Raw genomic sequence first — 144179 nt, forward strand, 5'->3', positions numbered from 1 at the left:
CGTCCGCGGATCGGGATCGGGACTGCTCGTGGCGGTACGGGCCGACGACGGTTGGGAGCTAGCGGGCGCCGCGCCGTGCTGCCGTGCCGGAGAGGCTCGGGTTTGGCCGGCCCGCAGATCTGTGACCTACTGACCTGTCGGTGGGTGAAGGGATGGCAGCGGCGCGGGGCGGCTAGCTGTCTGGCCGGGGAGGACCACCGTCTGTTGAAGGAACCCACTGATCCCTTTCCCGGCCTGATTCTCGCGAGGAAGATGAGGACACGAACTAGCCGGTGTGTCTCGGGGCCGACCCGCAGCGCGCGGGGTTCGTGGTGTGCAAAAGGATCTCGTTCGTTGGCCTCCAGATCGGCCAAGATCTTGCTGGTGCCTCGCTCGAGATCATCGGTGGCAGCGGTAGTGGCAGGCGGGACGGGGAGGACGAGGACGAGGAGGATTAGGACGCCAGGCCGGCCGCCATGGACCCCCATGGCCCCTGCTGCATGAGGTGCGGTCCAGTCCACCACCACGCGGTGGCGTCGGCAGCTCGCCAACCGGTGCCGGGAAGGAAGGCCAGCAGCAGCTGGTGCGGCAGGGTTTAGTTTCCAATTTTTTTACAGTATATGTCACATTAAATTTTCGAACATGCATAGAATATTAAATATAATTAGAAAAAATAACTAATTACATAGTCTAACTGATTCCTACGAGATGAATCTAATAATGTTAATTAATCTATGATTAGATATTAATTGTCAAATAACAACGAAACGTGCTACAATATAAAAACCCAAACTTTTTCACCAACTAAACACCCTCTGCGTGTGGTGGACTCGCTTGACGGCCCCACTTGTCGGTGAATGTTGTTCACACCTTTTTAATACAGGGTGTGTTTAGATCACTTTGTATTTTGCATTTTTGTATTTTTGGAAGGAAAACTTCAATATTTGAAGTATTAAATGTGGACTAATCACAAAATTAATTACAGATCTCGTCTGTAAACTACGAGACGAATCTAATGAGCCTAATTAATCCATCATTAGAGTATGTTTACTGTAGCATTATTGTAGCAATTTAGTGTCTAATCACGTCATAATTAGGCTCATTAGATTCGTCTCGCGATTTACAGTCCATTTGTGTAATGCGATTTATTTTTTGACTATATTTAGGCTCTGTTTAGTTTCCAAAAAAAATCACACAGTACCTGTCACATCGAATCTTCGGACACATGCATGAAACATTAAATGCAGTTGAACAAAATAACTAATTACACAGTTTAACTGATTACCACGAGATGAATTTTTAAAGCCTAATTAGTCCATGATTGTACATTATTTGTCAAGTAACAACAAAATATGATATAGTGTCAAAACCCAATTTTTTTCACCAACTAAACACACTCTTAGTACACCATGCAAGCGATTTACAAAAGTTTTGTGTTTTGGGATCTAAATAAGGCCACAGACGGAAAAGCATTTTTTCTACCCCGCCGTCTCACAATAAATACAATTCTAGAATCAAACACGCAGACTAAGATTAGGTGTAAAATTACCAAAATACTCTTTGTCTGTTGGGATGAGTGGATGAGATGTTAGTTGTATTTTGTGAGAATATTTCGAAAATTGTCTTTTTTTTATAGTAGGTAGGTCAAAGTTACCATTTTTTGTGCGATAAATTTTGAACTCTATAGTTGTAATTATTTTGGGACGGAGGGAGTACTGTACTGCACTAGTAAATGTACGTTGTTCACACATTTTATATGAAAATGCTTTATTTTCTTGATAGACATTTTTTCCTTCTTTTTCTGAGAGGAAGTTTTATGGATGGATGTTTTTTTCTCCATTCAAATATGGATGGTGGTTCATGCGTTTTGAGAAGCTCAACGGCTTTTGCCCGTGCTACCACCAGGGTTAAAAAAACCGGCCGGAACCGGTCCGGTAACCGCGGTTACCGGTCTAACCAGCCCGGACCGGTTCCGGTTCCGGCCGGTTTCAAACCGGCCCAAATTCAAATTTTAAATTTGAATTTCAAAATATGGAAAAATCCCAAAAAATTCTTAAAAATACTTCAAGTTGCGACGAATCTAATGGTGTCAAATTTTTTCAAATATTCGTTCATTTAGTATACTTTGCGAGCATTTGAAGTTAAACAAAAAAAACATGCATACAAAAATATACAAATACAATGTAAAAATAGTACAAAAGAGAGTTGGAGGGTTCATTTAGGCTAAAACATATTATACAAACATTCATTTAGTATACTTTGCGGGCATTTGAATTTAAACTAAAAAAGAAAAAAAATTTGAATTTAACCTAAACCGACCGGTTACCGGTCAAACCGACCGGTAACCGGTCAAACCGGACCGGTAAACCGGTCTAACCGGCCGGTTAGATGTTCGAAACCGGTATAACTGTGGGTTTTGAATTCAAATTTGAGTTTGGCCGGTTTTTACCGGTAACCGGTCCAACCGGTCCGGTAAACCGGAACCGGTGGCCGGCGGTTCGGTCCCGGCGGTCGGTAAAAAAATCCCTGGCTACCAGCAGCTTTGGTTTGCTCAAAAAAAACCAGCAGCTTCGAGAAAGTCCGCCGCCGGCAGCGTACGCGTGCGTGAGAGGCCGGCAGGCCCAACCGCCCAAGCTTAAACACGGCGTTGCATTTGGCCCAGGCCCACGTGAACGCCTGGGGGATCTTCTTCGTCTTCCTTGCCTTCTAGTTATAGCAAGAGCCAGATGAGAGGCACTCAAAAAAAAAAAAGTTATAGCAAGAGGCTGCGCTGGCAGTCACCTTTTTTTCCGTACAAGTTTTCAGCCATTTCTTTGGTTCAATCGGAATCGTCACAAACTTAAAATTCACTTGTAATAACAAAGAACGTGAAAAGAATGAGTGAGAAGTGCGAACCGTGTTTTCGTCGGTAAAAACTTGTAGAACAGCATAACACAGAAAATTGACTGAAAAATGCCTTGAACCCTTCCCTAACATTAACAGGTTGGAAAATGGGAAACACGTTTACGTGAATGCAGACGTGAAATTGACAGGCGGAAAGAAAAGCGAAACTAGAAACTTATGCAAAAACGAGTTTTTTTTTCAACAGAAATCTTTAGCACTAACCACCTCGGCACAGTTTGCCACGGCAGATCACTGGCGGTCACAGGTTCAAAATGACACTCGCGTGGACCACATGCTGACACGTCGGCATACATTTGGCACATTTCCCACGCATTGAACCCCTACCTGCCAAAGCAAGTGCAGTTTGATCATAACTTCGTGGAACTTCTAGTAAAAAAAAAACTTCTTGGGACTTTCTTAACTGGAAAAGACATGAAGCTATGTGGTAAATATTGGCCAATTTACCTATAAAAATTGGTGCAGTGCATTGGCTCACTTGCAAACTACCGTGTGCCAGCTCCAGCGTCCGTGAACTATCATTCCTCATCTCTTATCAGAAAGCCTCATCCCCCTTGTCCGTAGTCATGTTCTAGTGTTTCTTTTTTTTAAAAAAAAAAGAGGAAAAGAATTTTCCATTAATTTAACCACTCGGCGATATCGGTGGCCACCCAATCGTCCACTCCATTTGGTGTACCGTCCTAATACAATTGGTACTACGAGAACATTTATAAACCGTCGCTGCTAGAGTGACGAATCTAGAGTAAATTGGAGGGGGGTGCGTTTACCTCGTGGGTGCATAAGATTGAGTCACAAGGGATGCAAATATGGTGAAATTTTTAGCATGATCACTGTTTTTTCATTTTTTTTAGAGGATGCATTAGCAACCCCTAATGACAACGTGGCTTCGCCTGCTAGAGCATGTACCACTTTATTACAATTACAAGCTCGAGGAGAAAAACAACTTGAACTGACAAGAAACTATGCCTGAACAGGCTCTTCAGGGGAAAAACTTGGGTGCACCCCGGGCGCACGGGCGCATCCGTGCGCCCCCACCCCAACGCTTGTTCTCTGAAAAGCGCCAGAATTCTCCAGCTTTCCTGGATTATAAACAGGAACGAAACATGGAGAGCGTACAACATCACTGCTGGGCCAACAGAAAACTGGGCCGAGGACACAGCACAAAAAACGGCCCACTACGTACCTCGCTGCAGAGCATCCTGGCCGTTCAAATCTAGGTGAAAACAAGACAAATATTACCGGGTGATGCTTTAAGCATGGACCAACTCTTATTTAGCCTCGCTTAAAGTATTTGATACCAAGGGCCAGCTTGTTTTTTTTGTTCAAGAAGATGCGGAGCAGTGGAGCACAAATGCAAAATGTGAAACATGATTTTTTAGGTCTCTTCTCTTCGCAAAATGTGCTGGGAGTTAGTTATATATCCACCCAAGTTGGCAAAGGATATTCAATGATGTTGTGAATGGATATGTGAGGTGCTCCCTGTGTCCAAAAAGGGAAAAAAAGTAAGGTTGAACAACCTGCAGCATTGGCACTATCTTTAAAATCAGTTTGCCCAAAAATTTCTCTTGTAATGTATCATTGAAACAACAAAAGTTTGATCACTGGAAAGCATTTCTAAATAGAAACCTGGCGCACCAATTTTTATGGCACACAGTTTTCATACTATTAGCATAATTATTTGTAAAAGGTTGAGAAACTTGAATCATAAAATACGCGCGTCCTATATTTAGGGATGGATGGTGAAATTTGGTCTCTGGATAAATATCCGTGGGGAGCTCAATTAGGATAAATATTCTCTAGGATCCAATTTGATTTGATACGGGATATTATTAGTAGGAAATAGTAAATGCATACCTATCTCAGGATCAAATTTGATACCATATATTTCCAAACAATGAATACATACTTGATAATCTCAGAAAAATCCACCACAAATATAGAATTCCAGCATGTATACGTTGGCCGACCAAGGAAATAAATCACGTGACACAATGAGAAAAATGGAAACAAATAAAATTGCAGGAATTGATTCGATGAAAAAAATGGAAAAAATAAAATGGCAGGAAAGGAATTGATCGCTGAGGATGAATCTGGCCGCACGTCTCGCCTATATAAGCACGCGTCCGCAATGCGGAGGAACACCAAGAACTCGACCAGCTCTTGTACACGAACACGAAAGAAGCTTAGCCTCTAGCGTGCAGCTCCGATCGACCCCATCCATGGCGTGCTCCAGGAATACGCTCGCGTTCCTCGCCGCGCTGCTGCTGATGGCGCTCGCCGCCGCGGCCGTGCCGGCAGGCTTGCGCGGCTTCGTGCTGGAGGCGGCGGCGGAGCAGCGCTGCTTCGTGTCCAAGAGCTGCCAGGCGGACACGTGCGGGGCGACGTGCGCCGTCCTCGGCATCAACGGCGTCGGGGTGTGCAAGGACGACGGCGGCGTCCCCTCCTGCTGCTGCGTCCCGCCGCCGAAACCCTCCGCCGCCGCCGCCGTCGGCGTCGACGACCAGCTCGCTCGTTGATCCGTAGTGGGAAGGATGGATGCCTGATAAATATTTATCAAGCAACTGATTTTTTTTATGATGATATATTACATCAGTGCGTGATTTCTATGGTTGGTGAGGTAGAATGTGTGGCACAAAGTCTTGAATCCATGCTCATGCGAATAAGTAGCTACCGCTGTTTGTAATGCATCTTTCAATGGATGTTTTTTTCCCCTACAAAATCTTCAATCTTGATCTTTTTTACTCCATGAGACGGTTGAACTTTCATGGCCATTATCTTTTTACAGAATACAGTAAAACACAGATGTTCACGTACGTACATGATGTTTTACGAAATACAGTAAAACGCAGATGTTCACGTACATGTACACACACATCCCTTCTGTATTCTCTTCTCCTAAGCTGTCGGGATAGATAGGGTTATAAGGAGAATGAACAACTTCAGCTCACTAACCGTTTCTGATCCTAATTAAAAGAAGACCGGATCAGTGACGACTCGATGGTCTACAGCAATTGGCTAAGTGCAGCCAAGCAAGGGTAAAGGATAGTTGGGGGCAAAGGGCCTGTGCGTCCTTGCTATGAAGATTTTTGTAACGAACATGGCACCATTTATGCCATTTCGAGTGATTTTGGTGATCGAATGACAACACAACACTTGGACTAATATGATTGTTAAGATGATCATTTTCAGGCTTTTAGGTTCAAGTGATGACAAAGAGAAAGAGAAGATAGGCGTAGCAAGGCCCGATGGACTGCCCTTACGGGGGTTCCGCTACCCGGTTAGCGGACGGGGGTCGAGGGGGAGCCGCCCCTCGCAGGGTCTCAGGGCAGCGCCCTGAAAGCTCTTCGATTCAGGAGCACCGGAAGAACCGACGCCAGGGCATCGGAGCATCCGATGGTAGTCGGAAGAACCGACGCCTTGATACTTTGGTGCAGAAGGGAATCGAAGCCAAGTCAGCCTATAGGCACCGGTTGAACCGACGGTCCAAAATAGGGCATCGGTGCAATGGCCGTCCTTTGTACCAGAGACGATGTCAAGTGCCCAGAAGAAGTTTCTTCAGCACCGGTTCAACCGACGGTGCATCGGTGCATACCACCGGTGTAATAACGTCAGCGTCCAGGAGAAGATTCCTTCAGCACCGGTTGAACCGGTGAGGCATCGGTGCAAAGCATCGGTTCAACCGGTGGTCTCTGCGTCAGCCGACAGGAGTCCAACGGCTACTTCGTGTTATGAGTGACCGGATGAACCGACGCTAGCCCGCCAAGAGGCATCGGTTCTTCCGGTGGTATGCAGATTTTCAGCTAACCGTTGGAGCAACGGCTACAAGACTTGGTGGCCTATATATACGCCTCACCCCGGCCATTTGAAGATTGCTGGAGTCCCAAGACACCTCATACACATCCAAGAACATCTCCAAGCCATACAAGAGCTCATAGATCATATCCTTAGCTTATAGCACTAGCTTTGTAAAGTGTGAGTGCTAGATTAGCTCTTAGTGAGTGTGATTGCAAGGCCTTGAGCCTTTGTGCTGTGGTTCTCTAGTGAACCAAAACAAGAGCTTGGTGCGCCGGCACCTTGGAGCGTGAAGCTCGCCGGCAACGTCATCGACCCTCCGACTTGGTGTGGAGCGGCGAAGACACTTTGTGCGGGGGACGTGGAGACCCCCATCCTTTGTGGAGAAGCTCCTTAGTGGAACCCGGGGCTAAGGTGACCGTGATTGTGTTCACGGAAGAGACTTGGTGACCGAGTAGCAATACTCTTAGTGAGTGCTACAACAACGTGGATGTAGGTGTGCCTTTGTGGCTAACCGAACCACGGGATAAACACCCGCGTCAAGAGTTTGCTATCTCCTATCCCTCTCTTTAAGCTTCCGCATTTCATACTAGCAATTTGTGTGCCTTTACTTTCATAGAATAGTTTCTTGATAGGAAAGGTTATAGGTTGCTAAACTCTTTTGGGATAGGGGTTTCACACTAGAATAACCTAGTTGCACATCTAGATAGCATGTTTTAGTTTAAGCTTTGTGCAAACTAGTTGGAGCCATAGGTCTAAGTTTTTATTAGTGCCTAATTCACCCCCTCCCCCTCTTAGGCTAGAGCACCCGATCACTTTCAATTTTTTTTATGACCATCGAGTAAACAATATTAGTTTATCTAATCTTATAAACCCTAGGCGAGGTACGTCGATGGAGGACCATGCAGAGCCTGTGTCGGGTTTACTGCCGCGATTCTGGTGTGTGCGATGGTGATGGCGGTGAGGTCCCTCCTCCAGTCTAGTGGTCGGGTGCCACTCCTTTTCTTTTCTTAATATTTTTATTTTGAACATTTATAGAAATGTTTTTCAAAACTTTTCTAGAGAGGTTATTAAATAATTTTTGCACAAATGATTTTCTAATTTTTTGGAAAAGTTTTCTAAATAATTAACTTGAATTTATTAAGTAATTTATTAAGTTGTTGAACTAATTTTTTTGGAAAAGTTTTGAATAGTGATTTTTGGGGAAACTTAAAGAGACATTTTGCAAATAGTTTACCGTATTGTTTGCTTTTATGTATTTTCTTTTATGAGTACGAAAGCAATGAATGTGGAAAGGGACTAGGAGTCTAGGATTTTTTTTTTCTCGAATGCGCAGGAGGAGTGCACATCATTGCCTTAAGAAAGAGAGAATCATGGAAAGTTGATGTTTACAACCCGCGATCAACCTCGCGTACAATACACAACACTGGGTCGGATTACTCGCATAGGAGACTACCAAGACTCTTGGCGCCAGCTGCTACCCACATGTCGGTGTCAGTTTTAATCTTCCGAAGGAGCTGCTGATGATCTAGTGAATCACCACGGAAGAGACGCGCATTCCGCTCTTTCCAGATGTGCCAAGCTACAAGTGCGAAGAGGGTGTCAGCACCTTTCCGGGTGGTTGCCAGGAATTGGAGGCGCGTTTGCTTCCAATGTTCCTGAATGCGGATGTCTCCGGGTGGCGCAGGTGTCACCCTGAGTTGCTTCAGAATGATTCCCCAAACCTGCACGGTGAACGGACAGGAGACGAAGAGGTGGTGGACTATTTCCTGCTGGAGATTACAGAGATGGCACATTGTTAGAGCTGCAAGACCATGGCGTGGTAGGCGCCCCTTGAATGCAAGCCACAGAAATAGCTTAACCTTTAATGGTGCCCAAGTTTTCCACACTAGTTTGGCACCATCAAAGGTAGTGGATCCTTGATGCATCATCAAGTACGCTGATTTGGAAGTGAATTGGTCGTGATCAGTCCAGCGTCATATGCAACGATCGGGCACGTCTGGCTGCAGGTGAGTGTTCTCCAGACGGTCCCAAAGTAGAAGGTAGCTAGCAATGGCTGAGACTGACAGGCCGCCGGTGATGCCTCTGGTCCAAGCTCGGTTTGACATTGCCTGTGCTACGGTTCTGTTTTTTGTTGCCCGTGCCGAAACTGCAGTGAGGAGGTGAGGAGCAATATCATGAATGGACTGCCCATCCAGCCATCGCTCGTTCCAGAACTTTGTGCGCATTCCATCGCCGACGATGATTGTGATGGATGCCCTGAAGAAGGCTTCCGCTTGCGCCTCGACCTGGATTGGTAGCTCTGACCATGCTCTACTTTCATCTGTACGCTGCAGCCAAACCCATCTTGTTTGCATTGCCTAGGATGTTAGCTTGAGGTTTACGACGCCAAGACCTCCGAAGACAGCGGGTGTGGTGACCACCGGCCAGGCCACGGTGCACTTGCCCCGTATCGATTGCTTGTGACCAACCCACAGGAACTTCCTGCAAATGGCATCTATTTCTGTTCTCACCCATGGTGGTAGTTTATCGGCCATCACAGCATAAATCGATGCTGCCATCAGGGTGGATTTCACCAACACAAGACGACTGCTCTTGTCCATCAGCGACCCTTTCCAAGCGGGAAGTTTGGCCGCCACTTTGTGCACCAGAGGTTGCAAGTGAGTGAGCTTTGGGAATTGCCTTTTGTACTCAGTGGCAGACCGAGGTAGCGTGTCACAGCCCTGGAAAAAAAAAGGGAAAAGAAAAAAAATCACGCCCGGGCCCACCTGTCAGCCTCTCCCTTCCTTTCCTCTGTTTTGCTCGCGCCGCGCGGCACGCGTCGCCACGCCGCCGGCGTCGATCCTCGTTCCACGAGTCGACGATCCTCGATCCGCGCGCGTCCTTATCCGTGCTGAGCCGCCCCCTCCCCTTATCCGCGCTCGCTCGGCTCCCGTTCCCCGCCTCAAACCCTAACCCTAGCTGCCATTGCCGCCGCCGCAAGCTCCGAGCTCCGCCGGCCGCCGCGATTCGCTGCCGCCGGTGAAGCCCTCCACGATTTAGCTCGCGTGTCACCTAGACCTCCCCATCCTCGATCGATTTGAGCCCTAACCCGGCCTCCTTCCCCTCCCTACAGGGCCGGCGACGAGCACCTCGGTCCGCCGCCGCCTCTGTCCGTCGCGCCGCCCCTCCGCCGCCGCTCCTCGCCCGCATCACCGCCGGTGAGGCTCGCCTACTCCTCCTCTTCCCCATGCGCGCCACCCCTGGTCTGCTCCGCCCCTGCCTCGCCGCACCCGCTTGCGCCGCCGCCGCCGTCACCGCGCGCGTGCGCGTCCACGCCGCGGTCAAGGCCGCAGCCTACCTTGACCCGGCCTGGGGTGGGTCGCTGGCCCGTGGGACCCACCTGTCGGCCTCTGGCAGACAGGTGTGGCCTGATCCGGGTGCACCTAGCGATTTAGCTAGGGATTCCTTTAGGTTTTATATTTCTGCAAACTTGTAAAATCTCTAGAAATTCATGCATAGCTCCAAAAATTATGAAACTTGTTTTGTTGGATTCCTCTAGCTGAGATCTACTCAAGAAAAATATTGTTTTGCATGTTACTTTGTTGTAGATTTATCTATAGGTTTATCTTGCAAAAGTGAGTTTATTGCTTAGTTATTTGTATACTGCTTGAAAAATGTCAAACCAAATTTTGTTAGACTCCTTGTTAGGTGTAGTTTTCAGTGGTGCACCTTGTTTGCTTGGTTCGTTGCTGTGTATCAAAGTTTTAGCTTGTTTTCTTATACTTTGTCTTAAAATGGTTTATTATAGAACTTTGTGCAGGAAAGTGATAAAATGGCAAAACTAGTTTTGTTAGCTTTTTTTTCAAGCCTAGTTTCTATGGTAATTTTCTTGGATTTGTTTAGTTCAGTTTGTATGCCTTTCCCGATTTATCTTGCTTGGAGTAGCTGAAAATTGATCTATTTATGATTAAATATAGGAAAATGCTTTTGCTACAAAACCAATTTTCATGAGTTCTTTGCAATGTCCTCTGCATGCTCAAATTATTTCATGATTTATGCTCGCTGTTTAGTTCATTTCTTAATTCGTGCATCGCATTCATGCATTTTAGTGACCAAGTCGTCGGAGAACGAACCCGTGGAACCCGCCGAGTCCGTGGAGCCCGAAACCCGGAGTCCCGTTCGTGGTCGAGTCTGAAGTTAACCCAGGCAAGCAGCTAAGCATATTCCTTGCACCTTTCTAATCTAATTTAGTTTAGCTATTCCACTGGGTATTGTTGGGCTATAAATGTAGTATGTATGTATTGCATTCTTGTACCTATCTGCGTGCATTATCCTTCCTTGATTTGTTATCCTTGTTCTTGGCACTAGTTAGTTAGTTAATAACTTAATCTGACTAGATGCTTAGCCCTGCTTAGAATACTACTTTGCTTGCTAGAAAGGAATGATTTGGAGTATCACACTTACCTGTTTATCCTTGATCGCACTTGAGCTGGGGCAAGTAGAAGATGGTAGTATCGAGATTCGAGCGGAATGGTAGGGCCTAGAGAATGAAGTCACATGGGCATAGTCCGCTTGGATCGATTAAGGACCGAGTGGACGACGTCGGTTTGAGCATCTTTCCGTGCTACCACATATCCAATATAATGGAACGGATGAGCCAAATACCTTCTTTGACTTGATCATTGGGGCCCGGTCCCAGATGCGTGGCCATCGGGCTATGCAGGGAGGCTTAGCAGGTCCCCGAGTGGAACTATGTGTAGGAAAATTTAGAGATGTACTCGGTGGAACTAAGTCTCCACGCGCAAGCTGGGCGTACCCTCAACGGTTGAGCCTTGTTGGGAACGGTTCACGTGAGTACCCCCTTGCCCGGCGTGATCGGTTGGGTGAGTCGCATGGTCCTCGCGTCGTGTGGGTAAAGTAGTACACCCTTGCAAGGTTATAATCAATTCGAATTGCCGCGCTCTCGGTTATGAGCACGCTCTTTAACCCATGAACTCCTCATAGATTATCGTTTATGATGAGAATGGTTCATGTTATAGCTATGATCAGTTATAGATTATATTACTCTCTTAACCAACTAAAAGTGTTTGGGTTGGGCAAGATTAATTAATTCTGCTAGGTGATAGTGTAGAGAGCTAGTGCTTATGCAAAAATTATTTAACCTTAAAGCTTTTATTTGAGCCATTGCATGATCCTTGTGTACGTAACCGCGTAAGTCTTGCGAGTACCTTTTGTACTCAGGTTGCTTTCTAAACCTAGTGCAGGTGAACCCGAAGTGGTGTTCGGCCATTTCTACCCCGCTGATCCAAACGCGGGGGAAGAATAGGTCGTGGTGGCTGTAATGATGTCCTTGAGCAAGGCGTCATTACTTTAGTAAGTCTTTATCGTAAACGAGCTTTGCGAGAGCACGTAAATGCAATAAACTTTATGTTTCTGTTTAATATGGCTTTCGTGAGCCCAAGGCTATTAGAGAAGTTTGAAACCCACCTATGTTGAACTTGTAATATTAAGCTGTGAACTCTGATAATATAAAACTGCTCTTTGTGGATTTTTGGCGATGTATTCGATTGTAAACGGTATGTGCATATGCTGATTTTGGGCGTATGTTGGAGCGCATACCGGGACTACCGGATTTGATATTATTTTGGATGAATGACGTGTCGGTTATTCGTGTCACTAGATGTGGGATAACACGTGGCACGCGCTCTGGCAAGCACGTGTTAACTCTCATCTGGATGATAATGACCGGCGGTTCGTTTAAAATAGTATCAAATTGGGCGGTTCTCACATAGCGGATGGGGAAAGGCATCATTTGACAATCCAGGATATATATGTTGGATGACATCTAGTTCTTGGTCAGCCCCAAATATTGGTGTGATGGAACACTTGGCCAGGTTGGTTCTCAAGCCGGATGCCTCTCCAAATAATTCAAGGATCTCCTTGATCGCCCATGCTTGCTGTTGTGGCTTGTGAGGGGTGCATGAATAGGATCACATCATCAGCGTAGATGCTGCAATGGAATTTGATCGCCCGGTTGCCCAAGGGGGATAGGACTCCTGCATCAGCCGCTTTCTGGAACAACCTGTTCAACACGTCCATGGCCAAGATGAAGAGCATCGGAGAGAGCGGATCGCCTTGTCGCACCCCTCGACGGTGCTGAATAATTGGCCCGGGCTGCCCATTAAGTAGTATCCTTGATGTGGCTGAACTTAGCAAAGTAGAGATCCATCCACTCCACATACTACTAAAACCATATGCCTCCAGTGCTTCGAACAGAAACGACCAGGTGAGGGTGTCAAAAGCCTTGGAGATGCCTGCCCATTAAGGAGTCTAGGATGGTGAGTGGGGAAGTTTCAAAAACTGGAAAAATAGCGAGAGACATTTGCTAAATACTATGTGCGTGTACAAACCAACTAACATGCATGTCTGCTCGATACCGCGCCAACTCACTTGCCAGCCTGCCCCTCCACTCCACTGCTGGTGAGAACTTGATTCCCTCTTCTCTCCTCTGCATTTTCTTTAGTTTTTCCCCCAAATTCCTAACCCTAACTTTATTGTCATCCCCAAAACTAGTGTTGTATTGGTCGATTACTTATGCATTATGCAATTTGGTTGTAGGATTTGTTATTTAAACTTGTGTCGTTTATAATCCAAACTATCGGTGTGTCATTTTAAACTATCTGGATTGTAATTTAATACTTATTATGCCATTAGTAATTGTGTATTGAATTGTTGGGTAATTTTTATAAATTTTACCGAATTGTTAAATAGATATTACCGGTTTGCATATGAGCATTTTAGTTTGGCATACCCATACAAAAATCCTAGCTCCGCCACCTACTAGGATGGTGAGTGGGCAAAGTTTCAAAACCTGGAAAAATAGCGAGAGACATTCGCTAATACTATGTGCGTGTAAAAACCAACTAAAATTCTCGGTTTTAGTGTGCTCTCTTTGAAGAAATTCCATGCGAGCTATGCTGTTTTATGTGTGAAGTATTGGTGCTAGATAGGATCATCTGATAAAATTTTGAAGCCCTGTGGCAAGCCAAAAAATAAGCTGACTTTAGAACCGAAGTAAAAGTATATAGTATTAAAAACTCGGCCGGCGGGAGAATGACCGCCCCGCGGTATTGTGTGATGAGAAGACCATCTCACACCGGCCAATAAAATCCCCGAACCCCTGCCCCACCCTTACACAGCGGCACCGTAACACATGTGAGACGACCACGACCGGGGCCGGGCCTTAGACCTGTGCTTTGGCACTATGGGACATATGAGGGAAATTTTTTAACCTCAATATGAAATTCAATAGAATGTATTTGTATATCATAATTTGACTGGTAGACCAAAGATTGTACTTATTGCTTGAACATGTGTCTTCAAACTCTTGATATTGCATAGTCTTCACTTGAAAAGCATCATTTATATTTTTTAAAATGAAATCTTCAAATCATGCTCGTCACAACTAGAAAAAAGCCATTAGTGCAATAGGTGACGCATGTGTGGCGCCCTGATGCCCTGTTGATTGTTAGTTTCCTCAATGAAAACAAAACAATAGTTGTCATCGTACGTCCAGAACATCTAGATGATACTTCTGAGTTCTGACATCACTACTTGTATGTTAGGGCACTTAATACTATTCATTATCGTCTCACTTCCTGGACACAACTCTGGATTCACTCGTCTGAATGAATCCAAATGGAGGATCACCCTCAACTACACGCTCCAAAACAATAACAAAAATGCGTAGCGGCGTCCAAACGCAGCCGGCAACGTCTGTCACTGTCAGTGTCAGTTTCTTCCACACAGCCGGACTGATTTTCCAATGTCAATACATACACACCGCTCCATCATTGCAGATGATATATTTAAAAACAGAGTTTGCATGCTTACCGTAGACCATCCAGTTAAACCTTTAAATCAGGTACTTATCTTCCTTACATTGTTTAAACTAAGAATCTTCGTTTGGATGCGTGGCAGCAGACTATTATATTATTTAATCATTTCATAGTCCTAATGTAAGACTTGGTTTTTGCATAAAAAACAAACGCTCATTTTGGTCATCCAAAGTTACTTTTACATATTATTGGTGCAATGACAATGCAAAGTTCTATGAATTGAAAACTGCGATTCAAAATATAGGTTCTACGTCAAATTGAGAGAGAGAGAGAGAGAGAGAGAGAGAGAGAGAGAGATTTACCATTTCCTTTTTTGACTGACGTGACAAAGAACTAAATAGAAAAGAGAGAAATTGGACCTCCTGTAAAATACTACTTTAACATGATATCCAATATTTTGGCATAAAATATACTAATGTCCCGGCCTGTTCTCACAATTAATTATTTTCAGACCTCCTAACACAACAATTCATCGGAGATGTTGTCACACATCAAACTAGTGACGTTTCTAAGACATTAGTCTTGTATTTAACACTAGGATGCAATGCATTTTGGGAGTATCCTTGAATTCTTCCCTTGAGACAATTCCATTTGTATGGCTCTATGAAGTCATTGCTAGAATTAAGGGCAACTACACAACTTACCTAGTTTGTTTACGCTTATGACCTCAATACTTATATTTTCATGTGCAGGCTACACATGGTGGAATCTGCAAGGTTTTGACACTTGGAAACAGAGGACATGGAGCTACTCCAAGAAGACATCATGGCCTTGTTTGGCATTCTACAAAAATAGCACGCACGTTTCCCGAAAAGAGGATCTCGCATGCATGAAGTACTAAATGAAGTCTATTTGTAAAACCTTTTTAGAGATGTGTGTAAATTTTCGCGACGAATCTAATGACGGTAATTAATCGATGATTGGCTACAGTGATACTACAGTAACTATCCTCTAATCGCGTGGTCAAAAACCTTATTAGATTCTTCAAAGTCACTAGCGCGAGGGTTCTGGAGTTGATTTTGTAAACTGTCTTTATTTGACACCGTAATTAGCGGTCAAAATGTCACTATTCATAGCACGCTAAAATTCTAGCGCAAACCAAACAAGGCCATGCAAAGTGACAAACGCCGTGGAGAACATTTACGTCACCACCCACAGGACGGCAATTCAACGTTAATGCCAGGCTAAGCTAAGCTGCTAGCAGCTAAACTAGCTATCAAATAAACAACATTCTGTGGTGGACAGCAAGAGAGACAGATTCTTGTAAGTCCACCTCCAAAGGCTGTCGACTTCGCCGGCTCAGGTAATAATTTATATGACGTGGAGGAGTGAGAAGATAGGAGATGTCTCGCACATCTCCCGATGAGCTCTCTGTCTCTGCTCCTTTCATGCTGTGCAGTCACAGTGTTCCATACTTTGCTTCTTTTTTTATTGTATCGAGACTCCACGTTGCCGGCTATTTCGCAAGAACTGTTGAAAATGGCCTTATATACAAATGCGACAGACTTGAACTTTCGTTCATCTTATCAAGTATATAAGCCACCGTGTTATCAATGCTACCTTTCAAGTTGTGGCTACAATCTAAGCAAGTTAAACCTGCAGATACAATCCATCCAACCAAGCTATAGGCAGTGCCGGTGGATATGGAGAAGGGGCAGGAGATAGCACCATCAGATGTCGAGAAAGGTCCAGAGCAGCACGCCATCGACGTCGGCCACCATGTCGAGCATGCTGATGGCAGAGGCGAGGACGGCACCGAGCAGAAGAGAGTGGCTGTGGCTGAGGAGGTGCAGAAGAAGAGCGGGAGAGTGGCAGCCCTTGATGCCTTCAGAGGGCTAACCATTGTGGTACACACTCAAGAACTTGTTTGGTTTTGGTTCTTCAATCTGAAAAGTTCGATTCAGCTTTCGTTTTGTGAAGCGTAAAATGTTTAAGTGTCATCATATGATTAAATTCTTCGAGTTTCGTTACTTGCAGCTCATGATCCTGGTGGACGATGGCGGCGGTGCCTATGAGCGGATTGACCACTCACCGTGGAACGGCTGCACTCTGGCAGACTTCGTCATGCCGTTCTTCCTCTTCATAGTTGGTGTTGCAATCGCCTTTGCGTTGAAGGTGAGTAAGCACATACACACCTGAATTGACACTTCCATAAATACGCTGAAGCTCTTGCACCGGTCAATTACTTGTCACAAACGTATTAAGTTGCCGGAGGAAAATAACTGGCTTCAATACTCTGGATCTCTTGCTCTGATACAGAGAACTGATCATTCTAGCAGAGAAAACTGATCATCAAGTGAACATGATTGCAGAGAGTTCCAAATATCGGCGCCGCCGTGAAGAAGATTACTATCAGAACACTGAAAATGCTCTTCTGGGGTGTGCTTCTCCAAGGTAATTCTTTTATTACTATGATTCTTGTTTGCAGCTCTTATTCCACTTCCTGTTTTGGTTGAAAGATTTGATGATATGTACAAAGGTGGATATTCTCACGCTCCGGATGACCTCTCTTATGGAGTGGACATGAAGAAGATCAGATGGTGTGGCATACTACAGGTTCACTTCATCCACCAATAAGAAAAAAAAAACCACCTCCTTACTCTCTAAGCAATAACTTGAATTCTTTCCTTTGCTTGACAATGGCTCATCAGAGAATAGCTTTGGTGTACTTCGTGGTTGCTCTGATAGAGGCATTCACCACAAAAGTAAGGCCTACCACGGTGCGGTCTGGTCCTTATGCCATTTTCGATGCGTATCGATGGCAATGGTACGCAATTTTTATTCTTCCTGATAGTTTGAATAACCCTGCGACTGCACATATCTTTCCAATTTTCTATCGATTTTGAAAATGATGAGCATTCCTGGCCCTACCAACAGGTTAGGTGGTTTTATCGCATTTGTTATATACATAGTTACAACATTCTCGCTATATGTCCCGGATTGGAGCTTTGTTTACCACAACGATGGCGATGTCAATGACGGCAAGCAATTTATGGTATCTTCAACTTTTCCTGGGCATGGTGTAATCACTGAAACCTGTCGTATTTGATACAGTACATGCTTGTTCCTGCAGGTACAATGTGGTGTGAGGGCCAGCCTGGACCAAGCCTGTAATGCAGTTGGCTATGTTGATAGGCAGGTTTGGGGGATTAATCATCTCTATACACAGCCAGTTTGGATCCGATCAAAGGTACAACAGAACTATTAGTATTTGTCACTGGCAGTGATATGTTTTTTTTCCCAAATCACAATTCATATTTTAATTGACTAATATATTGGACATTTTATATGGTTAGAATTACTAAGTCTGTTCTGTTCACCTTGTTCAGGATTGCACATTCAGCTCACCTAACATGGGTCCCCTGCGAGCCGACGCACCAGCGTGGTGCCTTGCACCTTTCGAACCAGAAGGCTTGTTAAGGTTGAAATCTGACAACACTAACAGATGAAGCTGAGTATTTGTAGTCAACAATTCAAGCAACTGACAATCATTTCCTCTTTCAGTTCAATATCGTCAATACTATCAGGAACAATCGGGATACACTATGGCCATGTCCTGATCCATTTCAAGGTTATTTCTGAAAACTTGCTTCGACCTGTGAGTTTTTAAGAAATGCAATGCAATGTGGTCAAGAAAGTTTCTGATTTGCAGACTCACAAGGAGAGACTGAAGCACTGGCTTCTGATGGGCTTTTCGCTCCTCGTGCTCAGCATTCTCCTACACTTCACCAAAGGTACTTATCCATGGATTGATGCATATTTCCTGTCATACATCAGCTGCCATTTGCAATCCTCGAACTCAGGTTTTACATGCATTGCTCCGCTCTTGCAGCCATCCCCATCAACAAGCAGCTCTACAGCTTCAGTTATGTCTGCTTCACCGGCGGGGCAGCAGGAATTGTTCTCTCAGCTTTCTATATACTGGTGTGGTTCATATTAACATTCTTTTACCAGAAACTTGTTCAATTTCATTTTTCAGAGAACTAACAAGTAAATAAATTATTGCATTCATTTTCTGACGGACAGATTGATGTCTGGGGCCCGAGGACTCCATTCCTGTTCCTGGAGTGGATCGGCATGAATGCCATGCTTGTGTTTGTCCTTGGAGCACAGGGAATATTGGCTGCGTTTGTGAATGGATGGTACTACAAGTCACCAGATAACTCTCTGGTAAGTAACAAGGTTTGTCTCCGTTCTTGCTCCAAACCTCTGCGAGTAACCTACTGAACTTTTGATTTTGTTTCTTTGCTTATATTTTTGCAGGTCCATTGGATCGTGAATCATGTGTTTGTCAATGTCTGGCATTCACAGAGGCTGGGTACTCTGCTCTATGTCATATTCTGTGAGATTGTGTTCTGGGGTGTTGCGGCAGGCGTCCTGCACAAATTGGGGATTTATTGGAAACTGTGATTGCTTTTGGGGCCATATTTGTAAAATGAAAGCATCTACAAATATGTGTATTGTTTGTACGGTCGTAAATCGGCTCGTTAATTCCAGTGAAACATCATTTTGTATGGTCGATGCGACAGCAACACAAGCATTGATGCTGTGCATTCTCAAGTTGCAGCATGCCATGTGTATTCAGAAGAGTCCTCTGCGACAGAGATACTGCAGTCAGTTCTGGACAGCATGGAAAGGAACTTTTTTTTTCTAAACGTGCCATAACATGTACTCCCTCTGTCCCGTATTACCTGTCGTTGGGGAGCCCGGCACGAGCAACAAGGTGAAAGTTAAAAGACCTGACATACCCCTACGAATTCAATACACATAACAGAAAAAGTAGTAGCAGGAGATGGAAAAAGGCGTGGCTGGGCGAGCGGATGAGAACAGAGGGAGGTGCGATGGGCCAATGAGGGTGACCGGTGACGGGATAAGGCTGCATGCAGGCCTAGATGGTAGGTGTGGGACCCACGTATAATAGCCTAGACGACACATAATTCGGGACAAAGTACTGCAGCCGACATATAAGTCGGGACGGAGGGAGTATTTTATCAAGAGAGGAAAATAATAAAATCACTATAAATTTTAGTAGACAGAAACTAGTAAGGCGGATACATAAAACCATCAAACAAGTGGTGGGCGACCCAACAACAAACAGACTAGCAAGAACAACAAGGAAGGAGACTCCCAACCCACAAATCTAGATGAGAACACACAATTGAACCGGCTAAAAAGACGCTACAATGTCGAGGGAGCAAAAATCTACTACAACAAAGACGGCAAAGCATCCACCCAACTAACCAACCAAGGTGGCAAAGCATCCACCCGACCAACACGACAACGGCGGCAAAGCATCCGCCGGCAAAGAGAAGGGCAGCAAAGCATCCGTCAGACTCAGCCTGGGCGTTTGGTCTAACCGATCCAAACCAATCGGTTCTTCGTTTTTTTTGCAGTAAACTCGGTTGCCAGAGAATAGGAACCAATTGATTCCTAAGAAAACTAGGAATCGAGCTATTTCGCGTTCGGTTAATTCGGTTTGGTTTCGGTTAGAACCAAACTGACCGAACAAAATGTTCGTGTGCTCCGCTAGTCAGCCGATGTGTGTGACTGACCAATGGGATCCACTGACCATAGGACCCCATGACAATCGATGACTGTCGACTCGGTCAATGTTGACTGGTCAATGCTGACGTTAGTAGGGCCCACTACTGATGTCAGTAGTGCTGACCAATCTGGTACCATCATGCTAACATCAGCATTCCATGTGGCGCGCTCTTGTGCTGCCACGTGTCACCTCTATGTGTTTTCCTTTTTTAATAATTATTTATTAACTTCGGAAATGGTTTTAAACTTAGAAAACTCACAATAAACTAACTAGACCTCCGAAAATTATGAAACTGGTTTCATAGTTCTTCTCAAATCATGATTTATCTGTTAGAGTAGATTTTGTTGTGAATTAGATCTTATTTGGGTATTTTTGTGCTTTTTTGCTCCTTGGTCTCTATGTTTATATGTAATTACAATTAGGTCCCTACGAGAAGGTGCCGACCGACATCCCGAGCGACTAGAGGACCCAGGAGAGCTTCCCCAGCACCCAAGAGATCTAGGAGGATGCCCTGGATGATCAGAACCCCCGGAAGCTTAGGAAGCCGACAAAGAATCGCCAGGTTCACCCCCATCTACGATTTGAGTACCTACTACCTATTAGGCATTGCTTGCTAGATATGCTATGCTTTGCTTTATGCTCTGATGAGGTGAACCTGCATAGCCTTTTGCTTTACCTGAATTCCTTGAACCCCTATTTATCCATGTTTGAGTATATGATATGCTTTGGATACGACTTGCATGTGTATGTGTATTTGCGGGATTTTGTGATGATAGTTTTGGCTACGGAGCACATGTTGTGGGTGCATTTTCCCTTCGGAAACACTTCCTTTTGGGAAGACATGGAGGACTTGAGGAGTTGTGGGCCATACCTATATTCGGTGCCCACCGCAGAACCATAGCGGCGAATACGCATTTGTAATGAAGATGCTTGTTTCGGCAAGTAAGGACTGAGTTAGATGAAACTGGTGATGGAACTATGTTGAACGTGCACACCACTTATCCTATATGCGGAAGGACCCGGTCCGAGCTAGCTACACACGACACCAAGCCTATAGGAGGATAGGGTATCAGGATAGGATAAGGCTGCATGCAGGCCTAGATGGTAGGTGTGGGACCCACGTACAATAGCCTAGACGACACATAATTCGGGACAAAGTACTGCAGCCAGAACGACATATAAATCGGGACGGAGTGAGTATTTTATTAAGAGAGGAAAACAATAAAATCACTATAACTAGCAAGGTGGCTCGCGCTAATAGCGGTAGCTAGTTTTTTATTTAATTCTTTAAAAATATTTACATTGACAGAAGAGATGTATTTTATAATTTATTTACCTCTCATTTGCTCTTGTTGAATATTATAATACTTGCAGCTTTCTATGCATAGGAGTTCATATCAATCATCACTTTTTATGTTGCTTTATTCTATATTATAGTTGCATATTTTAGTATTTAAACCTGCAAAATCTAAATTTGAGGATTGAATTCAATTTTGGATCACCTTGAATACGGAGCAAATTGTACATAATTGTATTCATATAAAGTTTTTTATAATTATGAAATATATTTATATGTATTTGATAGTTATCTTTGCCAACAATCTGTAACTTAGATGTTGGAGTTCGATTTGTATCTTGCAATATTTTGATTAATATTTAGCGAAAACATATCTAGTGTAGTTGTTAGAGCACTTAAGTAGCATCTAGCAGATCTAGACCTGACTCATCATCGGAGCGAAATAAAAATGAGCATGGATTAGACAAAAAAAATTTATGTTAAAAAAATAAGTTGAGGCCTCCTGCTGGCTTTGGTAAATAAATGTTATACAAAACTTATATATATGCGTGCTATGTTAATGCATATATGTTTTAAATTTTTTATTTAACCGAACCTATTATTATTTTTCCCACTTTGGTTATTGCACAATTTATTTGTTTTTAGCCCATATGACTACATATATTGGTCTACTTTAGAGTTTTGTCATCTCGGTGATAGATAGTTCCATATATATCTTTGTTTGTTGTTTCTAACTCTTTTCTTTATTTTTTATTTTCTCTAGCAATTTTTATTAATTTCTCTGTCTTCTATTTTGTTCCTCGGTATATTTGAAATCGATTAGTGTGTATCGCATCCGATGCATCTAATGGAGAAGTTTCCTGTTTAGTATTGTGCCTCAGGGTTTTTTTTTCTGAGCGAAGAGGAGCACGTACATTTGTTTGAATCATTTGATTTTGTACTGTAGTCAATCGACTTTGAGATAGATTAGCAGAGCTTCAGGCCTGTATCTGTGGCTAAAATAATTTCAGTTGTGGCTTCTTTGATGGAGCAGCTTTTTTTTATGGATATAGAGGTGTTTTGAAAACCGTTCGGTAGAACCACTTCTTCTATTTTTTCATGAATATATGAAAGATGTCAAATGTCCAACAGGACATGGCTATAATTTAATATTTTTCTCATTCTAATGATATTATTTATAGACTAAACCAATAAATTCACTTTTGTCCTTTTCTTTTGCCCTCATTTTCTCATTTTTCCTGCCTTCTTTTTCTATTCTCCTTTTTCTACTTTCCTTACCCGTTCAATCTTGGTGCTTCTTTATCTTTTTCTCTTCTCTTTCTCTATACTTCTTCAGAGGTATCGATCACATTTGTGTTCCATGCCTAGTGTGTACTTATAGAAGATTAGATGGGGATAATAATGTTAATAATTATCTATGCTATTTGATTCCTCACATGACTAACTCCCTGATTTTTCCCATGCATCTATTTAGATTGAGCTAATAATAGTCACATTTATTTGTAGGTTTCGGTGCTTTACCCTTTATCCCAGTGATTATTACTTGTATGGAACTATTATATGCCCATAGAATCATAATTCTTTGTTGACCACCATCAGATTAGTTTGTATAACTAAAGTTGTTCAAGAATATGCAATATTTATGATGATAATTCTTGTTTGGAGAAAGCATTGGTTCTTTAGAGGATATTTCTCTCACATTAATTCGTCTGCGTATTCATTGGCCCACACTTACAATCATAAGGCGCTAATGGTCTTGCAATAGATTGCAATATGTGAAACTCTGCGCATCATCATTATTTTTTCGTCCCTATCTTGACATTTGGTTGTTCCAGAAGAAATGGATTAATTGAGTTCGGCAATGATTTTGAGTAGAATCCAGTGTGCTTCATGCAGCTGCATGTACTGCATGACGTTCTTGAGACTCAAAAAGTTGTGATTCGGAATCTCGGGCAAAGACTATGGTCGCGTCGTAGTGCAGGGCGTTCCAAAGATTTTTCAAAGCAATTATCTCTTTCAATAGTACCAATACAATACAACTATGGTCGTGTTGTCACGCTTATGCTGCTGCCATTTTTTTTGCATCTTTAAGGAAGGTTAATGTGAGACATAGATGGTAACATGAGATTTTATGTCATGCGGACCCTGTATTTAACTTTAATTGGATACAGACACTTTTTGGTAGTTTAAAATATTGCATCTCATTAAATTAGACATGGACTCTTTTGTCCAATTTAGATCGTTAGATCTTCATTAAATCGAATGGTGTAAATCCTATACACAAATATTATTTAGATCTTCGTTAATTTGGAGTATTTATTAACTTTATTTGCCATGAAACTCAAACTTGGATTTTTATTATTGCATTTGATACTATTTATTTAGCTATTTTTCTTCTTAATATGATTCATAATCACTACACATATCAACAATAATTTTTTTAATTCTAGTTCTTGCATTTATCTATTTATTAATCATATTTGATGCCAATTTTTTTATACTTTTAATTTTTAATTTAGCTATTTGGCTAATAATAATTTTTTTGTCGTGTGCCAATACTAATTTTTTTAATTTTATAATTCCGAATTTGCTTATTTAGTAATTGTATTCAACATGGACTCTTTGGTTAAGTCCTAATTTTCTTATTTTTTTAATTCCAAATTAAGCTATATTTACTAATCGTATTTGGCATGGACTCTTTGTCATGTCTTTTTTTAATTTTTTAAATTCGAAATTAGCTATTTATTAATCGTATTTGACATCTCATCGCGTTTCTTTACTCCATCATCATCACGAAATCGTCCGTCCATCCATCTTCGACATCCCTTCACGTCGGGGCAGTGCCACGACACCGGGGGCACATCGCGTCGGAGGCTCACTCTGCCAGCCTGTTGCCTGCGACCACCGTGCTGCTAGCTACCAGTAGTTGCTAGGAATTCAAGTCAACATTATCTCTTTGCAAAGAGATATTAACAGTCCAGATTAATTCTAAAACATTTGTTTTTCCATCAAGCTCACGTATTACCCATGCCCCCCTCTTCTTCAATCGTCCAGAACGCATAATCGGTTTGCAAAACTTTTAACAGGTACTAACAATATGACATACTAAAAAATTAGTCAACTGACAACAGTTGGACAGTCATAGAATAACGTAGGAATTTCTAGACCCTCTCGACGAACGTGCTGGTTTGTTTTAACACTCCCTTAATAATATAATAGAATTTATACTTTTAATTTTAAATTTAGCTATTCAGCTAATATTAATTTTTATCTAGTGGTAATGCTATTTTTTAATTTGATAATTCAGAATTTTCCTATTTAGTAATTGTATTCAACATGGACTCTTTGATTAAGCCCTAATTTCCTTATTTTTTTAATTCCGAATTAAACTATTTACTAATAGTATTCAGCATGGACTCTTTGCCATGTCTTAATTTTCCTTAATTTTTTAAATCCGAAATTAGCTATTTATTAATCGTCTTTGATATGAACTCTTGAGTTAGTTTGAACCGTTAGATCTTCATAAAATCCAACGGTGCAAATTCTTCTTTTTTTTAGATTAATGTGGGAATTTCTAGACCCTCTCGGCGAATGTGGCGGCTTCTTTTAACACTCCTTTAATAATATAATAGAATTTTTAGTAGACAGAGGCTAATAAGGCGGATACATAGGACCACCAAGCAAGTGGTGGGCGACCCAACAACAAACGGACTAGCAAGAACAACAAGGAAGGAGACTCCGAACCCACAAACCTAGACGAGAACACACAACTGAACCGGCTAAAAAGAAGCTACAACGTCAAGGGAGCAAAAATCAACTACAACAAAGGCGGCAAAGCATCCACCCAACTAACCAACCAAGGTGGCAAAGCATCCGCCCGACCAACACGACAACGGCGGCAAAGCATCCGCCGGCAAAGAGAGGGGCAGCAAAGCATCCGTCGGACTCAGCCTGGGCGTTTGGTCTAACCGATCCAAACCGATCGGTTCTTCGTTTTTTTTGCAGTAAACTCGGTTGCCAGAGAATAGGAACCAATTGATTCCTAAGAAAACTGGGAGTCGAGCTATTTTGCGTTCGGTTAATTCGGTTTGGTTTCGGTTAGAACCAAACTGACCGAACAAAATGCTCGTGTGCTCCGCTAGTCAGCCGATGTGTGTGACTGACCAACAGGATCCACTGACCATAGGACCCCATGACGATCGATGACCGTTGATTCGGTCAATGTTGACGTTAGTAGGGCCCACTACTGATGTCAGTAGTGCTGACCAATCTGGTACCATCATGCTAACATCAGCATTCCATGTGGCGCGCTCTTGTGCTGCCACGTGTCACCTCTATGTGGTTTCCTTTTTTAATAATTATTTATTAACTTCGGAAATGGTTTTAAAACTTACAAAACTAGACCTCCGAAAATTATGAAACTGGTTTCATAGTTCTTATAAAATCATGATTTATCTGTTAGAGTAGATTTTGTTGTGAATTAGATCTTATTTGGGTATTTTTGTGCTTTTTTGCTCCTTGGTCTCTATGTTTATATGTAATTACAATTAGGTCCCTACGAGAAGGTGCCGACCGACATCCCGAGCGACTAGAGGACCCAGGAGAGCTTCCCCTGCACCCAAGAGATCTAGGAGGATGCCCTGGATGATCAGAACCCCCGGAAGCTTAGGAAGCCGACAAAGAATCACCAGGTTCACCCCCATCTACGATTTGAGTACCTACTACCTATTAGGCATTGCTTGCTAAATATGCTATGCTTTGCTTTATGCTCTGATGAGGTGAACCTGCATAGCCTTTTGCTTTACCTGAATTCCTTGAACCCCTATTTATCCATGTTTGAGTATATGAGATGCTTTGGCTACGACTTGCATGTGTATGTGTATTTGCGGGATTTTGTGATGATAGTTTTGGCTACGGAGCACATGTTGTGGGTGCATTTTCCCTTCGGAAACACTTCCTTCTGGGAAGACATGGAGGACTTGAGGAGTTGTGGGCCATACCTATATTCGGTGCCCACCGCGGAACCGTAGCGGCGAATACGCATTTGTAATGAAGATGCTTGTTTCGGCAAGTAAGGACTGAGTTAGATGAAATTAGTGATGGAACTATGTTGAACGTGCACATCACTTATCCTATATGCGGAAGGACCCGGTCCGAGCTAGCTACGCACGACACCAAGCCTATAGGAGGATAGGGTATCAGTGTAGGGCGAGGGTTCAGTATTGGTGTGAAGGGGTATTGGCCCTCACGTTTTCCGACACAGCAGGGAGAGGCTTCACAGACCCGGAAAAGCAGGATGGTGGTCATAGCCATTAGTTTTGTTACAGCAGACTGGTGCCTCAGAGTTAGTTGGAGTTGCTCCCGGATGGCCTCGGGGCGAGTGGGTACATGTGTGTAACCCCTGCAGGGGTGAAAACTATATGTATAGCCGCGTACTCGGTCATGTACAACTCTTGATCTGGCTTCGCTAACTAGAGTAGTGTTACTTCATATTTCTATCTCCTTCTAGTATGTTTTCCTTGCCGGTGCGCAGCTAAGGTGGCGAAGATGGGAGTTCCTCGCACCGACTTTGTTGTTTTTGAAGGTGTGTGTGAATAGGGAGTTCGGGATGTCGGAATGGCCCACATTGAGATATTTGAAAGACATATATTTATATACTTGCTTGCTTCTTGCATAGGAAAACCCCAGTCTTGTCCGTTGGCTATTCTTTTATCGTAATTGCATCCACTTCAATCTTGCATGCGGATGGTGATGTTGATCTATCCCATCCTTGGGGATAGTTTGGGAGATGCAGGGTCCAATTCGAAGACCAAGCCCGACAACGATGAATGAAGCTAAGGACGGTTCATGCTACAAGTCTTGCCTATGGAGGAGAAGTGTTAATAAAAGATGACCCAAAAGCTTAGCTATCGCTTTCCGCTTTTTGATTGATTTTCCTTTAGCCCAAGAGGCTTGTATCCGGAAACTCGTAACACAATTCTTTGGATTATGTAATAAATAAACCCTTATATTGAATTTATCGAGGAGTATTTCTGTGATATGTAAATAAAATGAGTTCTGTAGGAACTATTATGATGATACAGGAAGTCGGGTTCTTCTTTCGGAAACTCGGTTCGTTTCACGTAGGCCGGTCGTCCCCCGGGCGGCGGTGAGCTGGCCTGTGATCAAGAGGAGGAGACAATAAATCATTGGCTGCTGCAATGTGTTTTTTCGCGACAGTTGTGGTTTAGTGTCCTAGAAGGGCTCGGTTTGTAGGCATTAACCCCGAATCCTGGTGCCTTATTTTTCTTTGCTACAGCCTACAGCCAGCATCACTGCGTCAGCCCAGTTCCGACCGTGAGGGAAAATAAAGAGAGAAAATGGCACACTTCTATTTATTCGAAAATTCAGAATTTTTTTATGACAAATGATTATTGTTATTTTGTCATAAATATTGCGAGGCTTGTCATTTAGCATTATGATGAAATAAACTTTGTCACGATGTAGAATTGTATTTGTTCATGACGATTTCTTGTTTGTCTTAGTGCCATAATGACAAATATCTGTGATGTTATGAGATATTCGTCGCTTCTAGCATCTAGACACAATGATATGTGTTGTAGTACACGTTAACGCTTCTAGCATCTAGACACAATGAAGTGGGGCCAGCTGGCCTATGTTTTGGCCAAATTTTTTTTATAATTTTTATGCAATGCAAAAAATGCAAAGGTTTGAAAATTAAATATGCAATGCTGGAAATTAAATATGCTATGCTGAAGTCAAAAACAAAATTATGCAAGGAAATAAACTATCCTATATGCAAACGCAAGAATGAATAAATATACCCCATGGCCAGAGCTCGGGTTTTAAGTCCAGAGCGGGACTATCCATACATTGGCTTCGATTGTCCTCGCCAGGTGGGGACCCTGACGATGACACCTTCTTTCGCTACTTGCTTAGTGGGCTTCGTTTAGATCTCTTTCTTCTTGTATTCCAAAAATTTTACACGTCGGATCTTTCACTTCGCGTTCCTATAGTTATGCACCTTAATCTCCTTTCGAATTCGAAGTTTCTCTATGAATTCGATGAGAGCTTTGAGGGGTGGGATTGAAGGCTTCTCCAACTCCTTCTCGGACTACTTCCTGCTGAATGATTTGACTTGGGAATATTGTTCGACCTTCAGACGGAAGGCGAACCTCACCTTTTGCCCATTAATATTGAGCTGAATTTCTACAGCTCTCATATCAATGTATGCATTGGCCGTACTCAAGAACGGCCTTTGAAAAATGAGAGGGGTCATGGTGTCGTATTCCTTGTCAAGGATGGCGAAATAAACCGGGTAAAGAAATTATGTATTTTCACCGGAATATTCTCCATAATCCTTGCGGGATAACGATACTCATTGATCCGCTAGCTGCAAACACATGGCACTAGGAGCAAGCGCATGATGGTTAAGTTTATCATAAACTACCATTGGCATGATGCTGACGCTTGCTCCCAGATCGCAGAGAGTGTGCTTTAAGTGTTGGGCTCCGATCGAGCATGTGATGGTGGGGCATCTTGGGTCCTTCTTCTCCAAGAGAGGATCGGGTATAGCTACAATGCACTCCTCTATGAGCTGCACGACCTCGGTGGTGGGCAAGACCCTCTTATTTCCAAGGATACCCTTGATATACTTGGTACATGGGAAGCTGCATAGCATCAAGAAGTGCTATGTTGATATAGAATTTCTTGATTATCTCGACGAACTTGCCGAATTACTCATCGGCCACCAGCCTTCTTATCCGTTCTGGAAACGGTAAGGCGGTTGTATCATGATACTCTCAGGAAGCTCTTGGAGCTTCCTCGGTGTCTTCCAGGGTAGTAGAGGTGTTGGATTTGGTAGCCTCCCCCTGCACCTCGTCTTTAGCTTCAGTATTGCTGGCAGTTACGGTCTTTCTGTTGAGTTTCTGCATCTTGCAGGAAAGGTGGCTCCTGCGTGGACTTTCAGTCCATGTGGTTACCACACTATCATTCTCTTTTGGGGCTACTTCCAATTGCCCGGGCAGTTTTCTCATGTTATTGTTAGGGCAAGATGACAGCTGAGCTACTTGATTTTATATCATTTTGGTAAAACTCATCTGATTTTTAATAACAGAGTTACCTCTCTAGTTGAGCAGCCAAAGACTTCAAAATTTTATCATTAGCTAGAAATTTTTACTAATGTTATCATTAATTTGCTTTTGGCCATACACTAGACCTTTTAATGTAGGTTAAAAATATTATTAAAGTTCATACCTTGGTGTTAGCCGAAGTGTGAGGAACGTGGTGCCCGAAGATTGAAGTTGAGAAAGTGCCTAATTGCGCTCGCTATCTCTCTAGTCATAGACTAGCTAGCTAGGTAGCAGCAGCACGACAGCGGCATCACAAAAGAGCTGGATATAAATCTTTGGAACGACCTACCTCGTACAGCGTTCAATTTGGAGTACTCTCGAAAAAACCTTAAAAACACTAAACGAGGTGACCAAAGAAAAACAAATGCATGATTCCTTCGCTCCGTGGCTGCAAGCTGATCGAACCTGCATTATTCCAATCAAAGAGCAGCGTACTTAGGTTGCCTTGAGCTTGCGAACAAACTCCTGCATGCTTCGGTAGCTCGTGCCGCCCTCAGCAACGGCCCTGGCCGCCTCCTCGCCGGTCCTGGTGGCCCTCGCCCTCACCGCCGCGTCGGACATCACCTCCTTCACTTTCCGGCCGATCTCCTCCCCGCTCACCAGCCTCCCCTCCCCGTCCCAGCTCCAGTGCTCCATCCACACCCCGACGCCGCCGCTCACCACCACCGTGGCGTTCACGCGGTGGTCGCCGCCGCGCGGCCACGCCAGCAGCGGCACCCCGGCGGCCGCCGCCTCCGTCACCGAGTTCCATCCGCTGTGGCTCAGGTACAGCCCCACGGACGGGTGCCTCAGCAGAGCCTCCTGGTCCACCCACGCCTTCGTCACCAGGCCGCGCCCCTGCACGCGCGCCGGGAACCCGTCGCCGAGCACGTCCGCCAGCTCGGCGGCGTCATCCCTGTCCACCGTCGTGGTCTTGAGCACCCAGAGGAACCGGCAGCCGCTCGCTTCCAGCCCAGTGGCGATCTCCCGGAGCTGGTCGCGGCTCACGGCGCTGCGGTTGCCGAACGCGACGTACACCACAGATCGCGCCGGCTGCTCGGCAAGCCAGGCGACGGGGGAGCCCATTGGTTCCGGCTTGTCGTCATCCACCGTAGACGTGTGCGACTTGAGTGGGCCGATGGCGTAGACCGGCGGGAACCCGGGGACGACCTTGCCGTCTCTCAGGGCGGCGAGCGCGGCCGGCTCCAGGGCCTCGAACGTGTTGACCAGGATGCCGTCGGCGCCGGTGATCTCGCACAAAAAAGACCACCCAAAAAAAGACCAATCAACAATATATAACTTAGCATAACACCAATCAAGTTATATAGAGATATTCAGAGTAAGTCAGCAAATCTATGCATCGCGCGCGTGTCGCAGGAGGACGCCACCATGCTCCTATTCATCTTCCTCGTTGAGGTGGTGGAGGCTGGAGTTTGGGTCCTTCGGGGTGGGGGGTTGTGAGGTCCCGTGGTCACTATCGACCGTAGAAGATGGGGTGACGGTAGGGACGCTGCCGGAGGTTGGGGGATAACCAGTGGTCAGAACTAGAGTAGGGGAGCTTGACGTCGCCAAGTAGAAGTGCGTGCCGAAGGCAGATCGGAGGCGGCGACACCACCGGGACGGTGGCTGGAAGGCGGGGTGGGGACATTGCTGCGACAATCGCAAATGCGATGAATAGAGGCCCCTAACTAGGTTTATAAGAGTCTTTTGGATACTAGTTACACGATATTAATACATGTCTATATACCTTTGGTTAGCCCACAAATTTAGGTAAGGGCCTCCGCTCCCATTTTTAACAAAAAAAATAAAGAAAAGAAAAGATGAATAGGACCTGCGAGCAGCCGTCATGTAGCTCTGCATTGCCGCGTGGGGCCATGGACGAACACTTACGTTGGACCTGTGGCGATCGAGAAAGGCTCACAGCTGAGACTGCACAAAAACTGGGCCCAAGTGGTTTGATCGCTCGGTGATCGTTGTACAACATTTCGTAATCTGTGCACTATGACATACCAGCTCAGTTTTTGTTTAGAAAAAAGTTCGGCTTACACTCTCGAACTATCACAAAAGTCCAAATTTTAACCTTCAACTACGAAACCGGATAACAGAGATCATCCAACTATTAAAATGGGCAAATTTTGCCCCTTATGTGGTATCGAAGGTGGTATTCTATTTTGTGAGAATTCCAAATTGAAACTAAAAAATCATAAGTAATTCATTTCAAATAAAAAATACAAAATGGATATAAATTTTTTTCTAAAAATATAAACTATCTATTAGCACAATACTCGTCAGTTATTCTATTGGCATGCTACTTGTCAGCTATTCAGACCAATTTTTATATGTTTATAATATTTGGTTGTTTGTAATTATGCCTATTATTTTTAAATAATAGATAGGCCACATTTTTAGAAAATTTTTGGCCCTAGTTTTATATTTTTTTTGATTTAAAATTAAGTAGTTTTGATTTTTAGATCTAATTAGATTTTTTAAAAATATTTTAAAAAAGACAGAACCACATTCAAAACCACACTAAGGGTCAAATTTGTCCAGTTTCGACAATTGGAGGACCTTTGTTATCCAATTTTATAGTTGAAGGTTGAAAATTATTTTTTATGATTATTTTTTGAATTTTTCCTTTTATTTATACTTTGTTTCAGACAGCTACGTTAGTGTTAGCCCATGTTTCCAATCGCCATGGCGGCAACAGATAAACCAGAACGGAGGTATAATAAGTAGAAGAACCAATAAAATTCAGAAGTTTTTTTTAGGGAATAAAATTCAGAAGTAGACAACAGAGTGCAGGCAGACAGACAGGGGGCCCAAAGAGTATTTAGATCTCATCGGCCCATTACATACCGGCCCTGAGTAAACATGGCGACGTTCTTCTTCTTCTTCAATAAGATGTTGGCTGCCTTCCGAGTTGTATCCAGGCAGGACCTGGATGCTAGTGATTCTGGGCTTTTCTTCTCCTCTCTGCGCAATGTTTGGATCTTGCTGTCTTGCTCGCTCTTATCTGAAGCACAAGCATTTCATATCATTGGACATCGATCACTTCATCAGCCATGTGCAATGTGGTGTGCCGCTATCCACAGCTAAGCTGCGTTGGAAACTCATTCCTGCTTAAAACTGATGAACTGAAAAGACCGCATCCTGATCGCCATGTGTCCGTGGTACTCTGTTCTCCATCCATTCTCATCCAGCCAACCATGCCCATTTTGTCTGAAGTTGTTTTCAATGCGGCGCGATGATCTGTTGTTTTGTTCTTTTGCAATAACAAGAAGGGCTCGTTTATCAAGTCTCTGGTGGATGGTCATAAATCTCAAGGTGCTTTATAAAACTCTGCATGTTGTCTAGTATCCGAGGCAGGAACTGGATGCTGAACAAGAATTATAATAACACGAGGCTAGTTTGGGACTACCACACCTTCAGTTTTGCAATATCATATCTGTTCACATTCTTTTTTGAAACGAACACGGCAGGAGAGCTGCCGATTATATTAAAAAGAAGAGACAATATTGTTCACATTGGCCATGCTTATATACAAATAAGACACTAAAAAAATTACTAGCATTGAATCATTTGTATCCTGCTCAACATGTAGTTTGGCATTGTAATCAGATAGAAAGAATATTACAATGATCATACTCCTGATTTCCTCAAGAAAAAGATAAAATTGTGCAACAAGGAGTGTTTCTACATGAGTGCAGAAAATATATAGGTTACAGTGCTACCGAACTGCATGCCTGAACTTTTCTCCTTTAAATTCCCCCTTTTTGTTTCAAAATATATAGGTTGTAGTGCTCCTGGAATGCAATGAGTAACTAGCGACGACAGCGTGGACTGCAACTGTCCTGATGGACTGCTAACCGTTTACTGTCAGATCTTCGATTAGGGTGAGCCCTGCTGGGAGCCCGTCGAGGCCTTAAATTGCCATGCTACCAGCTAACATTAGTGTCAGAGCGTCCAATCTTTACAGCATGCATGCATGTATGCTCAATGATGCACTGAGATCTGCAGGTTCATAATCATTGAGCAGTCAGTTAGCATAATGCTTGCATATCGTTGCAGGGAAGATAAACTGTCTGGTCAATGTTCTTCTTGGAGGGAACAAGCATTGAGCAAAACTAAAAGAACGGCCTGCTACATCCATGGACCAAATGGACCAGAGGAAATAAAAGCTTATCTGCTTCTGCAGCTTCACCGAGTCCACGAAGTATAGTATAGCCTCCTTATCCCTTTATTCCTGTGTTGTTCTAAGAAAAATAATTCACTGAGACTAGATGCATGCATGGTAGTAATCTAAAAAAAATAATTCACACTTAAAGTAAATCTAGAGTCAACTTAATTCAGAGTTAAGATGCCACTGATTTCAACTTCTTTAGTGATAAGATACAGTTGGCCGGCCTATGATGACCCTGCGTCTGCATTTATATTCAATCGTGGTCACCAGCTGCAGGTCAACACAAAGATAGAGCATCCACATGGAGAAGATGAACACCAGCTATGAGTTATGCATCCACCCCCCAAGGTCAACCTGGCTACCAGCAAAATGAAGTGGCTGCAACAGCTAGATAGCTTGCCACCAAATACTCCGTTAAGTCAACACGTCAAAATATGGTAATGGAGCTGGATTTCCATTAGGCATTCAGTGGGCTATTATGTTCTCTTTTTTTTCATTTTTAGTACATATAATTTGTGGGTTAATGGTGTGATCTAGGAATATCCATGCCCACACGCAATGCCTCAGTGGCTTAGCAGATACATGCGTCAGAAAAAAAGCAGCAGTCTTTAGATGCTTTAGTTGCCACTATATGTGGTGAGGAAATTCTTTCATACATGGAATTATGAATTTTTCCCTTTAGAGAGTTCCTAACATTACAGTAAGACATAGTTGTTTGCATAATTTAATTGCATATTTACCTGAGTCATGGCAGCGACTTCTAATCTCTAGTAGTACAGTTAGAGAGGATAACCGTTTCCTTTATATAAAAAATGTGTCAGTAAAAATGTGAGATTTCAACAGTGTTCTATTGATATCATCGCTTCACTATAACCAAAGAGGATTTTTTTTTTTGTTGGGTGCTACAAGATTCTGACAAAGGGCACATTTTGACATCTTAATGAACTCACAAATGACCCATACCTCAATTGATCAGTGAAACGAGTAAAGCAGTACTATTAGACATGGTCAAGGTCCTTGGCAATCAACAATAAAAGAAACACAAAGACTTGCGTAATAGTGAACAACATGTACATCGCTATCAGCATTCAAGTCAGACAACCCAAGTCCAAGGGAACAGATTCAGAGTAAATCTAAGCAGAGTCATCCTCTGACCCACCAGCTGAGCACCAAGGACAGCAACCAACAAAGGCTTCAATTTCTGTTACCGTCACTTAAGAAACAGCTCTAAGTCTGCAAGATTTTCAACGCTTCCCCAAACAACAGCTTCTCGTGCTATAGTGCACTGTTTGAGTGTACTGCCCCGTGGTCCAACTAAGACTCTGCTACTGTTGCCTCAATCATGGGCATGGCTATCAAATAGTCAGTGACCCACTAGAATGATGTTGTTTTAAGTCAGTTTAACTGCTGTGTCCGTGGCAGAGAAGCAAGGTTATGCTTCTTTGTACACATTTTGACTTTCCCCCCCAATTTATAAGGTTTTACTATTTTTGTTTCATATCGATATGATGCTCTTCAAGATCAATAAAGCCTCATTTATCGGAAAAAACTGTCTTATTTGATCAATCAAATTGGCAGAATATCTATGTCTCCTTGTAAATTTAACCTTGATCCACCCAAGTCCTGAGTTTTATTTGGCCAAGTTGAATCCGGGTATTTAGTTTTTAACAAACATCATCTTGATCCTTGTTTCTAGTTAAAACAGAAGGATAAAACCTTATCCAATCTCACCCTTCTTAAAGGGCTAGTAGGAAACATCATTTTGAACTTTCGGCCAAAGCATCTCACTTTCATGCATGGGGTTGGGTGCCTGCCTACTGCTATCTTCTCAGTACCTTGAATTCTACGAGCGATTCTTCATCGAAAAAGGTCTTAATGGTCCTGCTTCTTCTGACGTGGCTTGATTACTCCGCTTGGAGCCTCGTTGGCACACATGTATGTGCAATGAGAAGCCATCATGCCCTAAACCCCACAGGAAGAAGGACAAGTGCCCCAAAAGCCATCATTTAACCCCTTCCTTTCCATCACTTTTTTTTTTGGTATCATCAAACATGGTTTGGTCACCTAATGAAAGCTCAATTCTTTCCTTTGCAGAGTAGGCTTACCAAGATCATGCCAACATGCCATGTGCTGAAACAACTTCTGTACAAAAAGGTTGCTTTAAACACTGCATATGTTCTAGGGAAATATTGTTACAACACTCAACCACTGAAAACCTACAGAACAACCTTCATTCTTTGGGGGCTAGAGAAACTTTTTATTGCACATGCAACAATAATTCTTCAAGCAAACACAACATCAGATCTAATCTCCTGCGTACACAAACAATGGGGAAATTTCAGCGTTTACCACACCCGGTTCTTATGCCAACCTGAATATCACACATAACTAGTGGGATGGAATTCATTTTTCTTTTACCACCGCATGCAATACCTATACTGCCTCTCTTCCTTAAAATAATAAAAAAGAAATTTTTATTCTTCATCTAACAAAAAGGTAATAATGCCTCCAATTCGTTGAGGACCGTTATGAGTCTGAACAGAATTTCCCTTCATCACTGACCGACAAAGCCTCCATATAATATGCATGGCAAAACAAAAACACAACCCACAGCCTCCATGTGGTTCTTCCACAAAAACAATTGCTTGGTCACCATGGCAGTACCCTACCATTCTCCTTCCCCACCCATTTACCGGCCATGGCATGGTGGTGCCTGCCGCGCTTCACTCCACCACCGCCCCTGCCTGCCACCGCTGCCACTCTCCATGTGCCCCAATCACTGCATCTGGCTCCACCTCCATTCCGGCACCCCCTACCTCTTCTGCAGCTCTCCTCTTAAAACCCACCTCTCAAGTCTCCGTTCCTATAAAGGCTCACACCCTGCAGCTCCGTCAAACGCACACCTTTCAGCTGTAAAGCTAGCAAGCTCCTACCCCCATTTCTTCCCTCAAAAATCTCAGATCAGCATCTCAGTGAGAGACTAGTCAGTTTCTGTGTTGATGTGTTCCATATTCCCGTCGCATTCGGACGTCGTCGGCGTGTCGGAGGAGGAAGGCGGCGGCTTTCGGAGCCCTGAGAGCAGAGCCAGCATGAGCAGCGGCGGCTCCCTGACCTCCCCTTCAGCACCTGTCTGCTCCAGATCATGGTACCTACTCTGATCAACTTTTCTTTTCTTTTTTTTCTTCTTCTAATTACCCTACATGTATAGGTCTATTTGGTTCTATCATTGCCTGTAAAATCATAGTAGTATAAATAAAGTAGGAGTATGATGTGATCAGTCGTCTCTCCTAGATTGCTGACTAGCAGCTAGGAGATAAAAGAATGAAATCATTAGTCAATAATTATATTGAGGGAACGATCGAATTGATGAAGGTCTATAAGTGAGGACTCGCTGCGGCGGTACGTGAGCTACGCGAGCGAGAGCTGCATCCAGGAGCTGCTGGCGGCGTCGGACTCCGGGCGGGGCGCCGGCGGCGGCGGCGACGACGGGTGGAAGGTGCTGGTGTACCAGAACGGCGTGGAGATATCGAAGCGGCGGGCGGGGCCGGCGCATGTGTTCCGGAGCCGGTGGCTGCTGCAGGACGTCTCGCCGGAGCAGTTCATGGCCGTCGCCAACGCCGTCGACGCGGCCAAGGTACCATTAATTACATTCTTGGTCCACCATAACATTAATCGTTTCGTGTGAGCTGGTAATATAATTAATCTGCTTAAATAAAGTCCTTAATCTGAGAATCATGGAATATATCCAAGGCAAAATAGCAAAGTCACTTTGCTGTTTGATATATTTTTTCTTTTGCAAACCACCACTGTCCACTGGTAGTAGTAGCTTCATTCTTTCATTTTGGTCAAAAGGTTGAAGATCGAGGTGGTTAAGACTTAAGATCAGATAAAGGGTTTCCCATCGGCTGTCGCGAACAGCTGGCGCGTAATCAATTCCTTAACAAAAAGCGACTGAGTTTTCTCAACCTCAAGTACTATCACTTCATGTGGTGGATGTGGTTTGGCTACAATCAAAAACTGCCTTTCGCTAATGGCGACGCAAGTGCTGTTTATTAACAACGCAAGCTAGTCAACTGCTTGGGCGCACAGCAAATGAAAGAAAAAAAATCTACTAGTATGCAAGAGGTAGCGTTTATTTTGGTGGTAAAAGCTGGCGGTGACAGTGGATGAAATACTCAGTGTGTCTGGTCGTAGATGGGTGGTAAAATAAAGCAAACGGTCCGTGACCGGCCGGTGCAAATTAAAAACGCACCGTGGTCACGCCACGCTGTGACATGAACCCGTGTTATTCTTAAAGCTTGCATTGTTTTTTTTTTCTTTCTTTCTTTCTAGTGATGAAGAGCACTAGCTAGGTATGTAGAAACGTGTCCATGAGTCCACAAGTACCACATGACCGCGAGTTTACTACAAGTACATACTTTATTTACCGCAAGATAAATTATTTGTTGGTTCGTGGAATCCTAAATTTTTTTGCATTTAGTGGTTCATGCATGCGAGATTCTTTTTCCGGGAAGCGTGCGCGCTAGATTTCTTACGGAACCAAACAAGGCCATTGTGAAGTTGCATATGGCCTTGCTGTGGGCATCTGACACCTGTCCCTCTGGGGGTGCTTTAGCTACTAGTCAATGTGGCCAAAGAAAGGTCAAAGAAACTAAAATATGGCCCACAATTAAGCAGGGCCGGCTTCTTCTTCTAATCTCTATAATTCTCTACACTACATGGAGTAGCCAGTGACGAGGCAAGCATGCAGGCAAGAGCATGATGGGTTGGTGAGCCCACAAGCACATGCCAGATCATGCGCTAGCTAATAGGCTTGTCCAGTGTCCAGTGACCACATCATCAGAGAAGCCGGGGATGCATGCATGGCATACGAGGATGGATGGTTGGAAGCGCGCGCGTGTGTCCTAATAGCAGTAATTAGTTATTACGGGTAGATCATGCAATGGTTAAGAGGAGGGGCAGATGCGCTGCTGCTGCAGGCCGACGGCCGGCCGGCCTCTGCATGTGCCCGCACGTTGGGCCACACCACAAGCACCCGCCCCAAACCCTAACGCAATTGATTAAGCGCCGTGTTAGGTTAAGAATAAGACCCGGCCCTGTTTGTTTTAGCCAAGCTGCCGGTATCTCTTTATAATGTAATTGGAGTGTGTACTGTAAATTTTAACCATCACAAGTAGGAACATATTTTTTTATTAATTTTACATAGTGTATGGTTAAGAATATATTTCTTTATTAATTTTAACCATCGTGTACTACCAACCACCAGACTGAGATATCTATTATCTTATTATTTGTCCAACAAACGGAGCCTCCACGTTCGCTCTTAAGGTATAGAAATTCTCACGTTAATCGAAAAAAAGTAGAAAAATAAAAATTACCGACCACTGCCATTATAATAAAAATTAGCCTAAAATACCCATGTGCCTAAATAAAAATCACCCACCAATGTCATTATGAAAAATTAAATATAGAATACCATTTAGCTATATATCATTTACAAATATATACTATTAATAAAAACTAAAGCTAGCAATAATCAATCAAAATAAAACGAAAATAAGAATAATTATATGCATAATATTACTAAAGCTCAACAAATCAAAGTGTTATTATAGGTAGATTATATTTTAATTGTTTTAATCAACAAGAATACATAATTTACGATAATTAACAGGGTGACATATGGGAAAAAATAATATAATTTTTAAATAAGGATACAACGATATGAAAATTCTAGTCGTGTAAATGCGCGAGCTATACGTCTAGTTTGATATATGGCTCCAGGAGTAGTAGTCCAGGCTCTTACCACTTTGGGGCCGTACCTTGTACCTAATGCATGCGCTGTCGTGTTGCTAGTCCTTGTCCTAGCGAGCTAGATAGGTACGGTGATTAGGAGCCAGCTAGGTAATACGATGATTAGCCAGCTAGGAAAAACGTTACGTTATTGGTCTCAAACAAATTGTAATAGCTAGGTTAATTGGGCCAGTTGGGCCGAGGACTCATGGGCCAATCACACTCATGAAAAACTCAGCCCAATATTTTTTTTCATATGCCCAAAACTTCATTTAATTTTTTTTGCAACTTAACTTTATTTAAACTTGGGCATGTGGAAATCGCACGAGCCTAGGAATTTCATAGAAATTTCGTTGGATACAGTTTGATTTGATTTACATATATAGGAACACCAAGAGTACTTCGATTACAAACATGCCCGCTTTAATTACTACAACAATTTTGATTGGTTTTTTTTGTGCACGAACGAGTGCAGCAGTGGGAGTCGGACCAGCTGGTGGAGGCCTCGTACCTCAGGGAGCTGGGCGACGACCTCAGCATCATCCACCTCAAGTTCGGCGACGCCTCCTCCGCGCGGCGGCGCCGCGACCTCGTCGTCTACGAGCGCCGCCAGGCCATGGACGACGGCACGCTAGTCGTCGCCGTGGCGTCGCTGCCCAAGGAGATCGCCGCGGGCCTGCTGCCCCCGGCGGCGGCCAGCAGCAAGGGCAACCCCGCTGGCAGGGGCGTCCTGCTGCAGTCCGGCTGGGTCCTCGAGAGGCTCGACGGCGCCGCCGACTCCTGCGGCGGCGCCTCCTGCGTCGCTACCTACGTCGTGCAGCTGGACCCCGCCGCCGGGTGGCTGTCGCGCTGCCTCGTCGGCCGGCTCAACAGCAAGCTGGTCATGATCATCGCCAAGCTCAGGAGGATCGCGCAGGACACCGTTGCCGCCGCCGCCGCCGCTGCCGGCGGCGAGATGTGATGGCGCCGGAGTAAATGTTATGGTTTTTGGTAGGAACACGTACGGAGTGCACGCATGTCCAGGGATGCTGAGCATTGATATTTTAGGTGCTGTCATACTATGTGAGTGAGAACGTGTGTTTGCAAACGGCTGCAGACAGCAGAGTTGTAACAGCCAGCTGCAGGTTAATTTGTGTGCTTATACAATATATAGGGAGTAAGGCCCCGTTTAGTTCCCAAAAATTTTCACCCAAAAATTTTCACCTCCCCTTTAAACACATGTATGAACCACTAAATATAATTAAATAACAAAACTAATTACACAGTTTTGATGTACACGACGAGACAAATTTTTTGAGCCTAATTAGTGCATGATTAGCCATAAGTGCTACAGTAACCCACATGTGCTAATGATGCGGTCAAAGGCCTCAAAAGATTCGTCTCGCGATTTCCAAGTGAGTTCTGAAATTAGTTTTTTAATTAGTGTTCGAAAAACCCTCCCGACATCTGATCAAACAACGACGAGACATCCAAAAATTTTTGGTTTTGGGAACTAAACGCCCCCTAAAGTAGCATCAATTTTGTCATGCCATTTTTCGTACAACTAAGTTTGCATTGCAGTCAACCTGACTCATTTTAGTCTTTCGTTTTGGCATGTTTTTCTAGGGTCATTTCGGCGGTTTTTATGAAGTTGCTGTGAGCATAGGCCAAGAGGTCGATGGGCCAAATGAATAGGCTCGTCGACAGCCAGTCCAATTGAAAGAGGGCCACGAGGTGATGAAGAGTGGCTAAGCCAAGTGCAGGCCGAGAAGTTTATGGGCCACGAAACCAGGCCTATGGACGACTGTCTCTTCACAATAAAACTATGCATATTCATTTGGCCCATTGTTTCGTGGCCCATTGACATCTTAGCCTCATCGGTTATTCTATTTATTTTTGAAACACTGGAAACCTCCGTGCCTCCCCAAACGATGCACACACATTCCGATTTTAGTATTAGCATGTGGATCCTCCAGAAACAAATTTGTTCGTTACCTAACTGACTGACTTATCCTAAATGCTATGTATCTAATAAGGATTCTCATATGAAGGCCCCATGCATGGGGCTTAAGAGTAAGGACACTGGACACGTTCAGATACACTAGAGTTAGTTGACTCTCTACTTGTCAAAAAAAAAAAAAACCCGAACTGCTACTCTGTTATATACTATCGTTCTCCGTTTTCAAAAAAAAAATCCTTTTCTAAAAATATACTATCAATCTTTCCATTATTATATTGATATATTTTTTGTTAGATTTTAATAAACATTTAGGTCCAAAGTCTATTAATTATGTAGTTGTAGATGAGGGTAGTCTGAAGTTGTGGATGGATGTCCAATCTAATGAGTCTCCATTGAAAACTAAAGGCTTACTCAAGCATATTTTTTTTACGAAAAAACTAGTCTCTCAGACCTTGTTCTGCACGGGCTAGTAATTCTAACAGACTCACTTTTTAAGAAATTCATACATCTTAAACAATTACATCAAAATGATACAATTATGTAAGATCCAACCCGACCTTTGTATAACTAGGATGCACACAACCAATAAAAAAAACAAAAGGAGGACGGCATGAAAAAAAAAATCATGCCACAGCAAACTACAACATGCAACTTCACCTTCAGCCCTCCACAACCATAGCAGCCCCTGGACAATGAAATATACTCCCAAAGACAATGCCTCCAACGAGGAAACAGCATGCACACACATTGTCATTGTAGTGACCCAACCAATAAAGACCAGATAAAAGGTTTTCACCCGAGGGAGCTATTCATCGGAATCCAAACAATACCTTCAGCAAGGCCATTGCCAGGTACAACAAGTTAAGGTTAGACCTGGAAATTTCTTCCCGGAGCCAATGAATCGATACCAAGTACCACAAAAACGAAGTCACTCGGTGCTGCTTCCACCTTCTTACCAAGCCAATGCTTTCATATAGACCAGACTTGGCCCGCTTCGATCGGCTATGAACTCCAAATCAAGCAAACCATCTGTAGCCATGTCTTCCGCGATACCATGCTGCAGAGTAGCTAATGGGTACATGTGCATAATCCACCGGAACAATGTGCAGATAGAATCCATCTTCGAGTAAGAGAATCCGTGAATTGAAACCAAGGTGACTCGAGTCTCTTGAATATATGAAGAACACAGACGAAAATGAAGATGTCGTCACCAGAATTAGTTGCGAAACCCGGAGCTAGCTCTTCCGTCACCAAAGCCGAAAGCACATCCGCTGAAGAGGAGTCACCACCGCCGTCCAAGCCGACGCTAGATCAGGGACCCCGAAGCCACCCATCGCGAACCGTACTGAAGAGTCTCCACATGGGAGAGCCGAGACATATGGCCAAGCGCCGGGAAGAACGAGACCGCCATGCACATGCACCTTTGCCAAGGGCGGCACAGCCTCCGCTGCGGCAGGAGAGCTATAGCCGTGACGAAGACAGGCGCAATCCGGTATCAAGCATCCCCTCGACTCGGACGCCATAGGAGCACGCAGTTCCGACCAAGAGCCGGCGGCCACCCGCACCACCGGCCAGGAGAAGACAGCCACGATTAAGAAGCCACCACCGCCGCTGCTTCTGACCACAGCCTGGTCGCCGACACCATGGTGGCGCCAAGCAGCCGTCCTAACCAGATCAGAGCAGCAGACGGACTCGATACCAGAGGTACCCACGCCGGCGAATGGAAGCCACGCAAACCCCGCACACAGTCGCCGCCACGGTGACGGCCCTCCTGCTAGATCCATCAGGGCTGCAGGCTCCCCGCGGCGCTGCCCTTGGCCGCCTCGCACGGTCCCCCGCGCACCTCGCGCCGCCCCTGGTTGCCGCACATTGCCCCTTGCCCCTGGCATGCCGGTGCCGACTGCCGAGCCCGGCCGCCACGCGTGGCTGCCTGCCCAGATCCGTGCACGAGCGACCAAAACCGCTGGAGTGCTCCCCGCTGCCCCCATACAAGGGGTCAATCGGACTTCCGATGGCACCCTTCGGCAGCGACGAGGTGGGGTGGAGGGGTGGAAGGGGCGGCGGCGTTTACGGTTTTGCCACCGCCCGAGCCTCCCTTCGATCGGAACGCCCCTCAGAAATTCATACATAAATGTGAGGGGATTCCTAGCCACAATTTCTTATTGATCTCATTAGATCTTATTCTGACACAACACTCATTTTATCTTAATCCAACATTAGTTACCAAGTACCATAACAAGTGAGTAATCTATCTCAACAGGTTTATATAAAGGGTTAGTATAGATATTGAAATCACTGTGAAAGGAATCGGGTGTTCGTAGCCTAAGAGGGGGAGGGGGTGAATTAGGCAACTTAAAATCTTGACCTAAGGCTCAAGGAAAGTAAAGACACAAAAAGATTGCAATAAGTAAATGCGGAAGCTTAAATGAGGGATGAGAGGAAGCAAACTCTTTGACACGAGGATTTATCCTGTGGTTCGGTTAGCCACAAAGGCACACTTTCATCCACGTTGTTGAAGCACTCACAAAGAGTATTGCTTCTCGGCAATCAAGTCTCTTCCGGGGACACCGAGTCACCACGGTCATCTTGATCCCGATTTCCACTAAGGAGCTTCACCAAAAAGGGTGGGAGTCTCCACGTCCCCCGCACAAAGATGTTGACGCTGCTGCACACCAAGACTCCAAGGATGGCCGGCACACCGAGTACAAGCTTGAGCAGCTCTCAACCACAGCACACAAGGTAAACAACCTTGCTCTCACACTAAAACTTGAGCTAGTCTAGCACTCTCACTTACAAAGCTTGTGCTAAACCTAAGAATTTGATCACTAAGTAATTGGGTTGGCTTGGAGGTGTTCTTCAATGTGTATGAGATCTCTCTAAACTCCAGCAACTACAAAATGGCCAGGGTGAGGCGCTTAAATAGCCAACAAGTCGAACTAGCCATTTGTAGCTGTTATGCCTTTTTCTCCATAGGCATCGGATCATCCGATGGGGGGAATCGGATCATCCGGTCTCTCACAGACCAAATGGTAGCCGTTACAACTCTGAAAAGTGCACAGCTGACACAATTAGTCCAATAATATAGTCTGACGTGGCGTCGGATCATCCGGTGCTGAAGAGAGAATCCTGAAACCCCAAAACATGCTCTCTGGACCATAGTTCGGTTCTTAGTTCGATGGGCATCGGACTATCCAGTGCTGAAGGATTTTCTAAATCCTGAGAAACATGCTCTCTGAATCGTTGATCCGATGATTAGTCCGATGGCACTTGAATGTAGGCTTCGGATCATCCGGCGTCACTAGAGTTTTCAACTGATGTCAGAGTTAGTCCGGTCCTAGTGGGCCGGATAGTCCGAGGGGGGGGGGGGGTCATCGGTTAGTCCGACGGCCCACCGGATATTCTGGTGGTACTGAAAATCCTGTTTCATCATTGCATTTGTCCAACTTGTCGCAGCAGTCATTTAGACACTCAAAATATATTCTATCTCTGCTTTTTCACTACGACTTGAGTGTCTCGACGGTGGTTTGGACATCTCGACAGTGAATTGGACACCTCGGATATGGTTTGGACTCCATCCAAAGGACCTAAAAAATTCTACAAATATGATCTCGCAAACCTGTTAGTCCCATTGATTGCGTTGTTACTCGATCACACAAATCACTCGAAATGGCCTAAATGGGGCCATGTTCGTTACACACTGGAATGGAAAAAAATAAAGGGAAAATAAATATAATTATGGATAATATTAGACACCGGCCTTTTGGTCCAACGGTGCTTTTAAGGTCATTTATTTGGTTCGGAGGGAAACCACACAAGCAAAGCATCTACGTGCCACACGAGGAGGCTACAATCGAATTTCTTTTACTGGTATCTCTCAGACCAACGGAACAATAATCCTTCAGAGCATCGTATTATATTTTTTCTATAAAATATGCGACTACCACAAAAGAGAATCCTGATGTGATACAGAGGGATTATTGGAGCACAGCTCTTTATTCTTGGGGTGCTGTACACACGCGCGTGTAGAACATGCATGCATTGGAATAATGTTGTAGAAGGGGCAAAGGGAAAGGTGTCGCTTTGAAGGGTCAGGCCGGGCGAGCAAAGTGAAGTAGCTAGGTGGCTTAGGATGCTCCAACAGCATCTCAAATATATGAAGAATTGGATGCTATTGGACACTGTTGTGAATGGTTAGCACTACAACAAATATCCTTATACATGACGTTTTAATTGTGATATTCTAACAATTCATCACAGAATGTAATCATCCGTGACGGTTCAAATCCAAGGCGATAGATACATGACGGTTGATTAAATTATCGTCATAGTAGAACGTCACCGATAATTTTGGCACTTTCGTAGTCATCTATGACAGACTCAAAAGAAGGTCACAGATCAAAGAATCCAACGTGGCATGCTGATGTGCGGCAAGAATCCAACGTGGCGCTGGGCAGATGGTCCCACCTGTCAGAGAGAGATGTAGAAACATGCTGATGTGTGGCCAGAATCAAACGTGGCATGCTGATGTGTGGCAGGGGCGAGCGCTGGGCAGATGGTCCCACCTGTCAGAGAGAGATGTAGAAATAGGAAGCTAAATTGTGCAAAAAAAAAAACCCATCCCACATGGGAATCAAACCACAGGCTTCTCAATTGCAAGTGCAGGGACCTAACCACTGAGATACAGAGGTGTTTTTGTGTAATCTATTTTCCTTTTAACTCTTCAAACAAAATTATATTAATTTCAGTTAAAAGAGGCACTTGACCCTGCCGACGAACAAACCCTGCTACAAAGTAAGATATACCCACTACAAAGTAAAATGTGGCCTTTTGACTAATATAGAATATTAGGCTTCATATGTGCTATTAAGTACTATTACTTTGTAACAAGAGGGGGCATTAGTGATTTACTCCCTCCATATTGTAAAGGAAGTCGTTTATGACATTGACATGGTCTTCAAAATATAACTTTGACTAATACTTTTTGCTATAAAATATATTTAAAGAGTACTTTTATAAAACAATATTTCAACACATAAAAAAATATTTGCAATCAAAGTTTAAAAAGTTTGACTTAAGACAATCTCAAAACGACTTCCTTTGCAATATGGAGGGAGTATTTAGATTAGATTACCAGGCCTAAACAATTTGAAGAAAAAAACAATTAGTTATTACCCGGTACTATTTTATAAACAAGTAAGGACACAGTAACACAAGTTTTGGTTATTACCCGGTACTATTTTAATAACTTGATAGCTAAAAAATATATATAAAAGACATTTGAAGGAAAGAAAAGGCACCCTGAAATTTTCGCTTGGAGCGGCCTACTCCCTCCATGATTTCTGCGGGATTCTGAATATTATAGGCGCGCACCAAAATTTTTCCCTGCGAGCGAGCCTTCCCACCCTCACGATTTGGCAAAAGAATTTATGACTTTGCCCCATCCGTCTGGGCACAGCACTGCATCCCGCAAAGGAAACGATGAGGATATTTTGGTAATATGCAACGCCATATATAATCAGGCCGCGCTGAACGCCGCCCCCAAATCCCCCAGCCGCCCCAAACCCTACAGAGCAGACGCCGCCGCTCCGCCGCCGCAAATCCTCGACCGCCGCTCCGCCATCCCGTCCGCAGCTACCATCCCGCAGCCACCGTCAGTGCCGCTCCGCCGTCCCGCAGCCATGATGTCGCCAAAGAAGAGGGGCAGAAAGCCAGTGAAGAGGCCACGGATGGAAAAACAAGTTTCAAGGTGAAGTTGCTCCCCTATTTCTTGCTTCAGAATCTCTCATTGCCATAGGGGGTTTAGATTTGGTGGGGTGGTGCTGTGTTTATTAACATCTGTGAGGTAGCAGCGGTAGGGCTATAGGTAGTCTGAAAATCATTCGAGGCTAGGATCCCTGTCCCTGTGGCCGGCGGCTTGATTTGTTTGTTCGGTTTCTGAGCTGAAGCGTGTAGTCCAGTACATGTTAATTTCTAAGCTGAATCGTGTCCCTGTACATGTTAATTTCTGAGCTGAAGCGTGTCCCTGTCCTGTTCCTGTACATGCTAATTTCTGTGCTGAAGCGGGTAGTCCAGTTAGTTGTTTGGTTTGTTAAGTATCTCAGCAAGCTAAGGACGAATAAGTTAAGGAAATCCATAGAGACTTTTGCCTGATTGGTATATATGATGGATTGCCTGTATAGATTATGAACTGTAAAGCAAGTAGCAGAGGTTCCTTGTACAGATTGAGACTTTTTCTGTCTGGTGGTTAACTGGATGTGCACTGGTTGCTAATTCAACTGGATGCTTAAATATGTTGTGTGTTTCCCTAATTATCTCTTTGTTTATATGATGCAGAGGTATATACGATGCTTAAACAAGGTCCAAGAAGAATCACCCAGCTGATGTTAATGCAGTGAGTAATCAAGCTGAAAATTACAATCAGCCTTCAGAGCAAGGTTAACTGGCTACAGAATTAACTCAAATTGTAGAGACATCATTTTAATGTACTATTGCTAACTCTATATTGCATTGTAGCTGATGCTGGTGAGCAAAAGGGCTGCATTACTGGAGATGAGCACACAGAGCTGAACCTGGATGGACATACTCCAAATGGCGCCACAATGAATAATGTCAATGAAAGTGGACAAACACAGGCTGCCAACGTCTCTGAAGGTGTGTGTTTCTAAGGCTTGCACATTGTAAACCTTTCCATACCCAACATAGAACAACAGTGTACTGAAACTCTATATTGCATTGTAGCTGATGCTGCTGGGTGCTTTTTTGGTCATGGATGCATTTTGGCTATGAGCAGGTGGCTGCATGGTCAATGTAAGGTTGTCTTGGGTTACTGGCTGGTGAACTGATGGATGGTTGTGGTGTGTTCTGTGAACTGATGCATGGCTGTGGATGTGTAAACTTGGATGGCTGTGGTGTGTTCTGTGAACTGATGGATGGCTGTGAACTGATGGATGCTAGTTCTGTGAACTTTTGTAAGGTTTGATGGATGTGTAAACTTGGCTGTGTTATCTCTATGTTCTGTGAACTCGAATGAATCTGATGGATGGATGTGGGGGACCTCTACCTATTTATATATGATGACATATTTATATAAATCTGTGATGGCATATTTATATGAATCTGTGATGATCTATGCTGATATGTGATAGCCTGAAAATTCTGTGAATTTAAATTTGAATGTGCTGTGAATTTAAATTTGAATTTGGTGTCCATTCAAATTTGAATTTGGTGCAATCTGAAATTTATTATTTGCTGATATATTATGGACCACAATGGGCCTACTTGGTGAAAAATGGCCCACAGACAGGACTGATGACATGGCAAGATAGCTGCCATGTCAAATACACATCACCAAATGACATGGCAATAGCTGACATGGCAACAAAAAAACATGACTGTTTATTTCGTCACCATTGCCTTTTCCTATTGTTGCCGACCAGGTTATCCATGACGATCCAAAAAATCAATCGATGACGGTCTTTTTTCGGCCAACAAATGTATGACGCGGGATACATGACGTTTTACTGCATCGTCATCATGAGTTAATGGTGACACATTTTTGCTTGACTGTGACAAAAGCAAACCGTCATGTATAGGGTTATTTTTTGTAGTGTAGGTAGAACATAGAAGTATTATTATTCCACTTATCTTTCCTCTCTTCTAGTGCAGGATTTCGTAAACTATTGTCTCGTGTAAGATATCCAATAAACAATAGATGCAATAGATCACACTGATTCCATGGTTCCAAGCTACTTAGGCACTTAACCTTAAATAAAATCTGGAATTCTGAATCTACTGCTCTAGCTTCTAACTTCTTTCTTATATATTGTTGGTAGCTAGGGAGCTTGTTATCTAGCCTGTTATCTCAACATGTCTGCCAACACATTGGAGAGCTCTGATGATTCTCATTCAACCCAAACACATGTTAGAAGGTCCAAGGTTTGGGAATATTTTGAGCAGAATTTAGTTGAAGCTGATGATGGTTTTAAAGTTGTGTTCAGGTATTGTCAAATCCATTTAAGCACTAAGTCAGGAACTAGCAGCATTAGAACCCAAATTTCTCATTATTGTCATTAATTGGGGAAGCTGACAGGAAAAAGTTTGTAGCACCTGTAATAAACCTACATAGAACTTTGTATTTGACGCTCAGTTTTGGGGTCAGCATATGACCGGAAAGTAATACTCTTAGTGAGTGCTTCAACAATGTGGGCTAGGGGTGGCTTACTACCTACCGATACCATGGGATAAATCCTTGTGTCAAGAGTTTGCTTCCCCTCATCCCTCCTTTATATTTTCGCATTTCATACTTGCATTGCAACTTGTGTGCTCTTACTTTCTTAGAGTAGTATCTTGCCAAAGGACCTCTAGCTGAGTTGGTTAGAGGAACCCAGCGGCACTCCTCAGGTCCTGGGTTCGACTCCCCGTGGGAGCGAATTTCAAGTTGAGGTTAAAAAAATCCCCTCGTCTGTCCCATAGTGCCAAAGCACAGGTCTAAGGCCCGGCCCCGGTCGTGGTCGTCTCACATGGGCTACAGTGCTGCAGTGTAAGGGTGGGGCAGGGGTTCGGGGATTTTTTTGGCCGGTGTGAGACGGTCTTCTCTATCATACAATACCGCGGGGGCGGTCATTCCCCCGCCGGCCGAGTTTTTTAGAGTAGTATCTTGTTAGGATTAGCTATAGATTGCAAAAGCTGTTTTGAGATGAGGGTTTCACACTAATTGAACCATAGATGCACATCTAGACAGCATGATCTAGTTTATATTTTGTGCAAACTAGTTTGAGCTATAGGTTAAGATTTTAAATTTGCCTAATTTACCCCTCCCCCTAGGCTATGAGCACTAATTCCTTTCACACACAAGCAAAGCATCTACATGCCACACAAGTATGCTACAATCGAATTTCTTTTACTGGTATCTACAGACCAACAGAACAATAATCCTTCAGAGCACCGGCTCATCGACAGTAGAGATATTTCCTTCAGACCAACGGAACAATAATCTTTCAACACAAGTCGCCTTCTGATCCCACTACCTCTATAATCTTCTCTCTTTATTCTTAATTTGATCGATACTTGGAATAATGTTGTAGGATGGGCAAAGCGAAAGGTGTCGCTTTGAAGGGTCAGGCCGGGCGAGCAAAGTGAAATGGGTGGCTTAGGATGCTCCAACAACATCTCATATATATGAAGAATTGGATGCTACATTGCTACTGGATACTGTTGCGAATGCTACGGAACAATAAAAAATGTGCTTTAATGGTAATTTGGTATTGGTTTCATGTCCCATTTGCGGTTGTCAGTGTTAGACAATAGAGCCAGCAGAAGCAGCGGCGTCGACCTAGCCAAAGTCTTCGTTCTTTGTGAGTACGTGCCTAATCAGACCAGATAATAGGCCACAGATCGCCATGGGACGTGGACAAAGTCTTCTGAGTCTAATGCTACTATAAGAGGGACGGGGGCAGAGAGAGAGAGAGAGAGAGTAGCAGGTAGCGTCTCTCCTTGCTTGCATATCTGAAGCTCCAAACTAGGCCTTCTCTGACCAGCACACACTCCATTGCAAAGTTCCAGCTTCAACCAACCGCAGCTTAAGAACATAGAGGTGTATGTTGGAGCAGCTTAAGCTGGGCAACAGGCCAACAGCCACCAGGGAGCGCACTGTCGAGGTCAGATTCTCTCTTCTTGGGGTCACGGATCACCATAGTATATTCACAAGCATGTTGAAAGGTTATATTATTTTCCTCGTTCCACGAACTTGTCCATATTTGAACTTGGACTAGCATGTTTTGTATGTTGAATCACACCTATGGAATTCCTATGTTTGTCCTACAAGATGAAGTGTTTTTTTCCTGCCCTTGTGCGCGTGACCTGTTGCGACATGAAGCTCGCATGATTAGGGTTGTTGGTAGTGGGTTGGGTGGGAGGTGGGGTGGGGTTATTGCAGGCCTATGCATTTACTCTTCCCCTCCACCTTGATTCCACAACTCTTTGCAGTCCGCACTGCTTCAAAATGATTCAGAGGTGCGGTCGAAACACCATTTGTATGCGTGATGCACCAGTTGTTGCTGCTTTTCGCAGTTAAAAATAGAGTGGTTCTTGAACTGTCAAAAACATCATAGTAGATGCATTTTTAAGAGCTGTCATGCTACAATTTTTATCTAAAAATGAATTAAAAATTAAAAAGAATTGGTGTGTGTTGTTTATCTAAAAAGAATTGCACCATAGCGCTACCGAGGCGTCAACCGTGGCCGCCACTGGGTGTGGCAGCACCATCCTCATCCTCCAAGGTGACTTCCCGCTGCGACCACTCTTAAGACTGACTCCAACAATGGTTTGCATTTTTGAGAGGCAAATTGAGAATTGCCTCGTGTCTACAGTAGCACCTCCCCAACAGCGCGAAGGCATAAACGCGAAGGCTGCTGCACAGACAGGCAGCGGCAGCGCCAGCAGCTCGCTGGCGGCGGCCGACACGGCGCGCAGCTGGCCCGGGGCGGCGCGCGTGCGCGATTGAGAGGGAGGGCGCGTGCGTGTGCGGGGGGGGGGGGGGGGGGCAGGAGAGGGGCAGCGGCCGGTGGCGGAACGGGAGGTAGGCGGCGGCTGGAGCTAGGGAAGAAAGGAGCTTTTTTTGTTCGTTTTTTGTTGCATCGATTTGAGATGAAATTGAGGGTCCGGGGAGCTTCATTGGAGTGTGCTGGTTCCATTTTGAGGGCTAGTTCGGCCAGGGAAGGCTTGGTGGTGGCCGGCGGCCATGGTGGTTCCGTGGTGGCGTGCGGGGCTGGGCCAAATGGAGCACGGGAAGGTGCAATAGAGAGGTCTAGGAGAAAGAGGGAGGTATGCAGGTGCTCACCGACGTGTTGGTTGGGCTCTAGGTCGACCAATGGAGCTTGCTTGGGAACAATGGTGGTCACTGTTTTTTTGGATGGAGAAGAACAGAGAAGAAAGAAGAGAGGGTGCTGGGAAGCTCAGTGGAGAAGAGGGATGGTCGGCTCTGGTGGACAGCGAGCCGCCGAGCGCCCGCCTCCCTTCGTCCCCGCAGTCACCAAGGCCGGTGTGCTGAGAGAGGAGGCAGTGGCCGGGAGGTGCGGCGGCCGCCGAGGGAGAGAGGAGGCCGCGGCGCTTGTCGTCGAGGTCGAGGTGCGGCGTCCGGATCGTGCCTTGGAGCTCGCGCACGCCCCGACAAGGCCACGGCTGGGGAGCTGGCGCGCGCTCGCGGGGCCACAGCGGCGGAGCTCGCCTGCGCCCCGGCGAGGCCCGGCGGCAGAGCTCGCGGGCACCTGGCAGCCTCAGCCGCTCCAATGGGAGGGGGAGTGAAGAGATAGGTTTGAGGGAGAGAAGAGATAAGGCTGGCATCTACCAATGGAAATTTCAAGTGTATAAGCAGTAATCCTGTTGCAACAAGCAAAGTTTAAAATTTTAAAAATAAGAGAATTTATAATGAACTTTTGAACTACTAAACCATCTCAAACGAAAAACTATAAATTGCAAAGTTCTAAATTATAAACTTTTAGATCTTGTTGAGTTCTATAACTTTCATATAAAGCTTGTGTTCTTCGAGAATATATATAGAAAAATTACGAATTTATTCATGTGGGACTTCTAGGAGATGGTCATAGCATCATCTATCCCTAGAAATTATTTTTAGGAGCAAGTGATGACATGACTCACCTCTAGAAATAGTACCCCACTTTCAGGGGTGGTTTGCCATTTCGAACACCCTACAAAACCAGCATTGATTTCCAGAGGTGGTCCATGTTACCATAGAAAGCAAAGCGTCCTGATTTGGCAAGGTGGTAGGATGTCTCTAAGGTAAGTCGCGGTGCAAAGTTTCATTGCACCATTATCAAGATCGGAGAGTTGGTAACTATTTGTGTTGGGTGTGTCATGGGGATAAAACTCCTGTCATCTGAAGAAACTACTCCCTTCTCTCTTCTTAAATGATCTTGCCAAGTCAGCAATTTAGATAATATGGCATGAAATTTAATACCTATAGAACTTTCCATTGAGACTGGCCTGGATGCCGGTCTTGGAAGGTGTAGTGTTGGTTTGACGATAGTTGCAGTGCTAGGGTAAAGATTTAGTTAGTCTCTTAGTTCCAAAAATCCAGGAGAGAATTTGCAATTTTCCTGCTCATGATTAGGCCGCTTGGGGAGGGTGCGTCTATTTCGTAGCGCGTGCTATTGGGTGCGCTGGGTTAGTAAAAGAAAGCAGCCTCCGCTTGGAGATGGCAGCGGATCGGGTTCGGTGTGGGTATCCGAGGGTTTCGGTTTTTCAGGTTTCGGATTTGGTGTTGGTTTTTCGTCCACGGTTTTCAGGTTCGGGTTTGAGTTTGGTTTCGGGTTCGGTTTCGGGTTTTGGTTTCCACCCGTGGATATCCAACGGATATCCGAAATAAATCATTTGGATTTAATTGTTGCCTCTTGTTTATACACGTGAATATGTGTATATTTATTTGTTGCCTCTTGTTTATACACGTGAATATGTGTATATTTATCTGCGGGTTTCGGGTATCCATTCGGGTTTCGGGTATCCGCGGGTTTGGTTTTGGTGATGGATTTCCACCCGAATTAGTTTCGGGTTCGGGTTTCGATTTCGGGTTTTGGGTGCACGGAGACCCCACCCGATCCGAATCTGACCCATTGCCATCTTTACCTCCGCTCGCCCCTGCGGCTGCATGGACCCACATGTCCAAAGAGAGAACACAAAATGATGCAATCTATTGGAAGAAAGAAAAATGAATCTCGTATCTAAATTAAAATCTATTTTCACAATTATATTTAGTATAATAGAATTTCAAAATAAGACGACTCATGAATACATTTTAATGTTTGCAAATGTGAATTCCAATACGAATGGAGAACTAATTGTTATACTTTCAAAATTGAAAATTGTTTTTGGAACATATAAAAATGTTGGATGGTAAAATTATTTTGAACAAAAGAAATACTCAAAAAATACAAATTGTTCCGAGAACAAAATGAAATGTTCCTTGAACAAAAAGAAAATAGAAATGTTCTGAAACGTAATAAAATGTTCTAGAGAAACTATCATCTAAATATAGTTAAGCATGGTCTGATTATGAAGTGTCGTGGAGAATGAAATATAATGATGCCATTAAAATTTAATTATGGATGTGTAAAGTGTATCCTTTTTATTTTTGATATGTGTTGCACGACTATGCACATCAGCTGCTATTTTTTAATTGCCAAACCATGGCGCGTGGTTAATATGGACCGGTTCTCAAACAGAATAGCACAGCAGGACACACTAGCAGTCAGATGCTCTGAGACAGATCGACACGCGCGCAGCCGCGATGAACAGATTTGCCCGCTTGGGGACGCGGTCGACCACCCCCTCTCCACGGGCTAGATACATGCATGTGTGTGATATGATCATTTGTGTTTCAAATCAAATTCCAATTGCACCGTTATATTTATTTGAATAAGATCTTCAAATAAAATCACACTTGAGTATGTTTTTAGATTTACCATGGCTCCCGAGACCCATCTACCCAAAGCTACTGGGTTTGAACATTCCACACTCATAGCATGAAGGTGCATACGCTAATCTGCCATATAGATATACATACAATGGTTTATAAAAAGGATCAAAATGGATTATGTCAAGAAGTAAAGCAAACACTATTAATTAGGCTAATATTTTGTAATGATCCTAATAATTTTACAAGAGTTACCAAGATGCAGACATAAGAATATTCATATTACCGTTGAAGAGCCCTGACTTTTTTGGGGAGAAAGACCCCTGTTTACTAATGTTTTCTATGAAGGACATTGTTTACTTGCTAATTAATTTTACCATGCTAGCACTATGAGACAGCTCTCAATACCATTGATATGTTCCAAAAACAATCACATGCATGTGACCACTATTATCAAATTTATCCTTCAGGGTTCAGAGTCAGAGGTTAACTTTGCTTCAAGCAGGAACGTTGTCATAACAGAACCATGAATTTTGTGCCAATTGCAGAACATCTGTTAAAATTTTTCTAGAACTTTTGCACTAATTTACCCAAGGAGATTTTGTCACCTCTAACACGGTAAAAGTGAATTTTATTAATAACAGAAACAACCTCACACAAGGAACACTCTGTAGCAAGTGAATAGTCATCAAATTTGGTGCTTTTCGATCCCCAGGTGCTATGGGGAACAAAGGCAGAAATACAATAGATTCATCTATTTAAGTGGTTCTCGCTTCTCCTTGTTCCTGTTCCTAATTTTGTCCCCGTGGAGTTCCCAATGTTTGGCACTTTCTATACTTCGTGGGTGCTGCTTTCCCAACCCCTAAGTAAAGTTGTAGATTTTGAAATTCTGGGCAACTTTTGTGTTGATTATTTTTAGATTTGAAGATATTTTGGTGTCCAAATTGTAGGCATAATGGATCGCATGTAAGTATTTGTGCAAACGAATTGCGAAAGCGTTTTGAACTTTAAAATTTACTCTATAATAAAGTTGTAGTTTTTGAATTCTTGATTAAATTTTATGTCGAGCAACTTTTGATTCCAACGCGTTTTGGTGTTCAAATTGTACGTATAATGTTGCTCGTGTAGAAGTAATGGATGGAATGAGTCGTGATTTGATTTAATTAAAATTTGAGTGTTTTTCTAAAAAATCCTAAGGGAGGACCAGATTGAGGGTTGATTTTACAAAAAACTTAAGGTTTTCTTAGGAAAATTCTCTGAACCTAGACTGTTGGAGTGTGGGTTTATTTTAAAAAAAGTTGAGTGCTTTTCCACAAAATTTATAGACAGAGGAGGTCGAACCGCGGGTTGGTTTCTCTAAAGTTCGAGGTTTTTTTTTGCAAAATAGTCGGGAAACAAATGATCTGCACTGTCCGCCCGGCTGATTCGATTGTGGAAATTGCACCCGACGTGGCCTTGCTCCTTGACCCTCTTTTGGTTCAAGAATCGTATATAGAGATGTGCACCATAGCTGCAAGTCCACTGTGATACTAGTGACGCGTTACAGTTTTATTCACTACTAATCTTATTTAAGATGTGTTTTGTTTTCCTGTCACTGATTTGGAAGTGTGTTTTATGATGTTTTAATGTAGTGCCGGTAGTTTTGAAAACAATTTATGCTATTGTATATTTGTATGCTCTAGGTAGGAGTATCAGATTGGGCAATATTATTTGGACTCTGGAGTACTAAATTTCGTGTTGTTTGTTGCAGAGTTCAGACGATTCCAAACTGCTGAAGCTCTCTGCATCCACGCTGCAGTGTGCCGGTTTATTAGTGCTTATTTCAGTCTGCGTCGCCCAAATATTCGCAGCTTCATATATGGCAGGATATGGATTGACAAATAGTTAGACGTGTGTTCAACAGAAAATTAGCGAAACACTAAATAATAGTACATCAATTAGCTTCGGCCTGTATCACAAGCTTGAAGTTCCTTGTCAAATACCCTGCTGTATCAAAGGAGGACGCAAGTCTTTAGTTAAGGTAACCCTCACGTTATTTTACGTTGACCAAATGATTAATAAACAGAAACCTGAAGGGGTGTATGAACTAACGCTAATATATTTTTCCATGTAGAAGAAGCCAGATCACAAGCCATGGCTGCTGTCCTGGATGCATTTGTATCCTTTCTGATAGACAAGGTGACAAAGATGGCAACTGAAGAGGTGGCCATGTTGCATGGCGTTCCCGGTGAGATCAGCAAGCTCGAGGAGAAGCTGCAGGAGCTGAAGGCTGTGCTCGCTGACGCAGAGAGGAGGCGCATCACAGAGAAGACCGTGCAGCGGTGGGTGATGATGCTGAAGGATGTTATGTATGAGGCGACTGATATACTGGACATCTGTAATCTTAAGGCTGAGGAGCGGCAGGAGTCCACGGGTGTGGATTGCACGTGCTTCGTCAATCCCATGTCACTCTGCTTGCAGAGTCCTGTCTTCACCCATAACATTGGAAGCCGCATCAAGGATCTCAACAAGAAGCTTGATAGCATCTGTGAAAGTGGTGCTCAATTCAACTTCATTAGAATGGAGCAGAACCAGGACCGGGGGATGGTTTCTCATCCTGCCAGAGGTAAAACATCACCAGTGATGGAACATTCGAGCTTGGTAGGGGAGAAAATCAAAGAAGATACTGTTGAACTGGTGAATATGCTAACAAATGAAGGACAGGCCAATCATGCAGATAATTACATTGTTATTGCCATTTCTGGCACCGGGGGGATTGGCAAGACCACACTGGCCCAGAATATTTACAATCATCAAACCATCAAAGAAAAATTCAGGAAAATGATATGGTTGAGTGTCACCCAGGCCTGCACTGAAACCGAACTGTTGAGGGTGGCCATCACTGGAGCTGGAGGAGACTATTTTCAGGCTCATGACAAGTCCCTGCTTGAGCCCGCCCTAGTAAACTTAATCCGGGACAAGAAAATATTTGTGGTACTAGATGATATGTGGACTGCAGCTGAGTGGAACAACGTACTCAGGGCATCTTTCAGTTATGTTGCTCGCGGAAGCCGAGTCCTTCTCACCACAAGAGATGATAGAGTTGCCCTTGCGATGAAGGCTCGTTACCTTCACCGTATTAACTACTTGGGGCCTCAAGACGCATGGTCCTTGCTTAAAAAACAGGTATTTTTCTTTACTTTGTTTTCAGCCATACAATATATATTTTGATGCAAATGTTTTGAATTGTAATGCAAACATAACTTATATTGTCTACTGATCTTCTAAAATTTGGTTTCTTTCTTAGCATAACTAAAAGATTTATATGTGGATTGATATATTGTGTGCTTGAATGCATATATACCAGCAAAATATAAACTAGTATCTCTACTAACGATAGTTTCATGCGGTCAGATGTTGCCCAGTATATTTACAATTGTTATGTTGCGTATTGATTGTTGTTTAACGATAGTTTCATGCGGTCAGATGTTGCCCAGTATATTTACAATTGTTATGTTGCGTATTGATTGTTGTTAACTTGTTACATCGTTTTGACAGCCATATTTTTGAAATTTCTGTTAAAATGTTGTTAGATATTGGAAATAGTTTTTCGATTTTTTTGTAAGTAGATTTGTCTGCAAATAGTAATTACTCTGAATTACAATCTAATTTATGGAGAATAATTATAACTACTAACATTCGCAGCACTAATTTTGGATTTTAAATTGCACTTAAATGTATTATGAACTAGTGCATTTTGAACATTTTTAGGACTTTGTCACGGGAGGGAAAGACTATTATCGGGCAACGAAATAAAAAAGGCAACTCTATTCTATGAATAACTTTATATGTTTCTTACATGCCACCGATGTGTATGTACCCGGTTTCACATGTCAGCCTAACAGTTTGACATACGACAGATTAGGTAGTTATTTGGTGGAACGTGAGGAGATTTGACATAATACGGAGTATATACTAAAAATGACTACTTGTATTTTACATCAAAATCGAATTGTGACTAAAAATTAAAATTAATAGATAGAATTCCGCAAACCATGTCTTAAATAGAAATTAAATACACACAATAAACTATAGTTTTATTTCTTAACTCTCAAACTGCCTACACAGGTCGTAGCAACTGAGAGGGATGAGCTTCATATAGATACACTAAAGAATATTGGATTGGCGATTCTAGGCAGATGTGGTGGTTTACCTCTTGCTATCAAAGTGATAGGAGGACTATTGCGACAGAGGTGTATGAACATGGTTGAGTGGGAGAGGATTTTAAATAATCCTGCATGGTCAATTGATGGAATGCCCGAAGAGCTAAACCATGCAATATACTTGAGTTATGATGATCTACCTCCTCATTTGAAGCAATGCTTGCTTTACTACTCACTTATTCCTCAAAAAGCAAACGTTGGTCCTGATCGGATGATTGAAATGTGGATTAGTGAAGGATTGGTGAGCAGTAATTACTCTGATGATCTGGAACAGATAGGAGCAGATTACATCAACGAGTTAATCTGGAGGAACCTTATAGAACCATATAAGCAATACATTGGCCATTCGCATTACATAATGCATGATGTTGTTCGGTCATTTTGTCATTATATGGTTGGAGATGACGCACTGGTGGCTGCTAAGGGAGAAAGTAATATTGGTAGCAGACTTAGTTTACAAAAATTCCGTCTGCTGTCTATTGGAGTCGAGTCAAGTTTCAATGAACTAGATTGGGGTGTTTTACAAAAGCATAGTTCGCTAAGAACATTAATTTCATTTTACCCCATCAAGTTTAAGCGTGATGATTCGTTAAGTGGATTGTCAAGGCTACGTACACTATATTTAAAGAATTCAGATTTTAGTCCATTATTAGCAAACCATCTGGGAGGACTCAAGCACCTGAGGTTCTTGACCATAGAAAGTACTGAAATATCTAGTCTACCGGATAGTATTGGCCACATGAAATTGTTGCAGTACCTAGACCTTATGGATTGTAAGAGAGTGGTTCGACTTCCTAATGGCATTGTAAAATTAAAGAAGCTGAGATCTCTGTATCTCAATACAACCATAAATACTATACCAGAGAAATTTGGTGCATTGACAAACTTGAGGAAAATAACAAACTTTCCAGCCAGCATGGATGGTGGTTCAAATGGTTGGTGTACTTTAGAAGAGCTAGGTCCTCTTTCTCAGCTTAGGAATCTTGGACTCAAGGGTCTGGAGAATGTATATCCCAGCTCCTTAGCTGCAAAGGCCATGCTATCTACCAAGATGCATCTTTGCCGCTTGATTTTTAAATGCAGCAGTATAATTGGGGATGATGGGTGGTCATTCGAAAGAATAGTCACAGAGGAGGAGCAGCGGCACGTTGAGGAGGTATTTGATGAGCTGTGCCCTCCTGGTTGTATAGAGCATTTGACTATTGATGGATATTTCGGGCGTCGACTCCCTGAATGGGTTACATCAATGACAGGATCAGTGTCTCTAGAGAGGCTGCGGATTTTGCATCTGCGGGATCTTGCTTATTGTATCCAACTCCCTAGTGGCTTGTGTCATCTACCCTGCTTACAGACACTGATTGTTCATCGCGCTCCTGCCATCAAGCACGTTGGCCCTGAATTGATATGCCACAATCAGCACCATCCCCGTGTGTCCACATCATTATTCCCATGTTTGGAGGAATTGGACTTCAGTGGAATGCTGTGCTGGGAGGAGTGGAAGTGGGAGTGCGAGGAACTGATTGAAGCCATGCCAGTCTTGGTGCATCTTACACTCGACAAATGTGAATCATTGACGCGACTTCCACCTGGCCTTGCGTTCCATGCAAAGGCTCTCAAGGTGTTGAGGCTGCATCATGTCCATTGCCTCACCTTCCTGGAGAACTTCCCTTGTGTTATTAATCTTTATTTGGAGTGCTGCTACAAGCTAGAGAGAATCACTAACCTCCGCAGGTTGCAGAAGGTTTTCGTCCGTTGCTGCTCGAAGCTGCAAGTATTAGAGGGCGTCCCAGCACTACGATACCTTCAACTGCAGAGTCGTGGCCAGCCAACACTACCAAGATATCTGCGGGATCTCAACCTCTGCCGTCTGGAGTCTGGACCTATGCTGCGACCTACCGTTGCTCTGTTCCATGGCTCGGGGAAAATCCACCCACAACTGGGATAGGTTCTGCCATATCGATCGTGTGGAGGCCCATGCCGAAATTGATCTAAATGTCCATGCCGATTGTGGTCCAAAGTTCACTGTCTCGTATACAAGGAATCCGCGTTACCTTGAGACCAATATCAGCAGCGCCCTCTTCAATATCCTTGGGTAACAACATCTCTTTTAATAATGTTTCATTTGAGCTTGGTTTTTCGATCTGCATGCTGCAAGCAACAGCAGGCAGCAGCGTGGTTTCATCTATAAAAAACATTCTTCTTATTTCCCTTCACAGACGAAGGTGATTACAGAGGTTTTGTACGAGGTGGAAGCTGAATCCTGGTTGAATACAAGATCATTATCATATATGATCGTATCCGACCCACATCCCACGATTTAAAAATCAATATTGTATACATATGGAAGAGCATAACGTTGTGGTGCATCACCACAACATTCCTATGTCGTCCCAGGTATGTCCTCAAGCACATTCTTTTCCTCCGCTGGATCGCAGTCCTTGCTTCTCTACAGCAGCTCATTTATTTCCAGTCCAGCGGCCCATTATGTCCCTGGCGGGGAGACTGGATAGAGCAATTGCAGATGAGCACATCGGGCTCCATGAAAACAGAATGCAAAACAAAAAACCATCCAAACGAAGTCTTCAAAGTAAATTTTTATTGCAACATTCTATTTATTATGACAGTTCTTCAGAACATGAAAATCTGTTGAATTGGTGATGCTTGGTATATTCATCAAATATGGAGTATATTCATCAAATTGGTACATTCTACCTGATCAACCAGGGTGGGGTTTTTATTTTTCTTCAAAGCAACATTATATTTATCCCATCTTGGGCATCGGAACATGTGGCACATTTTCTAAGATTCTTCCAACATCTATATATACTATAAGGATCCAAGAATTTTAAAACCTCCATTCACCATATTAATTTTCCCTGACCCCTCATGGCATCCCCACCTGGCGGGATGTTGGACGTTATTGAAAGTTTGATGACAAGGGGAAAAAACCTCTTTCTAAAATATTTCCTGGATTTAGGCGCTTATTTTCTCGCCGCATAGGTAACTTACCCACCCGCCATAACCACCTGACCCTCCGCACCATCCCTGAGCGTGATTGATAAATCAATCGAACTTTGAATCAAGCGGCTGCCACCTTCCATTTGATCCCTCCTCCAGTCCTCCTTCCAGCAGCTCATTGTTGCGGTAGATGATAGGTGAGGCGATGCATGGAGGCGTTAGGATCCCTAGGCGCCGTGGCAAAATCCCAGGAGGCGGCGATATCCCCAATGGAGGCAGGCGCAATGGCGGCGGCGGCGTCAACTAACGGCAAAATCCCTGGGCGCCGTTGCAAAATAATCTATAGAGGAGATCCACCCCCGAGAGACCGGCCCCTACGCGGCAGACGCAACAATATCCCTGACGAAGGCAGGTGCAATGGCAGCGGCGGCGACCCACGTCCCTAGGCGTAGGAGGCAACATGACGGAGTGAGAATGCCAGGTACCCCCAATTTGGGTTGTGGTGTTGCTGTTTTTTCAGTTCATCGTAGCGACTGTTTCCTCATGCCTGCTCCTTCAACCATGATTTGAAACAGCCTCATTCCATGTAAAGTCTCTCTTCGCATTCATTCTACTCATTCCCTACGTGCAGCAAGGATAGATGAGAGCTCATGCAATGTATGGACGTATTTTCAAGCTATCATTATATAGATATGTATGGTCAGACTTTAGAGATTTGGGTTGAATGCGTGGGAACAAATGATGGAGCAGTGACGTTTTGTCTATATAATCTACTAATTAGTTTCTATTTTTTTATTTTTACCTAGGTTTTTAAAAAAATTTTTTGGTCAGCATTGTGAGGAAACAAGGTGATCACACTAGCCTTCGTAGAGGGGATCAAATGGCTGTCCGGTGGCAGATTAGTTATATGTCGATCACCAGTGCAAAAATAGGTGCGACAGGATGAATCCTTTGTTAATTTTGAAATCCTTAACATACATGATTCATTACTGTGTGACTCAATATTTGCAACAAAAAATATCTATCACTAACTATGAAACAAATTAGATAGACTGTCAGTCACCCAGTCTTTGGCCCTGTTTGGGGGAGCTTTCTACAGCTTCTAGAACTCCAACCAGCTGGAAAAGCTAGAAGCTCCCCCAAACAAACCCGCTTTTCCCAATAGCTAGCAGATCCAAAAGCTCAGTTTTGCCTGGAAACGAAAAGCTCCGCGAGGGGAGCTTCCCGAGCTTGTACCCTTCAGTGTTACAGACCTCCCCACGAAACTTCAATGAAATTACCCGCTTTTGCCACTAGTATATAACAAAAATTTTCCCCTCTCCCCGTCTCTGCTGCGCCCCTCCACCCCCTCCCCCTCCCGAGCGACCGAGAGGGTCGCGCCGCTCCCTCCCAAGCGACGGACCAGGGCGCCAAGCTTAGGTCGCTGCTCAGGGCGGCCGGCGCAAGGCTGCTCCCCCGACCCGGACTCCAGATCGAGGAAGAGAAGGCCCCGCCGCGGCTCCTGGTCCCCGTCGCAGCGCCCCAAGCCTGCTGGACCTGCTCGCGCCCCCCCCCCCCTGCGGAGCGACGGAGCTTCCTATTCCGGCAGCTCGCAGCTCCGCCCGGCGGCCATTCACCCGCGACCTTCTCTCCGGCCGGCGGCCCAGCTGTGTCAATCTTGGAGGTCGCATCCAAGGTAAGCACACATTTCTTCCCACCCCACACTAGTTTTAGGGATTTATGCCTAGGGTTTGGATTTGATTAGTTCATTTAAACTACATTGGTCTTCCATGCCTAAGGTAGCAGGTGTTCTTTTAGCCACCAACTACATTTAACCTTGCGGATGTATCCCTAAATCGATTCCCCTGAATTATCGATTAAGACCTCAGTTACCAAATTAAATAGGATACAGAAGAAAAAAAGGAGGTGGACAGAACAGATCGATGGGTTGGTAAAAAAAGTGGATAGATGCAGGCCCTGATTCAATGGATTGCTAATTCGATTCCAGGAGCTATGTGGTTATTTTTTTTCTGCTAATGAAATTAGAACATTTCTCGATGAAAATGGAATTAGAACATAATCTGGTGTGCTGCACATAGACAAACAGTCAAGCATTACCAAAGCATTATCGTAAGTTATGCATGAATTGAATCTTACCAGAGAAACAATGAAAATGAAAATGGCCATGTGAATAACAGTATTAGACCATTTTTAAAAAGAAATATGGGTCCGAGTACTTGTATGTTGCTTATTGTTGGAGTAATTTTGTTAGTATAGATGGAGAAAGGGAAGGTGAAGACACCAAAAGCAGTATGGGATGCATATGCAACCAAAATATTTTGTCAGATATGTAAGGAAGAAACTCTAGCTGGGAATAGGCCAGGGACTACCTTGAGTTCGATTGGGTACAAGAACCTTGAGGAAAAATTTTTTGCTATCACCAAACGACACTACCCACATGGAAAATTGAAGAACAAATGGGATACTTTGAAGCCACAGTACAACTTGTGGTTGGATTTGAAGAGGGCTGCAACCGGTCTTGGTTTCGATGTTACAAAGGGGATAATTACAGCAAGTGATGAATGGTGGGAGGACAAGATAGCGGTAAGTAAAACTGAAAGTTGTTTATTTTTTCATCTTTGAAAACAAAGTTCTGATAACTAACACATATGACTTCTTTTTCAGCAAAACAAGAAATATGCAGCCTTTCGTGAAGCACCTATGGACAACTTAGATGAGCTTGAAGTTATGTTTCAAAACATCAATGTCACAGGTTTATCTTCGATCATTCCGGGAGTTCAAAAAACTACAGCTCCCATTGATGTTGGTGATGATAGTAATGAAAATGAAGAGAACATACACATTTCACATGATGCAAAAAAAGAAGGAAAACGCAAAGCTAGAGATGTTGACCATACTTTTAGCCCAAAGAAGAAGGGTAGGAATCCTATGGTTAAGCAAGTGTCACGACTTATCGATGTGTTGGCTACTAGTAAGAGCAAACATGAACAAAAGGTTGAAGATGACATCATAGAGCTCATGGATCAAGCTGTCAATGCAGGGGCTAGTGAAGGGAGTGATGAGCATTTTATGGCCACCCAACTCTTTGTGAAGCGTGAAAACCGTGCAGTGTTTCGTTCCATCAAAACAAATGAAGGAAAGGTGGCTTGGCTGAAGAGGATGTATGAAGAGAGGAAAAATAAATAAAGTAGTCTCACTAATGTGCTATATCCTTTTTATTTCACCTGCGTTTATGTAATGCTACCCTATTTATTTCAGTTGCATTTATGTAATGGTACCCTATTTATTTTAGCTGTTATTTATGCGATGTTACCCTTGTTATTCCAGCTGTTATTTGTTGTTGTAAGTGCTATCTGAATAATTGTCAATCTGTTTTTTAGATGAGCACATCAAGTGAAAGTGACAATTGTTCATCTAGTAAGAGTGAGAATGACACTGATGATGCATCAGAAGTATTGGTAGCATCAATAGTGACTCTCATTGCTATGGATCACAGTGAAAAATATCTTGGGAAAAGAAAGAGACCTCCTCCTCGCCAGTCTGGGTATCAATGGGTCATGGATCAGCTACAAGTCAACAAAGATTGCTACAACATGTTTCGTATGAATCGTCATGTATTTGCTAGGTTGCATGAAACATTGGTCGAGAATTATGGGCTTAAGTGCACAAGAGTTATGAGCTCTGTTGAAGCCTTGGGAATGTTCTTATGGATGTGTGGTGGTCCTCAATCATTTATCACTGTTGAGAATATATTCAAGCGATCCACTGAAACAATTAGTCGAAAATTTAGTGAAGTCCTAGAGTCTGTCAATCTGCTAGCTGGAGACATCATCAAACCAAAAGATCTACAATTCAGAACAGTGCATCCAAGGCTTCAAGATGATCGGTTTTCACCCCACTTCAACAATTGCATAGGTGCCATTGATGGCACACATGTACGTGTTGTCGTGCCAGCAAATGAGATGATTCCTCACATTGGCCGTCATGGATACCCAACACAGAATGTCATGGCTGTGTGTGATTTTGATATGAGATTCACATTTGTTGTAGCCGGATGGCCTGGATCTGCTCATGACTCTCGAATATTCAATGATACTTTGTGCCGCTACTCAGATGCATTCCCACATCCTCCTGAAGGTAATGGCCGAAAATCATGTCAATCTTTATTTGTCATGTTGTTCCATATATGTGATCTCATATTATTTTGATATATAGGAAAATATTATCTTGTTGATTCTGGATATCCCAACAAGAAAGGTTTCCTAGCTCCCTACAGAGGGCAAAGGTATCATTTACCTGAATTTCAAGGTGGCCAAAGGCCAAGTGGTCTTAAAGAGGTTTTTAACCATGCTCACTCCTCTCTTCGCAATGTGATTGAACGTTCTTTTGGGGTGCTGAAAATGAAATGGCGAGTTCTATTACATATGCCAAGTTTCCCGGTTGAGAAGCAAAAGAAGATCATCATTGCATGCATGGCACTTCATAACTTTATTCGTGACAGTGCTTTGAGTGATGAGCTATTTCAAATGTGCGATGAGGATGAAGAATACATGCCAGAGGTTGATTCATCAGAAGAAGAAGAAGAAGAAGTGCATAACAGTGGTCCATCATCAGATGATGTTGATATGTGTGCATTTCGTGATTTCATTGCGAACTCCTTGATGGCAGATAGAGGGTAGACAAGTAGTGATGGTGCACAACTCATTTTGTTTGTAAAAAGTAGCCCTTTGGTATTTTGTATGGCTTGAAAAATGTTAGTCATGCTTCGGATGTGCTTTTGTGTAAGCTCAATGAAATAATTGAAATAGTATGATTTAATAGGCCATCTTAAATATTAAGCTATCCAAAAATAATACAAAATATTTATTAACCAAGCTGTTCAGACGAATCATTACAGTTCACAAGTAATCAGGTATTCGTTATACTAGAGGGTATTTTAGACTTTCCACTCCTCAGCTCAGCAGCCAGCCATCCAAAAGCTAGGTTGCCAAACAAGCCAGCTTATCAGACCAGTAGATTCTCAGACCAGCAGCTTTTCGGACCAGCAGGTGAGCTTCTCAGACCAGCAGCTTTTGGAAAAGCTCCAGCTACCCCAAACAGGGCCTTTGTTCCACTGATAGTTACGACCTGCAAAAACTGCGTCTACATTGTTATATTTGGTTGACTTCCTATTGCATGCAAGTATTGATTTTGAATTTCAGCTTGGTTTGGTCTTGTGATTTTTTTTTTGCATGTAGCAATGCTCGGACTTTCTGGCCATTGTAAGAGGGGACTGATGAAATCAGGAAGGAAGAATAAAGAATACCTGGAGCAAAATTTCTGCTAGCTGCATGATGCTAGCAAGGGTGCAAAGGTATTGGCTTTCTTTGAATCCAACACTCTTTGTTCTGTGCTATGTTTTCAACCAATTTTATTCTCTGGATAGTTAATAGAAATTGATGTTGCTCCACAAATAATAACTAGTCTATGGTTGCAATATCTGCCCTGAACAAGTGTTGCCATGTTATTCTAGAAAGGATTTCCCTTGAGCTCATGTCCTTTCTTCATGATCGAGCTGAGCAAGCATTCCATTAGTTGTTCTTGCTCATCTATGTTCGGTAGAATAAAATGCTGGAAATCTATGCATATTCCAAAATTATGTTTGAAGAAAATTTACATGTGTATGAGTTGCCACATATTTCCAGGTACTTATCTTCTCCCATTAGTTTATTTATTTTAATTTAGAGGATTTTATGTGATGCCACTTTAATCATTTCGTAGTATCACTACTACCTTGATTATTAATGTAAGTAATATCACCCATGTGAATTTGTGATTCTACCTTGATTAGAGTTTTTCATTTTAGACTGAAAATACATGGAACTGGTGCATTCACTATATAAGAGATCATGAATCGAGTATATGGCCCTTATCATTATTGACCTTGGAGTAGAAGTGTTTTAAGTTGAATTTCTTATGTTCCTGATCCTTGCTTTGCATTTTGAGTAGATTTCAAGCAGAGGAGAATGCATTCAGGCATGGGATGATGTGGAAGCTGGGGCATTTGGTCTCACGTGTAAGCAGCCCTATATCTTAATGGCACAATCCATATCAATCATGAAATGTATGCGTGGTTTCCTCCCTTCGCAATGCTAAGTATATTTTACATGTGAATTGTGATGACAAAGTCCTATTGGGAAGAAATAACAGAAAAATAAGAGTGTAGTTTCAGAAGAGCTAGAATGAAAAAAATATGAATATGAAAAAGCTCAATTCACAGTTCCATTTATATTTCCAAAGATGAGGATACTGTTGTTCTGGTGTACTGTCATGCATTTGGCGGTATATAAAAGACTCAATGCTATCACACATGGATGAAAATATTTGGTCGACATTTAGTCTTTTGAGCAAGTGCAATGTTGAAAATATTTGGTCTACATTTTATTGTGGCAATAGCTATGGAGATTATTGGGTTCGTATTTGGCTTCACCGTTTTAACTCTATATTATTGTACTGCTTTTGACGTATTGACATTTTTTAATGTTTGGCTCTCAATTATTTGGCAGGAGCAAAGGGCTTGTGATTGGGAGTGGTTTGAAGGTGTTGTCGGTCGAAACCCACCGGCGAGCAGCGACAGGCAACACGAAGAGCCGGGAGGTCGCCGGGGCGCTGGCAGGCACTGCTCCCTCGTCGACGGCCCGCAATTCCGTCACGCGCCCGGAGATTCCGTGGAAAGCCGGGCGTGCCACCTGACCTATACCCGATCAGGAGGGTGCGAACGTGCTCCGAACAGTTTCCTGCGTACAAAGCCACGTGTAAACATAAGTCTGAGCCGTGGTCGGCTCCCCGGGACGACTCTTGCATCGGCTTTAAAGAGCCGATCGAGTCCCGGTGTCAGATTGGATCTGTTTGCATCCAGATGTCGTCGAATGAAGCAAATAACTGTAAAGCTGCTTCAATTAAACCTAACTAATCTAATCCACGACGGTAAAAGCCTCACTGTTAGATCGGAACATCCTACACGTGATTGGGCCTAATAAATATAGCAAATAGCTAAACCATAACCCAAAACAGAGGCCTAAGAACTAGCCAGAGCCGATTCCCGGAACAATCCCTATCAAGGCTAAGATAAAGCATCTAGTACGCCACCGGATCATCCAACCCGTTTGCAAGGCCTAATCTAACAGATATTATGCCAACTCTTAAGGGTAAGAGCAAACCATAACAGATTAGATCTATTAGATATAAAAGAAGTAGTGTGTTGCCTTTACGCAGCTAACTCTATGCGACAAGAGCTAGTATAAGATGATAACATGATCGCGTAAAGACAACATGATATTCGTAGACAATTAGCAACAAAAGCACAACAAATCTACTAAAAGCCATGCTACGAACATCAGGATAACTAGCATTACTCGCCATAAAAAACGCTTCAGTACGAGTAATACCAAGGTAGAAGCAAGAACAGCGCTGCCCTGATCGCAAGACGCGATCAGGGCAGCATGGCGCTTACTTGGATGAAACCCTAGAATTAGGGGTGGCAATGCGCCGAGGTTGTTGTTTTTGTGAGACGTGATGACGCTCCCTTTTCATAAATAACATAGGGTACATATTTATAGTCCGGAGACTTGGGAAACAATCTAAACTAATCTTGTCCCGATCGGATTCTATCTCTAATCTTAAACTAAATCTAAAGATACATGGCCCATGTGGCACAAATGCTCACACAGGAGCCGATTTACAAGCCTTCTTAATCTTCTGCTTTGAGCCCATCTTGCTTTCGGCCCATAAATTAATCATGTTAATTTATGGCGATAACACATGCCCCCTGGTTTTGGTAATGATAGTTCCAAAACCACTCCGTCGCTTCATCTTCCCGTTAATGCTCATTAATCACACTGCAACCACCAAGGAAGACGCAACGTCTCTGCAACTGGCTCCTCGTAGAATGTGAAACTGCCGATCCGTCTTCCATCTTTCCACTATTTAATCTCACCCCGAATTGGCTCTCCTCCATGGCAAAACTCCTTCTTCTTCCCAAAGCCAGTAGCGCAGAAAACCCCACTCCTCTGCCAGCCATGGCGATCTCTTCCTCCTCCGACTCCAACTCCTTCGGAGACTCTTCCTCCTCTTCTTCTCCTACTTCTTCCCCCCTCCCTGCTTCTTCCATCGACTCCATCCCGGAGAGTCGGGAGCCGACGCCGGAGTGGGACCCAACCGCAGCGTACGAAGCGCTGGCTCCTCTGCACTGGGATGCAGAGGAGTTCGACTTCGGGGTCGTCTCCGAGGAGGACGAGCCCGAAACTGAAGGAGAAGACCTCCGGCTCCTGTTCCAGGAGGAGTCGGAGAGCGGCGAAGAGGAAGACCCCTCTTCGGACGGAGTCGACTCCTCCTCGGAAGAGGAGATCGACTCCCCCTCCGACGACGACGAGCCGATGGGCGGAAAGCCCTTTCGGTTCCTCGGGTCCTCCGAGGAGGACAGCGAGGAAGAGAACAGCGGCGGCGGCGACGACTGGAGCGGCTCCGGGTCTGAAGGTGGCAGCAGCGCCTTCAGCAGCGACGACGACGATGATGACATCGACGACGACGGCAGCGGGGATGCGCTGGCCCGAAGCCCCAAGCGCCGTAGGCACTAGGTACCTATGAGCAGTAGCAGTAGGTAGCATCGTAGGGGTAGAATAACAAAGCCGAAGGATTAATTCCTTTGTAACAATCGGCTTTCCTTGTAATGACCTCTTATTAATGAAATCGAATTTCCTCCAATTCTGTGTGTCCGATTACTTTCCAAAAAGCCGATGGCAACGCATCAAGCTTCTATAAATATCCAAGAGCCGACGAAATTCAAACTAGAAGCAACCCGCACAAGAGTAGAGTATTACTTCCACCTTGAACCGAACTCGAAACAAGCTCTCAAATCCGAGCGTAATTCGAAAACCCAGATCTACAAATTCGAGCAAGAACTTCTCCAAGCATCCAAAATTCGAATCAGAACCCACAGCAACCAAACCCCAAGTCAACGGATCTGAACCATGGCAGATTCTGCAGCTCAGACGACAAGCTCTGCAATCGATGATGCGGCAACCTGCGGCCTGAAGGTAATATTCGGCCTAATCCTTTAGTTTTTCTTCAGCTTACCAAGCTTCTGAAACACTAAACTCTGAAACATGACACCATATGCATACTTCTAAATTTCTGAACTTCAGGTGTCAGATATCCTTTTGCCGCATCCCTCCAATCCAAAATCCTTCTGTCTTGGCCCACGAACCCATGAAAACCCCATAGATTTGATCTCTTGTGAAGCAAATAGGATCCCTTTTGTGAGTCAAAACATCGATCTGAACCTCTGGGCCGACTGCTTAAGAGCCTGGCCTAACCCCCCTGAGAGTTGGATTACATGGTACAGCAGAGTAGCAAAATCTTATATGCCCTTGTGGCAAGACTTAAGCATAGCCGATGCACTTAGCTTATCACTGTCTCCTCTTGACAAAGATGAAAATCTTCTGAAAACCATCGGCTACTTTTGGTCTGATGCACTGAACTGTTTCCTCTTTGGTCATGGACCTATGACCATTACTCTGCTAGATGTTACCATGATCACTGGCCTAGACATAGGATCTCCTAATCCTGCTGCCCACAAAATGGCAGAAGTCCCCTTCAAACTTTCTTCCAAAGTTAACTGCACAAACTGGGGCACTTACATGAATCAGCACTTGAAAACAAAAGGTCCAGTGACTGAAAAGGAACACACAGCCTTATTAAATCTCTGGCTAGAGCACTTCATCTTCTGTGGTCCTTCTCTAGCTCCAACTAAGAACTATCTTCCCTTGGCCTATCACCTGGCCCATGACAATCACACCGGCCTAGGCAAACTTTTTCTTGGAGAACCCTACAGATATCTCCATTTGATGACAACTAACTTGCTTAACCAAAAGAAACTGAGAACTGGAGGGCCTTGGTGGTTTATTCAGTTGTGGGCACAACTGTACATTCAACACCAGATTCCGAACTTCCAAGGCCTAACCAAGAACTCTTTTCCTGATGAGAGTGGCAAACCAATTAGATGTACTAGCTATGGCCAAGCTTTATTTAGTCTCCTTGGCAGTAAACTAAATTCAGCAGATGCAGCAAACTGGTTCAGAGTCTTCTACAAAGGATTGGATAACCCACTCTATTTCCCATTCACTGAATCTGAATCCTTTGAGAACCCAACTGCCTTCAGACTAGATAGTTTTGCCGATGACGACAGCACTCAGCATCTATACTCTTTAATGATCTGACCTGGCTTCCTTCCTGTTGGCATCAGCACCTCTAATAGAATTATCAAGCCAGGTTATGAATCTTACCAACCAGTTATAGCAGCTCGGCAATTTGGCCTAGGACAGGTCCCTCCCCACTTCCATATTAACCACTTGGTGGAGAGCAGAGCCGATCTGCCTGATGGTCTCACCAGCTCAAGATGCTACAGCATGTTCGATGACCTCCACATTCCAATACCAGCCGATCTATCCTTTGACCCTTCATCGATCAATTTTAGCACATGGTGGGGAATGTGGAAAACCCATGTTTTTAGAAAAGCTCTAGGTCCTCGACTGCAGCAAATCGATCCTGAATATGTAATCCCCGAAGAAGAGGTACTGAATTTATGCATTTTTCTCTTTCTAGATCACCCATTCCTTTACCTGACTAATCCTTGCTCACCCTGTTGGCAGCAACAAGATGGTCCAGAACCTATGACCAGCAACAGGGAGCCATTCCACTTTCTTCCAACTGCTCCTGATGTACTTTTCTGCAAAGGATCACCATCAATGAAGAAAGTGATGATGATTATTCAGCTAGACTTACTTCAGTCAGCTTCCAGACGAAGACAAGCTTCTGCAATTGTTGCCCCCCGAATCTTGACCAAGAAAAGGAAGATGATCACGAGGCGAGTCATCAAGAAACCAGCACCAGCTTCTCCAAGTCCATCAGAGTCCAACACCAACCAGGTAACTCATCATTCTAAAACTTCTTCTTTATTGCATACATATGTACTCTGGTTGACTGTAATTCTACTTCCAGGACGTAGCTGAAGACACCTCCAATGCAGAAAGCCCAGTACAACATGAGGTGACTACAACTCCTAATGCACTGATGGAGACAAACAAGGAACAAGCCGATACAGTCGATGTTCTTGATGTCAACACAAGCTCTAACAGGACGATTGCTCTTAAACCGCCCAACACTTCTTCTTCAGAACAGGTAACATTACAAAACCTATTCTGAACCAGCCGATAGCTTCATAAATGTATCTTGCTCTAACTTCAGATATGTCCATAGAGCTTTGATATTTCAGGTTTGCTTTCCTTTGACCCGGCATCAATGGGTCTGACTGTCCCTGGAGCAGAAACACCATCTTCGCAGCAATCGGCTAATTTGGCACATCAGCTTCAGCTCATCAAGGATCTACTATCTGCTCCAATCACTGCTCTGGTTGATGATTCCAGCAAGATAAAAGAAACTCTTGAGCAGATAGAATCCCAGCTTCCAGAATTACTCCGAGTCAAACTTTGGCCAGCCGGCCATCTTCCTTTCTTTCGGGCAGAGGTGAAGGCAGCACAACAAAGAATAGAAGCACGCCGTTCTCAAGTCTCTCTGAAAACTGACATAGCTCAAAAGTGTAAAGCCCTCAACCAAAAGAAAGCAACTCTGGATGCTAAAGCTGATACCTCCGAGAATACAAGACGACTCAACCTCTTGGAAAAGGAACTGATGGAACTTGAAGAAAAGGTCCGCAATACCCAAAGACTAATCCAAGAGGAAAAAGCTTCGATCGCAAACTCTAAACAGGAAGCCCAAGAAATGACTGAACAGATAAGGGCAGAGTTTGCAGAGATAAGCACCTTGAGTCGACAGATAATATCAGGCGATGACAAGGACGATGAAGCAATCATAGCAAAAGCTGACATTGTACGTGCAGAAGCCGTCCATGCCATAGAAAGATTTCTAAACTAGCAAAACTATTCAGAAAACATTTGATGTTGCCCGTAAAACCTGAAACTTGTACTCACTTAAAAACACATTAAGTCGATGGTTACACATCGGCTGTTCGCTTCTCATATGCATTTTTTCTAGCCAACTCAACGTGTTGGCCTCTCATTCATTTTTTTTACTGGCCAACTCAACGTGTTGGCCTGTCATTCATTTTTTTTGTTGGCCAACTCAACGTGTTGGCCTTTCTTAGTACAGCCAAATGGATCTCATCGGCTCTTGTTACTCGCTTTCCCACATGCTCGGAAAATACTTCTTGAGGTGTTGACCATTGACAGCAACAGGAAATTTGATACCGTCCAGCTCCTCGAGCATGTATGCATTCCCAGGCAAAACCTGATCAACCTTGTACGGCCCGTGCCAAGTTGGAGACCACTTGCCATATTTTCTATCTTTAGTTCCCAATGGTAATACTGCCTCCCAGACCAAGTCTCCAATCTGGAAATTCTTTGGCTTGACCTTCTTGTTGTACGCACGAGCAACTTTAGCCTTATTTTCCTTGATTTTTTCCAACGACCAAAACCTTAATTCTGTCAGATCCTCCACATTATCGTTCATCAAGGCTGCATACTATTCAGCAGATAGATCATTCTGAAACTCAACAAGTCTTGATCCGGCCGTGATTTCCCATGGTAACACAGCGTCTTGGCCGTAGACTAAATGGTACGGCAATGTCTTGGTGGACCCGTGGCATGAAATACGATATGCCCATAAAGCTTCTGACAAAACCTCATGCCAGTGCCTAGGATATTCATCAATCTTCCTCTTTATGAGCTTGATGAGGCTCTGGTTGGATGCTTTAGCTTGTCCATTGGCCTGGGCGTAATATGGAGATGATCTGATTAGCTTAATCCCCATGTCATCGGCAAACTTTCTGAATTCCTCTGATATAAAAACCGATCCTCCATCGGTCATAATGGTCTGAGGGATCCCAAATTTGTGAATGATATGCTCTTTGACAAAGCTGATCACATCTCTTGATGCTACTGTCCTCATGGGCACCGCCTCTACCCACTTTGTGAAATAATCTGTAGCAGCTAAGACCCATTGGTGACCCTTGCTAGACGACGGGTTGATCTGACCAATCATGTCCATGGCCCATCCTCTAAATGGTCACGGTTTGATGATAGGATTCATTACTGATGCTGGCACTATCTGAATTTTCCCAAACCTCTGACATGTTTGACATCCCTTGTAATATTTGAAACAATCCTCAAGCATGGTAGGCCAGTAATATCCCGATCGCCTAATCAGCCACTTCATCTTATGAGCCGATTGGTGAGTACCGCAGGCTCCTTCATGAACCTCATGCAAGAGCCGATTTGACTCTGAAGGTCCCAAACATTTAAGCAATAGTCCTTCCAGGGTCCTGTAGAACATGTCATCCCCTATCAGAACATACTTCATGGCCTTAAGTCTTATTCTTCTGGGTGCCCCCGAGCCGAATCCTTCAAGTAATTGAAGATATCGGCTCTCCAGTCTCCAGGTTCTAGAAACTGAACTTCTACGTCGATCCCGTTGGCTGTCTCCTTGTACCCAGAAGCCATCTGTGCCAAATCATTGGCTTCATTGTTCAGAGTCCTGCGTATCTAGTGGAAATTGATGTACCTGAATTGTGACATCAACTCACGGCACTGCACCCATATCGGAAAGAGAGCCTCGCTCTCACATCTATATTCCTCTGTGAGCTGAGAAATCACCAGCTTTGAATCTCCAAAAATTTCCACCACTTCTGCACCAGCTTCGAGGAGTAATTCCATCCCTTTGCGAATGGCTTCATATTCCACCAAATTATTGGTGCATGGGGCAGTCATTCTGATGGAAAAGGAGTAAGTCACCCCACGAGGTGAGACCAACAGAATTCCCACACAGCACCCATTATCACAAGCCGATCCATCAAAGAACATAGCCCAAGCACGAATAAATAATGCAGCAATATCAGTACTGATCCTGTCTACAACAAGATCCGCCAGTGCCTATCCTTTGACTGCTTTTGCAAGCTGATACCGGATATCGAACTCTGACAATGCAAACATCCATTTTCCAAGCCGGCCTTTCAGGACAGGAGCCGACAGCATATGCTTTATGACATCCGATTTGCATATGACAATTGTTTCCGCCGAGAGCAAAATATGACGAAGCTTTGTACACGTAAAGAATAAGCAAAGGCAAAGCTTCTCGATCTCAGGGTACCTGGTCTCGGCATCTAACATGTGCCTGCTGAGGTAGAAAACCACCCTCTCCTGGCCGTCGTGCTTCTGGACTAACACCGAAGCAATGGAAGTGTCACCCACGGATAGGTACACGTAGAACAGCCTATCTTGCTAAGGAGGAACCAACACTGGAGGCTTTGACAAATATTCTTTGATTTCATCAAAAGCTTGCTGCTGTTCTGCCCCCCCCAGCAAAACTCATCATCAGATTTGATCTTCACTAAACCCATGAACGGTTCAATGCGTCCAGACAGATTAGAAATAAATCGTCTGACAAAGTTAATCTTGCCGATGAGCTTCTGCAATTCTTTCTTCGTAGTAGGCGGCTTCATCGTCTTCACAGCTTCTTAACTCTTCAGGCTGATCTCGATTCCCCGTTCATGCACCAGGAACCCCAGAAATTGACCGGCCGACACGCCAAAGGCGCACTTCTTTGGGTTCATTTTGAGCCCAAACATTCGAGTCCGCTCTAAAACTTGACGCAGATCTTCTAGGTGCCCCCCAGCGATTTGGACTTGACCACAACATCATCAATATAAATTTCCACCAGTTTGCTGATGAGATCATGAAAAATGTAATTCATGGCACGTTGATACGTTGCACCGGCATTTTTCAGTAAAAAGGTCATAACCAAGTATTCGAACAAGCCGACCGTGCCAGGTACTCTGAACGCGGTCTTGTTCACGTCTTCTGGGGCCATGAAGATCTGGTTGTAGCCGGCATTACCGTCCATAAAACTCATAATTTTGTGGCCAGCAGCTGTGTTGATCAATGTCTCCGCAACAGGCATCGGGTATTCGTCCTTTGGCGTCGCTCTGTTGAGATCCCTAAAATCGACGCAGACACGCCATCGGCCATCCTTCTTTTGCACTGGCACCACGCTAGAGATCCATTCTGCATACCGGCACGGCCTGATGAACCCAGCATCCAACATCTTCTCCACTTCCTTCTTGACTTCTTCTAGGACTTCGGCCTTCATCTGACGTGCTCGTTGCTGAAACAGCCGGAACCCCTTCTTGAGTGGGAGCCGATGCTCGACGATGCTTCTGTCAAGACCGGGCATCTCAGTGTAGTCCCATGCAAAACAATCCCGGTACTCTTTCAGCAATGCTATCATCTCCTCACGCAAGACCGGATCCAACTTTTTGCTGATAAATGTCGGCCGTGGCTTATCGCCAGGACCGATGTCAACCTCTTCCAAATCATCACCTGACGTGAACCCGTATCCCAGCTTGCTGTCGTCTGAAAAACCAGCTGCGAACGCAGGCGAGTCTTCGTTATCGACAAGATCGGCGGCAAACACGGGGAGATGACAAGAAAAATTATTTGGCTAACCGCACGGGCTGGCCGCATCTATACTTCCATTATCATTCGGAACCAAATAGTCAATGAGTGGCCTACTGCCAGAGCAGGCCATTGTATGTACATCATGTAACAAATCCGACCCCAAATAGGATTTTTCTATTTCTTGGGGCCGGTTGCTGGGACCGGCCTCTCTATTTCTATTACACCCCGCAGCATGCCAGGGTGTGTCTACTCTGAGAGGCCAGTGGATAAGACCAGCCTCAGTCCGTTTTTGTCGCTTCGATCCGATCACAATCTTCCAGGGCGATCCCTGAGATCGGCTCTTGCCCTTCCGCATCCCAGGCGTTCATGTCTGCGAGCAAGACCTCACTGGAGTCATCTGCACGGACCACCTCCACTTCATCGCCATCCCATTAGACGAGATACAGATGCATTGTGGAAGGGATACAACAGTTGGCGTGAATCCAGTCCCTCCCAAGCAATACCGTATATGTACTTTTGCTGTTGACGATGAAGAACGAAGTCGGGATCGTCTTGCGGCCCACTGTCAACTCCACATTAAGAACCCCCATTGCTTCTGATGGTTGTCCGTTGAAGTCATTGAGCATCACATTGGTCTTGATTAGGTCAGCAGAAGAACGCCCCAACCGGCGCAACACTGAATATGGCATCAGGTTGACTGCTGCACCGGTTTCAACCAACATCCTGTTGATGGGTTTACCGTTGACGAAGCCCTTGAGATACAGCCCCTTCAAATGTTTGTAGCTTTTTTCCTTTGGCTTCTCGAAGATGATCGGCTGGGGACCAAGATCCAACTGTGCAATAGGCAAATCCTCCGGCTGGGGTGCCCGGAACTCTGATGGGAGCACGGACACCATGTTCACATCAGCCGATGGCTTCTCATCGGCTTTTGTCTGCTTGGGGTGCCACTCTTTTCTCGGAGGGCGCCTCTTCACCCTTCGCGGGTGCCTGACCTGTTCCGCGAGATCCGGACGCGCCTTCCTCAGCACGTCAAGGTACTTTGCTTCTGCCTCTTCTAAATTGCGCAAGCGCTGCACTCTGCGCTTCTGCGAGCGATTAAGCCCGTCAGGACACCATCGTGGGTGATGGTACCTATCTTCATCTTCTGGCTCGGAATCACCCCTGGTCGACCGCTCAACATGTTGGTCGTGATGCACTTTGGGCCCCAAGCGTCGAAACACCGATGTCTCGTCCTGCTGGCATCCTCGAGGCCTGCACTCCAGACAATCATCTATAGTAGGCAATCGGCTCATGCCGGAATTCCAGCAGTACCTGAAGAACGGGCAATGCCAGTGGTCGCGTACAGCCTGGCGCCTTCCCAGCGTCCTCCCTGTGCGGCACTGATACTCCTCTTCTTCCGATTGATATCGGCGACGCAGCTTGTGCTGATATTCATACTTTTCCAGAAGCCGATTGGAAGCAGGAAGCTGATTAAGGATGTGACGCACTTGCTCTTCAGTAATATGCTGTCGCCCTGGCTCATTTTGATCCTGGGGCCGTTTGCCAGAAATGGCCTCTCTCCTTTGCTCGTCACGACGGCGTACGGGCCCCGCCATGTTGATCTGGAATGAAAAATTCTGGCCCGTAGGAGTGAAGTCTGACAACTCTACCACGTTGCCCTGCGGGAAGGGCTTCGTGTCAACCTTCATCATGTGTTGGGCCAGGATTAATCGGCCTTGCTCGATAGCCGATTGAATCTGACGATGCAGCTCCTTGTATTCACCCGTGGCATGAGTGAACGAGTGGTGCCATTTACAGTACAGTCTTCCCTGCAGCTCTTGTGCCGTCGGTAGCTTGTGATTCTCTGGGAGCTTCAGCTGTTTTTCTTTGAGGAGTAGATCAAATATCTGCTCTGCTTTGGTCACGTCGAAGTCGAAGCCCTTCACAAGCCCCTGCTGCTTGACCCACTTGCACGGGACGGGGTTTGCCTCCCCGAGTCCACTCTGCCACGGCCACTTCTTGCTCCTCACCAGAGTCATCAGATTCATCCGCCTGAGCCATGTTTACATGGCGCTTGAACTTGTCCTGGTACAGCTCAGGATGGTAAAGCTCATATGTCGTAAGCTTCTGCACCATGTGTGCCAGAGAAGTGAATTCCAACTGAAAAGCCAGATCCTTGATCGGCTTAGCGAGTCCCAGAACAGCCAAATCGACTGCCTCCTTCTCTGTGATGCGCGATGAGTAGCATCGGTTCTTGACTTCTCTGAAGCGCTATATGTACTCCGACATAGTCTCTCCTCGCTTTTGCCTGACTTGGGCGAGGTCGGTAATTCCAGCTTCAGCAGCCTCTGAGTGGTACTGGGTATGGAACTGATCTTCCAGCTGCCTGCAAGTTCGAATCGAATCCGGAGCCAATGACGCATACCATCCAAAAGCCGGGCCTGTAAGGGATTGGCCGAAGAACCGGACCCTCAGAGGATCCGATACTGAGATCTTCCCAAGCTGTGTTAAGTATCGGCTCACATGCTCTATGGAGCTGGCTCCTTCTGACCCGTTGAACTTGGTGAACTCAGGGAGCCGATACTTGGGAGGCAACGGGATCAAGTCGTAGTCACTTGGATACGGCTTGGAATATCCGATCGCCTTTCTTTTGGGCAGGATGCCAAACTGGTCTCTCAGTATTGCACTGACCTGCTCCACACTGAGAACTCCTGGGGCCGATGGCTCAGCACTCGGCCCAGTAGCGTACTTTGCCAGCCACGCTTGTTTCTCTGCGTCTGCTCCAGAAGCTCCTGGGTTTACCATCTGCACCGAGCATGTTGGATTGACACTGTCAGGGATGTAGGCGCACGTGTAGCCGTGCGGGATCTCCTTGGGTGGCTCGGTGAGGAACTGGCCTTCTCCAGGATCACCACCGATATTGTGGACGACGTAGATCGTCACACTCTGTGGTTTTGGAGCCGCGAATGAGAACGACAATAGTGGTCTAGAATGCAGTACAGCTTCCTCTGTGTGACTCCCCAGGGTTGGTCCCGATGGAGAGTACTGGTTCTTGATTATCTCCTGGATGACGCGATGCGCCACGCGCTCAAGCTCGTTCATCAGGCTCTGAGAGTGCCAATGAAGCGTATGGGCCACCATGTAGTTCATCTCCTGACGCAGGGCCCTGGTGCGCTCCTCTGACGGCACAGATAGATCAATGTCATCAAGAGCGCCTTCTGGTGAGAACCCCTTCCACCTGATGCCATGGTTGCGGGTCCTCTCAAAAGAGCCGATGAGATCGGCTTCCAACAGAGCTTTGATCTCATCATACTTCTTATTGTGTTCAGGAGGGAGCTCTTCGTACGTGATGGGCTTGGGAGCGGGTTCCTGATCTTGAGCTCCAGACATTGTTGCAGTGGACGTTGTTGCCGAGAAGAGTCCCACTGGGCGTGCCAAAATGTGTTGTCGGTCGAAACCCACCGGCGAGCAGCGATAGGCAACACGAAGAGCCGGAAGGTCGCCGGGGCGCTGGCAGGAACTGCTCCCTCATCGACGGCCCGCAATTCCGTCACGCGCCCGGAGATTCCGTGGAAAGCCGGGCGTGCCACCTGACCTATACCCGATCAGGAGGGTGCGAACGTGCTCCGAACAGTTTCCTGCGTACAAAGACACGTGTAAACATAAGTCCGAGCCGTGGTCGGCTCCCCAGGACGACTCTTGCATCGGCTTTAAAGAGCCGATCAAGTCCCGGTGTCAAATTGGATCTGTTTGCATCCAGATGTCGTCGAATGAAGCAAATAACTGTAAAGCTGCTTCAATTAAACCTAACTAATCTAATCCACGATGGTAAAAGCCTCACTGTTAGATCGGAACATCCTACACGTGATTGGGCCTAATAAACATAGCAGATAGCTAAACCATAACCCAAAACAGAGGCCTAAGAACTAGCAAGAGCCGATTCCCGGAACAATTCCTATCAAGGCTAAGATAAAAGCATCTAGTACGCCACTGGATCATCCAACCCGTTTGCAAGGCCTAATCTAACAGATATTATGCCAACTCTTAAGGGTAAGAGCAAACCATAACAGATTAGATCTACTAGATATAAAAGAAGCAGGGTGTTGCCTTTACGCAGCTAACTCTATGCGACAAGAGCTAGTATAAGATGATAACATGATCGCGTAAAGACAACATGATATTCGTAGACAATTAGCAACAAAAGCACAACAAATCTACTAAAAGCCATGCTACGAACATCAGGATAACTAGCATTACTCGCCATAAAAAACGCTTCAGTACGAGTAATACCAAGGTAGAAGCAAGAACAACGCTGCCCTGATCACAAGACGCGATCAGGGCAGCATGACGCTTACTTGGATGAAACCCTAGAATTAGGGGTGGCGATGCGCCGAGGTTGTTGTTTTTGTGAGACGTGATGACGCTCCCTTTTCATGAATAACATAGGGTACATATTTATAGTCCGGAGACTTGGGAAACAATCTAAACTAATCTTGTCCCGATCGGACTCTATCTCTAATCTTAAACTAAATCTAAAGATACATGGCCCATGTGGCCCAAATGCTCACGCAGGAGCCGATTTACAAGCCTTCTTAATCTTCTGCTTTGAGCCCATCTTGCTTTCGGCCCATAAATTAATCCTGTTAATTTATGGCTATAACAGAAGGTAGGTGTGATCTAATGTTGCAGTTGGGCAATTACTCATAGTCATGGAAATCAAGAAAAAATGCAGATATAAGAAAGGAGATAAGAAGTGAGTATGATGTTCCATTGCCCCTAATTCTTTTCTGTTTGGCCCTATTTGTGGAGACCTATGATGTGAACTTGGATAGAAGGCATATGAAATGGCCGGTCGTGAGGAGTGCATTGCTTATTGGAGGAGGAACAGAAGGAAGTATCCATGACCCCTCACTTATGCGGAGCTTTCGGCCATTGAGGATAAGAAGTAGTGTGAGATCGAGAAGTGGAGGTTGAGGGAGGAAAGAGCAAGTAAATGTTTTATCATTGATACCAATACAAATTACCCAAAGGGTTCATGGGAAGACTATTTCCAAAAATTGGAGGCTAACAAGAGGATGGCAAAATGGAAGAGATGGAGGCGTTAGCTCGGGAGGCCCAGATGGAGGCAATGCAGGCACTAGTTGCTGATTTGCCTCATAAGGTGCCCAGCGTCGAGAAGGAAGTGGCATCCAACGAAACGGAGGATTTTGGTGTAAGAGCAACACAATGAAGGCACTCATTGGTAACTTACCTGTACAAGATGACCATGTTGACCGCAAAGGGAAAGCAGTGGATATTCCCAATCGGGTGGGCAATGAAGATGACAATGATTGGGGTGAGGACAAGTTGCTTTTGACTGCGACTCGGATTAGGATGTCCCGTATTAATTCTATGTTATCTATGTAATGGACTTTGTATGTGTCCAAGACTTTAGTTTCGAGTAATGGACTTTGTACGTGTTTAAGACTTTAGTTTCAAGTAACTAACTTTGTATGGTTGTCAGACGTGGACTTTATTTCATGTACGGTGTGTTATGTAATGAATACTTATATCCATGGTTCGAACTTCAGTTTTAGATTACAGCATACGGTGTTAGATGGATAGAGAAACGCAGCGTGACTTAATGATACAACGCAAGAAAAGCTTATGTAATAAATGTGGTGTCATGCAAGTGCACTCTCCAATTCTGAGGTCCACTCTATAATGGCGTTCTCCATGACTCTCACCTCATATACTCCTCTGACACCATAAATCATTCTTTCTAGCCTGTAAGGCGCTCCAAGTTGGTTCACCGATCATGACTAGACATCTTTTAGATGTTCATCCGCGATCTCTCCCCAATGTTGACCATCATCCAACAAATTGTGTGCTTTCTACCATCTATTCACGAAGTACTCGTTGCACTTTTCAAATGAGTAATCCACAATGCCTACAGCCAGTCTTGATCGAATACCTTTGAAGACATTGTTCAATGACTCAGAGTTGTTTGTGGTCATGATACGATACCGCTTCCCACCTTCGTCATAAGCAAGAGCCCATTTGTCCTTGTCCACCATTTCCCCTTTCAACCACTCCTTGGCTGTCTCGTTCATCTCCTTCTCCAAATCTACAAGTTTTTCTTGAAAATCTTTCTCTGTGTGCATAGAACAAAGCAATTTAAGCCTCCCAATTACTTTCTTCTTTTTCTAACACCTCCACATATTTCCCATAGAGTGGCGCATGCACCATTGTCGATGTTTTACCGCCAAGCCTACCTAGGGATACCCTAAGGTAGTAGATTGTAGGCAAGGCATCATCGAGATTAGGAACACGATGGTGCGAGCAACACAAGATTTAGACAGGTTTGGGCCGCGAGTTGCATAATACTCAACATCCTGTATATGGTTTGTATTGCTTGAGGTTAGGTTATGCTTTCGAGGGGGTCCCTGCCTGCCCTTATAAAGTCTAGGGGGACAGGGTTACATGGAAACCCTAGATCGATACTAGCCTAGGAGTCCTACCCGAGTACTACTCGAGTAGTTTCCTTCTGTACCGACTAGTCCTACTCGTATACGAGTACTTTACACAACGTCAGGGTATGGGACATGCCCCATCCCTTATCCCGTACAGATCTGTACCACATAAGCTATCGCGTGGGCCCAGGTTTGACAAGCCCACGAGTTTTTAGTAGCTGAGTAGTGTAGGCTTCAAGTGCTTATGAAGTCGTCTTCGAGTTCCTTGAACTTAGCCTAGAATGCATCTTCTGAGTACTTCCTTGAATGCTTCGAGGCTGTGTAATGATCTTGTCCGAGTGGATTTTAAATCTTCAGAAATAATCTTTATATATCGGGTGCGATGAAAATCGCACTCCATATGGAGTAGTCCCTGAGCCATAGGTTGAATCGAAGAATTAGTCCAACTTTGAGTCTTGAATCTTCTTTGTCTTCCAAATAAATTTGAAAATCAAACCATTGATGACATGTGTCCTAAAGCTCCCGAGCCTAGAATCCAAATCCCTAGAAAAAGAATCCAAAACATCATGCACGCATTCGTAGAATACTAAAGCAATCTGCTTTGATGGTTAAAATGGGCTATTCATTTAGAATTTTGAAAAAAAACCACTTTTTAGGGTAAAATTTCTAGAAAAATGGTTAAACAAATAACTTCCCAAAGTGGGCCCTCAATTATCGCTCAAAACAGATCTTATCCCCTGAAAAAAACATTTCATCTTCTAGGAAATAACCCTTTTGCCCTTCCACCGGTTATTTAACCGCACGGGGACTTAAGGTAAATCTCTCCATTTCACTTTTCACTACTCCAGCTCTCAATCTTCCCAGCGCCGCAACCTCCATTCCCAATCCAGATATAAATCAAATTCTTCCACTGTTTCCCCACTAGCGAACCATTCGCTAGTACTCGTATTCTCTGGCGCGCACCTCCGCCGCGCCACTTCGTAGCCCCTAAGTGAATCAACTCATGACATTGAAGATGGGTGGCAAGAAGGCTGCCGGAAGGGCAAGGCGAAGGAATCATCCGAGGGCATTTGGAAAAGGAGTAAGTGAAGCCGATCTTCAGAGTCTTGTTGATGAGGGCCTTCCCTAGTCCAGAGAAGTAGTATAGTGGTGTCCAGCTGGGATAGATGCTACACCATATGAGCTGACGAACGAGATAGTGTTGTTCCAACATTATGTTGAGCGCAGACTAGCCCTTCCTGCCTCTAATATTTTACGAGGCCTTCTTTTCTATTACGGGATACAGATCCACCATCTAAATCCCAAATTCCATTCTTCACATTGCCATCTTCATCCATTTCTGTGAGGCATTTCTTGGCATCGAACCACATTTCAATCTTTTCCGCAATCTCTTCCATCTCATGGCTCAGCCCAGCGAGGCTAAGGTCCATGTAGTGAGGAGCCGGGCTCCAGCTTAGGCAAGGGATGGATAAGTTGTACATTGAGGACAAGTTCCTGAGTAGTCTACCCAGTTGGAGTGCTGGTTTTATATTGGAAATCATAAGCTAGCCCTTCCGGAAAGAACCAATGTGGCACTCAAAGTAGAATAAAGTGGTTGAAGGGAACTCCTGAAGCAGATATGGATCAGGTCAATGACCTACTCAAGTTGATCAGTGTTCACAAGCAGCAGGGCGTCACCGGGGCATCTGTTATGCTCTCCTGGGTTGGCAAGCCATTTCAACCTCTGCAGAACCGTTGTTAGCCTCGTCAAATCTTGTACACATTAAGTTAGCTTGTTGTACATGTTAGTTAGCTAAGCTGTTTTTCTGTTGGGTAGAGTCCATGCACACGAGGACATGGTCTGTTGTGTGATCCCGTGCGCGTAGGCGGGCGTGGCGAGGGTAGCTCGTGGCGTCCGAGTCTTTGGGCCATTGTGTGCTCATCCGTCGCGCGTCGTGGGGATGGATGCGGCAAGTGCGCGGCGAGAGAAGTGCTCATGCGCTCGTTGTAATTGTCAAATAAAAGGAGAAAGCAAACCCCAAAAAGCTGCAGCTTCATTGCAGCACCAAAATCACCTGTGTCCAGTTCGCGTGTGTGTTCCGTGAGTTCTCGTGTGATCGCCGGCTGATCGTCGCGATCACCAGCTGATCGCTGGGCCGATCGTCGTGCTCACTAGCTGATCGCCCGGGTGGTCGCCGGCCTCTCCAACAACCGTACTCATCTTGGATTCAAGTACCTTGAATTGAAGGACCCATCCTAGTTTTCTACAGAGAAGTTAACCCAAGATGAAGGCATCAGGAGAGTGCTTTTGAATGTCGACTGTGCTCCATTTATGCCTGAGCTATAATGTTGCTTATACTACTTTTTCCAGCACTGAGAGTTGCTTATACTAACTCCTGTTGATCTTCCTACAGCAGGATGATGTCAACCTGTACAGGAGCATACCTCCTTTGACGGATATTGACTGTCCTTGCCACACGCTGCCATGGGTACAATGCCCTGTAGCCCCTGAGTTTGGTGCCAAGGAGGTAGCTGAGGATGAAGAAAGTGCTGATGATGGTTAGCCCTTGGTTGACTTGAAGAGGAAAAGGCAGGCGAATGCCTAATAAGGTGACACAAGTTCTCCCGGTGGTGGTGCCCCATCTATCCTTCCTAAGAAGACAAGGACCACCGTTGGAAAATGGAAAGCCATCATCAGCAACTCAGATGGTGATGACGACGATAAGCAGGACAAGTAAGAGTACTTCTGAATTTCCATTTTTCTCTACTGAGTTGTGAAGGACCGAACATGCGACTAGAGGGGGTGGGGGGTGAATGGGAGCCTCAAATCCGATTTCGAAAAACCGGAGAGAAATGATCCCTATTTCACCCAACACACCTCAAACAGTGAGTATCAGTACCGCATAGCTCAGGATGGCTATCGGCACTAGGAATACTCACACACCGATGCAAGCACACACATGCAGAAGCAAAGAGGTGAAAAGCACAAACGAAACACGCCTACTCATGCAACCGCACAAAAGCTGATCAGAGTGAAATCACCAGAAAGAGAACACTTCATGAACTCGAACAAAAGGTTATAGCATAGGTAAATCAAAAGCTAGTATGATAGAAAATAAATCTAACTAGCACCAACACGAGAGACTCTAATTTTTGTTTTGTTTTTATTTCTAACTTAGCCCTAAACAAAGCTAAACAACACAAGACAACAAAGCATGGAAGGGTCTAAAAGCAATTAGCAAGATTTAACACTAATTAGAACTAGCTAAATCAGCAAGCTAAGATTAAAGAACAAACGGAAGGCAAAGACTAGTTAATACAAAAGCTAATCAACCAAGTGACTAACAGAGATACTAATCATCAGAATAGAAATTAAATGCTAGAAAGGAAAACAAAACAGAACCATGCTCACTTCGTGGCCTGCTGCTGCAAAGGGCCGCTTCACTGGCCTGCTCCTCCATGCGCGCCCTCGCACCAGCCTGCTGGGAACACTGCCGCTCCTTGGCCCACAAGCTCAGCAGCACCAATCAGGTGCTCTCCTCCTTGCTGTAGCGCTCGAGCGCCACCGCCGGCCGCCTGCCATCCACTGCTTGCGGCGCCGACCAAGAACCGAGGCGCTACCTCGTCACACAACGTTTGGCTGTCGCTCTCGCAGCACCTCCCTGCACGCTGCTCCCACGTGTGCTCTGCACGTCGCGCAAGCCGCCTGGAAGCGCTGAGCTTCGGCAACTGCTGCTCACAAACAGAAGACAAGATCCAAAAGGAACACGAATCGAAACGAATCAATAGCTCGGAGGGCACAAGGAGGAGAGGGCCTCCTTTCCCATCTATTTTCAGTACCAAATCTCAAGGATCCATGGAAATTTCTAACCCTAGAAAGTGGAGAGGGAAGGGGGAGGAAGGAAGAAGAAAGAGCACGGAAGAGGGTGACGGGAATTAGATTGGGAGAGCAAGACTCGGTCCAACCGTGACCCCCTAAATCTTATCTTCCAACCCCAAACAAAGACTAAAATATCCCTATAGAACATCAGCACACAATGGTTGTCAATCACTCATCACACAGCGATGACCACAACTGGTCCTCAATCTCCCCCTTGATGAGTGCATTGACAACACTCCGCACAAATCTGATAGCCTGAAAGTTAAAACAGAAGATGAACAGAACTTCTTCCAAAAGATCCACAAGCCAAGTGAAAAGGCAGAAACGATCCGGAAGAAGCAAAGTCTCAGTCCCCTAAGACAAGGGCAACAGCTCGACGCAACCGAGACAAAAATCACATGAAAGGGCTCAACACCAATCATGTGATAAGATAGAATTGTTCAAGCACAAATCGAACAAGCAAAGTCTCAATCCCCTAAGACAAGGGCAACGGGTTGACGCGACTGAGACAAAATCACATGAACTCCTGAAGAAGAGGCAGAAAGGGCTCAACACCAGTCATGTGACAAATAGAATCGATCAAGCACAAACCGAACACAGAGCTTAAAAGCTCAAACTATCTTAGTCCCCTAAGACAAGGGCAAAGGCTTGACACGACTGAGATAAAATCACATGATCCCTTAAGAAAAGGTAGAAATGGCTCAACACCAATCATGTGATAAAATAGAATCAATCAAGTAACAAAAGCTCCCCCTGAAACAGATCTCCCCCTTTCAAAAACAATGTAAGCAAAGCTCCCCCTTGAATGATGCATCTCTCCTGAAGTATGATTTGTGCAATTCTCTCCCCCTTTTTGACAATGCATCCATCAAGGTTCAACAATGCAAAGGGAATACAAAGCATGACAAGAAGGGTTCAACCTACACAGCTTCTCAGATAAACCAAAAGCATTGAAATATGCTACAAGTGAACTAAAACTTGAGAAGCGGGCCAAAAACAAGCAGTCAAAGCCATCACGAAGATATTATGATATAATCAGGAGACAAAAGCATGATTATGAGCTTTAAGCATGTTTAAGATATATATGACCACATGAGCAAGCAACTAGCAAAAAGATCACTCTGTCAAAGATCAACTAGTTCACAAGATCTCATACAAGGATGACAAGTTCTCAACATAAGATCATTGCTAACACATGCAATGTATTCCTACTCATATCCAAACTCACTGAAACCATGAGCCTACTTCTATGGCAAGCACATGTAACAGCAGAGCAACCTGGTGAATGGTTTTTCAATTTGCAATTGAAATAGCATGTAATCAAGCATTTCATATGCTTTTTTATAATTTTTTGACCAATTTTAAGATAAAACATGAATGTAACCAAGGTTTATGAGGTCCCCCTTGGCACAAGTGTAGCTCAACATCAAAACTACCCCAAGGAATACAAAGCATGCACAATAATAAGCCATGTGTAAAGAAACAGGCATCCAAGCATAAGCTATCACAACACTAGCAACCTAAGCAAGAGTAAAACTTTACAAGAAGCTACTCACGGGTGATAGATAGATATGATTCAAATTCAATTTAAAAGCTCAGCTCACAAGATTTCTATCTCATACCATCAAGAGCATAAGCAATGCATTGCACCAACACCACAATCTAAAGCATCAGTTCACAAGAGCATATATATATAAATACTTAAGGTATATAAGAGAAGCTCAGTATGAATCTAATGCAGGATATACAGATGCAATGCAAGTAAATGGTACAAGTAGTATACAAAAAAAAAAGATCCAAACCAATAAAGAAAAGGCAAGTGTACAAAATGATACAAAAAACAATTACAAAGCTGGAAGAGACAGGACTCAGCTCAAGGTAAAGAAAACTCATGAGGAGTAAGATTAAACCTTGGAATAAATTTGGAAATGATCCAAAGCGAATGAAGGACATCCAAGGATCCAATTGAGTACCAAGGAAAAGATATCAATTGAAGGACCAAAAATTTGATACCAATTAAGTGATAAAAAATGGATACCAGAACCAACACTGGTCCTTAGCCAAACTCCCCCTCAAATGAAGCTGAGCTCCCCCTCAAACAAAGACAACTAGCCAATACACAGCTAGGAAAAGGAGAGAACACAAAAGCCAAATAAAATACTCCAAAACCAATTACAAATGAGGGAGAACTCAAAGAAAGAGCAAAATGCAACATGAAGACATGACAAGCTCAGAAGCAAGTTAAAGCTCAATCCGCACTAAACAATGCGAATGAAGATATCAATTTTGAAGGATTCAAGCATTGTGACATGAAACCAATTAAATGAATAAAAGCATGGGCTTCCAAACATGTCAACTAGTTACAAAAGGAGTCTATACAAAGAGATACCAAAAGAAACACATGTTATTTTAACAAAAAGAAGCAAATAAGAGATCATGTCATGAGGTTCATGAGGATCACACGCTAATAAGAAAAGGTGACTAATCCACCAACATATATTACAAAGCTAGCATGACAAGATATATGAGAGGAAAACACATGCTAACAATGAAAGGTGGCTAGCCTACCAGGGTATATCACAGCATGATACAAAAGCAAAACAAGCATATGGTACATAAGAGAGGATAAGAGAATACAAAAGAAAAACTCACTATACAAAGTGTACAAAAAAGGCCTGATGAGGGCCACATGCAAAAGGCATGAAGAACCATCAAGTCTTGATCATCTCCAGGCAAAGATCAAGTTCCATCGAGCCTCATGTTCTCCACCCCACGTCCTGCTCAAAAATGTGGAAAAGAACGAGCAAACGACTCCACACTGGGGTTAGGAAAATGTGTAAAAAACCAGTGTCAAGCCATTTGTTCAACAGTCAGGTTAGTCACATCCACAAAATCGCTTCTCCTTTGAGGGCGACCACCACGCAGGGGAAAACTTGTTATGTCGAACCTCGGAGGTCCAAAGCTACGGCTGTGACCCCTAAAACAAAATTGACCATGGTTTTGATCACGCCTAGAACCCTCATGTCTCTCTCCTTCACGTTTATGCTGCTCTCTCCTAGCACCACTCATAGGAGAAAACTGCCTAGGCTTATGTACACCATGGACAGGGTGGTACAAGTCCTGGTTCCTCCATTGGTGCTCCTGTCTCTCAGCTCTCTTGTGACGGTAGCAAAACTCAGCTAGGTGACCATCTCTCCCATAGTGCTCACAACAAAACCTCACTCTCTCAGGCTGTGGGTTCACTCTGGGTTCAGGCTTCTTGGTCTGTGGGACAGGAAAGGTAAAAGCTTCTGATTTACTAGCTGGCTAAGGCTTTGGTTGAAAGGGAGGACTGTTCTTAGCATCTGAGGTTGTGCCACTCGGAATCCACACAGTAGGTCTAGGCATTCTTTGTGGCTTTGGATGTTGATGGGCAATATCTGGGAGAGTATCAAGCTTGTTCTTTAAGTGGTTTGGCTTCTCTACCCAGATAGGTTTCTTCGGGGCTTTTGGAGGCGGTTCAGTGTATACACCATCTTTGGTAGGGATAGGCTTGGAAGTGAAAGCTTGGGTGTCCCTCTTCTCAACACACTCACCGACAAGCCCATAAACCCAATGATGATTCAAATGCTCAATGATCTTACCAACCCCAAAACCACCATGCCGTTTGAACTCACTGAAAAGCATGCCTAGTTGTGGTTCCCTACTAGACACCCAACTCAAAATAGTTCCCAGATATTCATTTTCCTCCTCAGTTAAAGTTTGGATAGCCCGCAACTCATTTGGCTCATTCACTCGGGCTAAGCACAATTTGCACTCTGGAACACTTGATTTCTCAAGTTCTCTTATCTTAGCCCAAGCCTCATCAAGCTTACTCTGGAGAGTGGGACAAGCGTCACAAGGAGATGGCAAAACACGGCTAGCCTTAAACTCATCCAAAGAAGCCAAAACAACATCTCTTTCTTCTACCAAAGCAGCACACTTAGATTGCAAAGCTACTAAGTCAAGCATATGAGTAGTGCATTCAGAACATTCAGTAGAAACATTTTTAGCAACTTCAGATTGAGCAGCTTTCAATTCAACAAGTTCAGAAACAGCAGATTTAAGCAACTCAATTTCTTTAGCAGCATTTTCCAAATCAATCGTAAATTGAGTATGCCTAACTTTGGTGTCCTTAATGAGCTTGTTGCGATTATCCAATGCATAAGTAAGAGACTCAACCTCAAGAATGAGTTCATCATAAGTTCTCACCTCAGACTCATGCTCAGAATCGCTGTTGTTGTCGTTCTTCTCATCCTTAGAATCCTTAGCCATCAGGCAATAGCCGTCGGAGTTCCTGTTGGCGGCGAAGTTGCAGAGGCCGTTGAAGTTCTGGGTGGCCTTCTTCTTCTGCTCGATGACGACTTTCTCTTTGCTTGAACTTGAGTCACTGGAAGTGTCGCTGGAAGTAGTAGAGTCATCGTGGTCGCTCATAGCAGCGGCGAAGGCGCGCTGCTTGCGGAACTCCTCCTTGTACTTCTTTTTCTCATGATTCCCCTTCTTGTGTCTCTTCTTTTTCTTGTCAGGGGACTTTGACTTGTACTTGTGGAGTCGTAATTGCCCTTCTCCTTGTTCGGGCAGTCAGCAGCAAAGTGACCCAGCCGACCACACTCGAAGCAGGTGTTCTTGCTCCTCCACCTCTTCTTGCGGTTGTTGCTGAACCGATTTATCTTCTTTGCGAACAGCGCGAGCTCATCATCTACGATCTCCTCTAGCTGCTCCTCTGTCACAGAAAGTAAAGCAGACAAAGAAAAGGCACTTGGCCTTGAGTTAGCATTAGCAGCCTATCCAAAACCTACTACAAAGGGCCAAGGAGTTAGGATCCTTTGCATGACCCTCATGTTTGGTTCTGAGTTGAATATCAACCTCAGTTGATTTCAACTTGGAGAAAAGATCATTGGTGGAGAGAGTTTCATAACTAGCAGACTCAATAATAGCATCAACTTTGGTGCCCCACACACCTCTATCCAAAGAGTGCAATAATTTCATTGCCTGATCATGATCAATGTAGGGCAAAACAGCGACATTCGCTTTCATTTTGTTCACAATTGCAAGAAAGCGCTGGAAAAGGGCATCAGTGGTCTCGCCGGGCAAATGTGAGAAGTTCTCGTACTCACAGCGATATGACTTGAAAAGACGAGCTTCACTTGATTTGTACCCTCGTGAAACTTCTGGAGTGTGGACCAAATCTTATTGGCAAGAACAAGATCCTCCACTCGATCGAACTCAGCGCGACACAAACTCGCAAGCAAAATGTCAACAGCTTTGTTGTTCGCATAGTATTTGTCCTTGTCATCTTGACTCATGTGTACAAGAGGGATAGCGTAGGTCTCATCCTGAGTAATTCCCAAACTCCAGCTCCTATACTCTTGAGATGGGCTCTAATGCGAGTTTTCCAATATCGGTAATCCGACCCATCGAAGTGAGGAGGCGAAGTCGAGGAAACACGCTTAGCGGTCGCCATAGTGGATCACAGAACCGATTAAGGCAAGGAAATGATCCTAATCGGCTCTAATACCAATTCAAGGACCGGACAGGCGACCAAAGGGGGGTGAATGGGAGCCTCAAATCTGATTTCAAATCTGAGAGAAATGATCCCGATTTCACCCAACACACCTCAAAAAGTGAGTATCAGTACCGCATAGCTCAGGATGGCTATCGGCACTAGGAATACTCACACACGTGGAAGCAAAGCGGTGAAAAGCACAAACGTAACATGCCTACTCACGCAACCGCACAAAAGCTAATCAGAGTGCAATCACCAGAAAGGGAACACTTCAAGAACTCGAGCAAAAGGTTATAGTATAGGTAAATCAAAAGCAAGTATCATAGAAAATAAATCTAACTAGCACCAACACAACAGACTCTATTTTTTGTTTTGTTTTTATTTTTAACTTAGCCCTAACAAAAGCTAAACAACACAAGACAACTAAGCATGCAAGCGTCTAAAAGCAATTAGCAAGATTTAACACTAATTAGAACTAGCTAAATCAGCAAGCTAAGATTAAAGAACAAACGGAAGGCAAAGACTAGTTAATACAAAAGTCAATCAACCAAGTGACTAACAGAGATACTAATCATCAGAATAGAAATTAAATGCTAGAAAGAAAAACAAAACAGAACCATGCTTACTTCGTCGGCCAGCTGCTGCAAAGGGCCGCTTCACTGGCCTACTCCTCCATGCGCGCCCTCGCACCAGCCGGCTGGGAACACTGCCGCTCCTTGGCCCACGAGCTCAGCAGCACCAATCAGGTGCTCTCCTCCTTGCCGTAGCGCCCGAGTGCCACCACCGGCCGCCTACCATCCACTGCTCGCGGCACCGACCAAGAACCGAGGCGCTGCCTCGCTGCGCACCGTCTGGCTGTCACTCTCACAGCACCTCCCTGCACGCTCCTACTGCGCGTTCTCTGCCCGTCGCGCAAGCCGCCTGCAAGCGCTGAGCTTCAGCAACTGCTGCTCACAAACAGAAGACAAGATCCAAAAGTACAAGACCAAAAGGAACACAAATCGAAACGAATCAACAGCCCGGAGGGCACAAGGAGGAGAGGGCCTCCTTTCCCATCTATTTGCAGTACCAAGTCTCAAGGATACATATAAATTTCTAACCCTAGAAAGTGGAGAAGGAAGGGGGAGGAAGGAAGAAGAAAGAGCATGGAAGGGGGTGACGGGAATTAGATTGGGAGAGCAAGACTCGGTCCAACCGTGACCCCCTAAATCTTATCTTTTAACCACAAACAAAGACTAAAATACCCCTATAGGACATCAGCACACAACGGTTGTCAATTACTCATCACACAGGGATGACCACCACTGGTCCTCAATCTCCCCCTTGATGAGTGCATTGACAACACTCTGCACAAATCTGATAGCATGAAAGTTAAAACAGAAGATGAACAGAACTTCTTCCAAAAGATCCACAAGCCAAGTGAAAAGGCAGAAATGATCCAGAAGAAGCAAAGTCTCAGTCCCCTAAGACAAGGACACAAGGAGGAGAGGGCCTCCTTTCCCATCTATTTGCAGTACCAAGTCTCAAGGATCCATGGAAATTTCTATCCTTATAAAGTGGAGAGGGAACAGGGAGGAAGGAAGAAGAAAGAGCACGAGAAGGGGGGTGACGGGAATTAGATTGGGAGAGCAAGACTTGGTCCAACCGTGACCCCCTAAATCTTATCTTCCAACCCCAAACAAAGAGTAAAATACCCCTATAGAAGTAATTAAGATAATCACCCACGCAGGGGCAAAACCATCCAGATTTTAATAGGAGCATCGGATGGACACGCCGCCTTCACGACTTCGCTTCGCCTTGACGCAAGCTTCGCGATGGCGCCACGTGTCCTCCGTGGACCTTGACCGCGCCAAGTCTGCCCTTGATTTTGCGTCCGAAACCAGGAAACCAGACACCACTGATGGTTTTGAGGCCCAAACCATCGAAACCATCTGTCTCCGCTTGGCCGCCACGCAACCTCTCCGATGCCGGCACTTGTCGGACCTCCCGCCGCACCTTGACGCCTTCGAGTCGTTCGCGCGCATCCGCCGCACGGGCTGCCTACTTGACTCGTCGTCGTCCTTGCCGACTCGGCCCACGTCGCCGCATCCTTCCTTCATGCTCCCTTGTCAATCCGTGCACCATGTGGTCCATCCATGACTCCGCCCAGCATCTTCGGGTTCCTCGGCCTAAGTCTACTCACATTCATCCCCGAACCTTTCACTTGGCCTTCACCATGCGCCGTCGACCGCCACGTCGCACCCTGCACCTGCACTTCACAACTAAGGAAAATATCAGCACACATGGTTGTCAATCACTCATCACACAAGGATGACCACCACTGGTCCTCAAGTTGGGGTTTTTTTTCGAGCTCTTTGAGTACCTGACCTTTCTTTGTTATAGTCCTGCCAATGTGAACGCCAAGCTTCCAAAGCGAAGGGTAGAGACTCCAGTTACCGGGGATGATGTTGAGTTGGGGTGGAACGTGCCCTCGGTTTCGACAAATCCGACACCGACTACAATTGGAGCCGCGCTGGGGAGAAGTCTGTAAGGAAAATGGCTTCATTAAGCCATTGTTTGTGATTTTGGTGATTGAGTAACAACGCAATTAATGGGACTAATGAGTTTGTCAAGTGAACATTAATAGATCCCAGGGATGAAGCAAAAAGGCCAAGCAAAGCAAAACACAAAGAAAGAACTCAAAGAAAGGTCGAAATGGACGAGTTCTACATTTTCAGTAAGCACCGGATGATCCGACGCATAGGCACTAGAGTATCCGGTTGGCACCGGATAAACCGACGCAGTGGTGTCGGTGCATTTTGATGCACTGATGAGAGGCCACGTGGAGAAGGCCCAGTTGCACCGGATGATCCGACGGAGTTAAAAGGAAGCGTCGGAGCAAGCACCGGAGAGTGTACCAGAGATGATGTCAAACGCGCTGAAGCCAAGCCTTCAGCACCGGATAATCTGAAGGAGCACCAGAGCAATGCCTCGGAGTAATGACGTCAGAAGTCAGCTGAAGATTCCTTCAGCACCGGATGATCCGACGCACACTAGATGAACCGACGCCCTGCTATCGGTTTATCCGGTGCCTCCTAAATCAGCTATCAGAGACCCCAACGGCTACCATGTGGCTCAGTCTGACCGGATGATCCGGTGCCACCTCGTCGGTTTATCCGACGCTACGCAGAAAAGTGGCCAACGGCTATTAACGGCTCTATCGACTTGGAGGGCCATATATATGTGATCCCCCAGCCATTTTGGAGTTGCTGGAGTTCAAGAACATCACACACACACCCAAGAACATCTCCAACCATCCAAGAGTTTAGTGTTCATATCTTTAGTCCATAGCACACTTTGAGAGTGTTGTGTAAAGGTTAGCTCTTTAGAGAGTGAACAAGCAAGGCTTAGTGCCCTTGTGCTGTGGTTCTTTGTGGAACCAAACAAGAAGAACTTGGAGCGCCGGCCCCTTGGAACTTTTAAGCTCGCCGGCAACGTCGACGACCCTCCGACTTGTTGTGGAGTGGCGTGGACAATCTTTGTGCGGGGGACGTGGAGACTCCCATCCTTTGTGGAGAAGCTCCTTAGTGGAACTCGGAATCAAGGTGACCGTGATTTGTTCATGGAAGAGACTTGATTGCCGAGTAGCAATACTCTTAGTGAGTGCTACAACAACGTGGATGTAGGTGTGCCTTTATGGCTAACCGAACCACGGGATAAACACCCGCGTCAAGAGTTTGCTTTCTCCTATCCCGCTCCTTAAGCTTCCGCATTTATTACTAGCAATTCTTGTATGCCTTTACTTTCATAGAGTAGTTTTTTGATAGGAAAGGCTATAAATTGGTAAACTCTTTTGGGATAGAGGTTTCACACTAGAACAACTTGAGTTGCACAGATAGATAGCTTGTTTTAGTTTAATATTATGCAATTTAGTTGGAGCCATAGGTCTAGTTTTTAAGTTGCCTAATTCACCCCCTCCCCCTCTTAGGCTAGAGCACACAATCCGATTATTTTCAATTGGTATCAGAGCCGGGACTCACTTCTTTCACTAAGAACGCCAATTCCATTGGCAAATTGTGAAAACCAGCTCACTTGATCGGTTAGGCTTCACCGCCTAGTGAGTTAGCTCTTTTGGGGAAGGGATGGTTTCATTAGGACCTCCTCCACGTTTCGATGGCACAGGCTTCCAACGATGGAAGATTTTGATGCAATCTCACCTCCAAGCAAAGGGCCTAAATGTTTGGAGGGTAACTAGTAATGGAGTGAAGAGCAATAGTCAACAAGAGAAGCAATACGATGCTATAGCAAAATGTGCTATTCTATGCTCTCTTGGTAACACCGTGTTTAATCGTGTGTTTGCTTGTGAAAATGCTAAGGATTTATGAAAAACTATTTGTGAGAATCATGAGGGCACAAAAAATATCGGAGAGGAAAAATACCATGTTCTCATAGATAAACTCAATAGTCTCAAGCAACTTGATCATGAGAATGCTGAATCTATGTACTCACGATTAAATGTTCTTGTGAATGTGAAAGCGATCGGGTGCTTTAGCCTAAGAGGGGGAGGGGGTGAATTAGGCACTATTAAAACCTTAACCTATAGCTCCAACTAGTTTGCACAAAACTTAAACTAAAACAAGCTATCTAGATGTGCAACTACGGTTCACCTTAGTGTAAAACCCTCATCCCAGAAGAGTTTAGCAACCTATTGTCAATCCTATCAAGATACTACTCTATGAAAATAAAGGCACACAAGTTGCAATATGAAATGCGGAAGCTTAAAGGGAGGGATGAGAGGAAGTGAACTCTCGACCCGAGGATTTATCCTGTGGTTCGGATTGCCACAAAGGCGCCCCTACGTCCACGTTGTTGAAGCACTCACGAAGAGTATCGCTTCCGGCAATCAAGTCTTTTCCGTGAACACAATCACGGTCACCTTGATCCCGATCTTCACTAAGGGAGATTGCCCACGAAGGAGGGGTCTCCGTCCCCCGCACAATGTTGTCGACGCCGCTCCACACCAAGCCGGAGGGTCGTTGACGTGCCGGCGAGCCACCAATGCTCCAAGGAGGCCGGCGCACCGAGATACAGGTATGGTTCACTCTAGAACCACAGCACAAGGATCTAAACCTTGCTTGATCACTCACTCAAGAGCTAACCTAGCACTAACACTCACAAAGCTTGTGCTAAGGACTAATGATTTGATCATTATGCTCTTGGATGGCTTGGAGGTGTTCTTGGATGTGAGTGGGATGTCCAGCAACTCTAACAAACTTCAAATGGCCGGGGGAGCTCATATATATAGGCCTCCAAGTCGAACTAGCTGTTTGTAGCCATTAGTAGCTTTTCTGTGTGGGCATCGGAACTTCCGGTGCTTCTGCATTGGTTCTTCCGGTCACTCACAAGCTAAAACTAGCCATTGGATTCTCTGACGCTTCTGCAGCTGAGTTGGCACCCATCGATTGAACCGATGCTATGGTGTCGGTTCAACCGGTGACTCTTGATCATCTTGTAGCCATTGCCCATGCTGACGTCATTGCTCCGACACCTTGCTCCGACGTACCACCGGTTCAACCGGCGCTGAAGACTTCGCTCCTGCTCGCTTGACATCGTCTCTGGAACATGGTACGTTGAATGCACCAATGCCTATCTTGAAGTCGTCGGTTCAACTGGTGCTTCACTTCTTTCTTCACTTGATCTCCAGAGGTGCTCAGTTCTGCACCAATGCTAGGGCGTTGGATCTTCCGACAACCATCAGATGCACCGATGCTATGGGCATCGGTTCTTCCGGTGCTACTGATTTCAGTAGAACTCATCCAATTCAGCATTTCTTTGAGTTCTTTCTTCATGTTTTGCTTTGTATGGCCTTTTTACTTCATCTCTGGGATCTAGAAATGTACACTTAACAAAACCATTAGTCCCATTGATTGCGTTGTCATACGATCACCAAAATCACTCGAAATGGCATAAATGGTGCCATGTTCGTTACAGAATGAGATCAATTCTTTAGGTGTGAAAAAAATCGATGATATGGAACTCATTCGCAAGATCCTTCACTCACTATGGAGGCCGGAATATGATTTGGTGATCACCGTGCTTTATGAGAAGGAGTTAGATACAATGACACCAAATCATGTTCTTAACAAGGTGATCGCCCATGAGCTACATCATGACATCAAGCCAAGAGCACCACCTTTTTCACCAACACATAGTGCACTTGCATGCAAGCAAGTCAAGAAGTTGAAGAAGATAGCTATCAAAGGTAGCTCAAGTGAAGAGGAAGAAGAGAAGGCATGCCAAAGCTCCTCAAATGATGAAAAAGAGCCAATGCACCCCAACCTCTACAAGCAAGTCAAGAAGATGAACAAATGCTTGCAAGAAATCAACTCAATGGGGTATATGGTTTTTCTCAAGGATGGGCCTCATCACCAACAAATGAAGATTGAGAGGAGATTCAAGAAGAAGAAAGAAAAAAAAGGAGAAAAAGTCTCAACATGAGTCCTTTGCCATTTTTGGTGAATGGATAAGCGGTGGTGAAGAATCAAGCGCAAGCTCAAGTGATGAATCAAGCAAGAAATTCACCACCCGCACCAACATGGGATCATCATCAAACACTTGTCTTATGGCCCAAGGTATGGAAAGCGATGTAAGTGATGATGACTCCGATTCTCCTTCATATGATGAACTTCTTGAACTTATTCATAAGCACCAAAAAGTTATTAAGAATCAAGCAATAGAAATTGAGAACCTTAATGCTCTTAATGATCTTAATGCTATTTTCGCTACAAAATATGAAGAGTTGTCATGCAAATTCAAATTTCTTAGCGAGAAGTATGAAGAGCTTAAATTAAAAGTTGAGAGTATTAATGATACTAATGACTTTTTGGAAACCTCCAACTCTTGCAACAAGAAATGTCATTAGGATGTTTTTGTAGAATCATGTGATGACCTCATTGCCAAAGAAAATGATGAGCTCAAGCAAGAGGTAGAGAGGCTCATGAAGGACTTGGCTAGATTGAAGGGCAAGGGCATAGAGAGCAATGTCCAACCTTCTCAAGATAACCGTGAAGACATGATGAAGAAGCTTGAGAAGGGGTCCACCGTGACTTGCTCAAAGTGCCATCATAAAGACCATAAGTCCAACAAGTGTTCTCAACCAAAGAAGAAGCTTTCGGATGAGAAGAACAAGAAGAAACTCACAATCAAGAGTTCTCTCATCTACACCAAGCCCAACCGGAGGAATAAAAACATTAGCACCTCCTATGTGATTTAAAAAAAAGACAAATGGTAAGGTGGTTGCTCACAAGGTTGGGAAGCAAGGAAGGAGTTGGAATCACTCCATTTAGGTGCCCAAGGATGTCATCACCAATATGAAGGGGCCTCAAATGGTGTGGGTTCCAAAGGAGACTTAAAGCCCAAGAACGGCTACGGGGAATTTGGAGGCTTAGCTTACAAGATGATGAGAAAGTTTAAGCCTAAGAAGCTAAACTCATAACTTGGACATTTGTTGCCCAAGTCTCCCATAAGGTAATGGTAGCTAAATTTCAATTCAAGCATCATGTACCTCCATTACTCTTGCTAGGTTGTTTGCATTGCATCACCTAGTGTTATATATGGTGGGTTGCTTGTGTCATGATTATAATCCATGAGCAATCTACATGGTTTGATAAGTGTGTAGAAAACTACACAAAGTTACCCTTCGTGGTACATGGACTTCATGAGATATGTGTTTCATTTGTGTACCATGAACACAAGTTATAGGGTAAAACTCCCATTGTTGTCATAAACAATGTGCATACTTTGGTTGGTGATTCAAACACTAAATGCACACATTTAGGGGGAGTTCATCCTATGATTTGTGATTTTGAGACTAACATATTTATAAGTTTATCTTTTGTAGTCTCGTATTGAGCCATGGTCTATTGAACTAAATTTCCATATCTAAGTTCATAGACTATGTGCTCATACATTTGCTCATCTTGGTGTACCAAGTGTTCTTCACTTCAAAGACTTTCAATTGGTATTCAATTTCAATTGCTATCTTTTGGCACAAGTCCTTTTAAAAATTGGTACATGCAAGGTAAATAAAGATTCCCCTCCGAAGGTATGCATGGTCTTAAACTCATTCAATTGGTATCTTTGTCAATTCTTTGTTTTTATTGAGCTACCTCCGTGCATGATATGATCTAAGCTTTCTCTTCCAAAATGACTAGTTGTGCACTTGATTTTCACATTATCATTTTGTGCACATACTTTGTGGAAAGGTTAGCTCATGTCATGCTAGTTTCGTGATTTTGTGGTCCATCTTAGTAATTGATAAATTGGTATCTTCATTGGTATCATACATTTGGATCATGATTCTTGAGCCTAACTCTCTAGGCTACTAACATTTTCCCTTTGAGCTATATTATTTTGCAAAGCCTTTTTAGGTGATTTGATTCCAAAGGGGGAGAAGTTTGGATAAGCAAGGTAGAAATGAGCATCACCCATAGGGGAGCTACTTTGATTCCAAAGGGGGAGAAAAAGAAGAAGAAGTAGCAAATTTGGGAAAAACAAAGGGGGATGATGGTTTTAGGGGGAGACCAAGTCAACATTGGATGATGGTAAGCATCCAAGCAAGTATAAGTGGTTAAATTTGTTAATTTTTATAAAATTTATACTTGCCTTGATTGTGTTGTCATCAATCACCAAAAAGGGGAGATTGTAAGGAAAATGGCTTCATTAAGCCATTGTTTGTGATTTTGGTGATTTAGTAACAATACAATCAATGGGACTAATGAATTTGTCAAGTGAATATTAATAGATCCCAGAGATGAAGCAAAAAGGCCAAGCAAAGCAAAACACGAAGAAAGAATTCAAAGAAAGGTCGAAATGTATGAGTTCTACATTTTCAGTAAGCACCGGATGATCCGACGCCTAGGCACCGGAGTATCCAGTTGGCATGGATAAACCGACGCAGTTGCGTCGGTGCATTTTGGTGCACTGATGAGAGGCCATGTGGAGAAGGTCCAGTTGCACCGGATGATTCGACGGTGTCAAAAGGAAGCGTCGGAGCAAGCACCGGAGAGTGTACTAGAGACGATGTTAAACGTGCTGAAGCCAAACCTTCAGCACCGGATAATCCGAAGGAGCACCGGTGCAACGCGTCTGAGTAATGATGTTAGCAGTCAGCTGAAGATTCCTTCAGCACCGAATGATCCGACGCGCACCGGATGAACCGACGCCCTGCTATCGGTTTATACGGTGCCTCCTACGTCAGCTGTCAGAGACCCCAACGGCTACCCCGTGGCTCAATCTGACCGAATGATCCGGTGCCACCTCATCAGTTTATCCGATGCTACGCAGAAAAGTGGCCAACGGCTCTTAACGGCTCTATCGACCTGGAGGCCTATATATATGTGATCCCCCGGTCATTTTTTAGTTGCTGGAGTTCAATAACATCACACACACACACCCAAGAACATTTCCAAGCCATCCAAGAGCTTAGCGTTCATATCTTTAGTCCTTAGCACATTTTTGAGAGTGTTATGTAAAGGTTAGCTCTTTAGAAAGTCAACAAGCAAGGCTTAGTGCTGTTGTTCTTTGTGGAACCAAACAAGAAGAACTTGGAGCGCCGACCCCTTGGAGCTTTGAAGCTCGCCGGCAACGTCGACGACCCTCCGACTTGGTGTGGAGCGGCATGGACAATCTTTGTGTTGGGGACGTGGAGATCCCCATCTTTTGTGGAGAAGCTCCTTAGTGGAACCCAGGATCAAGGTGACCGTGATTTGTTCACAGAAGAGACTTGATTGCCGAGTAACAATACTCTTAGTGAGTGCTACAATAACATGGATGTAGGTGTGCCTTTGTGGCTAACCGAACCACGGGATAAACACCCACATCAAGAGTTTGTTTTCTCCTATCCCGCTCCTTAAATTTCCGCATTTATTACTAGCAATTCTTGTATGCTTTTACTTTTATAGAGTAGTTTCTTAATAGGAAAGACTATAGGTTGGTAAACTTTTTTGGAATAGAGGTTTCACACTAGAACAACCTTAGTTGCACATATAGATAACTTGTTTTAGTTTAATATTATGCAATTTAGTTGGAGCCATAGGTCTAGTTTTTAAGTTGACTAATTCACCCATTCCCTCTCTTAGGCTAGAGCACACGATCCGATCACTTTCAAAGTCACCCTCGGCTAGCGCAATTGCAGCTGCAGTTGCCGTGGGGTGCCACTTCGGTGCCTAAGGCTGAGGGTGTTAATTGGTGACCCTTAGGTGCCCCTGAAATCCTTTTTAGTTCAAAATTTTATACTATTTCTTGAAAATAAGATCTGATTTTGAAAAAGTAGTACAAAATTTTGAATAAAAAAGATTGAATGAGCACCTAAGGTCACTAATCAAGACCGCTAGGTCTTGGAGAAGAAAACAAAATTGGTCTCGAGGAAGTCAAAATAGTATGTATTTGAATCCACTTGAGTAGTTATTCCATGATTCCAGTTGTTGCTTATAAACACTCTGTTTTTCACATGACGTCCTCTGCTCTGGGCTCGGAACAGCCTGGCGATGCCACGACGACCGCAGCCCCCTTGTCAGAAAGGACGCCAGATGTTGCAGCGTTGAACCATATACTATCGACCTTGCCCTTATTACTATTGATATATTTTTTCTTAGACTTTAATAAATCATTATGCCATCAGTATCTAGTATGCCAACCCAACAAAATATTTCAATTCAGACAGAGTATTTTTGCTATTTTGGTACGAAAAGGAAAACACATGCAAAAGTAAAACATTTGAAGTGCTACACAAAGAATTTCTAAATGTTATTTCTGATGTTAAACATTTAGTTGACTGACTTTCGTTTGGCTTGTTTCTTTTCAATTAATAACTTCAATAATACAAATACCTTTAAGGGTAAAATTGTGAACCGATTCCACGCTTGTAGGAATTCAATATACAGATGGCAACAAGTATCAACTGTCTCACTCATGTATATTTAAAAGTTATTACGAGTGGATTATATTTGTTGAACGGTGTCTGTACAATATATAGAAGCCCAAGGGGTGCCTCTTGGTGAAGAGGTGTCTCTACGGTGTTATGTGACTCCTACGGGGGAACTGCCGGGAGCGGTTACTAATGTTGTAATTATCTATTTGATCACTAAACTAATTAATCCTAACAAAAATAACTGGTCTGTGAAACCATGTTATGCACGGGCTAGTAATTTTAACAGACTCGTTTTTTTAGAAATTCATACATAAATGTGAGGGTGTTCCTGGCCAAAATTTCTTATTTATCTCGTTATATCTTATTCTGATGCAACACTCATTTTTATCTTAAATCCGACATTAGTTACCAAGTACCATATATGTTTTTGCATAGTTTTTTTCTTTATTTTGCACCGCACATCCATATATATGTGTCTGACATATCTTTATTAACAAAAGAACAAGTGAGTAATCTATCTCTACGTGTTTATATAAAGGAGTACTATAGATATTTAATCACTTGAATGGAAAAAAATGAAGGCGAAAGAAATCACTTTTGGTCCATTGGTGCTTTCAAGGTCTTTTGGTTCGGAACGAAACCACATACACAAGCAAAGCATCTACGTGCCACACGGGGAGGCTACAATCGAATTTCTTTTACGGGTATCTCTCAGACCAACGGAACAATAATCCTTCAGATCACCGACTCATCGACAGAAGAGATATTTTTTTTTCTAAAAAGTATGCGACCACCACAAAAGAGAATCCTGTTGTGATAGGGATTATTGGAGCACAGCTCTTTATTCCTGGGGTGCTGCACGCGTGTGACATGAGAAATGCAGCTTGTTTCAACACAAGTCACCTTCTGATTCCACTACCTCTGTAATGTTCTCGCTTTTTTCTTAACTAGTGGGGACGTATGTACCATAGGCATATGTCTTAAAAAAATATAATAAAAAATATATTTACAACAAATTAAGAAATATGGAACGTCTCAGGTGAATATCAAGAAAAATTGCAACTCTTTATATATGTCACCAATTAAGCAGAAGTTTTGTATTCAACTGGAAAGCAACATTTGAGTCAATTGTTTCTGGACATTACTAATTGTAAGAGAATCATTAATTATCAATTTTGGTAAATATCTTACTATTACTAATTGAAGGTTTCTTTTGAAGTCTCACATCAAGCCACCTAGAACTAGAATCCTAGATGGACACTCTAAAAAATAGAAAAATCCAAGAAATATTCACAAAAATCAGAAACATTCATCCATCAATCCAAGAACTTTAATTATAATAGTCATTAGATCTGTTATCTTTTCTAACAAATTACGCACCTCTATCATTATAAAGAAAATCTAAAGTAACTCTCTCATCTTCGTGTAAATTACCTTTCTATGTCATTATTAAAAGTAAAAGTAACCCCAGTTCTATGTCTAAATTATATAATTGTAATAAAATAGTAAAATACATCAATATAAATTCTAAATTATTATTTTTGTTAGTATTAATATATTACGTATGTTATTTTTTATATAAATATACTACCCACGATATGTGGCACCATGTATTCATGTATGACGGAAAAGACAAGAATATCAATTTATAAACAAATTATTCAGTTAAATATATATCAAACATATATGGATGTGTAATGTAAAATAAAATTTATTGTAACTAAATAGTGATAAATATGTATTTTTGAGTATGTGTTAGAAAATTTAATAGATGAAAGAGAACATGAGATAGATAATTATATTAGCTATAAGTCTTATTTTATATTAATTCTGATTAGTCTGCACGGAGCACGAGTTGATAGGCTAGTGATTGATAACTGGTAATGGAAGTGTATCCCTTAAATAAAAAGTGTACCATTTTAAATGGAAAGTGTACAACGATTAACAAATCAATAAAATAAATGGTAAGTCGAAAGATTGTAGGCGCTGTTGTAGCCACCATGGGGAATAAATAGGACTTACCAAGATGATCACTGATTGTCGTTGTTTCTCTTGCTGCCAATATCAGCACATGATTGATATCCTCAAGAAATAAAATCGGTGATTGATTGGCGTCACCAAAACCAAAGAGAAAGATTGATTAGCGTCCGTGGATGCCTGATTGGTGACCGAGAATGTTTGGTTGGCATCAATAGAAGGAAAGTGGAAAATTAACTGGTGGGTGCTTAAGGACTGGACGGACTGGGTGAAAAAGTTTTCAGTTTTGAGTGGAAACATTTTTCTTCATAAAAAATATGAAACTGGCTGATTTAGAAGGTTCAAAATGAAAATTGTACATTATCAAACCCCACGAGAAGCTGAGGACTGGTAAGGGCTCGTTCGGCACCACAGGATTGATGCCGGGTCTGTTTTGGATCCTGGTCAGGAAAGAGTGAAACCGGCAGTGTCACTGAATCCTGGTTAACATCCATTCCTGGACAGGATCAAAGCCACTGGACATGAAAACATGCGTTCGACAGCACAAGGAACAAAAACAAGGCTTCAACAGGATTTCAACAATTAAATTTACCAGCAGCAACTCATCAAACATACAAACTTTCCACATCCGGCACATACAAATTGTCCCACAATGCACCGTTGCAATAATTTAACATACCTCCTCTCTAGCTTTTGAGATCAATTCCTATATGGTTTTCTTCTTATCACTAACTAGCAAATATTCATGAGGAAAATACGACTTCCCCATGGACCCAAAGCACGACTAGTTTGTTAATCCAAACTGTAGAAACAATGATGCTGCAGATACAGGGAATAAACAATACAGTACTCAACTCATGTCAACATTTCATAGATCACATGACATAACTCAGCATCTGGTAACATATAGTAGCATCTAGGAGAGAGTCTTCTTAATCCAAACTTGTAGAAGTCACTTGCAGTAGGTAAACTGTCAAAGCCTTTCAACTCCATGGAAATGTGAGTGTTCTAGACCTGAAACTGCAACGAAAAAAAAAATCAGCTTCTACAAACAAGAAATGGCAATCAAAATGGCACAAATCTTGGATGGAACTCAATGAAGCAAATGAAGTATAGTTTGGATTGAGAAAGGTAGAGCAAGTGTAATATCAGTAGGGCAGGTACAAAATTAGACAAATAGTTAAGCTGCTAGGGTTCTGTAAACTACCATCTAGTAGCTTCCCAATTCGTTAAAACATCCATGCCAGTTCATTTCGTTGAAACCTGAATCAATGGGGAGATATTAGGACACATTTGAATATCATACGAAGATAACAAGCAGTATGAAAGAATTTACTGCATTTAGCATAAACAAAGGTAAACAGGAAGCTATGACAGTCTATCTAGATAGTCCCTTGACTTGAGAAATTAAAAATAGTAGATAACAAAGCATCACTAGAATCAACTCGTGCTTAAGAAAACAAAAGAAAAGCAAACATGGCACCAAATTGTCCACATCCATGGTTTCCCGTTGCCACCATGACTAATATTCAGATGGAATTACATAGCAGGACTCTGTTCAGATGGATGGCAAAATCTTGGGATGTCAACGCCACAAACGCTTACCATAGGACATAAATCAGAAAAAATGAAAAAAGAAGGCTCAAAAACAACCAAGGAGTTGCAAAATATGACATCAACAGTTTAGCACCAAGAGACTTCAGCAGGTAGGTGGTAACTCAAGTGACAACACCTAAGAAAGAAATAGTATCACTTATAGAACAGACAACTGGTACTGATATTTTTCCAAGTGAAAACAGAGACAAGGAGCAACACCATCTAGGTCACTTACTGAAAACCATACAAAAGTGTCATCGAATGACTTCAAATTGTGGGTCATGTTTGTATTAAGGACAATACAAGTCAACGCACTACTCAACGAGACAACACATCTTGATAAAGAATGTCACTTCCACTAATATATAAGTTTTGTCTTTGTCACAAATAGCATCCAAGATAGGGCAATCCATCAAGGTGAACAACCAGATCTGCAAATAAAAAGATAAAGTTAATCAAAGCTTAAATGAAGCAAATAAAAACATGAGTCTCAACCAGAATGCAAACATTCAGATTGATTCTTACAACTCAGATTGCATTCAGATTGAGTACCCAAGGAAATCAGGGCTACACATACAAGGATGTGCTAGTTCACATCGGAAAACAGAATTTGCTTTCTCAGGTCAAAACTCAGTAGACCATCTGGAACAAAAGGGTGAACATAATTCCTCAGATACAGTTTAAGCAAGATAGAGAACTTCAGAGCTAGCTATAGTAATTACCGTGGTCGCCCACTTCCCGCGGGTGAGGTCGAGGTGGTGCAACCAGGGAAGAAGCCGATGAGGGGGCCGGCCGCCGCCAGATACTGCTGCTGCTGCTTCCAGGCGGTGAACACAAAGGAGAGGGCCGCAGCGTCGAGCAGCATGTCGTCGTCGGCCACAGCGACATGGACGACGACGCTGCAGCGAGATCTTGTGGCACCTCGCAACTGATGAGATGGAAAACTGTAAGGATCACCGTGGTGTCCGACCCTAGAGGGGGAGGGGGTGAATAGAGTCGCTAATCGCTTTCTATCCTAGGGCTCAATCTATTTGCATAAGATAAACCTAACACATCCTACACATGCTAGTTATGACTAAGGTTTATCTATGCTACTCTCTACTTACCCCTAAAAGACTTGCAACCTATAGCCAATCCTAATCAAACTAACTAGGAAAGTAAAGGCACGCAAGATAGAGCAAATGTGGAAATGTAATACAGTAAGTAAAGAGGTAAGGGAGAGAATATGCAAACTCCCGTGAAGACACCAAGACACACGATTTAACGTGGTTCAGTTAGGACACCAAGTCCCTCCCTACGTCCACGGCCACTTGTCCAACACGAACAAGTCTGATGCCGAGTCTCTTCGCTTGATCACCGTCTTGCGTTCGCCACCAAGGCTTCCGGCAAGCAAAAGCTAAGTCGCGCCAAGTCACCAAGACAAGGCTACCGCCACCGTCTCTCTCAAAGCGTCACCAACGGCACCGTCTTCACTATTGGAGCTTCTCACCAAGAGGGGTCTCCTTCCCCGCACAAAGTGTCATTGCCGCTCCACACCAAGTCGGAGGGTCACACGACGAGTACACAGTTATTTGCCGCAGCAAGACTTTGCTCAAGGGAGCTCTCGCAAGAACTAATCCCTATACAAGTGCACAAAGCACTCTCTCAAAGCTTCTCACAAGCTAGATATGACACTAAGCTTTGCTAGGATGGTTGGAGATGTTAGTTTGCTTGGGTAACACTTCCTTCAACTTTTCTGGCGTCCAACCTTATGTAGCAACCGGCCTTGGGGGGTATATATAGCCCACACACCCCAAAAGAGCCGTTGGAAAAGTGGCTGACAAAAAGCGCTATCACCGGTTAAACTGATGATCCACTTTGTGTCATCACTGGTTTAACCGGTGAGCACCTTTTTCCAACTAGCCGTTATACTTCAACGGCTACCTTAATCAACCGACGTAATCAACCGGTGAATGTATCTTCATCGCCAGTTTAACCGGTGCATGTAACTGTTCCAGAGTTCCCAAAAACCAACTCTCTGGACAACTACACCGACGTTCACTTTGCCTTGATCGCCGGTTTAACCGGTGCCTGTAAAACTCCTGCTGCTTCTTCGGCCTCCAAGTCCATTACACCGGTGAGTGTAAAATACCCAACGCCGGTTAATCCGGTGCCAAACCCTAGCTCGCAGCTTCTGTGTTCATTGCACCGATGAGTGCAATTTGCTCATCATCGGTTTAACCGGTGATAGCAAATTGTCTTTGTTTTGATCTTTTCGACTTGTATTTCTTCACGGTCTCTTCAATTCTTGTCCTTTGGACCAAAGAGGTTAAACCGTAGGTGCTCTTTGTCATCACTTGAACCTAAAAGCCTGAGAACGGTCATCTCAACAATCATATTAGTCCAAGTGTTGTGTTGTCTATATCAATCACCAAAATATTATATTGAAATATGGCATGAGAGGCCATTTTCGCTACAAAAACTCAAACACAAAAAGAGACATCAAAGGCACACAAGAATCGATGAGAAGGAAAGCTTCCGAAGGCCGAGGAATGATGAAGGGGGAGCCAAGATCCAAGAACCCTAGCGGAGGGAGGAAAGAGGAGCACAAAGGGGAGAGCGAGGGGATCACCGGAAAAGGCCGTGCCGTCCTCACCTCGGAACTGAGCCGTCGATGTGCCGTCGCATCGCACACCGTCGTTCGCCCCCTCCGTGCACCGTCGCCCTCCCCTCTCCGCGTCGATCCGGATTGGATCCGGAGGATGGGGAGGTGGGGATTGAAACCGGGCCGGAATGGAGGGGAAGGAGGCCGAACCGGCCCGTTTCCATTCCAGGCCATCCAAAACGAACGACGATTTTGGCCCAGACCTGGTTGCAAACCGGGTCACTTCGTTCCGGCCAGATTGGAGTCCGTTCCGGGCCGGATTGGAGCAACCGAACGAGGCCTAAGTGTGTTCTTAGCGATACGTTGAGCATAATCTTGGTAGGAATTATTTTCAATTATTTCAACTTTTATTATTCTTAATTTGATGGATACTTGGAATGTTGTACAGGGAGGGGCAAAGCCAAAGGTGTCGCTTTGAAGGGTCGGGCCAGGCAAGGAAAGTGAAGTGGGTGGCTTAAGGATGCTCTGACAGCATCTCATATGAAGAATTGGATGCTATGTGACACTGTTGTGAATGGTTAGGTAGATCATATCTTAGAAGTATTATTCCATTTTCTTCCTGTTTCTTTTGGATTTTGGAAAGCCTGACAGCATATTTGTCTTTTCTTGTGCAACACAATCGACATTATTAATATCCTTAAGTTTGCTGACTGTTGACTTGTTGAGTCTCTGCCCACACACTTTGTTGCCATCTGCCAAATATTACATGGTCTCTTCTTTCATATAACTGTCAGTAGCTGTTGAGCTCTCTAATCGAGTGCTTATTGACTTTTAAGAACAGAAGATTTAGTGCCCTGCGCCCCTGCCTCTATATTTCTGGGTTTGGTCCATGTGGCCCAAGTGTTCTGGCACCTTGATTCAAGCATATAGCACCTCTAATTTTACTACTTTTCATAGAACGTAGATGAAAGTTGAAGTTTCTAGGATGAAAAAACCTCAATATGTATAGACCTCATTATATATGAATTGTAGTACTAAAAAAACCGCTAACTAACTTTCCTTTTTCTGTTAAATAATATATGCATATGAATTTACAAATCATGGAGTTTTGTCTTTTGTGGCAGGCGTCAGGATACAAATCTTGGTGCCCATGAGTTTACATGCATGCAAATACTTTTAGCAGAATATTTTGGCCATGTAATGTAAATAATTTAAGGCACCTGGATTGTTTGAAGTGGTTTAGGGAAGAACCGGCGGTAATCCTGGATTGCTCATTTAGTATATACATGAAACTAAATCATATATATAGACAAACCTTTAAAAAAAGCTTAACAGGTGTGGAGCTGTTCCTTCTTGGCCATACATATAGATGGAAATGTTGCTAACGATTCTGAACGCTTTTCTTCATACCTTACCAATCAAACTTGCAGGGGACCGCTGGATTGAGACTTATCGGAGATAAGCGAGCAGAGCAAATTCTTGAAGCGGTTGTTTTTCATTTTACTCTCCAGTTTTGTGCTAACTCAATCATGCATGCATGTATGTAGCATCATATATAAGATGCCAAAAGAACTAAACACCACTATCTAATACAAGTCAGAGATCTTGTCCACACGAAGAGCAAATTTCAGTACAACTCCAAATGGATCAATGTTCTCTCGGGAACTCAAGAAGGATCTTACCTATGGGTACGTACGAGTTAGCATCCACAAAGCAGCAGCAAATTAAATAAAACCCCTCTACAATCTTCTCAACTTCTCTCTTTTTTTTTCTCTCTCATGTACTCTGCTGTTCAACCTTGTTGCACATTTCTTTGGACGATGCAGGTCGCTCTGAACTATCTTTTGGATAAACTAGGAGGAGACTACTCCCAGACAGTTGGTGTGATCGATTTGGGAGGTGGATCAGTGCAAATGGCTTATTCTATCTCGGCAAATGCCGCTGCAAACGCTCCATAAGTACCCGAGGGAAAGTCTCCCTACGTTACAAAAGAGTACCTCAAAGGAAAAGATTACAATCTTTATGTTCACAGGTTTGATCTATTTTATTAATTAAGGAAAAGTGTATATATAGCCTAGTATTTCAAATTAGTTCAACGAGTGGCATAGTCAGCCATGACTACCTTTTCCTTGCAGTTACCTGCGCTACGGTGCCCTTGCAGCACGAGTACAGATTTTGAAGGCTAAGAATGGGCCAATCAGTTTCTGCATCCTTCGTTGATTTAGCAGTAAGTATATATGTTCACCAGTTGCATGCATAGAAAGACATAACCTCTTGTTTTCAACTACATTATTGGGTAATAACTGTCCTTTTTTTGAGATTTTGTGAAGGTAAGTACACCTATCATGGGGAGCAGTATGAAGCAGCTGCCGCACCAGAAGGGGCAGTTTATGACAAGTGCAGAGAAGAGATAGCCGAGGCACTGAAGCTGAATGCTCCGTGCAAAGCAAAGAACTGCACATTCGATGGCGTGTGGAACGGTGGAGGAGGAGCTGGCCAGGACAACCTCTACGCCTACGCCACATCGGGCTTCTACTACCTTGCAGCACATGTAGTACAACTCTCAACCTATTATTGTTACATTAAATTATTTGGATTCTTGCAAATGGCACTAACTGAATTAGTAGCTTCTTCACTTTGAAAGGTTGGGTTCATGGACAGCAAAGCTCCTAGTGCCGAGGCCACTCCTGCCATGTTCAAAGCTGCTGCAGAGAAGGCTTGCCGATTGAGTGTAAAGGAAGCAAAAGTTGCATACCTAATGTTTCAGATACTGATTTGCCATACACATGCATGGATCTAACATACCAGTATACTTTGCTCGTTGACGGATTCGGTAAGTAGCACCGAATAGATTCTCTCTATATTTACTTTCCACTGATCGAGAAGTTCTACTGCTGTTAAATAATACCTACTACATATGTTCCTGGTTGATGTGGTCTGTGTACACTGCTGTAGGTGTGCATCCAATGAAGAGGATCACATTGGTGTCCAAGGTGAAGCACGGTCAATACTACATTGGAGCCACATGGCCTCTGGGTAGTGCTATTGAGGCCCTGTCACCCAAAAAGAAGATCCATGACCATTAGTGTATTTGCATTGGCACTCTTATCTAATTAATAATAACTCAATACCAGAATAATTCTTGTAGCACTACATGGCAATGCCTATACAAATTGGGAGTTACCATGTAGTGTTATGTACTGAATTCGAAAACGTGATAAAGTAATCCTTGCAGTCCCTCTTGAGTTCAGAATTGTGGATTTGTTTGATTTACAGCCAAACTCAGCAAAACCAAATTATTAATGGTCACGCCCATGTTTTTTATCCTGTGATGGGCAAGAAAAATGGGCTTACAAGGCGAGATTTGGCACACCTATTGCTTTTTTTTTTCTGAAGCATGGATGAGAACAAGGGGATAACCAAGCTCACCTATCCATCATTTGGGGTGAATGCATGCATATTGGTTTCCATCCATCCACATCACGGACCATGACAGGGAACCAAGCACCCCGTTTGCAAACTGGAGCCAAGCCAAGCACTAGCCAAAGAAATGTGCCAAAAGTCGGTTAGTGAGTTGGCTAAAAACCGAATGAAGGACAAACTATTTTGCAAAGTTTAGGCAATTATGGTGGCTACAAATTAACACTCATCTCGTAACAAACCGTGATGTACTTGATTTGTGGTCATGAAAAAATTTTTGGTATGGAAATTTGGGGCACAAATCAAGAAACCTCCAAGGACCCAGCATGGTGATCAAATATTCATATGGTTGATTGAGGCTTAAACCACATGGCCAATAAACATGAGGCGGGAGCGAGGAAGACGAATGCGCGCAAGCTAAGGTCGCGAAAGCCAGTCATTTTGTGAAATTATTCTTGTGAAACTGACAGGCAGGGTGCACAATGTCCGTGTCATTTAGGTATATGCAACTGCTGCAAAATAAGCTCCTGATTCGAGACTATATTCAGTTTGTATGTATATAAAAAAGGACACGACTCAGCCCCATTGTAGCAAGCATCACATTGCTGAGAAAGCAGCTGAGGACTATGTTAATGTGTTACAGTAGCCATTATGTTACATCGGCAAGATTGGGCTGTGTTGGTGAGCTAGAAAGGAAGGGGTATTGTCTTTCTTTGTGAAGGGGCGAGGGGGGAGGGAAAATAAAGTAACGAATCCATGAAAAAATAAGGCAAACCCAATAGATAAAAGAAAACCAGCCCATGCCCAAGCAACACCGCCCTGTTAGGCCAACGACTACTACAGAAATTGTTTATAGGGGCAGGTAAAAACGCATTTTCAGGGGCGGGCGCACCACCCGTCCCTATCTCCCGCAGCTAGAAATTGTCTTTTTCAGGGGAGGTTAAAGGGCCTGCCCCTGAAACCCTATTTCCAGGGGCGGGTCATGGCACCAACCGCCTCTGAAAACTACATTTTCAGGGGCGGCCCACCCCGTGAGCGGCCCCTGAAAATGTAGTTTTTAGAGGCGGTTGATGCCATGACCCGCCCCTGAAATTATTTTCCCGCCAAGTCATTATTTGAAATTCCAAATCTGTTTCCCGCTGTATTAAACATTCAAATTTCTGTTTCCCGCTAATTTATTCTAATCTATTTCCTGCTGTATTAAATTATTTAAATTTTTGTTTCCCGCCAATTTTCATCTATAAAGCTAGTGCGTGATTCAATTCAGCTTTTCAAAATCCTATTTCCGCTTTATTTAAATTACTGTTTCCCGCCAATTTTCACCTGTCAAGCTAGTGCGCTATTGAGGATTTTGTGATCGATGATGAATATATTTCTTAAACATCACTAATTACAAATTCAATATAAAATCATATAAAAGTATCATTACGGTGCATCATTAGAGTACAGACATCACGAAAGTGCATAGAGTACAGACATCATTTATGGCCCGAAGTTCCTGATTTTCCCACTGACAGAGGCTTGCATATTTTTGGTCAGTTGATAATTCATGCTCAGAGTGAACAAATTCTCCATCTATATGGACCACTTCATGCAAAATGAAGCGACATAAATCATCGACTATAAAAAGAAGTTGTTGGTCATTGAGTGGACATTCGTGGGTTGGCTGTTGATCCTGCAAATATAAAATCCATGGAAAAATTAAGCCAAGTGTTAGATGCAAACACTTACAATATGCAGTCATGTATCTATCCTAGCAAAGAGTAGATGCTTACCCGTTTGGAATCTTTTGTGTATCTCCCGAGCTGCCTCATGTGCTCGCACACGTAGTAGCCACAGTACACGGAACCTGCAGGTTGCTTGTGGCATGGAAAGTTTTTGCGTATCACCATTTTATTTTTTCTATCGGGGGGGGGGGGGGGTGAATTCCTCCTTTGTAAATGTAGTGCTTTGTAAGCCTTGTTTTTTATAAAAAAAGAAGTTATTTATGTCTGCAAGATTTAGCATGATGTCCAAGTAGAGGATAACGATTTTGCTAACATGTTGAGGATGGCTACAAATTCAGTGTATCTGGTCTTTGCAATCAGTGGAGTCCAATACAAGCATGAATCGACGCTTTGGCTGTATCATAAATGCAATCCAATGATTTCTGCAAAAATATCATATATGATGTCTTAGTCAGTTATTTGAAGGAAGTGCATATTATACCAAATGATTGAGACTCCACTTACTGAAAGTGGTATGGTGCCCATATGATATCTCTATCTTGCCACCGTTGCATCTGAAGCGATATGTAGGTACCAACTGTTCTAATGATTTTTTTTGCACATCTTTTATTTCCTTGCGCGTTTTACAGTTTTTTAAAATCATCGTGGTCGTCATTCCACAACATTGGCCCGTAATGGCGCTTCTCACAAATAGCTACCGGGTCAAGGAGCGCGATCTTCTTATTTATCTTATCCTCTTGTTGTTGTAGCATCCTGTAGAATAAAATATCAAAACTAATTAGATATGTATGCATATATAACTACAGACCATTGCATATATGATATTTATTTGGATGCGACACTTACATGCACCAGAGTTCTTGGAGGCGGAACATTTCTTGGATGTCTTGAAAATCGAACATGATATTAGTGACACCTTCAGTTTGTGATCCGCAAATATTGGGAGGGTACCGAGCCCAAATGCTTCTGAGGTCAAGTCTACATGCCCTCCTGTACCAACTGTGCATCCTCTTCATAAAAATTGGAATCCCTTCCATCAAAGAGTGGGGTAGAAAATCTTTACCATACTCAAATTTTATCGGACAATCCGGTAAATCTGCTATGTCATCGACCCCAATTTTCCGACGGAACTCATGGTCAATGCAGGGCACGAAAACGCTCAGTTGTCTGGTGGCACTAGAATCTGAAACATCCTTTGACTTGTCTTTTGCCTTATCCTTTGACCTCTACTTGGTGTTCGTTGCGTGCCATTTATTTACAATATCTGAGTCCTCCTTCTGGTATGACCGTATCACTCATGGTACATACAATTGCCCAAGTTGTTGTTGTTGTGGTTGCTGAGCCAGTGCCGTGTGCACTCGTGGTGGTGATGATACTTTAGCTGGTGGCGGTGAAGCTTGAGCTGCTGGTGGCGGTGAAGCTTGAGCTGGTGGTGGTGGTGAAGCTGGAGCTGCTGGTGGTGGCGATGCTGGAGCTGGTGGTGGCGATGCTGGAGCCAGTGGAGGCGATGCTGGAGCTCGTGGTGACGGGGCCAGTAGATAATCTGGAGCTGGTAGAGTCTGATGTGCCGACCCTTCTTGTGAAATAAGCAGTATGATATCTCATTTGTGTCACAGAATGGTGATGCCAATGCACTCTCCAAGTGTGGTCCTCCCATCCAAAGTAGGGATGTCTATCTCGTTGTCCTCATAGCTTATTTTCAGGAGCTCCTGCACTCGTATGCATGCATTGGTGGGATTGGTTTTCCATAAAATAAACCCGCAATAGGATCCACGTGGGCCTTGGCAACATCTTTCATCTTTCCAGCTCTGCCTATTGGATAAAGCAGCATGCATGGAGTAGTACTTGTTATTCAATCTACCGGATATGGTTGTGCTGTGGTTGAGGCAACATTGCTCTGAGCACAGGTCGTATTCGCTTGGGCTAATACTGGAGGGGACATCGTCACTATCTGGCCGGACTGCTGTTGTCCCAATTGCAACGAATTCATCAATATTTGTCCGGACTGCTGCTCTGCTAATTCTGCAAACATTTCCTTAAACTTTGATTCCACTGCTTTCTTGGCCGCTTGTATCATCTCTTCCTTGTAGCGGTCATGCCTCATGTAGGTAGACCGGTCCTCCTCGAATCCTTGCCTAAAGGTCAACTTTGAGTACACGCCTCTGACGCGGCCTTCGTGCTCTTTGGTCCCAATGGTTGTACTAAGCACATCCTTGTCCCTCTTGACTCTGAACTTTCCTTCTTTCTAAAGCTCGGTAAGTTCATACATTTTTTGTGCGACGGCTTCAGTCTCGGGTTTGTCAAAATGTAGCTTGCCTTCCATTATCTTAGGCTTACTTGCTTCAAGACAGAACCAGCCACGCTCAGTAAGGCCTACAAAAGGGTCAGGTTGCCCTGCGGCTATTGCAGCCTCTCTTTCACGCCACCATTGATCGGCCTTCCTTGGTATCCACCCGAGCCAAGATGGACTTTATGTACATTGCTCATTGCTAGATCAGAATTTTTCTTGCTTAGCGCTAGAGATTCTTCAGTGCTCTTTTGCCAATCAAACTCTTCCCATTGTGCTGGTGTGATTTCCCCATAATCCGCAAATAGTGTTCATCCCTTTTTCACATACTTAGTATTTAGTTCACTCTTCCACCGGCGGAAACTCTCACCCAATATATTTCTAGCATAATGCCTGACCCTATCTTGAGTTCCTCTTGGCAAAATAAATGTTTTGCTCAACAGCTGCCACATCGCCTCGTTCCTTCACTCAGGAACTGTTGGCTAATCGGGGATTGTTGGATCCAAAACCATCTTTGTTCTTATTAAAGAACCGATTGCGTTCCGAAACTTTGCGCACACCTTTGGAGACTATGGGCCCGCCTGCTGCACTAACTATGTTGACCACCATTTGCCTTTGGGGTATTTGTTTCTTCCACGCTGACCCTGTTTTCTTTTATTTTGGCTGCCAGAGGAAGTAGTTTGAGGTTCCGGACCAGAGCTTTCATTGCCATCAAGTTCTTCCTCTGTTGCGTTTGTGTTGGGGTCTTCACACCCGAAGGTTGCAGGGACTCCAAACAGATGAGGGAACAGACACTTTAAGACCTTCGGACAATCACTCAGAACGAGTTTTCCAACGATCAAAAAGTTGTTACAGTGAAGAAATCTGGGGGTATTTATACTCCCAGGCCCCAAGGTACATTGACACTCCTGCCCATGCTATTTTACCTTACAATAGCACTATCGAGGCCCCCTATTAGTCACTCCCTTCGGACCCCCGGTACAATTACACCTTTGCCTATGCCTATTCGCCTTATGTCAGCACTTTCGAAGGTCTTGTTTGGTCTTTGCGCTCGTTCCCCAGTCGAAGCGCCATTTACGGCATGCAATCCAACCTGAGTCGTTGTGGCAGAACCACCTGAATTATCCCGGCTCAAGTGCGCAGGCCATCACCATAAAGGCAACACCGGCTCAAACGCACTTCAAACGGAACAATTCTTGGTTTGTCGGGTAACATCCCGATACAACCACCGGTTCTCAGATCGAACAAGCATACCCCGCACGAAGGCGAGTCCAGAGACATTACAACCACATGTTTTACAATCACAAGCTCAGTAGTGATTACAACTAGTTCAAGACATTATTACAAAACCAAACTTAGTAAAACAGTTATACAAACCATAACTTTAAGTTCAGAGTTTGAAAAGCAGCGGAAATAGAACATGACGGCTACAACACGTCGCAAAAGTATACCAAGCTAGCCCAAGCAAGGTATCACTCGTCAGGGTCATTGTCGGCCGAAGACGGATCCCACTCTACGGACCAGCCAGGAGGCAAAGAGCAGGGCCAAGACAAACTAGCGATCTGTTCCTCAAAACTCATACCTGAAAAAGGTATTCTAATACTCAGCAAGACTTAACCGTCAACGGGTATACGTAGCCCACCTAACTAGACTATGCAGGGTTCTGTGAGGCTCTGGTTTTCCTTTTGCTGAAAAGCAATAAAGAGTAGGTCCTTACTTTCAAATTTTAGCTTCCCAGATTCTAGTTGATTAACCATTCTATGTAAGCAACTACTATTCAACCATGGTAGATCTTTAAGCAAACATCAAGATTGATCATAATACTGTTGCTCTTATTACTCTGTGTGGCAAAGAGATCAAGCAGTCCCAAACCGTGAGAAGCGGACGATTCGAATCGAATTTGTTACCCTGGCCAGGCAGACCTAACACACACGTTTGGAACACCGTCGGGTCGTTCCCAAACAACCGTTTAGCTTTCTTTCCGGCTTGTGGATAGGGTCACTCTCCCCGACTACAGGGCACCAAGGTCCAACCTTGTCCCTTGTAGCTGCAGTGTTGCACAAAATAAAAATAAAACCTATCCCTAAGAGAGAGTGAAAGGTATATCCACTCCCCGGTCCAATCGGCTACTAGGCTTACCGCGTACCATATTTACGGCATGTGGCTAGTACGTTCAAAAACTTAACCAGCGCTACCACACACTGCGACCTTAGCAAGTTCATCAACACAGACGGGGTCTCACACAAGGTCATGATATCGAACACGACCCCGTCCGTCGTCCTTATATTGATAACAGAAAGTAAACAAGCAATTCCTATAGAGCTCGCGAGTGACAGGCAATCACTCGACTTTTACCGGTCCTATAAGCTTAGCAATTATTCGAACTCAGGTCTAGTGTTCAGTACATAGGTTCCTAGGATCATGCATCTAGGGTTTCAATTCAAATCCTAAGAACTGTAAATGCACAAGTAAGTAAAACAATAAATGGTAATAATTTGAAATATAGATTATGTCCGGGGTTTGCCTTCTCGGTAGTCGCTAGCTAGGTTAGCCTTGTGTTCTTCTGGACTTTGGTCCGGGTCTTCAGTCAGTACGGCGGCGTTCACTTGAGCTTCGTGATCACCTCCTTCGGACTCCGGGATCAGCTCGTATGTTCCGTCCGATAGAGCAGTCGTATCTATATGTAATGCAATAGATGAAATTACAAACACGCTCATTTCATGGTAAAGTTGTAGTCTACAAATAGCAACACAACTTAGTATATGGGCAATCGTTTATAGAGTAGATAACTAACTTTTCTAACTACACAAGGCATCATGATCAACAGCACAAAAGAAGCTCACTAACTTCATAAACAAGTGGTAATTGTTTCCTATAGCAAGTAAAACATGGTTTGCTAATAAATCAACCAATCATCACACATTCAGTAGTAAAACCAGAAAAAATTACATCAAACAGAAGGTAAACAGAGTGATCTACCCTGCAAATTTCATACTAAAACATGCAGCCATTTATTCAGGACAAATCATTTATTCAGACAACTCCTATATAAATATTGAATTATACAGGTTAGATCAGAGAAATATAGAAGCTAGACATTTAACAGGAGGTCTACACAGAGCTAGCTTAGCTACTGTAAATTTTTTAAGATTTAATCTACAAAGAATTTATTCTGAGAAAATAAACAAAACTGATAGAAAACTAACAAGATTCATTTGTAGCTTCTGTTTTTGTAATGAACTGGTGCTAAAATTTTACAGACAATAACATATGACTAAAACAAGGCTCTATAAAAATTACTAGGATTTTCTAATCAAGGAAACTATTTAAAATGATTAAAGCTCACTTAACAAGTATTAAATCAAAGAAATAGCTAAATAGAAGGAATGACCACGAAATTTGTATAACAACACTAGGGTCACATGAAAATCTCACCATAAAAATTTCACAGCTAGACATGGTTTCAATCATCAGTTAAGGAAAAGATAAAAACAGCTAGCATTTAAACACTAGTAACACAAATCTATTTTTACAGAAAAAACTTTCAACTAACATCCAACATATTATGATTCTACTGCAAAGATCTCTTCAAGAGGATTCCAAAACATCAAGATTTACATTTTTCTGATTTTTCTATGAATTTCTATGGAATTTCAAAGTTTGCAACAAAAATAACAAAGAAGTCCCTGAAGACACTATTCACTTGAGTCACGGGCTTCGCAGACAGCCCCCTGGGTTTCTTTGAATTTTAACCGAGAGGCCCCTGGCCGAGGTCAGAGAAAGGGTGCGGGTTTGACCAGCCAAATCCGGTGACGGTGATCGCCGACGGCGAGGAATAGGGGGTGGAGGAGCTAAAGGAGACCGAGGCGAACCCTTGGGTGCTCTTGGGTCGCGAAGAGACGGCTGGAGGAGGCAGGTCGGCAGAGCACGGCGGTCGCCGGTGAACTGTGTCGGCGGGAACGGTGCTCCAGTGGGAAATAGTCGACGAGAAACAGCCGGGCAGGTGCACGAGGGTGAGGCGGAGCTAGTGGAGGGGTTGGGTTGAGCGGAGGAGGACCGGAGCTATGAGCTCCACGGTGAGCAGGTGGAGGCAGAGCTCTGTGCGGCGGCGGCGGCGTTCTGGGGCGTCGGAGCGAGGAAAACGGAGAGAAAGGGAGGGGAACAGAATGAGGAAACTCCCCTGGTGCTGAAGCGCGAGCGAGGAAGGGCGCTGGGGTCTTTCCCCGTACTTGCCACGGCAGCGGCGAGGTGGCGACCGGCGGGTGCTACGTGGCGGAGCGAGGAGGCTCCAGCACAAGGGTAGAGGGCGGTGGAGAGGTCAAGCGCGACGGGTGGGAGGGGCACGTCAGGCAGGAGGTGGCTCGGGGGCCCTCCTTTGGCGGCAGGCGGCGTGGTTCAGCGGTGCTGAATAGCGGCGGCGGGAAGCAGGGGAGCAGGCAGGAGGAAGGAGAAGAGGACTGTTTTGCAATTTTAGAAAATTTCAAGGACCCAGCTGTAAATCAAAGATAACTTTTAATCTAGTGCTCAGATGGAAAAGTGCCCAACATGAAAGTTGCTCAATTTTTCAAGATCTACAACTTTGATGTTGTGAAAAAATTTATTTGACAAAATATTGAAGAGTTATTTTTGAAAACATAAAGAGGATTTGAATTCAAAGGACTTTTGTCTTTTTCAATGCAAATTCACTTTAAATCTAGGCTGAAATGAAAGATTTCCTTCCAAGCAATGATTATACTACATTTTGCAAATACACCCTCCACAAAAGCTATAACCACACCTCCTATTCAAATAAAACTATAAAGTTGACCTTGGAACAATTCATAATTACACAAAAGGTCCTTAAAATTTTAAAATAGGACCTTGCTCAAACAATTTCACACATGAAGCACAGGAAATAAATGTAGTTTTATTATGCAAACACCTAGGGTGTCACAGTCGTGACCTTCACGCTTCCGCTGCACCCTCGAAGGTTCTTGAAGACCCTGGGATGTTTCACCCTCCGGGCCGCGCCCCTTCGATCCAAGATCGAAGGTCTTCGGTGTCCTTGGCATCCTGTTGTAGGCAGCGGGAGAACCTTCGGTCGCCTCCGAAGGTTCGCCGTTAGTCATGCGTGGGATCCCTGGAAACAACCTCCAATCTGCAAGACAGCAATAGCGACAAAAGCGTCGAAGGTTATAGAGGAGGGTTAATAGTGATCACCATTCTGTCTGTAACCTTCGGGTATGGCACCTCCGGAGGTAGCGATCCCCAACAGTAGCCCCTCGACGGGGGGAATGGCCGGAGGCCATTTCGGCCGGCGATTAGGACTCGCGTGGTAACCTCCAGAGAAAGCGTCTCCCCCTCGCACGTGAATTCTTTGCCTCAACTTCGAAGGTTAAGAGTAGTTAAGTATTGACGTGGCGATATTTGATTGGGTGTCGGTTCGTCTTCTTCTCGATTTTGATGCCAAGTTACTGTATGGTTTTACCGTGCCTATAAAAGGCGAGGGTGGAGGGTGAAAGGGACGTGACTTCTGAGCTTTCACTACCTTCACTTGCCTTTTAGCCACCGACAGGTGTCGTCGTTTGATTTGACGGGCTGAGTGGGGCGACCTTGCAAAGGTTTTTTCTTTCTCCGAGGGTAGAGCTTCTCACTTCATGCTTCTATGGCCCGTGTTAAGTAGACTGCGAGTATCATCGAAGGTTTGCCCTATCTTACTTAGTAGTTTTGTTCTTCTTTTCAGCCATGGTTAACATCATGCGCATCACTCGCCGTACAGAGCGCAGGGCTATGTCTTCCGTGGATCAACCCGAGGGTGGTGCGCCTCAGGTTGAGCAATCTGTCTCTGGGGGCAATTTGTCGGAATTCTCCGCGATTGTTTCAGATCTGACGGCTGCGGAGAAGCGTAAGACCTTGTTTCTCGGACCTTCTATTGTTTTAGCCAATACCCTCGATTTCTACATTTCAAAAGGGTATTTTAAGGAGGGAGATTGCCGACCCCCGGAGGGGGAGACCACTCCTGAGCCGAGGGATGGCGAGGTGGTAGTTTTTAGGGACTTTTTCACGGCGGGACTGAGGTTTTCGGTGGACCCGATTGTTCCGTTGCTCTTGGCGCCTTTTAATGCGAAGCTTCGTCATCTTACTCCAAATGCTATAGTTCAGTTGTCAAAGTTTATCTGGGCAGCTCGAACCTTCGGGGATGTGGTTTCTGAGGATGCTTTCTGCCGGCTTTATGAGCTTCACTGCCAAGGCCAGAGAATTTTCGAGGAGGGTAAGACCGAGCTTAGCGAAGCGCATAATGCTTGTTGTACCTTCATTCCACGGAAGAACAATAAGAAGGCCAAGCTTGAGTGAATTGAGCCGTCCACCTCTAAGAAGAACAAATGGGAGGACGATTGGGTGAAGTACTAGTTTTATGCCAAGATTGGGTTCCCGAAGCCTAACGCACCCTCGGAGATTTACTACCCATTGGCTTCGGGGATCAAAGTGTTTGAGCACACCTATCAGCCTGGATTCAACAGACATTCTTTGGAATTCAGGTCTTGCCTTGGTGCTTTTGTTACCGCAAGCCGGGTCTGCAGGGGTCGGGACTTGGTGGAAGAGTTTTTTGCAGTCAAGATTTGGCAATTGTCCTCCAGTTCATATCCTTTTGAATTTAAGAAGGTAAAGTTTTCTTACTTGGCCGTTGAGATTGATTGTCCTGTTATTGGGTTGAAGAGGCCCGAGGGTTTGAGGGATCATGCGATTGTTTTCGAAGTGGAAAGAGATGCGAGCAACTTGCTTGGTCCTTGGAACTGAAAGGAATGCACTTCCTTTATGGTGATCTGCAAGCATGGGGGGGCGTCAATCGCTGCTTTGAAGAGATGAAAGTGAGCTTCGAGGTTCGTGTGGTTTCTCCGCCCCCCATCCGTCATGGGTGAGGGGCCGGAAACGTTGGCTCTGAGTTTCTCGTGAAGGGGAAGGGGAAGGTGAAGGGTGAGTCTTCCAGAGTCGACCCAGCGAAGCTATTGGAGAGCGAGGCTACATCAAAACCTTCAGCGTGGGCATCTGCGGAACCTTCGTCCACGAAGGTCGCAGTGGCCTGGGCTGAGAAGAAGAAAAGAAAAGCCGATGACGCGAGTGCCGACCCTGTCGGTGCGGGTGATTCCGGTATGGTTTCTTTTATGAAGGAGCTATGAAGGACTGAGGGGGAGGGGGATGTTTGGGGTGGTGCTGGTTCTGTCTTGTCGCTTGACGATCCTGATGACGAGTATGGTACTATGCGCGCAGGTTTTGTCTTTCGCCTGGGCATTGCCAAGGCCACCATGGCGCTTCATGTCAAGGGCATGCCTGTGGCGAAGAGGAAGCGCCTGGCGAGTATCATGGGCACCTTGTCTGAGAACGAGGAAGATGAGAAGGTCCCAGATGCCAAGGCCCCGAGGGTGACTTCTCTTAAGGCCACAGTCTCGGGGGGCAAAGGACCGGTTGACTACGAGGGCCGTCCGGAGGTCAAGATTCCGGTGGACACGGTGGGCATCGAGGGTAGGGGTGGAGACGCGGAGTCTGGTGGTGTAATGGCCGGGACGGTGTCTGGTGACCACTCGTCAGAGCATCGCATCGACGAAAAAGGTATGCATCGATGAGATGCTTGGTTTTCAAAGGTATTACTTGTTGTAATTGTTTGATCTTTTACAGCCGTTGCAGCTTCGATCCTTGAGCTGAGCAAGATTGTTTCTGATTCTAACTCGAAGCAGATCGTAGACGCGGTAGCCGCCCTGGAGGTCGATGGCGCGGGTAACTGACTTTTTTGTGCTAAGGTTTTATCCAAGGTGCAGAGCTTAAATTCTTGACTCCTTTTTACAGTTTGCTAGGAATCGAGGCTTCGGTTTCTCGTTATAGCCCTGCAGTGGTTGCGGAAATTTTTGTTACTCTGAGTCAGAGTGCAGCGGTGCTGACTCGAATCGCTGCGGGGAAAATTTCTGCTGAAGATTCCCGCCAAGGGGCCGAGTCTGGTGAGCTTGCGCTTCTAAAACAAGAAAATGAAAGGATGAAAGGTCTAGTGCAGTCCCTGGAGAACTTGAAAGTTTTGCTTGAAAATGAGAACAAGTTATTGAGGCAGAGAGACTTGGAGAAGGAGAATATCATTGCTAAGATGGGGCAAGATTAGAGTGACAATGAGAAGGTGATAGAAAACCTTCGGGCATTGGTGGAGGAGGAAGAGAAGCAGGTATCTGAATTGAGGAAGCAAGTAAAAGGGAAGGATGAGATACTAGAGAAGGTGGCGGAGGAGACCGAGAAGATGGGGACTGTTTTCAAGGGGATTGTGGCCAGGAGCGAAGAAATTTATCAATCTTACATGAAAGCACTAGCCACCTTCGGGGGCAAGCCCTTGCTGCTTCCACCTCCCGCTAAAGGTCCGGAAGGTGTTCTTCGCTTGTTTTCATGGCTACTCAGCAAGTTTGATGGATTGCAAGAAATTGCTAAGACCGCCGGGGACAACTCAGCCGTGGTTGCTTCGGAGAGCTTAATGGCCATTCTGAGGCGTGCAGGCTGCGTTGATCTAGACAGGCTCGCGGATCGAAGCTTTGAGTTTCCTTCGCGTGGGGAGCTATCTTCTGAGTTGGAGACTGTTCAAGGCTTGAAGAAGGCTTTCTTTCGAAGGTTTTGGCTAGTATCTGGGCGAGTGACTGTGCGAGCCACAACCGCTGCTCAGCTAGAATCTATAAGTGTTTTATTTGGGTTTCCTTGGTTTCGTGGGTTTATGCTATTTGGTTTCTGACGCCTTTTGTTTTGGGTCAGGAAAAGGTTGGTGATGATGATGCTGACAAGCGGGGCGGGAGCCAAGAACCCTCAGACTAGGAACCTTCGAGCCGGGCTGCGAGTCTGCACCAAGATGAAGCTGTTCAAGAGGACATCGAGGATGAAGGCATGCAAGTTTAGATCTAGGCCATTCATAGTAACTAGGGAAGTTTGAGAAACAAGTGCTGATTGTAATATTCCTGGTGATCAGGGGTTGGGAGCCCTTGGTGAATTGCCGGAAGGCGTGACGTGGGAGGGATTTTGTCGGGCTCGTCCTAGGGCGAGTGTCATGGAATACTTGATGTTGACTGGGGCGTGAAGCATTTGATCTTGCTGCTTCGACGCTTTTTGTTATGATGATGTACAACTTTTATATACCTATTTTCTGTTGGCTAGATTTTTAGCTTCTGACGACGCAACCTTATAAAGCGTCTCCCCCCCTCCTCTTGCATCGTTAGGAGGTAAAAATCTTCGGGGGTTTTGTAGATGCTTCTCTTTGGATCTGCCTTTTCTGTGACAGTTGGAGTTTTGCACATGTTGCTAGCGAGGGTTTTGCGATCTATTGTGAATGTGAATTCGGTGCATTGGTGCTTGGATTAATCCGTGGTGGTTGTTTGCCGAGGGTTTTCCTAGCTTGGGATCTTGGGCTGGCTAACAACTTCTCGATGGTGTCTAGCATTGTGTACCTTTTAGCCGAAGGTTTGTGCGCTAGGTATTTTGTTAGTTTTTGGTTTCGGGCTTAACTTAGCCGGCAGCCCCTTGGCATTTTTGTGCTTTAGGCACTTTGTTAGCCAAAGGTGTTTTGGCTTCGGGCCTTAACTTGGCCGAAAGCCCCTTTGCGGTTTTGTGCCTTTGGCACTTTGTTAGCCGAAGGTGTTTTGGCTTCGGTCCTTAACTTGGCCGATAGCCCCTTGGCGGTTTTTTGCCTTTGGCATTTTGTTAGCCGAAGGTGTTTTGGCTTCGGGCCTTAACTTGGCCGATAGCCCCTTGGCGGTTTTGTGCCTTGGCGCTTTGTTAGCCGAAGGTGTTTTGGCTTCGGTCCTTAACTTGGCCGATAGCCCCTTGGCGGTTTTGTGCCTTTGGCGCTTTGTTAGCCAAAGGTTTTTTGGCTTCGGGCCTTAACTTGGCCGATAGCCCCTTGGCGGTTTTGTGCCTTTGGCGCTTTGTTAGCCGAAGGTGTTTTGGCTTCGGGCCTTAGCTTGGCCGATACCACCTTGGCGTTACTAGATAAGTATGCAAAATCTGCCATGATTGCGAATTTTGCTGACTTACCAAAATGCATGAAATGCGATGATCGATGATTGCAACTCTATAGTTGCTTCGAGTCAGAGCATTTGAAGGGAAAAGTTGTCATTTCTTCATAGGAAATTTACATTGGGTGCGCCTCATTAAAAACCTCACCCCCGGTGTGAGGTTCCCTTCTGTGAGGAAAAGAGTACGCCCCGTGACTCAATGCAGAAAGGAAAAAGACTCTACCCGACATCGAGGGTCTAGGATTGCTTATAGTTGTGCAACCTAGCCCTTTTTACATTGGTTTACATGTAGTACTTTTTTAGGCTGTCAGCGTTCCATGGATGCTGCAGCTCGTTACCTTCGAGGTCTGCTAGGTGGTAAGAACCCGGCCTATTGGAGTATAGGACCAAATAAGGTCCGTCCCATTTGGACTGCAGTTTGCCAACGGTTTCAGCATTTGGTTTTCTTTTGAGTACCCAGTCTCATGCGGAGATGAATTTGTCAACGATTTTCTTGTCTCTGCACTTCCTTGTTTCTTCTTGATACTTGCGGAGGTTGCCCGAAGCTTGCATGACGTCTAGTTCTGCTAGGTCTGCTTCCTTCGAGGGTTCGATTTTGTTGCACTGCGACCTAAGGCTTTGGTGTTCAGTTCCTCTGGGGTCATTGCCTCCGCTCCATATAGGAGTCTAAATGGAGTGAATTTGGTTGCCCTGCACTCGGAGGTGTTGTGTGACCAAATAACCTTCAGAAGCTCATATGCCCATTTTCCTTTTTTCTGATCGAACAAGCACTTTTTGATGGCTGTGAAGATTACGCCATTTGCTCTTTCCACCGCACACTGAGGCAAATAGGAGCTTCCTGCGGACTGAGTGACAAAATTCCTAGAAATGCTGGGAGTCAAATTGCTTGCCATTATCTATAGTTAGCTCCCTTGGGACTCTGAATCTGCAAATGATGTTTTGCCAGAAAAATTTGCGGACAGATTCGAAGGTTATGTTGACTAGTGGTTTGGCCTCGATCCATTTGGTAAAGTGTTTGACGGCCACGACAGCGTACTTTAGGTTACCCTGGGCAGTTGGCAGTGGTCCGACAAGATCCATTACCCATCTTTGAAGTGGCCAGGCTGGTGGGATTAGCTGACTTAGGCTCGAAGGTCTGTGGGATTTGGGGCCCATCATCTAGCAGCTCTCGCAGGTTTTGATAAGGTATTCTTTAGAGCTGAGGGCCAGAAGAAATCTTGCCTAAATGCCTTGGACACAAGGGGTCTTATCCCAATCTGCGAGCCCCAGAGCCTGGAGTGGATTTTCTGCAGTAGCTCTGTGCCCTCTGCGATGGTAATGCACTTAAGCCATGGGGCAACCACACCAGATTTGTACAGGTGACCATCTAAAATTGTGTAGTTTCTCGCCCTTTGAGACATCATCTTTTCATCTTTCTCATACGAGTGTTCGAAGTGGCCTTGGATGTAGGCTATGATGGGTGATCTCCAGTCCTCGCTGAGAATGGCGTAGATTTGCTTCTCCTTGCAGGGTATGGTCGAAGGATTTGTTATTTTTTTCATAAAATACATCCGATGGCAAAGCTTCTTTGTGTGCTGCAGCCTTCGCAAGCTTGTCTGCTTCTTGGTTTTCGTCCCTTGGGATGTGGATTACCATGAACCCCTTGAAATATTTTTCCATGGACCTGAGAGCTTCTAGGCACAGCTTCATTTCCGGTTTCCGAGCCTCGGACTCTTTCTCTATGTGATCTGTGATGACCTTCGAATCTGACTTTATGATGAAGTTTGGGTGCCCTAGAGCTTTCATTTTGCAGATGCAGAGTAGCAGTGCTTCGTATTCGGTAGTGTTGTTGGTGCTTGGGTCTGGATCACTGAACTCAAGACGAGCAGCATATTTGAACTTGGTCCTCGAAGGTGACTATATGACTGCGGAGATGCCCACTCCGTCATTGCACCATGCCCCATCGCAGTATATCACCCATGGTTCTATGGGGGCCTCTTGCTGAAAGGTAGGGTTGGTCCAGTCGGCAATGAAATCTTCTAGTACTTGTGATTTGATGGCAGTTCTCCTCTCAAAGTCTATGTAGAACTCCGACAGCTCCGCGGCCCATTTGCTCATTCTTGCAGAGGCTTCTCTATTATGAAATAGGTCGTGAACCATTTGCTCATTCTTGCAGAGGCTTCTCTATTATGAAATAGGTCGTGAATGGGTTGGCTTGTCACTATTATTGTTCTGTGACCCTCAAAGTAGTACCTTAGCTTACTTGAAGCCATTATTACTGCATAGGCGATTTTTTCAAGTTCCGAGTAGAATAACTTGGAGCCTGACAGGGCTTCTGAGACATAGTAGACTAGGAGCTGTTTCGGGTGACCTTCGATCAGCCTTTCGACGACAAGCGCTGCACTGGCAGTTGATGGGGAAGCTGAGACGTAAAGCAGCAGGGTGTCTTTGGGGTCAGGTGAAGTCATTTTGGTCATGTTTTCCAGGTATTTTTTGAGGTCATGAAAGGCCTTCGATTGTTCTTCACCCCATATGAATTTGCTGGCACTTCGGAGGACTTTGAAGAATGGTAGGTTTCGATCTGCTGATCGAGGGATGAATCTACTTAGTGCTGCTATTCTTCCAGTGAGCTTCTGTACTTCTCTGACAGATTGCGGCTCTTCCATTTCTTTCAAGGCCTTGATTTTTTCTGGGTTTGCCTCGATGCCCTTTATTGATACTAGGCAGCACAGAAGCTTTCCCTTGTGCACTCCAAAGACACAATTCTCGGGATTTAGGCTCAAGTTCGCCTTCTGGAGGTTTGTGAAGGTTTCGGCCAAGTCGGCCACATGGTTTTCTCTGTGAGTGCTAATAACAACAATGTCATCCATGTAGGCCAGTATGTTCCTTCATAGCTAGGGGGCAAGTACCACTGCTAACATTCTTGAAAAGGTCAGTCCAGCATTTTTTAGACCTTCGGGCATTCTTACGAAGCAGTAGGTGCCGAAGGGGGTGGTAAAGCTTATTTTCTCTTCGGCCTCCTTTCTTATCCATATTTGATGGTATCTAGAGAAACAGTTAAGAAGGGACATCATCTGACTGTTTGCCGCAGTGTCGACCACCTTATCGATTCTGGGTAGCAGAAAGTCATCCTTCGGGCAAGCCTTGTTTAGATCTGTGAAATCAATACACATTCGCCACTTTCCATTCTTTTTCTTGACGGGGACGGTATTGGCCAACTAGTTTGGGTACTTCACCTCTCTGATGACATTCGCGTCTAGAAGCCTCTGAACCTCCGCCTTGACTGTTGCGACCTTGTCATTAGACATCTTTCGAAGCTTCTGCTTTTTGGGTCGGACTTTGGGGTCGATGTCTAACTTGTGCTCGATGACATCACGGCTAACGCCGCAAGGTCACTGGAGGACCAAGCGAACACGTCTTGATTTTTGTTGAGAAAATCCAACAAGATTTGTTCTTCTTCTGGTGCGAGGGTTGCACTTATAGTGACCTCCTTGCCAGGCAGATATCTGTCGAGGGTTACTCTCTTGGTTTCTGACTCTTGAAAATTTTGTTTTTCCTTGTCTCTTTTGGGTTCTTTGAATGGCGGAGGTTGTCTATCTGGCTCGAGGATGTGTACATTTCTCTGTCTAGGGGCGACACCTCTCTCGATGTCTCTGGCTAGCTACTGATTACCACGAACAGTGATGATTCCCTTTGCGGCAGGCATCTTCATGCAGAGGTAGAGCTGATGAACCACTGCTTCAAACTTGTTGATGAGGCCTCTGCCGAAGATTGCGAGATAGGGGTAGTTCATTTCCACTACATCGAAGGCTACATGCTCGGTTCTAGGGTTGGATGTGTCCCTGAAGGATACGGACAATGAGATCTTTCCTAGAGCGTTTATCCTTTTGCCTTCGAAGTGCATGAGTGGAATGTCTGCTGGTTGCAGGAGATTGCAATCGATGTTCATGCGGTCGAAGGTGCTGGAGAAAATGATATCTGCAGAACTTCTGGTGTCCACTAGGATTTTGCCTATCGTCCAGCCTTGGATGTTGGCTTCGATGACTAATGCATCGGTGTGGGGGTAGCTGAGGAGTTGTACGTCTTCTTCTGAGAATGTGATTGGGGACTGAGATCACTACGCTCTTTTGAAGATTCCTTTGGGCATTATAGAGTGGACTTGTCTGAATTAGTTCTTCCTCTGCCTCTTGTTCTCAAACTCGAGGCCCGAGCCCACAGAGATGGGCATGATCATGCTGAAGGTTGGCAATGGGCTTGGTTGGCTTTGATGAGGGTTTGAGTTTTCCTCTTTAGCTGGAGGCCCTGGAGGTGGTGGCGGGAGAGTTTCTTGGGGGTTGAGGTTCGAGGGTTGCGATGATGCTCCTTGAGAGTTTGGTTGCGGAGGTTGCCAGTTGGATGGATACGGGTTAAGGCCGGTGATGGTTGGAAAGGGTTGAAAGGTGGTGCTGAAGGTAACGTTTGTGGAGTGGGGCTGTATGAGCAGCTCGAGTGCATGCGATTGTAATGTTGGGTTTTCTTGAGGGTTGTATGTTTGGCTTGATCTAGCCCAGCTTGTATGACTGACCAGCTTTGCTTTCTTTTTAGCCTCCACTCTGTCGAGGGTTTTCTTTTTTTTCCGGGCAATGATTTGTTGTGTGGTCTGACTCTGCACCGTGGAAGTGACAAAAGAACTTTCATGGTTGATCCGGAGGTCCCTGCCCTCGGCCTCTTCCACATCCTCGACCGCGGGTGGATCTGCCTCCTCTGTTATTGTCGTGGCGATGGTTGGTTGATTGTGAGTTGAATGTCTGTGCAGCAGGGGGTGTCATGTAGGGCTCAGTGTCGTGGTATGGAGCTGTCCTTTACGAAGGTTCCACTGGGAATATGTACTAAGGATTGTGTCTTGCACTGTTTTGGTTGCCGTGTGGCCAACCCTGCTGCTGCCTCATCAGCTTCCTTTGCTCAACTCTTCTGTGATGATCTGCATCGGATCTCGCATACTTTTCCACTTCAGTGTACAATTCTGCCAATGACTTTGGGGGTTCTCTGGAGAGGTGTGAGGCTAACTGGCTTGGTAGCAACCCGGCAATGCACTTTTCTATTGCTACCTTTTCCGAGAAATTTGGCGTTTGTGCCTTCTTCTGAACGAATCTCCGAAGGTAATCAGGTAGAGGCTCCCGGTCCATCTGAAAGCATTGAAATTCTTCCATGGAGGTTATGGCTGGTTTCTTGAAGACTTGAAAGTCTTGCTTCAGCCTTTCCCTGAGATGGAACCAGCTTGTGATTGACAGTGGTGCGAGATAAGAGTACCATGTTGCGACTGGACCTTCGCAAGCCATGATGAGTGATTTGGCCATGATGGGGTCATCTCCTCCGGCCGAGGCAATCGTGGCCTCGTAAGTCATGAGGAATTGAGTCAGATCCACAGAGCCGTTGTACTTTGGTAGCTATATGGGCTTGTAGCCGAATGGTCAAGGGGTGAGTTGAAGTTGTGGGGATAGCGGAGAAGTTGGATCAAAGGGAGAGTTTGCTTGATGATGATGTTGATCTTCGTGCTAGCTTTGTTCTTGGCGACGGTTGTTGACTTGGGCATGGCGAGAGGCTTCTATTTGACCTGCATCTTGATGACTCTTGCAAGCCTTTTGGAGTTGCTCAACCTCAGCTTGCATCCTGGCAAGCCTGCATCTAGCTTCAGCTAGCTTCTTTGCCTGTGTTATTGCTCTTTGCTGTGTTGCTAGCTGGGCATTGAGGTTGGCTTTTTCCCTCTTGAGGGCCTTGAGTTTGAGAGGGGTTTGTTTGTATTCATCTTCCTGCGCAGCATGTATTTTGTCATCTTCAGCAAGCTCTGTGTTTTGGTCGATCATGGCAGCTTTGTTCTTTTCTTGAGCGGCATGTTGAGCTCGAACTTGCTTATCTACCCCGGTGGTTTGGGCGGGGGTTTGCTGTGGGGAGGCATCAGTTTGGATTGGGACATTATGGAGGTTGGAAGTTTCTGCTTCGGTGGTGGTTTGATTGCCAACCTTTCTCTTGGTGGGAGCCATTGGGATTGTTTTTCAAGCTAGGACACGGTGGGCGCCGCTATTGGGGTCTTCACACCCGAACGTTGCAGGGACTCCAAACAGATGAGGGAACAGACACTTTAAGACCCTTGAACAATCACTCAGAACGAGTTTTCCAACGATCAAAAAGTTGTTACAGTGAAGAAATCTGGGGGTATTTATACTACCAGGCCCCAAGGTACATTTACGTTCCTGCCCATGCTATTTTACCTTACATTAGCACTATCGAGGCCCCCTATTAGTCTTTCCCATCGGACCCCCGGTACAATTACGCCTTTGCCCATGCCTATTCGCCTTGTGTCAGCACTTTCAAAGGCCTTGTTTGTTCTTTGCGCTCGTTCCCCAGTCGAAGCCCCATTTACAGCACGCAAACCTGCCCGAGTCGTGACCTTCACTCTTCCGCTGCACCCTCGATGGTTCTTGAAGACCCTAGGATGTTTCGCCCTCCGGGCGGCGCCCCTTCGATCCAAGATCGAAGGTCTTCGGTGTCCTTGGCATCCTGTCGTAGGCAGCGAGAGAACCTTTGGTCGCTTCCGAAGGTTCGCCGTCGTTAGTCCTGCGCAGGATCCCTGGAAACAACCTCCAATCTACAAGACAACAATAGCGGCAAACGCATCGAAGGTTATAAAGGAGGGTTAATAGTGATCACTATTCCGTCTGTCACCCTCGGGTATGGCACCTCCGGAGGTAGCGATCCCCAACAGTTTGCAGGTTGGCCTCGACGTCTACTTCTTCCTGTCGGAGCATCCTACATGGATCGTACCCGAATTCGACAACTTATTACGCATATTCCTTGAAAATGTATAATAAATGCTCTGTTGTAAGTCCTTACCCGAACTAAAATCGGAACGTAATCTGGATCAATATCCGACAATGAACACATTTATCATGGTTCAAAATCAAAGCACTTCGACAGAATCAACATGATATTATTAGTCTCTGCGAGACTCTTTCATGAGAAAATATATATGACATAGTATGTGAATTTTGTTAATTTCAAGAATTATGATAGTTTATTTGATTGTGCGAAGCAGATTATGATATTTGCATTCCATCTCCATTGCAGAATATATTTGGTAACACCATTACGGCAATGAGCTTAGAAGAAATTTTATGTCAAGCCGTGGAGCAGTTGGGTTATTATTCGACTGAGGAGGAACCAGTATATACAAGGGAAGATCTGTACCAGAGTTCTTTTAAATTTCGAACTACGCCAGATCCTACCGTGGAACCAATGTTCACCGTTTACGGCAAAGCACTTCCTCATAATTCAATCATCTGAGCGGCCATTAGATTCGACGCTTGTGCTCTCTCATAATTCAATCATCTGAGCGGCCATTAGATTCGGCACGAATTATGCTCAAGTGTTCATTGACTAAAGGTGCCATTATCGCGAGATGCTGCAAGATGCTATAATGTGCTTGTTGCACTCCTTTAAAATTCTTGTCAATAAATGTTTTTCTCCCAATTGTCCCAACCCCTTCCAACCTCCCAAAAAAGCGTGGAACAGGCAAACCAATGGATACTTTATCATTTAGGTAACCAAGGCAACACTCGATTACTTCCTCAGTACTGTATCCCTCGATCATGGAACCCTCAGGGTAATCACGATTTAGTACGTACCGGTTTAGAATGGACATGAAACGCTCGTACGCCCACATTTCCTGTAGGTAAAGTGGACCAAGTGCACGTATCTGGTCGACCATGTGAATCACTAAGTGCTCCGTTATATAAAAAAAAAACGGGAGGGAAGCACATCTCGAGTTGTGCCATAGTCTCCCCAATAAATTCTTGGAGATCATTCAATTCATCTTCGTTGATCACCTTTTGAGAAATTTTGTTAAAGAAATAACACAGTTGAGTGATTACCCTCTTCACGTATACTGGCTTGATTGCTCTTATTGCAATAGGGAGGAACATCATCAGCAAAACATGACAATCGTGACAGTTATAGCCACATAGCAAGAGATCTTTCATCGAGACTAGTTTCTTTATGTTGGATGAAAAACGACTTGGGACTCTGAACACCCGTAAGCTCTCGCACATTGCCTTCTTCTCATCATGTGTCAAGTTGTAGGAAGCCCGGGAAAGTTCATATCTTCCATTTTCTATATCTATAGGGTGAAGATCCTCCCTTATCTTCATGGCTATTAGGTCTTGACGTGACTTAAAGGTATCCTTTGTCTTTGCTGATGTCTCTAGAAGGAGCCCAATCGTGTTACCAAACACATTCTTCTTCAGGTGCACACCATCGATTGCATGGCGGACTTCAAGATCACCCCAATAAGGCAAATCCTTGTAGAAGATGGACTATTTCTTGAATAGTAGGCCTTCGATTGGTGCCTTATCTCTATTTTTCTTCTTTCCATCTTTTGTCACCTTCCCATAGCTAACCTAGATGGTCCTCACCATTTTGAAAATATAGTGCCCGTCTCTTTTTACTGGAGCAGAATGTAATTCAGCCTTGCCATAAAAAAAGGTGTAGAACTTCTTACTTTGGTATCGATGTCCTTCCACCAAGAAGCGTTTGTACCCAAGGTAAACTAACTTTCTAGAACCTTCTAGAAAAGATGATACGGTCTCATCCATGCAGACCGTGCATCCTGTACTATTTTTTACCTATCCCGAAAGGACAAATAGAGCCTGGTAATCATGGATGGTGGTGAAGATAATAGCTCTTAGATTAAAGGTCTGTCGTGTGAAGCCATCAAACATATCGATACCCTCCTTCCATAGAGTTTCCATCTCTTGCATTAGAGGCTCAAGAAAAATATCAATATCGATTTTAGGATGCTTGGGTCCTTGTATAAGGATGGACAACAGAAGATATTTCCTCTTCTGGCACTACCATGTAAGTAGGTTGTACATCGTCAAGATCACCGGCCAAGTGCTATGAGTACTAGTCCTGTCACCAAATGGATTCATTCCATCCCTACTCAACGCAAACCTAACGTTCCTTGGGTCCTTTCCAAATTCCAGATAATACTGCTCATCGAATTTCTTCCACTGGCGAGCATCAGCTGGATGTCGAAGCTTTCCGTCACCCTTCTTGCGCTTATCTAAATCCCACTAGCGTATCAGCTCAGCATCCTTTGGATTGGAGAAGAAACATCTTAGGCGGTCGGCAAAGGGGAGGTACCACATAACCATCGCCGGAATTCGCCTCTGCTTCTCAGATATGCCTAAAGTAGTATCTAGTGGCTCTGCAACACTATTCGCTACACCCTTCCTCTTCCTTTTGTTCCTGTGTACTGGACCTTGATTATCGCCACCAGAATAACCAGCATTGTTTTTGTATCTATTTGCAGAACATACAGGACATTTGTCCAAGTCTTTGAAAGCATCCCAACGATACAAAATACAATGATTCGGGCATGCATGAATTCTTTCCACACCCATTGTGAACAGGCTGACAAGCTTCTTTGCTCGATATGTGTTCGCATGCACTTTATTTGGCTTCAGAAGCAACCAGGCTAACATACCCATTAGATCATTGAAACTACTGTCTGACCAGCTGTGCTTAGCCTCTAGGGTCAACAGCTCAAGTACAAAACAAAGAATGGTCCAGTGTTTCAGACATCTTTTAGACCGCTCATATATATTTTTCACTGCTGATTTCTTCACCGTCTCGAAGTTTTCTAACCCCTTTGCATTACCAACCAACAGCTCCGCTTTGGTGTGACGCAACAACTGGCTTAAGAAATCACCATCATCAAGTTCATCGCTATCATTATCACTGCCAAGATCGATGGGACCCTTATCGACACCATCACTATAACCACCACCAACATCTTCATCATCACCGCCCGCATCATCAAAATCATCAAATAATATATTAAACTCGGGGTCTTGCATTATTTCATCGAGTGAATTCTCTCTCTGAGGTTGTTCTTCTTCACCATATTTATTCCAGATCATGTAGTTGTCTACAAAACTACTAATCAACACATGTGATCTAATTATAGTTGTGTCGCTGAATACTCTCATATTTTTGCAGGTTCTGCATCGGCAATGTATCATCTGTGTCTTCTCAATTTTTGCATGGTTTTCCGCAGCTTGAATGAATTTATCAACTTCTCCACAGAAATATGCATCCGTCCTTCGTGCTTTGTACATCCAAGTTCTATCCATCTCTAAACACCAACAATAGAAAAACAATACATAATTTAAATAAATTAAAACAAGCGCTTAAATAATTTGCGAAATAAATGCTAAGTAAATCTACACCTGTAACACCCTAGGATTAAATTCTGGTGCCAATCATGTGTTTAGTCACTAATCAGGGTAAATCAAGGTCATTAGCGCTAATCGAGTTGCATAGTAACTCTCAACTTAGCTGAGTCTGAGCACATTTTTCTCCTTAATCCAAGCTCCAAATCAACTTTCGCCCAAAACCAAAGTTGTAGATCATCTTGTCCTCTACAACTTCTATTTTGGCCAAATTTCAAGTGCCAATATGAAATTTGGAGATTTGGATGGTCAAAATCCGTTCAAAATCGTTGACCATCACTGTGCTGCGCGCCGCCCATACCGGTGACTGTGGCCGGCAGTGAGCTCCTCCACGCGTCAGCCATCGCGCCCGAACTCGCACGGGCTCGAGCTTATCTCCTCCCAGCGCCCAACTCCGTCTTCCCCTCCTCCTTCTCTTTTGTTCTCGAGCTCGTGCCGAGCCGAGCCCGAGCAACGCCGCCGCTGGCGTTTGTGCCGGCCAAACCTCGCCGCCCTTCTCGATTCTCCACACCTCGACCCTCCAAAACCCTGATCCCCCTCATCCCGCACCTCCACAACTATTTCCCGAGCCCGATTTCGCCGTTCCCCGGTCGGAATCGAGTCCGCCATCGCCGGCCGCCATTAACCCTAACCCGACCTCCGCCCTCCTCTCGTCGACGTCCATCCTCTGCCCTTCCTCGAGCCGATTAAAGGTAGCAGTGAGTTTCTTCGTGCCCTAATCCACGTTCCCGACCTCTTTTTCCACGGGTTCATGCGCCATCCTCGCCGGGAACACGGTTCGCCGCCGTGCGCCGCCGCTTGCCGCCGCCTGCTCGTCGCCCCACGCTCTGGGCCGAGCTCTTGTGCCACGGCCGCACGCACGGAGGCCGCCTAACCCTGCTGGACCCTCCCCGCCCTTCCTTTGCCGCCGCCCTGAGCCTGTTCGGGGGGGGGGGGGGGGGTGAGCGCCGCTCGTGATGCTGGACCGGTGAAACCGGTCCTGACCGGTTAGACCGGTGTGGTGAACCGGTTGCACCGGTTCACTGCTATTTTCTGGATGTTGATCTTCCAAAATTCATAGATAATTCTAGAAAAATCCTAAAAAGGCAAAACCAATTTCTTTAGCTTCCTAATTTCATGCTCTATCTGATAGAACCATGAAATGGTTAGTTTAGTCACTGTTGCTAGATGGTTTTGCTTGCACTTGTTTACTAGTAGATAAACCCTAGGACACATCCTTTTGGCACTAGAGCTGAGCTTGATTTGATCAAGTGTACTCTACAGTCTTCTTTGAGGGAGACACTTCAGGCTAAAAGAAATTAAGGACTAAAACCCTATCTCGGCTCTACACCATTTCATTGAACCATAGTGAGAATGTTGTTTTCCAGTTTTGGGCTGTGCATTCTTTTAAGTGTATCGCTTTGCTTTGCATTGCATCTTTTTATGCATCTCATGCATAGCATCTTTTACTCGTGTAGCCACTGACACCGAGGTAGCCTACGAGCTAGTTGCCGAGCCGATCCAAGAGCCACCAACAGGAGAGCAGCAGACCGAGGAGACCGTTGAGCAACCTCCGGAAGACGTTGTTAACCCCCCTGACTTGCAAGGCAAGCCCCGGAGCATAACCCTTTCTTTAAATTTACAAAGTGTTATTAATTATGTACTTGCGCATTAAGTTTCTAGGAGTTGTGTGGAACCCTAGATGCGTGATCTCTAGATTACCCGGTGTCTCTACTAGTGTGGGCAGATCGATAGCACTGCTACGCTTGAGTTAAACCCGGTAGAAGACGGGTGATTTCCTGTCACCTGCGAGAGATAGGTTTGGTACTTCAGTAAAAGAAGTGAAAATAATACTGTATGAATGAAAATGGAGATCGGGTGGAGGAAAGTTGGACATGGCTATGGAATAAAGGAAAACGGAAACTCCACCTGTGTCGATTGAGGACCTTACCGTTGTTGGCACTATTGTTCGAGGCTTGAACAGTACTAACCATATGCCGGGAGTAGGAGGTAGTCGAAACCGGTAAGCTAATTACCTAAATTGCGTCAAACTCTGATTCTCGACCTACGGTGCTGGGTAGGGATGACGGATGGTGAAGTCGTCCACGGGTTCACCGGGTGTTTGCACATGCGGGGCTCATCATCCGGGTGTTTGCGGGCTTGATTCAGACTTCGGGGTAATCATGGGAACGGTTGCTCGGTGTGACTCGATGGGGTCGCACTTGGCGTGTGAATTAGGTCCACCTTGCAAGGTTAAATCGGATCAATTCGCCGTGACTCGCGGATATGAGAACCTTGATCTCTCTATCACATCGTAGTAAAGAAGTGGATTGAGACTGGAATGAAAATGTTGAGTTGTATGTTACCAAAAGATTAATATGATCAATCATGTATGCTCTAGAGAACTAGGCAAACCTAGTTTATAGTTGTTAACTCAATTTGAGCTAAAATATTGAAAGAAAGGATCCAGTATTAGTAGCTTTTCAGCAAAAGAACTACAGAGCCAAAAAGCTTTGCATGTCTAGATAATGGGCTGAGTATACCCATAGATGGGTAAGTCTTGCTAAGTATTAGAGTACTCAGGGTTTGGTTGCAACCCTTTTGAGCAGGCTGTGTTCCGGAAGACTTTGAGGAAATTTGCGCATCTTGGATTGGTTAGCCTCTTCCTCCAGGTTGGATCGTCGAGTGGGTCCCGTCTTCTCCGTGAAGTACGGGTAGATTGGCCTCACATCAGTGGGCAGGATGTGAAGCTCATCTTTTGTCATCGATGGCAGTTATCGTATTGTATTTTGGGTCTCTGTTTTAAACTCTATTTTACTTCCGCTGTGTTGAACTCTGAGATTTGGATTGTAAACCTGGTTTGTAAACGCTTATTGTAAATTAATTTGGTAACTTCTATTATAAACCCTGGATTGTAAAACTTTATTGTAAAGTATTTCGGAAGCTTGTGTTAAACTCTGTTTGTTAAATTAATTTGAACTCTGCTTTTGCTTGTAATCACCGGTGCTCGTCTTTTGGCGAGAGTTCCCGTGTAATCGATCCTAGTTACAGCAGGCAGTCTGGGTGTACTGGTTAAGTGCAGAAGTTGTGGTATAAGCTTAAGTTGTTAATTATTACACTTGATCAGTATTATTTGGACTGTTCTGTGACAACACCTAAGTGTAAATATTGGAAAAAAATCAATTTACTATGTAATCGGATTTAATACAACTTTGAACAAGGGAAATATCAATTTGTATTCGAATAATTTTTTCTTAGTCATTAGCATGTAAATAATTGTTCTTGTTTTTTAATCTTGTTTCATTATTCACAATAATCCTAGGGTTAAAGTTTTACGTTTTTTGAAAGTATTTTGTCCTTCTTTCGAATTTAATATAATTTAAAACAAGGGAAATACTAATTCGTATGAAAATATAGGATGGAAAAAAATATCATGCATGTGTGTAAATATAGGAGGGAACTCATATCATTTTCTCTCTCCTCTATATTTTTAGGAATTTGTTTACTTATAAATGAGGCTAAAACTTGAAGATTGGGCCCAAATAATTACATAATCATGTGCTCCAACTAAAATAGGGTAACTTTATACAAACAATTATAGCAATTCGTGGCTTAAATGTTAAATCCACCTAATTGAGATCTACATCTAGCTAGAGGGATGAGAGAACAATTTGAGCATTAAAATTAACTCAAAAGCTTAGAAAAAATATAGAATTAGGTGCTACTTACCTCCTAGATCCTCCTACTCCAAGGAAATCGAGTTTAAAACTTTCCCTCCCCTATTTATGATTCATGGAAATTTTGGACAGCACCTCCCTCGAGAGAGAGCACTGTTATGTCGGGAGGAGGAAGATGGCGCGCCCATATATTTATGGCGATTTTCAGGGGCGGGTGGCCTTATTAGCCGCCCCTAGAAATAGTTTTCCAGGGGTGGGTGACGGCATCAGCCGCCCCTGAAAATAGGGCTCATTTTCAGGGGCGGCTGATGCCACCACCCGCCCCTGGAAATCTGTTCTTTAGGGGCGGGTGGCGGCACCAACTGCCCCTAACAATGAGCCCTATTTTCAGGGGCAGGTGGTGCCGTCACCTGCCCCTGATGATGTATTTCCAGGGGTAGGTGAAATGCTACAGTACCCGGCTCCTGTTTTAGGAGCGGGGTACATTTGCACCCGCCCCTGGAAAAAAAATCGGGAGTTGCTAGAAATCATTTCTGCAGTAGTGGCCTTGTTTGGTTGCAAGGGGATTGAAGTGGGTTAGAGGGGATTGGGAGGGATTAAATCCCCAGCAAGTCAAAATCTCCCTCAATCCCTTCCAATCCCCTTGTGGAGGGCATTAACTGAACTAGATCTTACCCCCCCCCCCCCCCCAGCTGCTAAACATATATTCTACCCGGTGTTAGTGAATATTTGGACCTGTACTATGGAGTCGTGGCATATGCAATGCCATTCCCTTAATTACTCTTTTTGTAAAAAAAAAGATCCCCATAATTACTGTACTGTTGGAGACAAATTAAGATGCATTCTGATGACCCCACAACTGCTTTATTCATTGATCTTGCATTGCTCCTTAATCCAAAATCAGACAATTCTAGAGAATGAGGAAAGGAAAAGCGCGGGGATGCCTAGAACAAATCACGTGAAGGGGTTCCATTGATTTGATGGAGAATGGGATACAAAACAATCGAACTGAGATCGTGCGAACTGTACGCGGAATATGTTAGCGAAATAGTCTGCTGTTGTGGTACTCCATATTGTTCTATTGATTAATTTCTTCTTGATTTCAGAAAGCAATGTCTGTTACTTTGGCATATGCTGCTGCTGGCTCTGTATCCAGATGCTTTAATTTCATGCCATCTGTCGATGATGACTCCAGTCTCCCTCCTTTCTTTAGCTTCCTTTCAGTAGCCCCTGAACTAATGGAGTATTTATTGGTTTAACGCAGAGGTCAGATGCGAAATTTTCCTGATGTTCTGTTTTTCAGAAATGGAACATATACAGTGCGAACAATATTTTCCACTCGTTGTAAATATCGAATAAAATAGAATAAAATACATACCATTACCATCTTATCTCCTCTATTTTTTTTGTGTATATCTGAATGTTATAAGAGAAGTTCAATAAATTCGCAAGGAAAGTGCGGGTGTTATCTTGCAAAGCTTATCCTCTATCTCATATGTACCTGATCGAATATAAGCTTAACACTGGCACATACTCTTGGGTGCGACACTTAGGCTAGATATATCTTCCAAAATACAATATTAAAAAAATGGAAGACATGTATATGTTATAAAATTATTATCATGATGTATCTAAAAATATCAATTTTACATGCATAAGAAATCTATATAGTTGATTAAAGATAAAAAGGGTTTGATCAATGAAAACCGTATTACATTGATTTATATTTTGTGATTAGAAGTAATAATGTTCTAAACCCTAACAAATAAATCAATCACCCATGTCAGTATGTCATGCATCATAAATATAACTCATTTTAGCTTGGCATATAGATTAAGGAGAGAGATAGATTGACTATGTCAACCTTAGCTACACTATAGCTCTTTAAGAATAAGAGCTCACTTGGTAACCATGCAATTTAGAAGAACTAGGTGGCCCACCCAAATAGTACATGTAGTTATTCTTTTGGTAAGTTTTGTGGTTTTTTTCGGATTGTGTCCTTGTAATTCTTGTTAAAATGGCTCAAACCGTTGGTCATCTGTGTTTTCTACATCAATCATATTTTATGAAGTTTTTTTTGGAATATGAATTTAGGAGAAAAATGATATCTTATGTATAAACATATATTTTTATACTATTAACGCCTCATGCTTTTATATTACATTGAAATATATTTGGTATAAATATTTTTAAATTGGTGATGATAGTTTCAATCATTGTGTGCACGAAAATATCCTTAGATTTTTAAAAGAAGATCTAGATGACTGTTCAATTTATATACATGCATACAACTGCTATATTTTTTTCACGTCACGTGTTGGACACAGGCTCGGCAAATTCATTAATTATTGCAACTGGCAATGTACAATCTTCTGCTTTATGCTCACCACTCACTATAATCTTCATCACCACTCACTGTTGCACTGACGCTTACTCTGACACT

The 144179-nt window shown here is 44.2% G+C and overlaps 6 protein-coding genes, 2 long non-coding RNA genes and 1 pseudogene across 31 annotated transcripts; 6 read left to right on the plus strand and 3 right to left on the minus strand.

Moving 5' to 3' along the window:
• The first annotated feature begins 16132 nt into the window (after positions 1 to 16132).
• LOC120686018 (heparan-alpha-glucosaminide N-acetyltransferase-like) lies at positions 16133 to 19118 on the plus strand. Its single transcript, XM_039968177.1, has 13 exons — positions 16133 to 16399; positions 16530 to 16667; positions 16865 to 16946; positions 17032 to 17108; positions 17204 to 17319; positions 17430 to 17547; positions 17626 to 17742; positions 17882 to 17973; positions 18057 to 18123; positions 18205 to 18286; positions 18385 to 18476; positions 18579 to 18722; positions 18816 to 19118. The coding sequence occupies exons 1-13, from the start codon at positions 16196 to 16198 to the stop codon at positions 18960 to 18962; spliced, it is 1476 nt and encodes a 491-aa protein (XP_039824111.1). The 5' UTR covers positions 16133 to 16195; the 3' UTR covers positions 18963 to 19118.
• Positions 19119 to 29776: 10658 nt separating this feature from the next.
• Positions 29777 to 34434, minus strand: LOC120684770 (UDP-glycosyltransferase CGT-like). The gene is made up of 2 exons (XM_039966650.1): positions 34426 to 34434; positions 29777 to 30756 (listed from the first exon to the last, which is right to left on the minus strand). Exons 1-2 carry the CDS (start codon positions 34432 to 34434, stop codon positions 29962 to 29964), a joined length of 804 nt encoding a protein of 267 aa, XP_039822584.1. The 3' UTR covers positions 29777 to 29961.
• A 1685-nt stretch (positions 34435 to 36119) lies between these two features.
• On the plus strand, positions 36120 to 83057 carry LOC120685286 (putative disease resistance protein RGA3). 20 transcript variants are annotated; one of them, XR_005679443.1, is made up of 11 exons: positions 50704 to 51073; positions 56594 to 56863; positions 56957 to 58008; positions 58951 to 61137; positions 61262 to 61632; positions 62046 to 62484; positions 62835 to 62935; positions 67241 to 67356; positions 67992 to 68058; positions 68549 to 68582; positions 82155 to 83057. XR_005679443.1 is itself a non-coding variant. In XM_039967115.1 (4 exons), exons 3-4 carry the CDS (start codon positions 56977 to 56979, stop codon positions 58636 to 58638), a joined length of 1077 nt encoding a protein of 358 aa, XP_039823049.1. In that variant the 5' UTR covers positions 50701 to 51073; positions 56594 to 56863; positions 56957 to 56976; the 3' UTR covers positions 58639 to 58943. The 20 variants fall into 20 exon arrangements, 2 of the variants coding, with proteins under 2 accessions (XP_039823050.1, XP_039823049.1); XR_005679442.1 differs by lacking the exon at positions 62835 to 62935 and having other exon boundaries at positions 61262 to 61439; positions 61516 to 61632; XR_005679445.1 differs by lacking the exon at positions 62835 to 62935 and having other exon boundaries at positions 61262 to 61439; positions 61516 to 61632; positions 62194 to 62484.
• Positions 46947 to 48532, plus strand: LOC120685289. The gene is made up of 4 exons (XR_005679459.1): positions 46947 to 47163; positions 47751 to 47851; positions 47931 to 48068; positions 48156 to 48532. It is a non-coding gene; the product is annotated as an uncharacterized LOC120685289 (long non-coding RNA).
• Positions 63078 to 66841, plus strand: LOC120685288. The gene is made up of 3 exons (XM_039967117.1): positions 63078 to 64586; positions 64668 to 66140; positions 66219 to 66841. The coding sequence occupies exons 2-3, from the start codon at positions 65384 to 65386 to the stop codon at positions 66680 to 66682; spliced, it is 1221 nt and encodes a 406-aa protein (XP_039823051.1). The 5' UTR covers positions 63078 to 64586; positions 64668 to 65383; the 3' UTR covers positions 66683 to 66841.
• LOC120684771 lies at positions 64260 to 65189 on the plus strand. The gene is made up of 2 exons (XM_039966651.1): positions 64260 to 64586; positions 64668 to 65189. The coding sequence occupies exons 1-2, from the start codon at positions 64260 to 64262 to the stop codon at positions 65187 to 65189; spliced, it is 849 nt and encodes a 282-aa protein (XP_039822585.1).
• A 786-nt stretch (positions 83058 to 83843) lies between the features above and the next one.
• Positions 83844 to 94954, minus strand: LOC120685290. Of its 4 annotated transcripts, none has more exons than XM_039967121.1 (2): positions 87332 to 94954; positions 83844 to 84352 (listed from the first exon to the last, which is right to left on the minus strand). In XM_039967121.1, the coding sequence occupies exon 1, from the start codon at positions 92249 to 92251 to the stop codon at positions 91106 to 91108; it is 1146 nt and encodes a 381-aa protein (XP_039823055.1). In that variant the 5' UTR covers positions 92252 to 94954; the 3' UTR covers positions 83844 to 84352; positions 87332 to 91105. The 4 variants fall into 4 exon arrangements, with proteins under 4 accessions (XP_039823055.1, XP_039823052.1, XP_039823053.1 ...); XM_039967118.1 differs by having other exon boundaries at positions 83844 to 84483; XM_039967119.1 differs by having other exon boundaries at positions 83844 to 84483; positions 87323 to 94954.
• Positions 94955 to 106772: 11818 nt separating this feature from the next.
• Positions 106773 to 110561, minus strand: LOC120686354. Of its 2 annotated transcripts, XR_005680147.1 has the most exons (6): positions 110441 to 110561; positions 108528 to 108733; positions 108331 to 108447; positions 108041 to 108236; positions 107417 to 107472; positions 106773 to 107229 (listed from the first exon to the last, which is right to left on the minus strand). It is a non-coding gene; the product is annotated as an uncharacterized LOC120686354 (long non-coding RNA). The 2 variants fall into 2 exon arrangements; XR_005680146.1 differs by having other exon boundaries at positions 107417 to 108236.
• A 16-nt stretch (positions 110562 to 110577) lies between these two features.
• Positions 110578 to 113542, plus strand: LOC120684774 (annotated as a pseudogene).
• The last annotated feature ends 30637 nt before the right edge of the window (positions 113543 to 144179 follow it).

This window comes from Panicum virgatum, chromosome 8N, assembly GCF_016808335.1.
Source record: "Panicum virgatum strain AP13 chromosome 8N, P.virgatum_v5, whole genome shotgun sequence".
Classification (NCBI taxonomy): Eukaryota; Viridiplantae; Streptophyta; class Magnoliopsida; order Poales; family Poaceae; genus Panicum; species Panicum virgatum.

Bases quoted from the DNA above. Each gene is read 5' to 3' on its own strand.
- LOC120686018 (XM_039968177.1), top strand. From the start codon at position 16,196: ATGGAGAAGGGGCAGGAGATAGCACCATCAGATGTCGAGAAAGGTCCA. The intron at 17,548-17,625 runs GTATCTTCAACT...TTGTTCCTGCAG, and splicing joins ATGACGGCAAGCAATTTATG to GTACAATGTGGTGTGAGGGC. The intron at 17,743-17,881 runs GTACAACAGAAC...CACCTTGTTCAG, and splicing joins CAGTTTGGATCCGATCAAAG to GATTGCACATTCAGCTCACC.
- LOC120685286 (XM_039967115.1), top strand. From the start codon at position 56,977: ATGGCTGCTGTCCTGGATGCATTTGTATCCTTTCTGATAGACAAGGTG. The intron at 58,009-58,593 runs GTATTTTTCTTT...GAACATTTTTAG, and splicing joins GGTCCTTGCTTAAAAAACAG to GACTTTGTCACGGGAGGGAA.
- LOC120684771 (XM_039966651.1), top strand. From the start codon at position 64,260: ATGGAGAAAGGGAAGGTGAAGACACCAAAAGCAGTATGGGATGCATAT. The intron at 64,587-64,667 runs GTAAGTAAAACT...CTTCTTTTTCAG, and splicing joins GGTGGGAGGACAAGATAGCG to CAAAACAAGAAATATGCAGC.
- LOC120685288 (XM_039967117.1), top strand. From the start codon at position 65,384: ATGAGCACATCAAGTGAAAGTGACAATTGTTCATCTAGTAAGAGTGAG. The intron at 66,141-66,218 runs GTAATGGCCGAA...TTTGATATATAG, and splicing joins ATTCCCACATCCTCCTGAAG to GAAAATATTATCTTGTTGAT.
- LOC120685290 (XM_039967121.1), bottom strand. From the start codon at position 92,251: ATGAGCGACCACGATGACTCTACTACTTCCAGCGACACTTCCAGTGAC.